The 144,179-nt window shown below is 48.4% G+C and overlaps 1 protein-coding gene across 2 annotated transcripts; it reads left to right on the forward strand.

Annotated features, from left to right (window-relative positions):
• The first annotated feature begins 207 nt into the window (after positions 1-207).
• Positions 208-80,647, forward strand: LOC146822515 (uncharacterized). Of its 2 annotated transcripts, none has more exons than XM_085613635.1 (5): positions 208-636; positions 13,584-13,702; positions 27,134-27,209; positions 53,775-53,844; positions 73,310-80,647. In XM_085613635.1, the coding sequence occupies exons 2-5, from the start codon at positions 13,606-13,608 to the stop codon at positions 79,199-79,201; spliced, it is 6,135 nt and encodes a 2,044-aa protein (XP_085469761.1). In that variant the 5' UTR covers positions 208-636; positions 13,584-13,605; the 3' UTR covers positions 79,202-80,647. The 2 variants fall into 2 exon arrangements, with proteins under 2 accessions (XP_085469761.1, XP_085469760.1); XM_085613634.1 differs by having other exon boundaries at positions 208-398.
• The last annotated feature ends 63,532 nt before the right edge of the window (positions 80,648-144,179 follow it).

The following is a 144,179-nucleotide window of genomic DNA, read 5'->3' on the forward strand; positions in this document are numbered from 1 at the left end:
CGGAATGGGCACCAGACCGCCAGTGCAGCCACCGCCCCCACCCCTGGACCAGTGCCCACCCCGGACAGCAGACAGGCATGACACCATGTTGACTTTCTCTTCGACAAACAGCCCGGTTCAAACTCCAGGCCATGAACTGAACACTTCCCGTAAGACCCGGCCTCCTGCCCAAGACGATAATAAAAAGGCGTCAGAGAGGGGCTGTGCACACTGAGGGGAGGCTGTGCACACTGAGATGAGGCTGTGCACACTGAGAGGGGGCTGTGCACACTGAGAGGAGGCTGTGCACACTGAGAGGGGGCTGTGCACACTGAGAGGGGCCTGTGCACACTGAGAGGGGCATCTGCAACCTGAGACCACCCTGTGCACACTGAGAGGGGCTGTGCACAAGGAGAGAGGTATGTGCACGCTGAGACTGCCCTGTGCACACTGAGACTGCCCTGTGCACACTGAGAGGAGGCTGAACACACTGAGAGGGGGCTGAGCAGACTGAGAGGGGGCTGTGCACACTGAGAGGGGCCTGTGCACACTGAGAGGGGCTGTTCACACTGAGAGAGGCATCTGCAACCTGAGACCACACTGTGCACACTGAGAGGGGGCTGTGCACTCTGAGAGGGGCTGTGCACTCTGAGAGAGGTATGTGCTTGATGTGACTGCCGAGACTGCCCTGTGCACACTGAGATGAGGCTGAACACACTGAGACGGGGCTGAGCAGACTGAGAGGGTGCTCTGCACGATGAAAGTGGGCTGTGCACTCTGAGGGGGGGCTGTGCACACTGAGAGGGGGCTGTGCACGATTAGAGAGGGCTGTGCACTATGAGAGAGGGCTGTGCACTCTGAGAGGGGGCTGTGCACACTGAGAGGGGGCTGTGCACGATTAGAGAGGGCTGTGCACTATGAGAGAGGGCTGTGCACTCTGAGGGGGGGCTGTGCACACTGAGAGGGGCCTTAGCAGTCTGAGAGGGGACTATGCACATTGAAAGGTCACTGTGCACACTGAGAGGGGCCAGGGCACTCTGAGAGTGGGCTGTGCACACCAAAAGGGGGATGTGCACACTGAGAGGCGGATGTGCACATTGAGAGGGGGCCGTGCACTCTGAGAGGGCACTGTGAACACTGAGATGGGCCTGTGCACAGGGAGGGGCCCCTGCACACACCCGTCTGTGAGTAAACAGCTATTTCCTAGATTACAATCTGTGACTTTGAGCAAGCTATGCCTGTCTTTCTGCGCTCTCATGTGTGGACAGATGGACGTTATTTCACACTCCAGTCTAGGTAGAGCATCTCTCCTCACCACCCTCCCTGTGCATCTAGAACATCTCTCCTCCCCACTCTACCTCTGCACCTAGAACATCTCTCCTCACCTTCCTACCTCGGCATCTAGAACATCTCTCCTCACCAACCTACCTCTGCGCCTAGAACATATCTCGTCACCACCCTACCTCTGCGCCTAGAACATCTCTCCTCACCACCCTACCTGTGCATCTAGAACATCTCTCCTCAGCACACTACCTCAGCGCGTAGAACATCTCTGCTTACACCCTACCTCAGCGCGTAGAACATCTCTGCTCACCACCCTACCTCTGCATCTAGACCATCTCTCCTCTGCACTTTACCTCTGCATCTAGAAAATCTCTCCTCTCCACTCTACCTCTGTATCTACAACATCTCTCCTCTCCGCTCCACCTCTGTGAGAATAACATCTCTCCTCACCATCCTACCTCTGCATCTAGAACATCTCTCCTCTCCACTCTACCTCTGCATCTAAAACATCTCTCCTCTCCACTCTACCTCTGCATCTAGAACATCTCTCCTCTCCACTCTACTTCTGCATCTAGAACATCTCTCTCTCCACTCTACCTCTGCATGTAGAGCATCTCTCCTCTCCGCTGTACCTCTGCATCTAGAACATCTCTCCTCTCCACTCTACCTCTACATCTAGAACATCTCTCCTCTCTGCTGTACCTCTGTGAGTATAACATCTCTCCTCACCACCCTACCTCTGCATCCAGAACAACTCTTCTCTCCACGCTACCTCTGCATCTAAAACATCTCTCCTCTCCACTCTACCTCTGCACGTAGAACATATCTCCTCTCCACTCTACCTCTGCGCGTAGAACATATCTCCTCACCACCCTACCTCGGCATCTACAACATCTCTCCTCACCACCCTACCTCTGCGCCAGGAACATCTTTCCTCACCACACTACTTCAGCACGTAGAACATCTCTCCTCACCACCCTACCTCTGCATCTAGAACATTTCTCCTCTCCACTCTACCTCTGCATCTAAAACATATCTCCTCTCCATTCTACCTCGGCGCGTAGAACATCTCTCCTCACCACCCTACCTCGGATTCTAGAACATCTCTCCTCACCATCCTACCTCTGCGCCTAGAACATCTCTCCTCACCACACTACTTCAGCATGTAGAACATCTCTCCTCACCACCCTACCTCTGCATCTAGAACATCTCTCCTCAACACCCTACCTCTACATTTAGAACATCTCTCCTCTCTGCTCTACCTCTGTGAGTATAACATCTCTCCTCACCACCCTACCTCTGCATCTAGAACAACTCTTCTCTCCACGCTACCTCTGCATCTAAAACATCTCTCCTCCCCACTCTACCTCTGCGCGTAGAACATATCTCCTCACCACCCTACCTCGGCATCTACAACATCTCTCCTCACCACCCTACCTCTGCGCCAGGAACATCTTTCCTCACCACACTACTTCAGCACGTAGAACATCTCTCCTCACCACCCTACCTCTGCATCTAGAAAATTTCTCCTCTCCACTCTACCTCTGCATCTAAAAGATATCTCCTCTCCACTCTACCTCTGCGCGTAGAACATCTCTCCTCACCACCCTACCTCGGATTCTAGAACATCTCTCCTCACCATCCTACCTCTGCGCCTAGAACATCTCTCCTCGCCACACTACTTCAGCATGTAGAACATCTCTCCTCACCACCCTACCTCTGCACCTAGAACATCTCTCCTTTCCACTCTACCTCTGCATCTAGAACATCTCTCCTCACCACCCTACCTCTGCACCTAGAACATCTCTCCTTTCCACTCTACCTCTGCATCTAGAACATCTCTCCTCACCACCCTACCTCTGTGAGTAGAACATCTCTCCCCTCAACTCTTACTCTGCATCTAGAACATCTCTCCTCACCACCCTACCTCTGTGAGTAGAACATCTCTCTTCACCACCCTACCTCTGCATCTAGAACATCTCTCCTCACCATCCTACCTGTGCATCTACATCTCTCCCCTCCACTCTACCTCTGCATCTAGAACATTGCTCCTCACCACCCTACCTCTTTGAGTAGAACATCTCTCCTCTCCACTCTACCTCTTCAGGTAGAATATCTCTTCTCACAACTCTACCTCTGCATCTTGAACATCTCTCCTCACCACCCTACTTCTGCATCTAGAACATCTCTCTTCACTACCCTACCTATGCGCCTAGAACATCTCTCCTCACCACCCTACCTCTGAGCCTAAAACATCTCTCCTTACCACCCTACCTCTGCGCCTAGAACATCTCTCCTCACCACCCTACCTCTGTGCCTAGAAAATCTCTCCACACCACCCTACCTCTGCATCTAGGACATATATCCTCACCACCCTACCTCTGCATCTAGAACATCTCTCCTCACCACCCTCCCTGTGCATCTAGAACATCTCTCCTCTCCACTCTACCTCTGCATCTAGAACAACTCTCCTCTCCACTATACCTCTGTGCCTAGAACATCTCTCCTCACCACCCTACCTCTGCATCTAGAACATCTCTCCTCACCACCCTACCTCTGTGCCTGGAAACATCTCTCCTCACCACACTACCTCAGCACGTAGAACATCTCTCCTCACCACCCTACCTCTGCATGTAAAACATCTCTCCTCACCACCCTACCTCTGCATCTTGAACATCTCTCCTTACCACACTACCTCTGCATCTAGAACATCTCTCTTCACCACCGTACCTCTGCATCTAGAACATCTCTCCTCACCACCCTTCCTATGCTTCTAGAACATCTCTCCTCTCCACTCTACCTCTGCGCCTAGAACATCTCTCCTCACCACCCTACCTCTGTGCCTGGAACATCTCTCCTCACCACCCTACCTCTGCGCCTAGAACATCTTTCCTCACCACCCTACCTCTGTGCCTAAAACATCTCTCCTCACCACCCTACCTCTGCATCTAGAACATCTCTCCTCACCACCCTACCTCCGCATCTAGAACATCTCTACTCACCACCCTACCTCTGTATCTAGAACATCTCTCCTCACCACTCTACCTCTGCGCCTTGAACATCTCTCCTCACCACCCTACCTCTGCATCTAGAACATCTCTCCTCACCACTCTACCTCTGCGCCTTGAACATCTCTCCTCACCACCCTACCTCTGCATCTAGAACATCTCTCATCACCACCCTACCTCTGCATCTAGAACATCTCTCCTCACAACCCTACCTCTGCGCCTAGAACATCTCTCCTCACCACCCTACCTCTGCGCCTTGAACATCTCTCCTCACCACACTACCTCAGTGCATAGAACAACTCTCCTCCCCACCCTATCACTCTACGTCTGCATGTAGAACATCTCCCTGCACCAATCTACCTCTGTGCATAGAACATCTCTCCTCAACGTTCTACCTCTGCATGTAAAATATCTCTCCTCACCACCCTAGCTCTGTGATTGGAACGTCTCTCCTTCCAACTGTGGCTAGGACATCCCTTCTCACACACTCTCTTTTGTTGGGTAGAACATCTCTCCTTACCACTCTACCTCTGCGTGTAAAATATCACTCCTCAGCACGTAGAACATCTTTCATCATCTCTCTACCACTGTAGATCATCTCTCCTCACCGATCTACCTCTGCGTGCAGAATATATCTCGGCACCCTTCGACCTCTGACTGTAGAATATCTCTTCACCCTTTGACCTCTGAGTGTAGAACATCCCTCCTCAACACTCTACCTCTGCGTGTAAAACATCTCTCCTCACCAATCTACCCCTATTTGAGGAACATTTCTCCTCGCCACTGTACCTCTGTGTGTAGAACATTTCTCCTCACCACACTACCTCTGAGTGTAGAACATCTGTCGTCACCACTCTACCTCTGGAAGTAGAACATCTCTCCTCACCACTCTACCTCTGCATGTAGAACAACTCTCCTTTCCACTCGACATCTGCGTGTAGAACATCTCGCTTTACCACCCTTCCTCTGCGTATAGAACATCTGTTCTCAAGTCATTTACCTTTATGCGTAGAACAACTCTTCTCACTACTCATGGTCTGCATGTGGAACATCTCTACTCACCACCCTACGCCGGCGTGTAGAACATCTCTCCTCAGCACTCTAGCTCTGAGTGTTGACCAGCTCTGATCACCACTCTACCTCTACTAGTAGTACATCTCTCCTCATCACTCCACCACTGTGTGTAGTACATCTCCCCTCACCAATCTACCTATGGTGTAGAACATCTCTCCTCAACACTCTACCTCTGTGTGGAGAACATCTCTCAACACCACTCTACTTCTGCATGTGGAACATCTCTCCTCACCACTCGACATCTGCACGTGGAGCATCTCTCCTCACCGCTCTCGTCTGAGTGTAGAGCACATTTCCTCACCACCCTACCTCTGGGGGTCAAACATCTCTCCTCGTTACTCTACCTCTGTTTGTAGGACATCTCTTTTTACTACTCTGCCTCTATGGATAGGACCTTCTTTCTCACACCCTCTCTTCTTTGTATAGAACATCTCTCCTCATCACTCTGCCTCCGTCTGTTGGACGTCCCTTCTCTCACTCTCACTTATATGGGTAGAATATCTTTCCTCAGCACTCTACCTCTGAGGGTAGAATATCTCTCCTCGCCCCTCTAGCTGTGAGCGTAGAACATCTCTCCTCACCACTCTACCTCTGCAGGAAGAATATGTCTCCTCACCACTCTCCCTCTGCGGGAAGAATATCTCTCCTCACCACTCTACCTCTGAGGGTAGAATATCTCTCCTCACCCCTCTAGCTCTGAGCGTAGAACATCTCTCCTCACCACTCTACCTCTGCGGGAAGAATATATCTCCCCACCACTCTAGCTCTGCGGGTAGAATACTCTCCTCACCACCCTACCTCTGCATGTAAAACATCTCTCCTCACCACCCTACCTCTGCATCTTGAACATCTCTCCTTACCACACTACCTCTGCATCTAGAACATCTCTCTTCACCACCGTACCTCTGCATCTAGAACATCTCTCCTCACCACCCTTCCTATGCTTCTAGAACATCTCTCCTCTCCACTCTACCTCTGCGCCTAGAACATCTCTCCTCACCACCCTACCTCTGTGCCTGGAACATCTCTCCTCACCACCCTACCTCTGCGCCTAGAACATCTTTCCTCACCACCCTACCTCTGTGCCTAAAACATCTCTCCTCACCACCCTACCTCTGCATCTAGAACATCTCTCCTCACCATCCTACCTCCGCATCTAGAACATCTCTACTCACCACCCTACCTCTGTATCTAGAACATCTCTCCTCACCACTCTACCTCTGCGCCTTGAACATCTCTCCTCACCACCCTACCCCTGCATCTAGAACATCTCTCCTCACCACTCTACCTCTGCGCCTTGAACATCTCTCCTCACCACCCTACCTCTGCATCTAGAACATCTCTCATCACCACCCTACCTCTGCATCTAGAACATCTCTCCTCACAACCCTACCTCTGCGCCTAGAACATCTCTCCTCACCACCCTACCTCTGCGCCTTGAACATCTCTCCTCACCACACTACCTCAGTGCATAGAACAACTCTCCTCCCCACCCTATCACTCTACGTCTGCATGTAGAACATCTCCCTGCACCAATCTACCTCTGTGCATAGAACATCTCTCCTCAACGTTCTACCTCTGCATGTAAAATATCTCTCCTCACCACCCTAGCTCTGTGAGTGGAACGTCTCTCCTTCCAACTGTGGCTAGGACATCCCTTCTCACACACTCTCTTTTGTTGGGTAGAACATCTCTCCTTACCACTCTACCTCTGCGTGTAAAATATCACTCCTCAGCACGTAGAACATCTTTCATCATCTCTCTACCACTGTAGATCATCTCTCCTCACCGATCTACCTCTGCGTGCAGAATATATCTCGGCACCCTTCGACCTCTGACTGTAGAATATCTCTTCACCCTTTGACCTCTGAGTGTAGAACATCCCTCCTCAACACTCTACCTCTGCGTGTAAAACATCTCTCCTCACCAATCTACCCCTATTTGAGGAACATTTCTCCTCGCCACTGTACCTCTGTGTGTAGAACATTTCTCCTCACCACACTACCTCTGAGTGTAGAACATCTGTCGTCACCACTCTACCTCTGGAAGTAGAACATCTCTCCTCACCACTCTACCTCTGCATGTAGAACAACTCTCCTTTCCACTCGACATCTGCGTGTAGAACATCTCGCTTTACCACCCTTCCTCTGCGTATAGAACATCTGTTCTCAAGTCATTTACCTTTATGCGTAGAACAACTCTTCTCACTACTCATGGTCTGCATGTGGAACATCTCTACTCACCACCCTACCCCGGCGTGTAGAACATCTCTCCTCAGCACTCTAGCTCTGAGTGTTGACCAGCTCTGATCACCACTCTACCTCTACTAGTAGTACATCTCTCCTCATCACTCCACCACTGTGTGTAGTACATCTCCCGTCACCAATCTACCTATGGTGTAGAACATCTCTCCTCAACACTCTACCTCTGTGTGGAGAACATCTCTCAACACCACTCTACTTCTGCATGTGGAACATCTCTCCTCACCACTCGACATCTGCACGTGGAGCATCTCTCCTCACCGCTCTCGTCTGAGTGTAGAGCACCTTTCCTCACCACCCTACCTCTGCGGGTCAAACATCTCTCCTCGTTACTCTACCTCTGTTTGTAGGACATCTCTTTTTACTACTCTGCCTCTATGGATAGGACCTTCTTTCTCACACCCTCTCTTCTTTGTATAGAACATCTCTCCTCATCACTCTGCCTCCGTCTGTTGGACGTCCCTTCTCTCACTCTCACTTATATGGGTAGAATATCTTTCCTCAGCACTCTACCTCTGAGGGTAGAATATCTCTCCTCGCCCCTTTAGCTGTGAGCGTAGAACATCTCTCCTCACCACTCTACCTCTGCAGGAAGAATATCTCTCCTCACCACTCTCCCTCTGCGGGAAGAATATCTCTCCTCACCACTCTACCTCTGAGGGTAGAATATCTCTCCTCACCCCTCTAGCTCTGAGCGTAGAACATCTCTCCTCACCACTCTACCTCTGCGGGAAGAATATATCCCCCCACCACTCTAGCTCTGCGGGTAGAATACTCTCCTCACTACTTTACCTCTGCGGGTAGAATATCTCTCCTCACCACTCTAGCTCTGAGCGTAGAACATCTCTCCTCTTCACTCTAGCTCTGGGCGTAGAATATCTCTCCTCACCACTCTACCTCTGTGGGAAGAATATCTCTCCTCATCACTATACCTCTGCATCTAGAACATCTCTACTCACCACCCTACCTCTGCAGGCAGAACATCTCTCCTCACCACTCTACCTCAGTGGGAAGAATATCTCCCCTCACCCCTCTACCTCTGCGGGAAGAATATCTCTCCTCACCACTCTACCTCTGCAGGCAGAACATCTCTCCTCACCACTCTACCTCTGTGGGCAGAATATCTCTCCTCACCACTCTAGCTCTGAGCGTAGAACATCTCTCCTCATCACTCTAGCTCTGTGCGTAGAATATCTCTCCTCACCACTCGATTTCTGGACGTAGACTATCTCTCCTCATCACTCTACCTCTGTGGGTAGAACATCTCTCCTCACCACTCTACCTCAGTCGGTTGAATGTCCGTTCTCACGCTGTATTTTCTTTAGGTAGATCTTCTCTCCTCGCCACTCTAGCTCTGCGAGTAGAACATCTCTCCTCATTACTCTAGCTCTGAGCGTAGAACACCTCTCCTCATCACTCTAGCTCTGGGCGTAGAATATCTCTCCTCACCACTCTACCTCTGCGGGTAGAATATGTCTCCTCACCATTCTACCTCTGCGGGTAGAATATCTCTCCTCACCACTCTACCTCTGCGGGTAGAATATCTCTTCTCACCACTCTACCTCTGGGGGTAGAATATCTCTCCTCACCACTCTACCTCTGCGGGTAGACTATCTCTCCTCATCACTCTACCTCTGCGGGTAGAACATCTCTCCTCACCACTCTACCTCAGTCGGTTGGATGTCTGTTCTCACGCTGTATTTTCTTTAGGTAGATGTTCTCTCCTCGCCACTCTAGCTCTGCGAGTAGAACATCTCTACTCATTACTCTAGCTCTGAGCGTAGAACACCTCTCCTCATCACTCTAGCTCTGGGCGTAGAATATCTCTCCTCACCACTCTACCTCTGCGGGTAGAATATGTCTCCTCACCATTCTACCTCTGCGGGTAGAATATCTCTCCTCACCACTCTACCTCTGCGGGTAGAATATCTCTTCTCACCACTCTACCTCTGGGGGTAGAATATCTCTCCTCACCACTCTACCTCTGCGGGTAGACTATCTCTCCTCATCACTCTACCTCTGCGGGTAGAACATCTCTCCTCACCACTCTACCTCAGTCGGTTGGATGTCTGTTCTCACGCTGTATTTTCTTTAGGTAGATCTTCTCTCCTCACCACTCTAGCTCTGCATGTAGAACATCTCTACTCATTACTCTACCTCAGCGGGTAGAACATCTTTTTTAATTACGCGGCCTCTATGGATAGGACCTTCTTTTTCACACTCGGTCTTCTTTGTGTCGATCATCTCTCCTCAACCTTCTACTTCCATCTGTTGGATGTCCCTTCTCACCATCTTTTTCCTCTGGCTAGACCACCTCCGCTCACCACTCTTCAGTCTCTGGAAATGGTATCTCCTTTCTCCTTCTTCTAACTGTAGGTAGGACATATCTACGAACACTCTCCCGTCTGCGAATAGGATAGCTCCTGTCGCCAAAGTCCTAGCTGTGGGTTGGACATATCTCCGCCCTCTGCATTGTCTGTAGGTTGGACATCCCTCCCCTCTTCTGTCTGGGGGAAGCATATCTCATCTTCACCTTTTTGAAGGGTCAGATACCTCTTTTCATCCCTCTCCTGGCTGCAAGGAGAAGATCTCTCCTCATCTCTATGGTCTGCAAGTAGGAAATCTCTTCCCACACTCCCCCTTTTAAGGGACACAAGAGCTTACACCCTCTTCTGTATGGGGTTAGGATATCGCACCTCAGACTTATCTTTCTGAAGGTTAGAAAAGCTCTTTTTCACACTCTTCCAGCTGTGGCTTTGGCATCTCTCCTCACACTCCCTTTTCTGAAGAGTAGAGTCATCTCTCTCTGTCTGTGGTTTTGTCATTTCATCTGACGCTCCCACTTCTGAAGGGTAAGACAGCTAGGTAGGGTATCCCTCAGTGCTCTCCTGTCTGTGATTAGGGTAGCTATATTCTCCTTCCTGTTTCTAAGTAGTGCAGCTTTCTGCCCCCTCCGGTCCGTGGATGGGGTTGTGTATCCATCTACCCCTCCTGTTTGTGAGTTGGGTAGCTCTCTGCCCCCTTCTGTCTGTGGATGGGGTAGCTCTCTAATCCCTTCTGTCTGTGGGGGGTAGCTGTCTGCCAACAGTGTAGCTCTCTGCCCCCTCCTCTATGTGAACAGTATAGCTCTCTGCCCCCTCCTGTCTGTGGACAGTGTAGCTCTCTGCCCCCTCATGCCTGTGGACAGTGTAGCTCTCTGCCCCCTCCTGTCTGTGGACAGTGTAGCTCTCTGCCCATTCCTGTCTGTGAATAGTGTAGCTCTCCCCCCCTCCTGTCTGTGGATAGGGTAGCTCTCAGTCCCCTCCTGTCTTTTTTGGGGGGGGGGCTCTCTGCCCCCTCCTGTCTGCGGGGAGTAGCTCTCTGCCCCCTCCTGTCTGTCGACAGTGGAGCTCTCTGCCCCTCCTGTCTGTCGACAGTGTAGCTCTCTGCCCCCTCCTGTCTGTTGACAGTGTAGCTCTGCCCCTCCTGTCTGTCGACAGTGTAGCTCTCTGCCCCCTTCTGTCTGTTGACAGTGTAGCTCTCTGCCCCCTCCTGTCTGTTGACAGTGTAGCTCTGCCCCTCCTGTCTGTCGACAGTGTAGCTCTCTGCCCCCTCCTGCCCGTCGACAGTGTAGCTCTCTGTCCCTCCTGTCTGCCAACAGTGTAGCTCTCTGCCCCTCCTGTCTGTTGACATTGTAGTTCTCTGCCCCTCCTGTCTGTGGATAGGGTAGCTCTCTGCTCCCTCCTGTCTGTGGACGGTGTAGATCTCTGCCCCCTCCTGTCTGTTGACAGTGTAGCTCTCTGCCCCCTCCTGTCTGTCGACAGTGTAGCTCTCTGCCCCTCCTGTCTGTGGATAGGGTAGCTGTCTGCCCCTTACTGTCTGTGGGGGGTAGTTCTCTGCCTCGTCCAGTCTGTGGGGGGTAGCTCTCTGCCTCGTCCTGTCTGTGGGGGGTAGCTCTCTGCCCCCTCTAGTATGTGGACAGTAAAGCTCTTTGCCTCTTCCTGTTTGCAGCCAGGGTAGCCCCTGCTCCCTTCTGTCTGTGGGTGGAGTAGCTCTCTCTCCCCTCCCGTCCTTCTGTAGTGTAGCCTTCTGCCACCCTATTTGGAGGTCATATATGTCTTTCCCCCTCCTATCTATGGATTGTGTAGCTCTCTCCCCCTCCCCTCCTGCCTGTAGGTAGGGTGGCTCTCTCTACACACTCCTGTCTGTGGGTACCGTAGCTCTCTGCCCCCTCCTGTCTGTGGATAGGGTAGCTCTCTACACCCTCCTGTGCGTGGGTAGGGTAGCTCTCTGCGCCCTGCTGTCTGGGGGGAGGTAGAACTGTGCCCAACCTGTCTGTGGGAAGGGTAGCTCTCTGCCCCTTCCTGTCTGTGGGTAGGATAGCTATCTGCCCCACCCTGTCCAGGGTAGTTATTTTATCCCTTGTGTCTGCAGGAAGGGTAGTTATTTTATCCCTCTTGTCTGCGGGTAGGGTAGTTCTTTTATCCTTCTTGTCTGTGGGTAGGCTAGTCCTTCACCCCTCTTGTCTGTGGGTAGGGTAGTTCTTTTACCCCTCTTGTCTGTGGGTAGGATAGTTCTTTTACTCCTCTTGTCTGTGAGTAGGGTAGTTCCTTTATCCCTCTTTTCTGTGGGTAGGGTAGTTCTTATACCCCTTGTTTCTGTGGTTAGGGTAGTTCTTTTACCCCTCTTGTCTGCAGGTAGGGTAGTTCTTTTATCCCTCTTGTGTGGGTAGGGTAGTTATTTTACCCCTCTTGTCTGCGGTTATGGTAGTTCTTTTACCCCTCTTGTCTGTGAGTAGGGTAGTTCCTTTACCCCTCTTATCTGCGGGTAGGGTAGTTCTGATACCCCTTGTTTCTGTGGTTAGGGTAGTTCTTTTACCCCTCTTGTCTGTGGGTAGGGTAGTTATTTTACCCCTCTTGTCTGTGGGTAGGGTAGTTCTTTTATCCCTCTTATGTGGGTAGGGTAGTTCTCTTACCCCTCTTGTCTGCGGTTATAGTAGTTCTTTTACCCTTCTTGTCTGCGGGTAGGGTAGCTCTTTTACCCCTCGTGTCTGTGGGTAGGGTAGTTCTTTTACCCCTCTTGTCTGTAGGTAGGGTAGTTCTTTTACCCTTCTTGTGTGGGTAAAATAGCTATTTTACTCCTCTTTTCTGCAGGTAGGGTAGTACTTTTACCCCTCTTTTCTGGGGGTCGGGTAGTTCTTTTACCCCTCTTGTGTGGTTATGGTAGTTCTTATACCCTTCAAGTCTGCGGGTAAGCTAGTTCTTTTACCCCTCATGTCTGCGGGTAGGGTAGTTTTTTTACCTCTCTTGTCTCTGGGTAGGGTAGTTCTTTTACCCCCCTCTTGTCTGCGTTTAGGGAAGTTCTTTCACCTCTTGTCTGCGGGTAGGGTCGTTCTTTTACCCCTCTTGTCTGTGGGTAGGGTAGTTATTTTACCCCTCTTGTCTGAGTGTAGGGTAGTTCTTTTACCCCTCTTGTCTGGGGGTAGGGTAGTTATTTTACCCCTCTTGTCTGAGTGTAGGGTAGTTCTTTTACCCCTCTTGTCTGGGGGTAGGGTAGTTATTTTACCCCTCTTGTCTGAGTGTAGGGTAGTTCTTTTTCCCCTCTTGTCTGTGGCTAGATAGCTCCTCTTACCCCTAACCTCACTCGCCCGTGGGTGCGATGCTGTAGCCCACACTCATCTTACTGTGGTCTGGCGTGACCCCTTCACACCAGGTCATTGGTGAGACTGACTCCAGTCCTGAATATTTCACCCCAAAATCACTGATTCAGGTGTGTAATTAGTTCAGTGGAAGCAAAACAAGACTACATCACCCAGAATGCATCATGCATTAGGGCTGGAAGCAGTGTCTCTGACAACTTGAAGGGAGGTGGTCACCCCACTGTGGCCACGAATTCTGCATAGAACAGATGCCTACTATTTTTGTGTTGGTGTCAATGAGCCCAGATTGTGAGGAGTATTCACCCCCTTGCCAATATTCACAGGCCTGTTCTCTTTTAGCGCTAGATGAGCAGCTGCAGATATGGCTTCGAGGCACTTCGTTCTCCAACTTCTTGTGCTGCTGTTGACGTGGCGAGGAGGGAGCCTGCAACCGGGAGCATCAGACAACAATGAAGGAGGTAAGTGGAGGACTAACAGCAGCCATGCATCTCACAGTGCCTCTGCGCCCTCCTTAACTGTATGTCTGAAAGCTCTCTCGCTGTTGCTTTCACTCGGTCTCGTTCTCTCTTTCTCTCTCTCTTTCTCTCTCTCTCTCCCTCGCTGCTGCTTTCTCTCTCTCGTTCGATTCCTCTCTCCCTCTCTGCTGCTTTCTCTCTCTCTCGTTCTCTCCCTCTCTCCCACTCTGCTGCTTTCTCTCTCTCTCGTTCTCTCTCTCTCTCTCTCCCTCTCTGCTGGTTTCACTCACTCTTGTTCTCTCCCTCTCTGCAGCTTTCTCTCTCTCTTATGCTCTACCTCTCTCCCTCTCTGCTGCTTTCTCTCTCTCTTGTTCTCTCATTCTCTCCCACTCTGCTGCTTTCTCTCTCTCTCTCGTTTTGTCTCTTTCCTTCGCTGATTCTTTCTCTCTCTCTCGTTCTCTACCTCTCTCCCTCTCTGCTGCTTTCTCTCTCTCTCTTTTGTTGTCTCCCTCTCTGCTGCTTTCTCTCTCTCTCGTTCTCTCTCTCTCTCTCTCTGATGCTTTCTCTCTCTCTCGTTCTCTACCTCTCTCCCTCTCTGCTGCTTTCTCTCTCTTGTTCTAGCTCTCTCTCCCTCTCTGCTGGTTTCACTCACTCTTGTTCTCTCTCTCTCCCTCTCTGTTGCTTTGTCTTTCTCTCTCTCTCTCCCTCTCTGCTGGTTTCACTCCCTCTCGTTCTCTCTCTCTCCCTCTCTGTTGCTTTCTCTCTCTCTCGTTCTCTACCTCTCTCCCTCTCTGCTGCTTTCTCCCTCTCTCATTCTCTATCTCTCTCCCTCTCTGTTGCTTTCTCTCTCTCTCATTCTCTCCCTCTCTCCCTCTCTGCTGCTTTCTCCCTCTCTCGTTTTTCTCTCTCTGCTGCTTTTTCTCTCTCTCATTCTCTCTCTCTCCCTCTCTGCTGGTTTCACACTCACTCTTGTTCTCTCGCTCTCTCCCTCTCTGATGCTTTCTCTCTCTCGTTCTCTACCTCTCTCCCTCTCTGCTGCTTTCTCTCTCTCTCTCTCTCTCTCTCTGCTGGTTTCACTCACTCTCGTTCTCTCTCTCTCCCTCTTTGTTGCTTTCTCTCTCTCTCGTTCTCTACCTCTCTCCCTCTCTGCTGCTTTCTCCCTCTCTCGTTTTTCTCTCTCTGCTGCTTTTTCTCTCTCTCGTTCTCTACCTCTCTCCCTCTCTGCTGCTTTCTCTCTCTTGTTCTCGCTCTCTCTCCCTTTCTGCTGGTTTCACTCACTCTTGTTCTCTCTCTCTCCCTCTCTGATGCTTTCTCTCTCTCTTGTTCTCTCCCTCTCTGTTGCTTTGACTTTCTCTCGTTCTCTCCCTCTCTGCTGCTTTCTCTCTCTCTCTCTCTCCCTCTCTGCTGGTTTCACTCAGTTTTGTTTTTCTCTCTCTGTTGCTTTTTCTCTCTCTCATTCTCTGCCTCTCTCCCTCTCTGCTGCTTTCTCTCTCTTGTTCTCGCTCTCTCTCCCTTTCTGCTGGTTTCACTCACTCTTGTTCTCTCTCTCTCCCTCTCTGATGCTTTCTCTCTCTCGTGTTCTCTCCCTCTCTGTTGCTTTGTCTTTCTCGTGTTCTCTCCCTCTCTGCTTCTTTCTCTCTCTCTCTCCCTCTCTGCTGGTTTCACTCACTCTCGTTCTCTCTCTCTCCCTCTCTGTTGCTTCCTCTCTCCCTCTCTGCTGCTTTCACTCTCTCTCACTCTGATGCTTTCTCACTCTCACTGTGCCGCTACCTCTTCTTGTTCTCTCTCTGTTTCTCTCTTGCTCTCTCTTTCTGCCATTTCTTCCAACTTGTATCAAAGAGGACAAACAAGAGACCCGTGTCATCGATAACAGGAGCTTGCACAAACAAAGTGAAGGATTCTTTGGACCTGTGGCAACAAATCCTGGAACTGTATGAATGATGTTAGTTAGAAATGGGGTTTCTGGTTGGCACCTAAGCCAAACAGAACCCACCAATCTAGTCAGGGAAAGTAAGTTACTCACCAAGATAACCTGTGCTCCCCCCTGGTAGCTTGGCATCGAGCAGGCAGGCTTATCATTAGGTAATGTGTAAAGCGTTTGCATAACACACTCATACTGAAACACACTGAATACACCGCAAAAGAGAATCCACTCCACACAAGATTATATAAAAATATAGTATATTACACATGACATAGTCCAAAACGACTTGAATCATAAACATTGTGCATGTTATGCAAATACTAGGATAGTACTAGTTATCCTGGACAATGCAAGAATCAAATGATATACAATATGATATCAGTGCATGAAATGCAGCGGTTAGGTTAGAGGAAAACACCGCAATTACCAAACATCACCAGTAGTACACAAATCACAGATTAACACCAGAAACATATGCACTTCCTATTAGGTTCTATATGGTTATCCAGTATCCCCAAGATACAACATCCTACCCGGGGCAACCGGGCCTCCTTCCAGGATCTACCCCATGAGGCTAAAGCACCAGGAAGTGCCTACAAGGTGGGCACGGCCAAGGAAGTGGGAGGGAGTCACCAACTACATGGATGAGTAGGGTGACCTCGCTAGATCACCCGCGTGCGGCGGAGAGAAATACAGCTGCCCACCTCTGTGCGATTGTTAAAAGCCGGCGTTCCCGCATGCACCATTGTTGTCAAGTGCACGACCCGGACCCCACCCCCCAGCTCCCACGTTAGGACAAGAAAGGACACAGTCCGAGACAGCCCTGCTCACCCCCTTAGTAGCTTGACATGAGCAGCCAGGCTTATCTCCAAGGCACGAGTGTTCAGTATGTGCAACCACAGCAATCCCAATGATGTCACCACAAATGGACTCCACTCGAGTTTGTATAAAACGAGTATACTTTATATAAAAAGAAATACGAAATGACCACACAATACAAATCACACTTATATACACTGGGTAATATTGTTTCTGGTGGGTTGGGCGGTTCTAATCCCCAATCACCGCTTCTAACCAACAGTTAACCTGACTTTTAACCGTTCTCAACAGGTTAGGTACGTCATATCCCTAGATTCACACACGTTGCAAAATACAAGGAATACTGCACTACTTAACAATGGGTTCCTGTACAGTGCCACAGTGAAACAATGCAATACGTAGTGTCAAGATCATGTACTCACTCCGTCTCCTGGTTCACACAGTCTTCAGACACTCTCCACTAATACCCGGGACGCACCATGACACGCACACTGCGCGTCTGAGTCTTGCCTCTCCTCCTGGTGCACACGAGGTACCAGGTGCTCTCCACTAACGCCCTGGCTGCACCACCACATGCTGATCCACGTGTCGGAGACTCACTCCTTCTTAGTGCCCACGATGTCCCGGCACTCTTCACTAGCGCCTTGACTGCACTGCGACACGCACCCCCTGCGCGTCCCGAATCTCGGCTCTCTTCCAAGATGCCCACAATCCACTGGCGCTTCAACACCTGTTCCGGGTGCCCATGATCACCTTAGGCACCCCTTTGTAGGTCTCAGGCTGCCACAACACGGTCCCACCACCGCGCCACTTGAGACTTCCTGGAAACTTTTATGTTCCTGTGTTTCCGAACAGGGAGCCAGCTCACCTCGGGCCCTTAGGGTACAGGACGCAGCACACAGTAAAATCCTGCTCAGGAAGAAGGGGGGGACACGACCCACTGCAGCGCCCCTTCAGTCTCTCCTCGGTCAAGAGCTACAAACTGCCCACAAGCCCCAGATCACGAAGCAAGGGTCAAGTGTCTCCCGCAGCCTATTCAGCATCTCTTCCTGAGGCAGAGGTTTTCTTTCGGATCACGGACAGGTCAAAGCCGCCAGAGACTCAACCAGTCCACGGCGTCTTCAAAGCGCTCCCAGCACTTCTCTGAACGATACCGAGACCGTTCTCGACGACATCATCAACATAACCAAAGTCTTGGGGTTACAGTTCTTCCAGTTATACCACTCATTGTCTTTGAAGTTTCCTTGTGCTCAGGGGTCCCGACCCCTCTCTAAATCAGTCTTGCGTATCTCCCCCCAGTGTCACCGTCCTCTCTTTGATACTGGGGGCCTGGATCTTTAATCACTCAGAGGGAGATGGGTCTATTGTTTTATGGCTCTGAACCAGGCCTCTTCACCTCGCAAAGCCTCTCCTTCACCATGCTCCAGGTGCAGGGCAGCCTGGTGCTGTCTCCACCCCTCCCCGGGGACACAACCTCCCTCAGCCTTTCTTACCTCTCCCAGATCCAGGCAGGCAATTCACTTTCTGCTGAGACACACAACAAGGTCTAAACCACAAACTCAGCCATTTTCTCAAACAGCGGTTTCTGGATACACAGCGACAAAACCATCTACCCAAAAAGATGCGTTATGACGCTGTGGGTTCAGACATACCAAACTTCACTGTTCTATTTCCAAATCTTGGGAAACTAGGCTAACAATACTAAACCCAGCCTCCCCCATTCTGTCCTATGGGCAGGATGGCCTTTCACCAGGTAAAATGAAATGGAGCACTTTCCACTGTCAGTGCCTAGTACCCACACTGGCACAGGTCCTGCCTTTTACCTACACTGCACCCTGCCTAGGGGTTACCCAGGACGTCCTACAGGGGTGCCCCATGTGTATGCAAAAGGGAAAGTAAGGCCTGCCACGTGGTAGCACTTGTCAGGACAACATGCTAATTTAGCATAATGCGCGCAGGCCCTACACTGAAGGCCTATGTTCCCTCTCTGTGCATTTCTTTAGTACTAGCCCTGGCACGCACAGTGCACATCACTTAGGGATCTTGCTAGTAAGGCAAAAATACCAATCAGAGACAATCAAACACCACTACAATTTATACAGGGAACATCTGTACTTGCATACTGATTAGCAGTGGCAAGTACCTACAGCATCTAACTTCACAGCTCTCTGTCAGGAAAACAGTCTAGGGCAAAATCAAAAAGTTTAAGTGAACTTTAGCCAACAAGGCCAAGTCCAACACACCCTTCCCAGCCAAAAGCCAGGGTAGACCAATCATTCCCATGATGGACTCCCCTGCTTAGGGCGATAGAAGAAGGACGCAGGCCCTCTACCACAGGGACACTCTCCTGTTCCTCACCTTCCTGACCCCAGGTGATCCTCGTGATCACTACCTCCTGAGTCACTACACTTCTAGTCTTCGCACCCTCCTCACCATGGCACAGAGTGCGTTCCCCTCCCCTGCTGCACCTCTAGTATTCGTACCCATCTCACCATGGCACAGAGTGTGTCCCCCTCCCCTGCTGCACTTCTAGTATTCGCACCCTCCTCATCACAGCTATATAGGCATTGTGAACATCTACATTACATTTTAGACCCTTTTTTATACTTTGCACTTCGTTACTGCTTCACTTGACGATAATGTACAAGTGCAATTTGGTGTTTTTTTACAAATATTCGTAATTTGCAATTACTTTATATGTGATATTTATGAATCTGGGTTTGGTAATTGCTAAATAGAAATTTCTGCTTCAATATCGAAAAATAGTGGTTCCTATTTTGTCGCATCGCTGTGCATAGTTTTTAAAGCAGCTCTCTCACTCAGTAACATGCTGCTTTGCCTTTCTCTTTTTTTTTAATTGTATTTTTTGAACCACAGTATCATTGAAAAAACCATACAATTGAAGAAGGGAAACAACATAATAATAATAATAGTAATAATACGGGTAGATTTGGTACATTACATGTAGTTCACCACATGTTAGACAGAATAGAGAAAAAAAAACAAACACAAAACATAAACTCAAAAGAAATACTACCCTCCAATGTGGTCAATCATGGCTTTCCAAACAGTAAGACCAAATTTACGCCTGCTGGGTCTTTTGACAGAGTATAGACTAACTTCCAAATTAAAAATATTATAAAACTTGGCTTGCCACATTTCAAAAGCGGGTGCCTCAGCCTGCAGCCAAGAGGCAGCTATGCAAAGTCGTGCCACTGCTGTCGCAATAAAAATTAAATAACGAAATTTGAACAAAGGTTGATCATCATTTAGTTCCTCCCCTGTCCCTAATAACATCATGGTGGCAGATATTCTAACTGGGTTTCCAATGACTGCTGACAGAAATCTTTCGATATGGCGCAAAAACTGACAAAGCTTGGAGCATGCAAAAATATATGCACAATGTCAGCATTGTCTGACCTGCAGCGAAAACATTTCCCGTCGTTTAAACTATTCCCTGTCCTACCCCATTTCATCATTATAGCGGGAGTACGGTAGAGGTTAAAAACCGTTTTATAATGCTGCGCCCGCAAAGACGCAGCAAGACAGACTTTCCGAGCGATTATTCTGTAAGGGGTTAAAGCTGAGGCATGCTTATTTAGAAAATTGCGGATCTGTAAGAACTTAAAAAACTGGGTGTTCGGTATTTTATATTTATCCCTTAGATTAGATTAATACCTTTCATTCTCCATTCCAAAACAATATGATACCAAAATATAGATGGCAGTATTAGGTCCGCCGACATTGGTGTATAAAAAGATACCCTAGGAATATGAAAAAAAATTCTAACAGTATTCCATACCCCAAAAGCACCCCCAAGAATTTTAAAGCGAGTCCTTTTATAATAACTACCATCAAGCCTACGAAACAGAGAATTATATGTTTCAGAGCCAAGAACCATCTGGTAGATAGAAGGTGCCTCCGCCGGGTTGCTGATTTCTTCCCCAGACAATAAAATGCGCATGTTAGCCAACAGACAGGCTACATGATAGAAAAAGAAGTCTGGTAAAGCCCAGCCGCCCCTGTCCAGCGGAAGAGTCATAAATCGAGCTGCTCTCCAAGGTTTCCCGGGAGCCCAGAGATACCTAGCGCAAAGGGATTGAAGATGTTGTATCAGAGGTTTAGGTATCCCTAGGGCACAGTTCTAATAAAATACATCACCCTAGGTAAAACCGCCATTTTCAAGAGATTGGATCTCCCAACTAAGGAAAGGTGCAGGCTCTCCCACCTGTCCAATGCAGCCTTGGTCGTGCACAGAATAAAGTCCCAGCTAACCTAAACTAATTTGTTTAGACATGGTCTGATTTTAATGCCCAAATAAGTAGCTTCCTCAACTACTCTATCGTCACTAACCCGAGTACGGTCTGTACAGACAATTTGGGTTTCGGTAGTGTTTAATTTATAGCCTCACACGGCTCCAAATTTACCAACGAAATTTTCAATTTCAGGCAGAAAGACCGCTGTTAAGACCGCGATGTCGTCAGCATAAGCCAATACCGAGAAATGCTCATGATGCACAATAAAAGGAGGAATGTGGTGGCTTAGCTCTAACATATTAATAAAAGGGTTAATATATAGGGCGAACAGGAGCGGAGAACATGGACACCCCTGTCGCGTACCTCTGGATATCAAGATGTCCTTAGAGCTATATCCCATTGTACAGATCTTGGCAGTGGGAGACTGATATAGAACCTTCAAAGCCCGGACAAACCCTTGGCCAAATCCCTTGCGTTGAAGAACCCCCCATAGAAAGTTCCAGGCCACGTGATCGAACGCCTTCTCGGCATCGAGCAGGACAAGTCCCAGAGTCCTAGACTCGGCCTGCGTGATGTCGAGGAGGGTCACAACTCGACTTATATGATTAACCGTCTCCCGTCTCGGAATAAAGTCATGTTGCCGTATCGAAACCAGGGGAGAGACGACCTTCGCCAACCTATTAGCAAGCATTTTTGCGTAGAGCTTACCATCACAGTTGACCAGCGACATTGGACGATATGACCCGGGGAGATCTGCAGGCTTGTCCTTCGTCTTAAAAATAATTATATTAGCCTTCCTCCAGGTTCAAGGGGCGGCACCCAAACGAGCTGCCTGAAACGTAGCAAGCATGTCTTCCTTAAGGTCCTGAAAAAAAACGTTATACACTTCGATAGGAAGTTTGTCAGGACCAGGGGCCTTGCCACCGACCATAGTGCTCAGGGCTTGTTCCAGCTCGTCACTAGTAAAAGGACTGTCTAGAATCTCAATGTCCTCACATCCCAACTGTTTCCATGGCAGAGAGGGAAGTTCTAAATCTAGAGGGAGATCAGCTGGCCCTTGCTCAGTGTACAGATCCGAATAGAAGGCATGAAAAACCTTCAAGATTTCTTGTGGATCATGCACCGTTGAACCTCCACTGTTTTTAATGGCTTGAATTCTTTGCTGGGCTTCCCTGGATCTAATCTTCTGGGCAAGACACCTGCCCGTAACTTCCCCATATTCATAACATTGTTTCTTATAAACCTGGTATTTATATGCAATTTCTTGGGACCATGTGAGATTTATATTCGATTTACATTGCGCAAGCTTACCGAGAGCCTCAGTTAAATCAATACCCGCCGCTATATCACAGGACAGCCTTTCTTCAGCAAGTTTGGGTTGACTATATTTTTCCAAAATGGCACACTTAGCCTTTTTTTGTAGAAAGAGACCATAACTCAGCACTTCGCCACTAAAACAGGCTTTGAACGCGTCCCAGACCATATCACATGACGCAGATTGCCTGTTTATTTGAAAATAATCTTTTATCCAGCCCTTCATGTGGTTGAGAAATGTAGGGTCAAGTAAAAGTTTCCTATCCATAGTAAAAACATTGAAGGACTTAGGGGTCGCCACTTTAGAAATACTGATTACCACTGGAGCATGATCAGACGTAACCCTAGGATAGACCTGTATCGTAGAGTCAGAAGCCCACGCTAGAGATGTAAAAAAATAATCTAATCGTACCAACTTATTATGGGGGGAAGAAAAAAAAGTAAATCCTGGATCTTGAGTATGTAAAGTAGCCCAGACATCTACAAGCCCATGATCAATAAGCAGATGACTTAATGCTTTAAAAACTTTGGGCTTTCTGCCCTTATAATCCTGCATCCTTGATTGTAAGATATTACCCGAAACATTAATATTCAAGTCCCCACATAAAATTAATGGTGTGGGCCATGATGCGAGCTCGCCGTTCAAATATTCCAAAACTAAAGCTTCATCCAGATTCTAACCATAAACTGTACATATAGTAAATCTTGCATCCCCAGCTAGACATTCTAAAATTGCCCAACAACCCTGATTATCTACCAGCTGGCACCCTGTTATCACCACCATAGGTCTGGCCAAAATGGCAACCCCTCTAACCATATTAGATTGCTTGGATGCTGCTAATATAACATACCCTAAATTAGCCAAGGTCTGCCGCTTAACCCAGGGGAGATGAGTCTCCTGCAGACAAACAATATCTGGTTTGATAGTCTTTAATTCAGCTTGAACTCTCTTCCTTTTATTATAGTTATTAAGCCCACAAACGTTAAAGGAGCAAATACGCAGACCTAAATTGGCCATGAATTAAACATCGGTATCAACATTTGAACTGTACTGCATCTATAGTCAGAGAAAGAAAGCATTTTAAAGACAAAACATGATACTGTGGAAATGTTTTCATTTACCCCCCCAACCTTCCCAACCCACCCTTCCCCCACCCCCAACCCCTACCCTCTCCACCCATTCCCTCCCAATCCTCCCCCCCACCCACTACACACGGCAAAAGGACCATAGGTCCCTGGTGATGAGGAGCTGGAGGCCCCCCTCGAAATCCCCCCTCCCATTTAGTCGCAAAACAATTGGAGAAGAAAAAAAGACAGAAAATAGCTCCAGCTTATTACACAGCCAAAAGCCATCTCATAACGTAACATAACATAGAACAATCACATCAAGCCCTACGAGGGCAGCCCAAATAGGAACTGTAGAATTCAGTTTACTTTTATATAGCTATTCATTTAACTTATTAGATTGAACATAAAAATTCTCTTGCTTGAATTTCAGAGACAAAAAATTTCATCTGACCCTGATAGAGCACTTTTAGCTTTGCTGGATTAAGCAAAAATGCTTGAGCCCCTTTGGCTTGAAACAGAGAGATTGCAACCTCCGCTCAACTGCTGCTTGGCAAAAATCTGGCCTGACAAAAAAATCATATCCCTTCCCCATTCTTTTCCTATTTGGCCTGGCCAAATCAAATAGAGCTTCTCGAGCAAGAACATTATTTAAGGAAATCAAAATAGCCAGAGGAAGCACATTGGACTGTCCGGATTGCTGTCGAATTTTAAAAGGAAACCGATGGGCTCGTTGTATTTCAACTTTCCATTCCCAATGCTTAACTCTGGGAAAGCCTCTGTGAACAATTCTATAACAAACTGGCGAATGTCCCCGCCTTCTACCCCTTCCGGGATACCCAAAATCCGAAGGTTATTCCGTCGCATCCGGTTCTCTAAATCCGAAAGTTTCCAGATTGCATCATCCTTCTGATTTTTAAGTATCTATGTGAGCCCTTTTTGCGTGGCCAGATCGTCTTCAAGCGTGGAGATTCGCCCCTCTGCCTCACCAACCCTTGCTGCGATATCAGAGCACGCCTTGGCTACCCTCCTGATGGAGTTCTGTACCTTGCGGCAAGCCCCCTGGGTTCTGGCGTTTTTCAGCCTTGTTGCAGCATGATGAGCTATAATAGTCTGATATATCATGTCCAGTGTTACCTCCTTAGGAGGATCTTCTGCTGGACTTACAGTAGGCGCAGCAACCCCTGTTTCAGACAGTAGCAGATTACCAACCAGAGCTGAAAAGGAGTAATCCCAGACCATGGAGCCTGCAAAGCCCTGAGCCTTGGTCGAGGCCAGATCTTCATACTTTCTTTGTTCTTTAGGTTTCCGAACAGTTCCTATTTGAGACAGGGTCATATCTTCCTGACTCCCTCTACTAGATGGCCAGCCTGCGCTATCGGTGTCGTAGTCTGCCCAGTCTCTGCTCAGTTTTCATCCGCAGAAGATGAAGAGGGGTCAGATAATGAATAAAACTTATCCAGGGCTTCTATTTCCTTTACAGGGTCCATCTGATACCCCTCTTGGAGATCAGGTTGGTTAACAACAGACTTCCTATGGTATGCCACAAAAGCCTCCATTTCAGAGTCATTCTGTATAGTCTTTAGCAAAACTACAGGACCCATAATGGCACTGCTGGGTAATATATCCTTAGCGCTGGAATCTGCCCCTTCAGTTCTTTTTCCTTGTATTGGTGTATTTGAAACAGCACCTGAACTGTCTACAGGACTCACCAGCGCTACTGCATGCCCAGATAAAGCCTCTAACCTATTTCCCCCAGCATTCATAGCAGATGGCAAAGTCATACCTGGATTAGGAGCTGTTATTGCAGTTATTGCAGGCGCACCGGTACTGGATATTGTAGTGCTTTCATTTCTCTTTGTTTCCTCCCCTCCCGCTAATGATTTCTTAGTCTTAACAGTCTGGGGGTTAAAAATAGATGGAACAGCCGGTTTCCCACGATTTACAGCTGTTTTTACATTCAGATCTCTTGAACCGCCACTAGCCGTTAGCACGTCCTTCCCCTTTTTTACTGGGCTGCTAGAAGCGGCCCTAGTACCGCGGATCCTGGCATTTTTTGCTCCTTGCTTCGGCGCCATTCCACCGATTAGAGAAAATACAACCACACAGCGGCGTCTCAATCGGACCGCTTGATGGATCCACAGCGAATCCCTCGGAAACAAAACTAACAGCCTCCAGATCATCCGGTCGCGTCTATACGGATCTCTCGGGCTCCGTAAATCATGAGTCTCTACGTTACACCATAGTTCCAAACATGGAGAGCATGGGGGGGATTATCCGGGAGGTCGCCCGAGCCAGCTCACTCAGCCGGCTGACCAGCCGCCATCTTGCCTTTCTAGTTATCTTTCCTGCTTTGCCTTTCTCAAACCAGTTTATTACTTGTTTTAAGAGTTGCTCAATGTTTGTACATCTGGCCCTCTGTTTCTAATTAAATGTCTAGAATACATCTCTTTTCAGGAATAGATGCACTGCTGTGTTATCACTCACTATACCCATGTTTACTCGTTACTTATATGTAATAGGTTTTGTGGATCTGCTGAGTGGTATGTTCCACCTATGGACATGCTGAGTGGTGTATTCCACCTATGGATGTGTTGAGTGGTATAGTCCACCTATGGATGTGCTGAGTGGTATATCCCACCTATGGACGTGCTGAGTGGTGTATTCCACCTATGGATGTGCTGAGTGGTATAGTCCACCTATGGATGTGCTGAGTGGTATAGTCCACCGATGGATGTGCTGAGTGGTATATTCCACCTATGGACTTGCTGAGTGGTATAGTCCACCTATGGATGTTATGAGTGGTATAGTCCAACTATGGATGTGCTGAGTGGTATATTCCACCTATGGACATGCTGAGTGGTATTGTCCACCTATGGATGTGCTGAGTGGTATAGTCCACCTATGGATGTGCTGAGTGGTATATTCCACCTATGGACGTGCTGAGTAGTATACTCCATCTATGGAAGTGCTGAGAGGTATATCCCACTTATGGCGTGCTGGGTGGTATATTCCACCTATGGATGTGCTGAGTGGTATACTCCACCTATGGACATGCTGAGTGGTATATCCCACCTATGGACGTGCTGAGTGGTATATTCCATCTATAGACGTGCTGAGTGGTATATTCCACCTATGGATGTTCTGCGTGGTATATTCCACCTATGGACGTGCTGAGTGGTATATTTCTTCTATGGATGTGCTGAGTGGTATATTCCACCTACAAATATGCTGAGTGGTATATTCTACATATGGACGTGCTGCGTGGTATATTCCACCTATAGACGTGCTGAGTGGTATATTCCACCTATGGATATGTTGTGTGTTATATTCCACCAATAGACATGCTGGGTGGTATATTCCACCTATGGATGTGTTGTGTGTTATATTCCACCTATAGACATGCTGGGTGGTATATTCCACCTATGGACGTGCTGAGTGGTATATTCCACCTATAGATGTACTGAGTGGTATATTCCACCTAAAAATGTGCTGAGTGGTATTCCAGCTATGGACGTGCTGCGTGGTATATTCCACCTATAGACATACTTAGTGGTATATTCCACCTATGGATGTGCTGAGTGGTATATTCCACCTGTGGACATGCTGCGTGTTATATTCTACCAATAGACATGCTGAGTGGTATATTCCACTTATGGATGTGCTGAGTGGTACATTCCACCTATGGACGTGCTAAGCGGTACATTCCACCTATGGACGTGCTTAGTGGTATATTCCACCTATGGGCGTGCTGAGTGTACACTCTTCCTATGGACGTGCTGAGTGGTATATTCCACTTATGGCCGTGCTGAGTGTTTATTCCATGTGCTGAGTGGTACATTCCACCTATGGATGTGCTAAGTGGTATATTCCACCTATGGATGTGCTGAGTGGTATATTCCACCTATAGACGTGCTGAGCGGTATATTTCACTTATGTATGTGCGAAGTGGTATATTCTACCTATGGACGTGCTGAGTGGTACATTCCACCCATGGACGTGCTGAGTGGTATATTACACCTATACTAAGAATGTCTCCACATTTCTCTTGTGCAGTTCCAGAAGAGTTCATGTACCTCCAAGAAGCGGAGCATCTCGTCTCCCAAGCAGAGTGGAGAGCGGAAGACCTGAGGTATGGATATAGGGAAGACACTACCTCAGTCGGGTCATCAAAAATGTGTAATGGTAATTGTATGTATATAGGGCTTACTACCCTTGACGGGGCAATGTAGCTCTTTTTGGCATGCAGCACACTACTTCAGAACCCAAAATGGATTAGTGGTAGATTAGTATAGGGACATATGAGTTACATTGAGAGGAGGTGCACATATGGGCCTGTTAGTTGGATTAGTAGGATAAAGGAGGGATAGTAGAGGAAGAGTCTAGAAAATATTTATTTGGAGCACATATTAGTAAGATGAGGTTTGCAATGAGTAAAAGAAGAGATGGAGGAGGGGAGAATATAGAAATGGATTAGGGACCTCAAAGTAGTAAAATTAGGTTTGGAAAGAGTCAATGGAGGGATACATAAGGGAAGAATTTAAAAAGGGTTGTTTGGGAGATCATAAATGTAAAATGAGTTTTGGGGTGATCCAAGGAGGGATAGGAGGGAGGAGTCAAGAAAGGGGTATTTTGGAGATTATAGTAGTAGAATGAGGGTTGGGGTGAGTTGGAGAGTGGAGGTAGAGGATATAATGGGAGAGGTGTAGGGTGAGACAGACTGGAGGTAGAGGATATACTGAGAGAGGTGTAGGGTGAGACAGACTGGAGGTAAAATATTGAGAGATGTATCGGGTGAGACAGAGTGGAGGTAGAGTATATACTGAGAGAGGTGTGGGGCAAGACAGAGTGGAGGTAGAGGATATATTGAGAGAGGGAGAGGGTGAGACAGAGTGGAGGTAAAGGATATACCTAGAGAGGTGTAGGGTGAGACAGAGTGGAGGTAGAGGATATATTGAGAGAGGGAGAGGGTGAGACAGAGTGGAGGTAGAGGATATACCTAGAGAGGTGTAGGGTGAGACAGACTGGAGGTAGATGATATACTGAGCGAGGTGTAGGGTGAGACAGAGTGGAGGTAGAGGATATACCTAGAGAGGTGTAGGGTGAGACAGAGTGGAGGTAGAGGATATACTGAGAGAGGTGTATGGTGAGACAGAGTGGAGGTAGTGGATATACCGAGAGAGGTAAAGGGTGAGACAGAGTGGAGGTAGAGGATATACCTAGAGAGGTGTAGGGTGAGACAGAGTGGAGGTAGAGGATATATTGAGAGAGGGATAGGGTGAGACAGAGTGGAGGTAGAGTGTATACTGAGAGAGGTGTAGGGTGAGACAGAGTGGAGGTAGAGGCTATACCTAGAAAGGTGTAGGGTGAGACAGAGTGGATGTAGAGGATATACCTAGAGAGGTGTAGGGTGAGACAGAATGGAGGTAGAGGATATATTGAGAGATGTATAGGGTCAGACAGAGTGGAGGTAGAGGATATACTGAGAGAGGTGTAGGGTGAGACAGAGTGGAGGTAGAGGATATACTGAGAGAGGTGTGGGGCAAGACAGAGTGGAGGTAGAGGATATATTGAGAGATGTATAGGGTGAGATAGAGTGGAGGTAGAGGATATATTTAGAGAGGTGTAGGGTGAGACAGACTGGAGGTAGAGGATATAATGAGAGAGGTGTAGGGTGAGACAGAGTGGAGGTAGAGGATATATTGAGAGAGGTATAGGGTGAGAAAGAGTGAAGGTAGAGGATATTCTGAGAGAGGTGTAGGGCGAGACAGAGTGGAGGCAGTGGATATACCGAGAGAGGTGTGGGGCAAGACAGAGTGGAGGTAGAGGATATATTGAGAGATGTATAGGGTGAGATAGAGTGGAGGTAGAGGATATATTTAGAGAGGTGTAGGGTGAGACAGAGTGGAGGCAGACGATATATTGAGAGATGTATAGGGTGAGATAGAGTGGAGGTAGAGGATATATTTAGAGAGGTGTAGGGTGAAACTGAGTGGAGTAGAGGATATACTGAGAGAGGTGTAGGGTGAGACAGAGTGGAGGTAGAGGATATACTGAGAGAGGTGTAGGGTGAGACAGAGTGGAGGTAGAGGATATACCTACAGAGGTGTATGGTGAGATAGAGTGGAGGTGGTGGATATACCATGAGAGGTATAGGGTGAGAGAGAGTGGAGGTAGAGGATATATTTAGAGAGGTGTAGGGTGAGACAGAGTGGAGGTAGAGGATATACCTACAAAGGTGTAGGGTGAGACAGAGTGGAGGTAGAGGCTATACCTAGAAAGGTGTAGGGTGAGACAGAGTGGAGGTAGTGGATATATTGAGAGATGTATGGGGTGAGATAGAGTGGAGGTAGAGGATATATTTAGAGAGGTGTAGGGTGAGACAGAGTGGAGGTAGAGGATATATTGAGAGATGTATAGGGTGAGATAGAGTGGAGGTAGAGGATATATTTAGAGAGGTGTAGGGTGAGACAGAGTGGAGGCAGAGGATATATTGAGAGATGTATAGGGTGAGATAGAGTGGAGGTAGAGGATATATTTAGAGAGGTGTAGGGTGAAACTGAGTGGAGGTAGAGGATATACTGAGAGAGGTGTAGGGTGAAACTGAGTGGAGGTAGAGGATATACTGAGAGAGGTGTAGGGTGAAACAGAGTGGAGGTAGAGGATATACCTAGAGAGGTGTAGGGTGAGACAGAGTGGAGGTAGATGATATATTGAGAGATGTATAGGGTGAGATAGAGTGGAGGTAGAGGATATACCTAGAGAGGTGTAGGGTGAAACAGAGTGGAGGTAGAGGATATACCTAGAGAGGTGTAGGGTGAGACAGAGTGGAGGTAGATGATATATTGAGAGATGTATAGGGTGAGATAGAGTGGAGGTAGAGGATATATTTAGAGAGGTGTAGGGTGAGACAGAGTGGAGGCAGAGGCAGACACAATTAACTTTGTTAAAATCTTCAGATTGTGTAGAAGGTGGTGGATTATTTGACAAATTTAGCAAATCCATAACTATGTGGAAAGCTCTGCTGACAGAGAAGCACATCATTCCAGAAGCCCTGATTGCACTGTGTGGTATAGGACTTCACTGACTCGCGAAGTAAACCAGTGACTTCCCTGCAGTAAAACTGCTGTGTTTCTGTATAATTATTTAAAAGGACTTCCTTGTGACCCCTCACCCCACACGGGTCTCATTTTTGCTCTTCTCTCATCCCATGTTACTTTTAAGGCTGAGTCAGATATCTGCAGTTCTATTCAGTGACAATATTACACGCGCTTTGACCAGGACCTCACACACTTGCCAACCTTCTGTAGGCTTTTCAGGTTCCAGATCTGTTCAAGTCACAAACACATCTCTTTTTAATCAGACCTAGCCTCCACGTCCGCAAGCCCTGCACTCTTGGGATCACTTCCGGGGTCAAGCAAGCAGGCTTCATCTCAGCAGCTCCCCTGCATTTGCCACACCCCACAACAACTTCCTGTGTTCTTTTCCCACCTGCGTTTGCTGCATACGTCTCTGAAACTGCAGTTTCTGCTGTGACTCTTTGGCAGCCATTCCAGGCTTCAGTTCCTTTACTCACTGCATTTCTTGCATTTCCTACATCCATGCTTCTTCCAGGGTTTATGGCCTCTGTTCAGCTGATCTCAAACACACATAGAGGAGTAGAGAGTGGTCAAAAAAGTGCGGTGGCACGTGCTTCGTGTGAAAATACCTCACTTGCAAAATTGTGACATGCTTCATCATAGGGCTGCTTCAGTACACCCCTGCGCAGACCAACGCCTGGGGTGGAGCGATAGGGTGGGGAAGACAAGACACAACATATAAAATATACAGAAAGAATAAGTCAAAATATATTGGGATAGCCAAAAGTAAAAGTGCAGTGAGGCATACTGGCAGTAAGGAGGGGTGTAGGAGTTCATTCCTTTCTTCCTGTCACCACCATCCTTCACGTTATTAATCCCGGCCGGAGGGTCCAGGAATAAACTTACGCTCAGAGACTCCTTCGAGCTAGTTTTAATCTTCACTGCACTTTTTCTTTTCACACCAAGTACGTGCCCCCACAAATCTTTCACCACTCTCTACTCCTCTATGTGTGTTTGAGTTTGTGGACAGGGGGGCCGGAGTAGAGGGGTTAGCCTCTCACCCCTTCTCTTTGTGTAATACATTCTGTTCAGCTGTCCATCAAAGCCTAGGTGCACACAGTGCCACCAATACCTGGCGGAAAACAGGTCATACACCTGTTGGCCATATATGTCTAAAATCCTTTTGTCAATTCTCAGCCCTGTGAGTATGCCCTTGATAGTCCTGTGCTTAATGGTTTATTTGTAAAAATGGCAAAAGGTTTTGTCGCCTTTCTAGCTCAGCGTGGGTCACACTGGGCTAAACTAATGTGTACAAATACTGCTGAAAACGCAGACCTTTGAGGCAGGCAGATTTAGAGTGTCAGGAACATGGGTGGAAGCACACCACTTCACCCCCCCAGCAAGGTTTGCCCCTGGCATTATGGTAACTACAGTCTCATGTTGCTTGCTTTGCTATCATTTTTACAAGTGTTTCGCCAGAGTTGGCGCAGATGGTGCTGATATTTAGACACGTGTTTCTGGTTTTTTAACCGTCATAAGTGGAGATTACAGGATTTGAATTTGGACAAAGTAAATGGGTGTAACCACCCCTCTTTCCAAACCCACCCATAGGTGGGGCCTTAGAGTTAGTCCATCCCCTAACCTTAATATAAGTATAGGAATCCACTCCCTAGGACTTTAGATAACCCTGGACGAAACTCTGCAACATATATCCTGGAACTTTGACTTTCTATCATGACTAGAAGACGGAAGAAATCTCCCTTGGGGTCAAAGAGTGACTCCCCTGCTTGGCAGGCACCAAAGAAGCAACTGACCGGTCTGCAACGCTGAAGCTCCCGCCGGACACCAAAGTCTTTGCATCACCAGAGGTGGATTTCCAGACTTCCCGTGGCTATCCTGAGTCCACAGCAAAGCTGAGGCTATCGTGGGTGACGTGGAACCATGACCCCTGGACACCGTGAACTTTTGCAGCAACACTATCTTCCTGGTCCTCCTTGAAGTTGTGCTTTGGGCTCCGAGTAGCCCCAGCCTTGAGCACCTCCTGCACCAAAGATTGTTGGCCTCCACTCCACGAGTGACTCGTGGGCCAGTTTCAAGTGTGACCGCTCAAGGCTCCTTTGCGATCACTAGCCTGTTGGCTATCAGGTCCCCACGAAGGCAACTCCTCTTCTACTTGGGCTTTCCTGGTTGCTCCAGATGTGCCCTGACTTACCCTCACTGGGTCAGTCCCTCAGATCTTGCTGGTCTGCACCGCAGTCCTTTCTCTGAATTCTTTTGACTTGCCGTTGCCAAGGCTTGTTGGGTCCATTCTGCTCGCTGACACTGCAGCACTCGACAGACTTCATGGGACAGCTCGAATCCGGCTCGTGGACTTTGTCGATGCCTCCTGGACCTTGTGGCTGAAGAGTCGAGACACCCATCAACTCACCTGAAGCACCCGACATCTGTGGGCATTGGTCCATCCTGCCCTCGGTCACTGGCTAGTGACCCAGACTCTGTCCCCTCTGCTTTCAGGTTCCTTCCATCCTAGATCCAGGCTTGTATCTCTTCGGACACTTCTCCTCTTCAGGGCCGCAGCAGTTCTCTGCAGGCTCCCATTGAAATCGAGGACGCAACCAGACAACAAATGACACCTATGCACCCGGCTTCCCTGGGTGAGGTAACTCGAGTCCTCCAGTGCTCCCGTGGGTGCTAGCACTAGAACTTCTTAAGTCCAAAAGGGTTTGGTCCTGACTCGATTCTAAGTGTCCCTAATCTTTAATTTTCCAACCGCGACATTGCCCATAGAAGATAACAGGAACCCACGGTTGTGTTAACACACTGCATACAGTTCCCGTGGGTCCCCTGTGTCCTTACCTTGGGTGGTTCCTTGGGGTCCCAGCGATTCTACAGGCTCTAGGCCTTGTGTCTATCCCAGTCGTGGTTCTTATACCACTTTTTTGGTATATGGTTTGGTACGCCCCTAGGGCCCAAACGTGTATTTGTGCTATTACTGATAATTGCTAACTTGTAAACAAAGTACTTCAAACTCCAGTCTCATAAAGAGACTAGAGGGGTGTGTTTTATCTTAAATACATATATTTTTAATATATACCTGGTGTGGTTGTCCTTTCATTTGATCATTCAAGAGATTATAGACTGGTAAAACAAGCTGCTTTACATTCCTTCAAGATTTAGCCTGAAGGTTGCTCTCCATAGCTACCACTAGGATAGCTTTAAATAAAGGTTGTCTTTAACCATTCACCATACGGGGTTGTTTGGACTGATACATGGTGCCCACTAGAACTAGTGGACAGCATATATCAGGCCACCTTCTCACATTGGTGTGCAGCGTGTGGGATTCCAGCTTGCTATTGTTTTACCAGATAATCTCAATTGAATTGATCAACTGAAAACCACTAAAGGTACCTAAGGTACATATAATATCAAGTTTAGCTACAGTAAGTGCTACTGAACTTAGAGTTGTGTGTTAAGGGATAGCACACCCTTTCTACAACTCAAGAGAGTTTAGTAGGCCACACTAGTGTAGGTAGTGCAATACACCGCACCACATTAGTAATGTTTAACCAGCCAGGAACCAGTGGGTCCCTACCAGGAACCAATGAGCTCCTTCCCTATAAATATGAGGAACTCTCCTTTGCTCAGCTTAGGGCCTTATGTTCAATTAGGAAGGTGAAGACAGGTAAAAGTCCATAAACCCAGCATCTCATAAAGATACTTAAGCTGGATGATATCACAGGGCCTAGTGGGCCTGATGGGGTAGACAGTGTGGGTGGGGCAGCACCTGAGTGTGGGCCTAGGGGTGGAAACTCCCCTGACCCTACCTCTGATGCTGACCAGACTGGTGACAATGACCAGACTCTGGTGAACCCAGATCTCCTGGATGGGGATGAGGAGGATGACAATAATGCTCCTTCCTTTATTCCTCCAGATAGACCTGACAACAGGGCTAGAAGGTATAGATCTCTGTCAAGGGGATCTGTCCAGTCTAACTCCTCTATAGGGACCTCTGTCTCTTCTCACAGAGGGAGGGAAACCTCCCAGGAGAGGAGAGAGAGACTGCTGAAGTATGAGCAAGACAAGTTCAACCTCAGAAAACATCAGATGGTCTTAGATAGGGAAGCCTTAGAGCTCTACAGAGCTAGTAAAAAGGAGTACCTAGAGTCCCTTGGTGGCAGCAATTTCCCTAGAGATAGGGAGAGGTCTTATGACCATAGAAACCTAAGTAAGATTGTCCCTCGCTACCAGAATGGGGATGACATCCACAAATGGATAACTGCCTTGGAGAGGGCCTGTAAAGTACAGAAGGTCCCTCAAGGTCAGTGGGCTGCAATCGTATGGCTCTCCTTTGCAGACAAAGGTAGAGATAAGCTCCTCACTGTAAGAGAAGAGGATGCTGATGATTACAAAGTCTTGAAAAGTGCTCTGATAGATGGGGTTGGCCTAACCACTGAACAATACAGGTTAAAGTTCAGAGACAGTCAAAAAGCACAAAATCAAGACTGGGTTGACTTTGTTGACTGTGCTGCTAAGGCTCTGGAAGGTTGGTTATTGGGCAGTAAAGTGTGTGACTTCAAAGGATTGTACAATCTGATAATGAGGAGGCAGATTCTTAATAACTGTCAAAATCAGCTGTGGCACCAGTACCTGGTAGACTCTGATCTGACCTCTCCCCAAGAGTTGGGAAAGAAGGCAAACAAATGGGTCAGAACCAGGGTGAGGCAGAAGGTACAGAACCAAGGTGGTGACCCAAAGAAGCAAGATTCCAAAAACTCTTACAAGGGTGGGGACAAAGGTAAAGACCAGAAGTCTTCTCAAGAGCCCCAAAAATCTTCTTCAGGGGGGATTCACAGGCTAACAAAGGGAACGGCCAAAAGAAACCTTGGTGCAAAATCTGTAAGCAGAAAACTCACTGGACCAGTGACTGCACCAAGGCCAAAGAAAATACTCCAGCCACCACCAATGCCCCTAAAGCACCTACTCCCCCTAGTGCAGTTACAATTGGTGGTGGGAATACACAGAATACGGGTGTAGTAGGGTTGACCCTGGGTTCTGAGATGGACTCAGGCCTAGTCAGAGTACCAACTCAGGCTGTGCTTGTCAGTGATGGGGGCATGGATATGTCCCCCTTTGTGAGTCCCAGTAACTTGGGCAAATACAGACAGCAGTCTTTAATAAATGGAATAGAAGCTTGGGCATTCAGGGACACAGGAGCAAGTGTCACAATGGTGACAAAAGATCTTGTGGATCCTAGGCAGATTATACTTGGTGAAATGTACCAAGTGACCAATGCTAGCAATGTCAGAACAGACCATTCTCTGGCAGTTGTTACCTCTCCTGGGGAGGGGTAACTGGCCTTAAGAAGGTTGTGGTAAGTGCAGACCTACCAGTGCAGTGCTTGCATGGCAATGATCTAGAGACTTCAGCTTGGGCTGAAGTGGAGCTCAGGACACATGCAGAAATTTAGGGATCCCTGCACATGTCTTTGTTGTGACCAGGTCACAGGCTAAAATGTCTAAAACTGGACAGGCCCTGGATTCTGGAATAATGGGCCAGGTGCCTCACAAGAGGAGGAGCAGTAGGGTTAAGGCAGAGCCTTCCCACCTGACTCAGAATGCTGATCAGTCTCCTCAGGGAGATGATCTTGAGCCGGAAGAAGGAACTGTCCCAGAGGAGCTTGAACCTGACCAGGTTGAGTTCTTGGGGACAGGGGGCCCTTCCAGGTCTGATCTGAGCCAGGAGCAGAAAACCTGCCCCTCTCTTGAACCCCTCAAACAGCAAGCTGCTGATGAGGCTGCTGGGAATGCTAGTGGCACCCATTAAGTTTATTGGGATGATGGACTCCTATACTCAGAGAGTAGAGACCCCAAGCCTGGTGCATCCAGGAGGTTGGTTATACATCTGAAGTTTAGGGGTTTCCTATTGACACTAGCCCATGATATTCCCCTAGCAGGACACCTAGGCCAGAACAAGACTTGGGACAGAATTGTCCCTCACTTTCACTGGCCCCACATGTCTGAAGACAAAAAGGAGTTTTGTCGCTCCTGTGTAACCTGCCAAGCCAGTGGCAAAGCAGGTGGCACTACAAAGGCCCCCCTGATACCACTACCGGTGGTGGGGGTGCCCTTTGAAAGGGTAGGAATTGACATTGTTGGTCCCATAGATCCCCAAACAGCATCTGGGCACAGATTTATACTGGTAGTGGTGGATCATGCCACCAGGTATCCAGAAGCAATTCCCCTAAGGACCACTACAGCACCTGTAGTGGCAAGAGCTCTCTTGAGTATGTTCTCAAGAGTAGGCTTTCCTAAGGAGGTAGTATCTGACAGGGATGCAAACATCATGTCTAGTTACTTGACTGCTATGTGGAAGGAGTGTGGAGTGAACTACTAGTTCACCACATCCTATCACCTACAATGCAATGGTTTAGTTGAGAGATTCAACAAAACCTTAAATGGCATGATCAAAGGACTCCCAGAGGAGCTTAGGTGAAAATGGGACCTGCTCTTGTCCTGCCTTTTATTTGCATACAGGTAGGTGCCTCAAAAGTGGGTTGGCTACAGCCCATTTGAACTTTTGTTTGGACACCCTGTCAGGGGTCCATTGTGTTTGGTGAAGAAAGGATGGGAGTTACCTCTCAAGCCCCCAAAGCAAGACATAGTGGACTGTGTACTTGGTCTCCCCTCCAGGATGGCTGAGTACATGAAAAAGGCAAACAAAAACCTTGAGGCTAGCCAGGAACTGCAAAAAGCTTGGCATGGCCAAAAGGCTGTACTGACTGTTTACCAGCCAGGACAGAAAGTGTGGGTGTTGGAGCCAGTGGCCCCAGCAGCCCTTCAGGACAAATGGAGTGGACCACATACCATAGTTGAACAGAAAGGGGAGGTTACCTACTTGGTAGACCTTGGAACCCCAAGGAGTCCCCATAGGGTACTTCATGTCAACAGACATAACCCATATGTTGACAGGGCAGACATGGGCTTGCTCATGGCTACTGATGAAGGACAGGAGGAAGAGAGTGACCCACTCCCTGACCTGCTTTCTCAGAACCCTGATGATGGGTCAGTTGATGGTGGAGCCTTGGCAGATGTTAGAGTCGGGGATCTCCGATTGGCGCAAGGATGTCCTTGTGTCAAGCAGGGACCCTCTCCTCCACGTCAGGGCAAAGGATAACCCCTTTGGGAATGACCCTTGCTCACCCTCTAGGTGCGTGGCGTGAGCAGCCAAGGCGATTCTTCAGGCGTTGTTGGTTAAGCACTTATAATCACACACACAGTAAATACATTAATCCCCCCAGAAACGGACACCAGGCTTAGGTATGTAAAAATACGCTTCTTTATATAAAAATAGTTATCTCAATATGCAGACTTATCACAAGACTAGTAACGTTGTGTTAGACCTGGCACCTTGGCGTGAGTTTCCCTTCCACTTTTTTGATGGTGTGCCTCGATGTTTTGCTGGTGTTGTCCGCTCAGGGCACTGCGCCACGGCTAATCCGTGCCGCAGTGCAAGTGCTCCCTAGGTAAAGTGTACCTGTAATTGATATTCATGATTGGTTTATTGGATTTACTGTCAGTCCCCAGTAAAGTGCACCAGGGGTGCCAGGGCTTGTGAATGCCAATGCTGCTGGTGGGCTTGCAGCGCTGGTTGCGCCACCCACAGAAAGCGGCCGTGTAAAATGTGTCTAGGGTCTGCCTGCGTCAACCCCGTGAGAGCCCCGCTCCGTCCGGAGCCGCTCTCTGTCCCCGGGCTAGGTTGCCTGCACCCCTGTCACCGCCTGCCACTGGAGCGCGCTGAGAGCGCTGTCACCCCTCCAGCCGGAATCCTTCCAACGATCGTGATCTTCGCCGGGTCACCAGCTGCACGGACCGTGCCCTGTGACCCCGCTTCGTTATCCTTGGAACACCCCCAGGCCGCCCCCGCTGTGGAGACCCCCCCTGCACCGCCGTGCTAAGGGTCGCTGGCCACGCCTGCCCACCTGCCCACACCCGCTGATTAAGGACCCAAGAACACTTCACAAGCTGAGAGTCGCACCGACCTGTGCCGACTCTCCACATCACTAAAGGAGTTCCAGTACCGGGCTCGGGGCCCGCACCGCCTTATTTCCCCGTTATCCTCACCGCACCGCACGCACGTCTCACCTCCCGCCGCCCCGGAGCTGCCGGGAAGAGCTGTGCACGGTGCAGGCGCGCCCACGACAGATGCGTGAGCCGCGGTAGGCCTGAAGTAAGTCAAGACTGGAATCCCTCAAGTGACATTGGTAAAAGACTAAAGAAGTACCCGCTTAAAGAACTACTTGCCTGCTTTATAACCTGGTGGCATCCAAACAACGTTACTGGTCTTGTGATAAATCTGCATAATGAGATAACTATTTTTATATAAAGGAACGTATTTTCACATACCTAAGCCTGGTGTCCGTTTCTGGGGGGATTGATGTGTTTACTGCGTGTATGATTATGAATGCTTAACCAACAACGCCTGAAGAATCGCCTTGGCTGCTCACGCCACGCACCTAGAGGGTAAGCAAGGGTCATTCCAAAAGGGGTTATCCTTTGCCCTGACGTGGAGGAGAGGGTCCCTGCTTGACACAAGGACATCCTTGCGCCAATCAGAGATCCCCGACTCTAACATTGTTGGCAGCGGCTGGGATTTCGGATTTGCATTTATAATTTGCATACAGTGAATTATTAATCACCAGATAGTGAGAGCAGACCAAGTAATGCAGCCACAGGTTTTCGTTTTTGAACTGTTGAGACATCGACCATTGCTTCAGCCATGCCTGGCTCACTCCCTGCTGGAAGAGCACTCTCTGTGATTTCTGGAATAGATGAGGTGGATTGGGAGGAACTGGAGGGATACACAGTAGAGCAATTGAAAGGCTACAGTGTAAAACTCTGAGTTCCCCATGCTGGATTCAAGAGGAAGGTCCAGTACACCAAGGCGTTGAGAGCCTGGAAGGAGTCAAGAGACCCACAGAATGCGGGGGACATCGTTCCACCCGACAACCTTGGGGAGCCCAGCAGAGTCCTGTGGCCAGAGGAGCTGGCAGACCGGGCAGCAGACAGGGCGCATGCAATGGAGATGGCAAAGTTGGCAGGACAAATGGAAATGGAAAAGCAGAAGTTGGCCTTGGAGGCACAACAACGCCAAATGGATCATGATATAAGATTGAAGGAGTTGGAGCTGAAGGCGAAAAGTTTGGACACCGCTCCTTCTGGTGGCAGCACTCCACCGGTGCAGGTAGAGTCCAAGGTGTACATCCCCAAAGATGTAGTAAAGGAGTATTTTAGAAAGGATGACATAGGGCAGTGAATTAGAGCCTATGAGGTGGCCATGTCTTCACACCGGGTCCCTGAGAAAGACTGGGGAGCGGGGTTGTGGGGAAGGTTCCTTGCTGAAGGGCGTGACACACTGTTAGATTTGCCCCTAGAAGTCCAGACCTCATACCCCCATATGAAGGAAGCTTTAATGACCAGGTATGGGTTAACTCCTGAGCTATATAGACAGAGGTTCAGGGAGACTAAGAAGATCCCTGAGAGTACGTATGTGGAGTATGTAACTTTTTTCTGCAGAGCACTGGATGGTTGGGTGAAGGGTAGCAAAGTGAATGATTATCAAGGGCTGCTTGATTTAATTGCATGGGAGCACTTGTCCAGTCAATGTTTTCCTGAGCTACGCCAGCACCTGATTGATAGCAAGCTGTCCAACCCGAGGAAGCTTGCTGAGGAGGCGGACCGCTGGCTCAGCACCAGGGTCCACAAGGGTCAAGTGGGAGACTCCGCCAAAGGTGGGCAGGGTCCCCAGCAGAAGAGTGGGGGGGACAAGGGTAAACAGAAAGGGTTCCAAAAAGGCCCCCAAAGTAATCCCCAAGGGAACCAGCAGAAGGGTTCTCAGCCTCCCCCACCCCCGCAGCAGAACGGGGCCCCGACAGGTAGGCCTGTTCCAAAGGGGCCCTTCAATTGTTACAGGTGTGGTGACCCGGGTCACATTGCCTCTGATCCTAAGTGTCGCCTGTTTGGTAAGACAGCACCCACTGGTGCTCCGCCCCGGCAAGTAGCTAATGTTAATTTTGGGGAGGAGGTAGCAGTCCAGGGGGGTGGGGGTCCCGCGCATATGACCCTAGTCTCGCTAGGAGACAGTGAGATGGTCCATGAAACCTACTTACCCTCTAACACTAAGAAATATGGGCAAGTAGTGACCATCAATGGAAAGAAGGTTGAGGCTCTTAGAGATACAGGAGCCAGCGTGACCTCGGTGAGGCAACACCTGGTGTCTCAAGAGCAGATTGTACCCAATGCCTACTGTAGGGTTGTCAATGCTGACAACATAGAGAGTCGTTGTCCAATGGCTCAAGTTCCCTTTGAGTGGGGGGAGGTCTCTGGTACTCTACAAGTCTCTGTGAGAACTGACATGCCTGTAGACTGTCTGCAAGGGAACGACCTGGAGAGCTCCCCTTGGGAAAAGGTGGAGAAGACCACGCATCTGAGGATGGTGGGTCTACCCGACTGGGCGTGCGTGACCACCCGGTCAATGGCAGCCAGTAGGGGTGTTGAAAGGGTCCTGGAGCCTGAGGGAGAGGTCCAGGAACCGGCCTTAGGGAGAAGGCGCAGGAGGCGCGGGAAACCGGCCCCCGAAGTTCCCACGGCCCAGGAGGAAGCAGACCCTGAGGGGGATGCTCTGGAGCCTACCGGGGAACAGATTGCCGAACTGGGAGACCTGCCTGAGCTGACCCATTGGCAGCAAGAAGGAGGTCCCTCCAGGGAGGAATTCTGCAGGGAGCAGAAAGAATGCCCTTCTCTCGTGGGTATGCGGCAGCAGGCTGCAGACCAGGCCAATGGTGTTCAGGCCAAAACACACTACGTGTACTGGGAGAGCGACCTCCTGTATTCTGAGCCTAAGGCTGCTGAACCTGGGTCAGCCCGTGTGCTGGTGGTACCCCAGAAGTTCAGAACCTTCCTACTGGGGCTGGCTCATGATGTACCTTTAGCAGGACATTTGGGGATGGACAAGACCTATGACAGGCTTGTCACCCACTTTTACTGGCCCCAAATGCACAAGAATTCAGATTCCTACTGCCGAACCTGTCAGACTTGCCAGGCAAGTGGTAAGAGCGGAGGGAAGCACAAGGCTCCTCTGCAGCCCTTCCCCGTGGTCGGTACGCCATTCCAGCGAGTGGGTATTGATATGGTGGGGCCTCTGGGCCCCAAGACAGCCCTGGGCAACAGGTTCATCCTGGTCTTGGTGGACCATGCCACCCGGTACCCTGAAGCCATCCCTCTGAGGACAGTGACGGCCCCCGTGGTGGGACGAGCACTGATGGGAATTTTCTCCCGAGTGGGATTCCCTCTAGAGGTGGTGAGCGACAGGGGGACCAATTTCATATCCACATATATGAAATCCCTGTGGAAGGAGTGTGGGGTAACTTACAAGTTCACCACTCCTTACCACCCCCAAGAAAATGGGTTGGTTGAGAGATTCAACTGAACCCTCAAAGGCATGATCATGGGCCTAGACGGTCCAATGAGGCGTAAGTGGGACGTCCTCTTGCCATGCCTGCTCTTCGCTTACCGAGAGGTGCCCCAGAAGTCTCTAGGGTTCAGCCCCTTTGAGCTCCTGTATGGTCACCCGGTAAGAGGACCTCTGAGTTTGGTAAAGGAGGGCTGGGAGCAATCTCCCAGGAAACCTCCCCAGAATGTATACAGTTACATGCTGGCCTTCCGAAACCAGACTAGGCGTTTCAGGCAACTTGCTGAGGCAAATCTGGAAGCCAGCCAGGAGGAGATGAAGCGGTGGTACGACCGGAATGCCACTCTGGTAGAGCTTCAACCTGGACAAAAGGTGTGGGTCTTGGCCCCAGTGGAGCCTTGTGCACTTCAGGATAAGTGGACAGGTCCATTTGAGGTTGTGGAGAGCAAAAGTCCTATCACCTACTTGGTGGAGATGCAGTCTCCCAGGAACCCTTTGAGGGTCCTACATGTTAACCGCCTTAAGCCCCACTTAGAGAGGACCGAAGTGGGCATGCTGCTGGCCACTGATGATGGAATGGAAGAGGAGACCGAGTCTCTTCCTGACCTCTTAGTAGCCTCTGAGAAAGATGGGTCAGTGGATGGAGTTAACCTCTCACCCACCCTGACGCCCGAACAACAGGAAGATTGCCGCCACTTGCTGGGGCAGTTTCCAGATAGATTCTCCCTGGTTCCTGGTGTCACAGATTGGTGCGTCCATGATGTGGACACAGCGGACAGCTTACCTGTGAAGCACAAGGCTTACAGGGTAACTGACAGGGTCAGAGCTTGCATCAAGGAGGAGTTCTCCAAAATGCTTGCGCTAAGGGTGGTTGAGTCCTCCAGCAGTCCTTGGTCCAGCCCCGTGGTCTTGGTCCCCAAAGCTGCTGCGCCGGGAGCCACACCTGAACTCCGGTTCTGTGTGGACTACAGAGGACTCAATCCAGTAACTAAGACTGACGCGCACCCCATCCCCAGAGCTGACGAGCTCATTGATCGGCTGGGGGCTGCCCGGTTCCTCAGCACGTTTGATTTAACGTCTGGGTACTGGCAGATCGCCTTGACCGATGGGGCCAAAGAGAGGTCAGCATTCTCTACACCAGATGGGCACTTCCAGTTCCGAGTCATGCCATTTGGAATGAAGAATGCCCCTGCCACCTTTCAGAGGTTGGTCAACCAGGTGCTGGTTGGGCTGGATGAGTTCAGTGCCGCCTACCTGGATGACATCGCAGTGTTCAGTGCCACCTGGCCCGAACACCTGCGCCACCTCTGGGAAGTGTTGATGGCTCTGCGCCGAGCAGGCCTCACGATCAAGGCGAGCAAGTGCCAGATCGGGCAGGGTTCCGTGGTGTACTTGGGACACCAAGTGGGGAGTGGCAAGGTGGCACCCTTGCAACCCAAAATTGAGACCATCCTGGCTTGGGAGCCCCCCAAGACGCAGACCGCAGTGAGGGCCTTCCTGGGGCTCACTGGGTACTACAGGAGGTTTGTCAAGGGCTATGGAACGATCGTTGCCCCCTTGACAGAGCTGACTTCCAAGAAGCAGCCCAGGAACGTGATCTGGACTGACACCTGTCAGAAAGCTTTTGACACCCTGAAGACTGCCATGTGCACGGCGCCCGTGCTCTTGGCCCCCAACTTCTCCAAGGAATTCCTAGTGCAGACAGACGCTTCAGAGAATGGTGTAGGGGCTGTTCTCTCACAGATGACTGAGGAGGGCTGGGACCAACCCGTAGCCTTCATCAGTAGGAGGTTACTTCCACGGGAAAGTAGGTGTAGTGCAATTGAGCGAGAAGCATTTGCTGTGGTCTGGGCGCTGAAGAAGCTAAGACCCTACTTGTTTGGGTCTCACTTCCGGGTTCAGGCGGACCACAGGCCCCTCAGATGGTTGATGCAAATGAGGGGTGAAAACCCAAAGCTGTTGAGGTGGTCCATCTCCCTACAGGGTATGGACTTTACGGTGGAACACCGTCCTGGTACAGATCACGCCAACGCTGACGGTCTGTCCAGGTATTTCCGCCTTAGTGACGAGGAACCCCCTGGGCAAGGGTAGTTCTCCCCACATTTCAGCTGGAGGGGACACGTGTTAGACCTGGCACCTTGGCGTGAGTTTCCCTTCCACTTTTTTGATGGTGTGCCTCGATGTTTTGCTGGTGTTGTCCGCTCAGGGCACTGCGCCACGGCTAATCCGTGCCGCAGTGCAAGTGCTCCCTAGGTAAAGTGTACCTGTAATTGATATTCATGATTGGTTTATTGGATTTACTGTCAGTCCCCAGTAAAGTGCACCAGGGGTGCCAGGGCTTGTGAATGCCAATGCTGTTGGTGGGCTTGCAGCGCTGGTTGCGCCACCCACAGAAAGCGGCCATGTAAAATGTGTCTAGGGTCTGCCACCGCAGACCCTGCGCGCAGTCTGGGACTGTCGCGCTGACTGCGCAAGTGCCCCCACTTGCCAGTCCCTAAACCTTCCCTTATCTACATATTAGCCACCCCTCTGGTAGGCCCAAGGGCAGGGTGCATTGTAGGCATAAGGTAGGACATGCCCTGATGTGTGTGGCATGTCTTAGTAGTGAATTACAGCCATTTTCGTTTTTCACTATTGAAGGCTACCTGCTCTCCATAGGCCAGAATGGGCTGCTGGAGTCACTACACGCTGTGACCCCAGTGGACTCATTGAGCATGGTAGAATATCAAGTTTAGTATGCCTGAACTTAGAATAATAAAATACTTCTTGTAGTCAAGTTTATTTTAATATCCTGGGTTTGTAAATACTACTTTTAGAAAGTTAGTATTTACTGACCTGGCCATTTCAGTCCGCCTCTGCTGTGTGTGTGTGTTCTGCCTAGCAACAGTGAGGAGCAGGGTTGGGGAATCCCCAGAGACAGGTTGGCTGCCAGGTGGTGGGTAGAGAGATGACACCAGGATGGGTGGGAGGAGTACACCTTGACTCTTGAATAGACCTGTGCTCTGCCACCACAAAGCCCTGCGCCGCCCCCTGTGGAGCGGCTGATGTCTCTGCCCTGCTGCTGAAAGGAAAGAGCAGAGTCACCACAACAAAGTGCTCCAGAACTGGACTGAGCCAGGCCTAGGCCCCCTGGCGCTAAAGAACAAAAGAATCACGGTATAAAAGTAGGAGCCTGGCTCCTAAGAAATCAGAATCCTGTTTTACCACAAAGAACCTCTGCCCGACTAGAAGGAGAAGAAGACGCTGGAGCCTGCTGCTTGCCTTGCTGAGAAAGGAGAGGAAGAGACTTGCTGAAAAGACTTTACTGCTTTGTGCTTGAACATTCTCCAAGGGCTTGACCTGAGCTTGCCCCCTGAACTGAACCCCAGGACCAGTGGGTTCTCTGTGCTTTTGCGAGCCGTGTGTGCATCCCGCTGGAAAGAGACTGCGCCCCTCATCGCCCCTCCTAGGGCCGTGACACTCAGGAGCTTGCCTGCCTCAACCCCGTGAGAGCCCCGCTCCGTCCGGAGCCGCTCTCTGTCCCCGGGCTAGGTTGCCTGCACCCCTGTCACCGCCTGCCACTGGAGCGCGCTGAGAGCGCTGTCACCCCTCCCGCCGGAATCCTTCCAACAATCGTGATCTTCGCCGGGTCACCAGCTGCACGGACCGTGCCCTGTGACCCCGCTTCGTTATCCTTGGAACACCCCCAGGCCGCGCCGCCCCCGCTGTGGAGACCCCCCCTGCACCGCCGTGCTAAGGGTCGCTGGCCACGCCTGCCTACCTGCCCACACCCGCTGATTGAGGACCCAAGAACACTTCACAAGCTGAGAGTCGCACCGACCTGTGCCGACTCTCCACATCACTAAAGGAGTTCCAGTACCGGGCTCGGGGCCCGCACCGCCTTATTTCCCCGTTATCCTCACCGCACCGCACGCCCGTCTCACCTCCCGCCGCCCCGGAGCTGCCGGGAAGAGCTGTGCACGGCGCAGGCGCGCCCACGACAGATGCGTGAGCCGCGGTAGGCCTGAAGTAAGTCAAGACTGGAATCCCTCAAGTGACATTGGTAAAAGACTAAAGAAGTACCCGCTTAAAGAACTACTTGCCTGCTTTATAACCTGGTGGCATCCAAACAACGTTACTGGTCTTGTGATAAATCTGCATAATGAGATAACTATTTTTATATAAAGGAACGTATTTTCACATACCTAAGCCTGGTGTCCGTTTCTGGGGGGATTGATGTGTTTACTGCGTGTATGATTATGATTGCTTAACCAACAACGCCTGAAGAATCGCCTTGGCTGCTCACGCCACGCACCTAGAGGGTGAGCAAGGGTCATTCCAAAAGGGGTTATCCTTTGCCCTGACGTGGAGGAGAGGGTCCCTGCTTGACACAAGGACATCCTTGCGCCAATCAGAGATCCCCGACTCTAACACGTTGTTTCTATGCCACCAGATTATAAAGCAGGCCAACAGTTCTTTAAGCGGGTGCTTTTTTAGTCTTTTACAAATGTCACTTGGGGGATTCCAGTCTTGACTTTCTTCAGGCCTCCCGCGGCTCACGCATCGGTCGTGGGCGCGCCTGCGCCGTGCACAGCTCCTCCCGGCGGCTCCGGGGCAGCAGGAGGCGAGACGGGCGTGCGGTGCGGTGAGGACTTTACGGGGAAATAAGGCGGTGCGGGCCCCGAGCCCGATACTGGAACTCCTTTAGTAATGATGCGGGGAGAGTCGGCACGGGTCGGTGCGACTCTCGGCTTTAGGAAGTGTTCTTGGATCCTCAATCAGCGGGTGCGGGCAGGCAGGCAGGCGCAGCCAGTGACCCTTAGCACGGCGGTGCAGGGGGGTCTCCACAGCGGGGGCGGCGCGGCCTGAGATGTCCGGGGATAGCGAAGCGGGGTCACAGGGCACGGTCAGTGCAGCTGGTGACCTGGCGAGGATCACGATCGTCGGACGGGTTCCGGCGGGAGGGGTGACAGCGCTTTCAGCGCACTCCAATGGCAGGCGGTGACAGGGGCGCAGGCAACCTAGCCCGGGGACAGAGAGCGGCTCCGGACGGAGCGGGGCTCTCACGGGGTTAAGGCAGGCAAGCTCCTGAGTGTCACAGCTCTAGGAGGGGGCGATGAGGGGCGCCGTCTCTTTCCAGCGGGATGCACACACGGCTCGAATTGGAGGACGAGCAAAAGCACAGAGAACCCACTGGTCCTGGGGTTCAGTTCAGGGGGCAAGCTCAGATCAAGCCCTTGGAGAATGTTCAAGCACAAAGCAGCAAAGTCTTTTCAGCAAGTCTTTTCCTCTCCTTTCTCAGCAAGGCAAGCAGCAGGCCAGTCCTTCCAGCATCTTCTTCTCCTCCTAGTCGGGCAGAGGTTCTTTGTGGTAAACAGGATTCTGATTTGCAAGGAGCAGGGCTCCTACTTTTATACCACATTTCTTTTGTTCTTTCAGGCCAGGGGGGCCTTCGCATAACCGTTCTCAGTCCTGAGCACTTTGTTGGGGGTACTCTGACTTCTGCTTTCAGTGTGAGAGGCAGGCACATCAGCCGCTCTACAGGAGGTGGAGCCAGCATTCAGGGGACAAGTACTTTCAGGAGCACCTTGTGGACAGCGCTTCGCCCGTCCGGGGCCAGGTGCAGGCTGAGTCATCAGTCGCTCCCCAGGGGGCGGAGCCAGCATTGTGGTGGTGGAGCACTGCCCTATTCAGAGTCCAAGGGGCACCCCCACCTCCCACCAAGGTGTTCTCCTGCCATTCGCTACCTGTCATCCCCCCAGCCCTGTCACTCACATAGCCCAGACAGTCAGATACACACACAGCAGAGGCGGGCTGAAATGGTTAAGCGAGTAAATGCTGACTTTCTAAAAGTCGTATTTACAAACCCAGGATAGTCAAATAAACTTGGCTACAAGAAGTATTTTATCATTCCGAGTTCAGGCATATGAAACATATCTCTCTACCATGTTTCCTGAGTCTGCTGGGATTATAGGATGTAATAATTCCAGCAGCTCATCTGGCCTAAGGGGAACAGGCAGCCTTGCAATAGTGAACCACGAATATGGCGGTAATTCACTACTAGGACAGGCCACACACTCGGGGCTTGTCCTACCTTACACCTACAATGCACCCTGCCCGTGGGCCTACTAGAGGGGTGACTAACATGAGGCAAAGGGAAGGTATTGGAGGCGGGCAAGTGTGTGCACTTGTCCGGCCGGCGTTACAGTACGGGACTGCACGCGGGGTCTGCAGTGGCAGACCGAGGACACATTTTACATGGCCTCTGGTGTGGGTGGCGCAACCAGCGCTGCAGCCCACTAGCGGCATTGGCACTCACAAGCCCTGGCACTCCGGGTGCACTTTACTGGGGACTGACAGTGAATCCAATAAACCAATCAGGTATATCAATTATGAGCACTTTATCTAGGGAGCACTTGCGCTGCGGCACGGATTAGCCGTGGCGCGGCGCCCTGATCGGACAACACCAGAAAAACAATCGAGGCACACCATCAACAAGTGGAAGGGAAACTCACGCCAAGGTGCCAGGTCTAACAGCAGGCAGCCTCACTGTCCAGCAGCAAACTGACTGCAGAAACCTTCTCATCCAGTTTAGACATATGTTTTCTCTGACTCCAAGTCAGACCACCTGGTGCACTCATGAAGTGGACACTGGGGACAGTCTACCTGTGAAGAATAAGATCTACAGGCAACCTGACCATGCCAGGGACTGTATAAGGATAGAAGTCCAAAAGATGTTGGATCTGGGTGTGATTGAACCCTCAGTTAGCCCTTGGGCTAGCCCAGTAGTCCTGGTACCAAAACCTCACACCAGCGGTGGGAAAAGAGAGATGAGGTTTTGTGTAGACTACAGGGGTCTCAATGCAGTCACTAGGACTGATGCCCATCCCATCCCCAGCGCAGATGAGCTAATAGATACTTTGGCCTCAGCCAAGTTTCTAAGCACATTTGACCTAATAGCTGGCTACTTGCAGATCAGACTAGCTGATGATGCAAAGCCAAAGACAGCATTTTCTACCCCGAGTGGGCACTATCAATTTGTGGTAATGCCCTTTTGTTTGAAGGATGCACCTGCCACTTTCCAAAGGTTGGTGAATCAAGTCCTTACAGGCCTGGAAGACTTTAGTGCAGCCTATCTAGATGATATTGCTGTCTTTAGCTCCACCTGGGAGGATCACCTGGTCCACCTGAGGAATGTTTTGGGGGCCCTGCAAAGGGCAGGCCTCACTATCAAGGCTACTAAGTGCCAGATAGGGCAGAGTCAGGTTGTGTGCCTGGGCCACCTTGTAGGTGGGGGCCAGGTTCAACCATTGCAGAGCAAAATCCAAACCATAATGGAATGGATTGCTCTAACTACCCAGACTCAGGTGAGAGCCTTCTTAGGACTGACTGGGTACTATAGGAGATTGGTCAAAGGGTATGGATCAATAGTGACACCCTTGAATGACTTAACTTCTAAAAAGATGCCCAAAAAGGTTCAGTGGACAGCTAGCTTTCAAAAGGCATTTGATGACCTGAAGCAGGCCATGTGCACTGCTCCCATTCTGCAGAGTCCTGACTACTCCAAGAAGTTCATTGTCCAAACAGATGCATCTGAATTGGGTGTAGGGGCTGTACTGTCACAATTGAATGATGAAGGTCAGGATCAGCCAGTAGCTTTCATAAGCAGAAGGCTGACCCCTAGAGAGAAACGTTGGTCAGCCATTGAGAGGGAGGCCTTTGCTGTGGTTTGGGCTCTGAAGAAGTTGAGGCCATACTTGTTTGGTACTCACTTCCTTGTTCAGACAGACCATAAGCCCCTCTTATGGCTAAAACAAATGAAGTGTGAAAACCCCAAACTGCTTAGGTGGTCCATTTCCCTACAGGGGATGGACTTTACAGTGGAACATAGACCTGGGAGTAACCATGCCAATGCAGATGGACTCGCTAGGTATGTCCACTTAGAACATGAAGACTCAACTGGTCAAGGTTAGTTTAATGTCCCTGCGTTTGGGGAGGTTGTGTAGGAGAGTAGGATCTGCTTCACATGGGTACCACCACTTTTTGCTGGTGTTTCACTGTTTTTCGACATTAGTCTGGCTGCGGCCCTGCTAATCAGGACCACAGCCTAGCTGCTTCCTCTCTAAAATAGTTTGCATGACATTAGGTACATATCTAATTGGATTCTGGAGTGCCTTATAAGCCCCTAGTATATGGTATACCATGTACCTAGGGCATAGGTACCTCAGAGGCCTACCAGGGGCTGCAGCATGTATTATGCCACCCCTGGGAAGCACTCCAAAATGGCACCACAGGTCTGCTACTGCAGCCTGGGTAAGGGTGTGCTTGAGCCCCTTACAGTGGTAGAGGCTACCTATACCCACCTATATATACTGACACACATAAACCTATAAGCCACTCCTATGGCCGGCCTTGACAATCCTGAAGGCAGAGTGCTTACTTTTGTGTGAGAGGGTGCCCAAGCATGACCTGCGCCCCTCTGCAGCTTTCGGAAATACTTCCTTATGGCTGTTCTGTGATACAGCCATACCAAATACCCTTAAGTGCATTATAACCTCGCGGTAAATGCTAACTTGGGAATGGCTGCAACAAAACATGTTGTGTTTGGTGTCAAACGCTTTGGAATACTGCCCCCCTGTCAGTTCTGGCAGCGGGGGTAGCATTCCACCCTTTTAGAGAGAGAGACACGTTCACACTGGTCAAACCCGGTAGGACTTTCCTGAGCCCTGGCATCACAAAATGGATGCCTCTGCCACAGACACGGGTCTGGCCTCCTGCTGCTGACCAAAACTCTGGCAGGGGAGGCCTGGACAATAGGTTTCCTGTCGAAGGGAGGTGTAACCACCTCCCCAGACAGGCAGATGTGTATTGGGGCTGGGTGGGAGCACTCTCTGGTCCTGCACTGGGGGCACATTTGGTGTCCCTGTGCATAGTCCAGTTCAAACCGGTTGCAGGGGCTACCTGCCCCTGCTCTGGCACGAAACTGGACAAAGGAAATGGGTGTAATCACCCCTCTTTCCAAACCCACCCGTAGGTGGGGCCTTAGAGTTAGTCCATCCCCTAAACTTAGTATAAGTATAGGAATCCAGTCCCTAGGACTTTAGATTACCCTAGTCAAAACTCTGCAACATATATCCTGGACCTTCGACTTTCTATCACGACTAGAAGATGGAAGAAGTCTCCCTTGGGGTCAATGAAACTCCCACCGGACGCCGAAGTCTTTGCATCACCAGAGGAGGAATTTCAGACTTCCCCGCGGCTACCCTGATTCAACACGAAAACTGAGGCCTGTGGCTATCGTGGGTGACGTGGAACCATGACCCCTGGACACTGTGAACTTTTGCAGCAACACTATCTTCCTGGCCCTCCTCAAAGCTTGCTTTGGGCTTCCAGTAGACCCAGCCTTGAGCACCTCCTGCACCGAAGACTGCTGGCCTCCACTCCACGAGTGACCCGCGGGCCAGTTTCAAGTGCGACTGCTCGGGGCTCCTTTGCGATCACTAGCCCATTGGCTAGCAGGTCCCCACGAAGGCAAATTCTCTTCTACTTGGGCTTTTCTGGTTGCTCCAGACGTGCCCTGACTTACCGTCGCTGGGTGAGTCCCTCAGACCTTGATGGTCTGCACCGCAGTCCTTTCTCTGAATTCCTGTGACTTGCCGTTGCCAAGGCTTGTTGGGTCCATTCTGGTCGCCGACACCGCAGCACTCGACAGACTTTGTGGAACAGCTCAAATCCAGCTCATGGACTTCATCGACGCCTCCTGGACCTCGTGGCTGAAGAGTCAAGACACCCATCAACTCACCTGAAGCACCCGACATCTGTGGGCATTGGTCCATCCTGCCCTCGGTCACTGGCTAGTGACCCAGACTCTGTCCCCTCTGCTTTCAGGTTCCTTCCATCCTAGATCCAGGCTTGGATCTCTTCTGACACTTCTCCTCTTCACGGCAGCAGCAGTTCTCTGCAGGCTCCCATTGAAATCGACGACGCGACTCGACACCAAAAGACACCTATGCACCCGGCTTCCCTGGGTGAGGTAACTCGAGTACTCCAGTGCTCCTGTGCTCCAGTGGGTGCTAGCCCTAGAACTTCTTATGTCCAAAAGGGTTTGGTCCTGACTCGATTCTAAGTGTCCCTAATCTTTAATTTTCCAACCGCGGGATTGCCCATAGAAGATAACAGGAACCCGCGGTTGTGTTAACACACTGCATACAGTCCCCGTGGGTCCCCTGTGTCACTACCTTGGGGTCCCAGCAATTCTACAGGCTCTAGGCCTTGTGTCTATCCCAGTCGTGGTTCTTATACCACTTTTTTGGTATATGGATTGGAACGCCCCTAGGGCCCAAACATGTATTTGTGCTATTACTGATAATTGCTAACTTGTAAACAAAGTACTTCGAACTCCAGTCTCATAAAGAGAGTAGAGGGGTGTGTTTTTATCTTAAATACATATATTTTTAATATATACCTGGTGTGGCTGTCCTTTCATTTGATCATTCAAGAGATTATAGACTGGTAAAACAAGCTGCTTTACATTCCTTCAAGACTTAGCCTGAAGGCTGCTCTCCATAGCTACCAATAGGATAGCTTTCAATAAAGGTTGTCTTTAACCATTCACCATAAGGGGTTGTTTGCACTGATACAAGGTGCCCACTGGAACTAGTGGACAGCATATATCAGGCCACCTTCTCACACATCATAATAAATGCAGTGCATGATAACACTTTCTTCGGTGTCAGGCTTTAGTTTTTCACCCTTGTTGGTGCAGCCAGTGCTGTGTATCTCTAGACACGTGTTTCAGGATAATTGTCCTTCTTCAGTAGAGAGCAGCACTTTTTTTGGGGGTGCTGGAGATGCTGCCCAAAGTCTTCTCAGGTCTCAGTACCACTCGCTGGGCGCAGGTGCATCAACCAGAGCTCGTCAGCTCGTTAGCTCAAGGGAGCCTTTTCAAACAGGAGGGGGTGGACGCACACTGCCTCACACTCCAGCACTCAGTTTGCCCCGATGCATCATAATAAATGCAGGGCACGATAACACTTTCTTCGTTGTCAGGCTTTAGTTTTCACCCTTCTTGATGCACCTGCGCCCAGCGAGTGGTACTGAGACCTGAGAAGGCTTTGGGCAGCATCTTCAGCACCCCCAAAAAAAGTGTTGCTCTCTACTGAAGAAGGACAATTATCCTGAAACACGTGTCTACAGATACACAGCACTGGCTGCACCAACAAGGGTGAAAAACTAAAGCCTGACACCTTTACACTACTGGACCTGGGGGGGAATGCGTGCACAGCCCCCCGCTTTTTTAAAATGTAAAGTCCAGGGGAGGTGGCACTCCCACGTGGTTTCTGGGGGGTCCATGCATTCCCCTACTTTAATTACAATAAAGCCTCGGGGAGGTGGCGGTCCTCGGGCTGGGGATCACATCCACCACCATAACATCTGCCAAAATAACAACACACACTGCAGGAAGTACTCATTATGTCCACATTCATTTTTAAGGCTGGCTCCTGACGAAGGGATTTAAGATCCCGAAATGCATTGGGCACTTCTACCAACCACATGAAGAAAACCGCATTATCGCTCTATTATTTGTATTGTTTTTTCTATTGTGACGGTACACTCTATTAAGAATCATTAATATGATGGACCTCGCCATTGTTTCAACATCAATGTTAAAATGAAGAATTGACAATTGTATATGTATGTGTTTAACCAAATATATGACTGCATTATGTTATTGACCAAAGTGTTGTTTTGATCACAGTTGATCTATTCATGATATTTTTGCTTTTGGATAGTTTCCAATACAGTGAGCAGTGCGAGGCACAAAGTGGGTTTTCCCACCTTTCATTCTCGAGCTTTGATATGCCAGAATCGTCAAAGGTCTTCATCAGGGTATTCTGACTCCCTAGCTATGCTATGCATTCTTACCACGTGAGAAAAGAGAATTTTTCCTATCAGTAAACGGTCTGATTGGATGTCCTCCGAGTCATATCAATCTACAGGCTTCATGGTAAAGTGTGGGGGAAGACATCCTCTGTAGTCACACGTGTGTCAAGAGGAGTACGCTGCCTGAGCGCCTAGTCAGGACGCCCTTCCACTGCTGTTTCATGATATTTTATAAAACACACAAGGAGTCTTACTGAATGGGATGATAAGACTTCTGATTTCTGTTATAGATCTGGGGCAGAACAGCTCAGACAATGGAAAGTAGCGGAATCCAATCTTGATGTGAGAAACAGGCTGCAGGTGAGTGATGGGCTATCCACTCTACCCTGAGTGCCACATCTTTGTCTCCAATCTGTCTGGGATCTCATATGCTTGTCAAGTACATCAATGTCCTTCCAAGAGGTTATGTCCATTCAAGACACGGCTGTGCAAGTGCCACAAATACCACCAGCTTCGAAACAGCATGAATACATGTGCGAATTAGGCATGGCCACAAAGTACGTTTAGAGGTTTGGGGCGGTATAAATAAATTCAGTAAGTGGTTTTTGCAAATATGATCAGATTAGGGTGAGGAAAGGAGGATGCTAATGAAGAAATGTCATTATTGAGGCCAAGTGTGGCTTTTATATGAAGGAGAGGTTTCAAAGCACTTGTACTGGCCAGTGCATGGATCCAGCTCACAAGGTGATCTTTCTTGACGTAAGGTAGGAGGTGCCAGTGACACTGAGAGGCAAAACATAGGAAAGGACACCTCAAGAGGAGCAGCACACCCTCCCTGCTCAGCATCCTCAGCTGCTAACCCCACTGTCTGTTTCCACAAGACAGCTACAGCTCTTGGAGCCCATCAGTCCCTCTTCAGTGCACTGAGCTCACAACGTTAGGACTCCTTCCCTATCCATGCAGTCAGGACTAGAGGTGGGGGACAAGTGTGGTCGACCAGGAGAGGCTAACTCATGCTCGAGGGGGTGCTTTAAGGTGTGGGGTATGTCTGTGGAGTTGTTGTAGGTATTGTCTGTGTAGTTATTGCTAGGTTAGTTTCTATTTTGTGTTTTCTGATTAGCTTGACGCTGCTTAACAAACCTGCACAAAACTTTCCAAAACAATGAAATCCAGGTTGAATTCCTGTTGGCAAGTTTTGTGAAGATCCATCAAGGGTGGGCCAAAAAAACAGGGGCAGTCCCAAAAGTCACATTTCCTGTTCTCACTTCTATAGGATTCTTTGCTCCTTGGTACAGAATTGCATCAAACATGTCCTGCAAGTAAAACTTTACTCAAGGAAATGCCGGTGCTTGGTTTGGTGTAAAACAGTTCAGTTGTTTTCGAGAAATTAGCGTTTAAAAACTGGTCTGGTCCAGGCTTGAATAGGCAAATTTTACACCTTGAGAATTGGAGAGCTGTGCTTTTGATGAATAAGCCCAACATCTGACAGATGCCAAGGATGTTCATGTTACTCTCTGTATTTTTAAATGTGTACAGATTCGCCAATAGGGACATATTTAATGGCAGTGGGCATTAAAAAGTGTTCCTTTGCTAATAATTGTGACATCATTTGACGAATCCATGTGAAATTTAGCATCTTTAGTTTTCTGTGAGTATGACAAGCTTTCTGCAGACTCGTCAAAGGATGGGGGCATTAAAATGGGAAAAATCACTTTCGGGGCCCCTTCTATTTCTAGGCCCATGCTTGATGGATCTGCACAAAACATGCCATGAAGAACGAAAAAAGGATGTACTTGTTTGGGAAAGTTTTGTGCATGTTTGCCAAATGGTACCAAAGTTATTAACAAAATAAAAACTGCCTTTCCAGTGGTAATTCGGATCTAATCACAGCTACAAAAATCAGCGAGAGTCGTGTTAGATCTGCAAATCCCGCTGAAAAGTTTTCAAAAAATTAAGCGCAGACTACTGCGCTTCCTTTAATTAGGCCCCGGGTGGGCCAGGTCCCGAGAGCAATTTGAAATAATAATGCGGGGCCACGCAGGCCCCCGCAACCCGACCACTGCTTCCCTGGGGATATATGCATTTTAAAGGCTCCAGCCCCCCCATGCAGCTCCGGGGACCACCCCCTCCCCAGGGCTAATATATTAAAATGCAGGGGTCCATGCGCCACCTCCCTGGGGCTATCTACAATTATAATGCGTGGGGGTGCTCCAGCCACTTCACGTAGCCCCAGGGACTGCCACCTCTCCGGGACTAATATATTAAAATGTGAGGGCCACCTGCTCTCCTGCTGTGCTGCCCCGGGGACCGCCACCTCTCCGGGGCTATATAAAAATATAATACGTGTGGGGGCTCAAGCAGCTCCGGGGACCGCCACCTCCCTGGGGCTCGACAGAAGGTGGGAAGGGGCTACGCGACCCCCCTCCTGGAGCCCTGCATGGCCTTAGAGACCACTACCCCCCAGGGCCAGCTCCTGCAATGTCCTGGTGTGCCCACCCCGGGACATTGCAGTTTGCTATGGGATGGCGGGAGCATTTTGGTCTCACTTGCTCAAAGTGGAGCACACTTTTGCTTTTTACACCCCGGGAGCGGCATCTTAGCCCAAAATAACCCAGGGAAGGATGGAGAACAAGGCCCCCCTTCCTAAAAATGTACAGAAAAAAAATGGCAACTCGCCCGGAGGCCCCGGCCCTTTTCTCCACCACTCTGCAAACGTGACTCGTGGTGCACCTACTGGTTTGGGCATGAAGTGCACTCTATTCCTGAGGGACCTTGGGGGCCCAGAAGCCCTCCTGGTTCCTCCTGTAAGTCCTACCCGGTGGGAATCCTGAGAGCTGGTCGGAGGCCCAGCCCCCTTTCTCCACCACTCTGCAAACGCGACTGCTAGTTGAAAGACCTTAGAAATTCACTGAACAACCCAAAGGTTACACGGACGTTATAGTTAGCAAATAAAAATAAAAAAACCTTAGAAATTCACTAAAAAAAATAAAGGTTGCAGGGACGTTATAGTTAGGGTCAGATTTCACTTGTACAAAACCAGTGAAATTCATCAGTACTAATTAGCTGAGTTAACTATAACTCGTGCCCCAGCAGTGCACTGCTTACGACCTCACATATTACATTACTCATGACATGGTCATTGACATCACTCATGACATCACTCATGACATCTCAAATGACATCACTGATGACATCATCCACAGAATCTCTGCTGCACCCACTCATACCCCCATATAACCTTTCATACACCCACACCAACTTCTACACTACCATTCTCAAACCCATTCACACCCATACCAGTACTTACACAGTTACTCCCTGATTCATAGATCAACACTCACATCCACTCACTCACCCAAACAGCCACTCATACACCCACTCGCTCCCTTATTGAGACACTGAAATATCCACTGATACACCCCTACAGACACTCACACACTGAGTCGTTACCATGGAGTTACTCACACACCTACTCACTTACCCATACTGTCCATGACATAGCCATGTAGATATATAATTATTTGCTTATAATTTTCGTGTTTTTGACTCACCTGCACAAACGTTGGCAGATATTTAGCATGTTCATCTCATTTTGAGTATTTTCACATTTGTGTTGATTCATCAAGGGGGGCAAAGTTAAAAGAGAGAGGGGGACTAAATGTGTCTACTTTACTAATAAGTGTGGTTCTGGTACGCAAATCCGCAGGAAATTTGGCAGGTCTTGAGCATGTTTAGTTTCCTTCTGGTTTGTCAAGTTTTGTTCAGATCCATCAAGAGGGACTACATTTAAAGGGGGAGAGGATAATGAAATCTTTGTTATGCAAGTAACTTTGGTGCCTTATAAAAGACATGTACAAAAGCTGGCAGATTCAGTGTTTACCTGAGTCTAACTTTACCTTGCACCTGATATATTGAGGGTCGAGGAAGGGTGCAGTTCAATACATACATCCATAGTCTGATAACCGTGGCACTAGCTAACAAACCTGCATGATATTTGCCAAACTCTAAATAAGTTGCTCCCAGTGCCTGGATCTCAGGGTTCAACAAGATCTAATAAGGAGGGCAGGAGTAAAGGGGCAACTCACAGTCTCCGCTGGCGTGGCCCATTGGGGTGGCTGTGGCCCGAAGGTTGTGAACAGCAAGTGTTGGTCTAAACCTGTGGGGTGCCTGTAGGGTTGAACGCCGTGCTAAGGGGGAGTTGGCGCAAGACATGGCCTTCAGCCAGGCCGTGCATCCAACTGGTGCCTGGCTGCCGACACACACTGCTTTGGGGGAGCTGGTGCTAGACCTGCCCTTCAGCCAGGCCGCGCACCCAACCTGCTACAGGCTGACAACCCCCACTGCTTCGGGGGATCTGGCGCCAGACCTGGCCTTTGCCCAGGCCGGGCATCCAACCTGCTGCAGGCTGCCAAACCACACTGCTTCTGGGGATCTGGCGCCAGACCTGGCCTTTGCCCAGGCCGCGCATCCAACCTGCTACAGGCTGCCAACCCCCACTGCTTCGGGGGATCTGGCGCCAGACCTGGCCTTTGCCCAGGCCGTGCATACAACCTGCTATAGGCTGCCAAACCACACTGCTTTGGGGGAGCTGGTGCTAGACCTGCCCTTCAGCCAGGCCGCCCATCCAACCTGCTGCAGGCTGCCAAACCACACTGCCTTGGGGGAGCTGGTGCCAGACCTGGCTTTTGCCCAGGCCGCGCATCCAACCTGCTACAGACTGCCAACCCACACTGCTTTGGGGAGCTGGTGCTAGACCTGCCCTTCAGCCAGGCCGTGCACCCAACCTGCTACAGGCTACCAACCCCAACTGCTTCGGGGGATCTGGCACCAGACCTGGCCTTTGCCCAGGCCGGGCATCCAACCTGCTGCAGGCTGCCAAACCACACTGCTTTGGGGGAGCTGGTGCCAGACCTGGCCTTTGCCCAGGCCGCGCATCCAACCTGCTACAGGCTGCCAACCCCCACTGCTTCGGGGGATCTGGCGCCAGACCTGGCCTTTGCCCAGGCTGTGCATCCAACCTGCTACAGGCTGCCAAACCACACTGCTTTGGGGGAGCTGGTGCTAGACCTGCCCTTCAGCCAGGCCGCGCATCCAATCTGCTACAGGCTGCCAACCCCCACTGCTTCGGGGATCTGGCGCCAGACCTGGCCTTTGCCCAGGCCGGACATCCAACCTGCTGCAGGCTGCCAAACCCCCACTGCTTCGGGGGATCTGGCGCCAGACCTGGCATTTGCCCAGGCCGGGCATCCAACCTGCTGCGGGCTGCCAACCCCCACTGCTTCGGGGGATCTGGCGCCAGACCTGGCCTTCAGCAAGGCCGCGCAGCCAACATGCTTCAGGCTGCCAAACCCCACTTCCCAACTGCCAGCTTGTTGTACGAGTTGGCTATGGGGCATGGCACATGCTAATAACTTTGGTGCTGGGCTGCCATGTAATGTACATTAATTAAAATGCACCAAAGTTAATAGCACTTGAAATTGCTTTTGCCCTCTACAATCAGTGCTGAAAAAGGCTTTGACAAAGCACACTGGCCATATTTAATAGAAAATCTTAAAGCTTTTGGTTTTGGTGCAACACTTTGTAGATGGGTCTTCAGCGGATATCACCACCACATCGCAAGTGTCGGGGCGGGCAGCACACGCTGCAGCCCACTCTTCACACAGAGGAGAAGCACCTTTGATTGGTTTTAATGATGGGGTGCTATTGCACTGAATAGAGGGCTAAAGGCTCACAAGCACTACCGGGTGAGCTGCTGGGCCCTTGCACACTTTAAAAAAAAGCTGAGATTTTTTTTTAAAAAAAACAATATTTTAAAAGGGACACATTGACCCACAAGTCCTGGCACTGAAGGGGATTAGTTTCTGTGTGGGTGATAACAATGTACTGGGGCACATTCTGTTATTTGCAGAAAGGAAATAAAGGCTGCAGTGGGCTGGCCCATTGCCCATGCCATATGCGGTGTGGGGCGGAAGAAAAATGTGACCAGCACCGCAACAGACCAATGCATTGAGAGGTCTCTTTACCTTCTAAAGGCGATTTAAAAAGCGATTGGAGTCATTTGTACACACTCCTACATATTTGTGTCTGGGTACAACTCCCACAGTGCAGCTTGCTGCTGGCAAATAATGCAAGACGAGCTCAGAGTGACAGGATATGTCATGTTCAATTTGAAAAGTGCAAATTACAAGGCACAAATGGTAGTTTCACCATCAAGTCAAAGTATGAAGACACCAGTCGCTTTCAGATCAAATATCGTGAATGAGTATTTATGCAACCAGTGACCACATGCACCTGATGCGGAGTAATGCAACCACTGTGCGCAGCCATCACTATAGAAATGCAAATAAGATGTCTGTTCATGACCCTACGCGGTCTCCAGCCCTGCCTTGCCTTATTCCATGCTCCTGTTCTCATGTGCCATTCACCCTGGCCACCTCTAGTCCTTCCCTCTGCTGCAAGGTCCTTTAGTTCACATATTCACTGTTGGTTCAGTAACTCTTTGGTGGAAGACCAGCTAGAAGTCATGTTTACTGCGCTTTATATACGTACTGGACTGCGCATGGCCTTCTGGTCGAAAGACAGCGCCCCCTGCCTAAAACGAGCAGTGATGCTGCTGTGAGCTCAGCCAGTAGGTGACACCAATAGTATATGGGAGGCACAGATGTTGGGATGAATAGGATATGTTACAATGCAAACATTTACCACGCATGCTTTTACAACACGGTTTTTACATCGCAACATCCATTACAACACATGATTTTACAACGCATGCCATCACAATGCATTTTTAGAAACAACATTTACAACACATTCCATTACAACGCATACCATTACAACACATACCATTACAACGCATATTACTTTTAGGGTAACAGTGGGGTAAGTTTTGGATAGTGTAGGGGTAAAATTACTATTCCCACTCCAGTGAGTGCAACAGTAGGGTAAGTGTTGGATAGTGTAGTGGTACAAATTACTATTCCCATGTACCCCCAAACCCATACCCACCCTAAAACTTTAAAAAACTCAATTTCTTACCTTATAATGCTTTGTAATGGCATGATTTGTAATGGTACGCGTTGTAATGGCATGCGTTGTAATGGCATGCGTTGTAGTGACATGCGATGTAATGCCTGCGTTGTAATAACATACGATGTAAATGCAGTCGCTTTATAATGACTGCGCTGTAAAGGTGGTGCATTGTAATGAGTGCCTTGTAATGGTTGTTTCCCGTTGGGGATCTTTGTTTACTTTGCAGAGTCCCATCTGCATAGGGGACTTGGCAGCATTGAGAGTAAACATTCTAATCCATCATTTTATCTGGGTTGTTATCCCCCACTTTAACTCAGGACAAGATCATTGCACACTTCAGAGTAGATGGCAGAATCTATGTATCTATAACATCACCGCTTCATTTATTCAGAGACTTTTAGCACTCCCTCCTATAGATAATCTATAGAGAAATATAACTTTCTCCACTGATAGAGATGATAGAAAACCTGTACTGATCTTTTATCATTTACTGGGGCTGTGCCCTATCACGCCAGCCACTGCCTCCAAGCCATACGTATCCAGTGGAAGTATTTTGGAAATGTAGGAATTAAGGCTAGTTGACTAAAAACACTTCTATGCTTTAAATCTGACCAATGGAAATCTGTCACCATGCCACTGGATTCAAGCTACAACAGCTGATGAGGGGTGATACCCTGAAACCGGTACCAGGTTGCTTGTTTACAGTCCAGGGAGGACCTGGCCTGGCAGTTCGGGCTGGACTGTTCCCACTGGGCACAGGGTCAAGACTGATTTGCACAGGGCTGGGTCCAAACTAGGTGTGGTTAGCAAACAAAACTATGGATTTAGGCCCAGATATCTGTACTGGGGGTGAATGTTTGACATTGTTCAGCATTCCATCCATCAATTGTTCTTTTTGCATTTGTCACCCTGAGTGCGACGGGCATGCTCAGACGTGGGTCCAGTGCTCTCCATGCCACTGGATTCAAGCTAGCCTGGCTGATGAGGGGTGAAACCCCAAAACTGGTCCCAGGATGCTTGTTTCCAGTTTAGGGAGGACCTGGCCTGACATTTCGTGCTGGACTGTTCTCATGAGAAACAGGGTCAAGACTGATTTCCATGTGGAATGGCATGGGGAGGAAAAAAACAATGGATTTAATCCAGATTTGGGACTTGGGGTGAATGTTTGATTTGTTCAGCATTCTGTCTATCATTTGTGAGTTTATTTTGCTTTAGTCTGACCAAAGCAGAGAAAGGTCAGTCAACAGTGAAAACATGAAGCATGCACTTGACATTCGATAGAACCATATTCGCTTTAGTCCGGAGTGTGCTCTCTGCCGACATTCAACAGTAAGGCCAAGGGGTCAAGAGACCTTGGACGTGGTTGAGCACCGGCTGCCGCTCATTCTGCCTGAAATCAGACTGCATGTTTCAACTTTCATTTCTATAAATTACATAAAAGTATTATTTTTTTTTTGCAGAGATTTATATTGCGCGAATCAGGTATCAGAGCGCTTTACATAGCACCAGTGACATTAATGCTCTGCAGATGGGTTAAATGGCCCTGCTCGGGTTACACATGAACACATTCCCATTCAATTCAATTCAATAAGATTTATTGAGCGCATGGCTACCCAGATGGAATTTCCAGTGCTGAGGTCTACTACACTTAAGCACAATGATCTCATGTAAACAGATAGGTTTGGAGTCATTTCCTAAAGCGAAGTAAACTATCATTTTGCCTAAGGGTTAAAGGTACGGCGTTGCACAGTTTGGGGGTAAGGTAGGCGAAGGAGCGCCCGCCGCGTCAGACTTTTCTCTCCCTGGGAATGGAGAGGAGACTCTGGTTACTAGATCTTAGCTCTCCTTAGGTTCAAAAAGAGCTGATGAAGGATATGAGGCCCTTCCTTGTGTATCGCACAGTGAACCATGCACAGCGCTTTAAATTGCATCCTCTTGCTTATGGGCAGCCAATGTAGAGTGACAAGTGCCTGGGAGGCCATTTGAAATGTAGGGATACCCAAAAGGATTCATACCACAGCATTTGGTATAACCTCAATCACTCAATCAATCAATCAGGCATTTGTTAAGCGCGACTACTCACCCATAAGGGTCTCAAGGCACTGGAGGTAGGGGGGGGGTGCAGGTTCCAGTCCATCAAGGAGGGGTTCCGTCGAAGAGCCAGGTTTTGAGGTTTCTTGCGAAGATGGGAAGCGATGTTGTCTTCCTGAGGTGGAGCGGAAGGGTGTTCCAGGCTTTGTCCGCGAGGAAGGAGGAGAGACCTCCCAATCTGGTTCTTCTGGTGTGAGGGACCACGGCATAGGAGAGCTGGGCTGATTGTAGGGTCCTTTAGGGTGTGTGGAATTTGAGTGCGCTGTTCAGGTATGCTGGTCCGGTGTCATGGAGGGCCTTGTATGCGTGGGTGAGCATCTTGAAGGTGACTCTTGCCTCGATGGGGAGCCAGTGGAGTGTGCGCAGGTGCTGGGAGACGTGGCAGTGTCTTGGCAGGTTGAGGACCAATCTTGTGGCGGCGTTCTGGATGTTCTGTAGCTTGCGTGCAAGGTTTTTGTTAATTCCGACGTAGAGTGCATTGCCGTAGTTGAGTCTGCTGGTGACCAGGGTGTGAGTGATGGTCTTTCTGTCTTCGAGGGGGATGCATTTGGAGGTCTAACGTAGGAGGCGGAGGGTGTGGAAGCAGGAGGACGAGACGGAGTTGATCTGACGGTCCATTTTGAGCTCGGAGTCCAGGATGATTCCCAGGTTGCATGCGTGGTCCGTGAGGGTGGGTGTGTTTCCGAGGGCGAGGGGCCACCAGGTGTCGTTCCAGGGGTCGGGGTTTGGGCCCATGATGAGTACTTCCATCTTGTTAGTGTTTAGTTGTAGGCACCTGTTTTTCATCCATTTGACGACGGCTTCCATGCCTTCTCAAAAGTTGTGTCTGGCAGTGTTGGGTTCGTTGGATAGGGAGAGGATGAGTTGGGTGTCGTCTGCGTATGACACAATGTTGAGTCCGTAGGTTCTGACGATGGGGGAGAGCGGAGCCATGTAGACGTTGAAGAGCGTAGGGCTGAGGGAGGACCCCTGAGGGACTCCGGAGGTGGTTGGTGTAGGGTACGAGAGGAAACGGGGGAGTCTGACCCGCTGCGTTCTGCCAGAGAAGAAGGTGCGGATCCAGTCGAGGGCCTTGTCCTGGATCCCTGCGTTGTGAAATCTGCGTATAAGGATGCAGTGGGAGACTGTGTCGAACGCCGCTGAGAGGTCAAGGAGGATGAGGGCTACTGTTTCTCCTTTGTCCAGTAGGGTGCGGATGTCGTCTGTTGCGGCGAGGAGGGCGGTTTCTGTGCTGTGGTTTTTTCTGAAGCCGGATTGGGAGGAGTCGAGGATGTTGTGCTCTTCGATGAATGGGGCGAGTTGGCTGTTGATGGCTTTCTCGATGACTTTCGCAAGGAACGGGAGCAGGGAGATGGGCCTATGATTTTTTAGGTCGGTGGGGTCCGCCGAGGGTTTCTTCAGGAGGGGGTTGACCTCAGCGTGTTTACAGTCGTCGGGGAACGAGGCGGTCGCCAGGGAGCGGTTGATGGTGTGGCGGAGCATGGGTGCAATGGCGTTGGCGGCTCTGTTGAAGATGTGGTGGGGGCAGGAGTCTGTGGGGTCCTGGAGTGGATTGACTTCATTGTCTTCAGTGTGTCTTCGGTGGTGAGGGCTGTCCGGTTGTCAATCGCTGGCTACAGGCTGTTGGTGGTGGTTGGTGGGGGTTCTGTGTGTTGGTTGTCGTCATCAAAGTTGTCGTAGATGCTCTTGATTTTGTGATTTTATGTTACAGAGAGTGGACTGCCCAGACAGAGAGAGTTCCCCACTTCCCACTTTGTACTTGCACTTCTCTCCTGGAGTGGGGTGGAGGGGCCCACTTTGCACCCGCACTTTTTCCCGCCTGGAGTTGGGTGGAGGGGCTCACTTTGTACTCGCACTTCTTCCCGCATGGAGTTGGGTGGAGGGGCCCACTTTGTACTCGCACTTCTTCCCGCCTGGAGTTGGGTGGAGGGGCCCACTTTGTACTTGCACATCTTCATGCCTGGAGTGGGGTGGAGGGACCCACTTTGTACTTTCACTTCTTCATGCCTGGAGTGGGGTGGAGGGACCCACTTTGTACTCACACTTCTTTCCGCCTGGAGTTGGGTGGAGGGCCCATTTTGTAGTTGCACTCCTTTCCGCCTGGAGTTGGGTGGAGGGACCCACTTTGTACTTTCACTTCTTCATGCCTGGAGTGGGGTGGAGGGACCCACTTTGTACTCACACTCCTTTCCGCCTGGAGTTGGGTGGAGGGGCCCACTTTGTACTTGCATTTCTTTCCGCCTGGAGTGGGGTGGAGGGGCACAATTTGCACTCGCACTTCTTGGATTCTGTTGAACTCTATCTTCACAGCCAGCCGTGCTGTTTCACCCCTCCCTCTGGGGGGCAGTAGAGGGTTATATTTCTGGAGATCCAGGAGGAGAGGGTTCCCTTAGTCTTCTGTGGACTGGTCCTGTGGTGGGTGCCCCTGGAGGCTTCTAGCTGACTTCGGCTGGACAGGCCGGTGCCCTGCCAGTAGCCAAGAGGCTCTAGAGCTGGGGGAGTGCAGCCAGGGAGTGTAGTTAGCGTTGAGGTCCACTGGGTGCGGCAGCAAGAAGAACCCGAGCTAAGGAGGCTGCCAGGAGCTAGGACATGAGGGTAGTTCTCTATAGCTAGGGGTAAACAGCAGAACCCAGAAGCTGTGAGAAAACATTGACCATCAAAGAAAAATCAGCATAATGTAAAGGTCAGGCGGCCCGGAAACAATGCTGTGGGTGGTAGGAGCGAGAAACAGAAACCTCTCCTCAGAAAGGGCCAGTGGGGCCAGAGTTCTGCAATAGCCAGTGAGTCCACGGAGGCTTTTGGGCTGAGCGAATCCTAACCACATTCAGCCAGTAATCCATCAGCCTGCTGGGTGCTCCGTGGGTGCAGCCAATAAAGAGTGCACACACTCTTACTGAGGTGGGGCCAAGCTCCCTGCAGCCTGCGGCCAGGGGAGCCCTTAGGCCTGCTTTATGGTGACCCAGGGAGCTGCAGAACACAAGCTCTGGTGAGTGGTTGTGGCACCTTGCTCCAGCGCCAAGGCCACTGTGCAGGGGCTCCTCAGCAGGCAGCAGGCAGGAGACAGGAAGCTGACTCCCTCCCCTCCCACCCTGAACAGGGTGGGCAGAGCGGCCGGTACGTGCACAGATAGGCACCAGGCTCAGGGCCAGCGAATGACACACATGGCCCCTCTTTATATCCTCTGGGTGTGGGGCTTTACTTCCGGGGAATGGCTTACTGCAGTCTGCTGGCACACTCACGTGATTGCTGCAGAAAGGATGCAAGTGTCTCAAGAGGGAGAGAGACATCGGCTCCGAAAGGAGAGAAACAGGAAATGCACCACAGGGAAGAGGGAGAGAGACACTCACTCCGAAAATAGAGAAACAGGAAATGCACCACAGGGAAGAGGGAGAGAGACACTCACTCCGAAAAGAGAGAAACAGGAAATGCACCGTAGGGAAGAGGGAGAGAGACACCCGCTCTGAAAAGAGAGAAACAGGAAATGCACCACAGGGAAGAGGGAGAGAGACACCCGCTCCGGAAAGAGAAAAACGGGAAATGCACTGCAGGGAAGAGGGAGAGAGACACCCACTCTGAAAAGAGAGAAACAGGAAATGCACTGCAGGGAAGAGGGAGAGAGACACTCACTCCGAAAATAGAGAAACAAGAAATGCACCACAGGGAAGAGGGAGAGAGACACTCACTCCAAAAATAGAGAAACAGGAAATGCACCACAGGGAAGAGGGAGAGAGACACTCACTCCAAAAATAGAGAAACAGGAAATGCACCACAGGGAAGAGGGAGAGAGACACTCACTCCGAAAATAGAGAAACAGGAAATGCACCACAGGGAAGAGGGAGAGAGACACTCACTCCGAAAAGAGAGAAACAGGAAATGCACCGTAGGGAAGAGGGAGAGAGACACCCGCTCTGAAAAGAGAGAAACAGGAAATGCACCACAGGGAAGAGGGAGAGAGACACTCACTCCAAAAATAGAGAAACAGGAAATGCACCACAGGGAAGAGGGAGAGAGACACTCACTCCGAAAATAGAGAAACAGGAAATGCACCACAGGGAAGAGGGAGAGAGACACTCACTCCAAAAATAGAGAAACAGGAAATGCACCACAGGGAAGAGGGAGAGAGACACCCGCTCCGGAAAGAGAAAAACGGGAAATGCACTGCAGGGAAGAGGGAGAGAGACACCCACTCTGAAAAGAGAGAAACAGGAAATGCACCACAGGGAAGAGGGAGAGAGACACACACTCCGAAAATAGAGAAACAAGAAATGCACCACAGGGAAGAGGGAGAGAGACACTCACTCCAAAAATAGAGAAACAGGAAATGCACCACAGGGAAGAGGGAGAGAGACACCTGCTCCGGAAAGAGAGAAACGGGAAATGCACTGCAGGGAAGAGGGAGAGAGACACCCACTCTGAAAAGAGAGAAACAGGAAATGCACCACAGGGAATAGGGAGAGAGACACCCGCTCCGAAAGGAAACAGGAAATGCACCACAGGGAAGAGGGAGAGAGACACACACTCCGAAAATAGAGAAACAAGAAATGCACCACAGGGAAGAGGGAGAGAGACACTCACTCCAAAAATAGAGAAACAGGAAATGCACCACAGGGAAGAGGGAGAGAGACACCCGCTCCGGAAAGAGAGAAACGGGAAATGCACTGCAGGGAAGAGGGAGAGAGACACCCACTCTGAAAAGAGAGAAACAGGAAATGCACCACAGGGAATAGGGAGAGAGACACCCGCTCCGAAAGGAAACAGGAAATGCACTGCAGGGAAGAGCGAAATGGAAATATTTACCGGCCAGAGCTGCATCAAAGGCCCAAGAAAACAACAGCCACCGGGCAGGGACCCTGGGGGCCCTGATGGCCTGCTCAGAAATGTGCATACATCAGTGGCAGTGCCAGGACAGGAGCCCCTTGAGTCTGCTGGGCCGCAGAAGCTGTTACCCCTGGAGGGGGCTGAAGGGATATGAGCGACCACACAACCAACACTTGTGCTTCGGTCCTCTGTTGTGGCCAGACAGCCCCGGTGAAGGTAGGAGTAAACCACCTCAGTCATGTAAGTGTTCACTAGTTAATATGTTATTGTGACAGAAACGGAAAGTTAAAATCAATGCACATTTCTGACTCCCCCCTTCAGTGCTTTTCAAATAACTTTAGGTTTTATTATGGGGGGAGGGGGGCTTACGTTCTCCTGTGAATTATATGGTGACACAATGTTTATAGGAAAATACACAAGATGATGGACGGAATGTTGCACATTGGCAAAACATTCACCCCCAGTCACAGATCTGGGTTTAATCCATCGTTATTTTGCTCACCAGGCCACCCCAGTTCAGACATGGTCATATGCAAATCAGTCTTGACCCTGTGCCTCATGGGAACAGTCCAGACCGAACTGCCAAGCCATGTCTTCCCTTCCCTTGTCTTCAGGGTCAAGACTGATTTGCATATGGCTGGGTTCAAACTGGAATGGCATGGTGAGCAAAAAACGATGGATTTAGGCCCAGATCTCTGTACTGGGATGAATGTATGACATTGTTCTGCATTCTGTCTATCAACTGTTGTTTTTTGCATTTGTCACCCCGAGTGGGACGGGTATGCTCAGACGTGAGTCCCGTGCTCTCCATGCCACTGGAATCAAGCTATCCTGGCTGATGAGGGCTGAAAGCCTGAAACCGGTCCTAGGATGCTTGTTTCCAGTCCAGGGAGGACCTGGCTTGGCAGTTCGGGCTGGACTGTTCCCATGAGGCACAGGGTCAAGACTGATTTGCATATGGCTGGGTTCAAACTGGAATGGCATGGTGAGCAAAAAAAGATGGATTTAGGCCCAGATCTCTGTACTGGGGTGAATGTATGACATTGTTCTGCATTCTGTCCATCAACTGTTGTTTTTACAATGTTTATAGGGTCTGGGTTTGGCTGCTGGTGCACAAACGTTGACGGTGTCTGTTCCAGAAGGATTCCAGGGTCTGTTTAGGAGTTTCCTTGACTTGTGTGACCATTGTTAATTTTGAGCCCCTGCAGGTTGTGACACCCTTAAAGGACATTGTACCTGCCAGTCTATATACATTTGTTAATTTGTGTGTAGTATTCAGTTGTGTTTGTAATAAAGTATCGTTACTTGTTAAAAGTAAAACCAGCGGCTGGACAGAGATGTATTAAGTTTGGTTTGTTGCGTTACTGAGTTCTGAGCCTCCAGCCCCCAACACTTCACCCGAGGAAGCCGTGGACTACTCTGCCTCGCTACCCTGCTAATTAAGTGTTAAAGGGGGGCCTAGGTTCCCAGTTTGGGGGTCAGAAGTACAGGCTCCCCAGGACACCTGAGTCAGTTATTAGAATTAGAGCACGATACCTCGCACTGCCCTGGGACAGTCTGGCCCAAATGTCCCACTAGGCCCTTCTCAGTGTTGTGAACCATGTCATGCATATTGATGTAAAACTGGAAGTAGTAGATGTGCAGTTTACCCAAGAGGCTGTTCTCATCTGTGGTTAAAGATTACTAAATGCAACCACACTTCCTTCTTTCTCTGTTTTATCTGTTTCCTTGTGTGCAAACCAAACCAGCTGTCCCACAGTGCCACAGAGGTCAGAGTGCAGGGCTTGGCTCCTTTTACCAGGCCTTGAGTCCCAACAAGTGTGATACCCGAATAATGGGCTCCTTCACCCGCCTGAGTCGGGCTTTAAGCACTGAAACGGCGCTGACTGAAGTATCTGAAGCCAATTGGGGCACTCTAGATAATGGGGGCAGGGCGGCACTGGGTTTATTGGATTTATCGGCCGCATTCGACACAGTTCCGCATAAGTTGCTCCTAGACCGTCTACGGGAAATTGGGCTGGACGGTTTAGCCTGGAATTGGCTTAAATCCTATCTGGAAGATAGAATCCAACAAATTTGGATTCCACCCTTCTCATCTGCACCCCAAAAATTGGATACTGGGGTGTCTCATGGCTCGGCACTGAGCCCCTTGTTGTTTAATATATACATGTCTCCACTAATTCAGACAGCAGACAAACTCGGGCCAAAGTCATCTCGTATGCAGACGATACACAGCTGCTCTTTTCCTGCAGCAAGGGGAGTGAAGCAAATTGTGAGCATGTGAAAGCTTGGCTCACCGCAGTTTTTCACTGGTTAGCGAAGGCCCAATTGAAATGTAATGAGGTCAAGACTGAAATTCTTCTCTTTGGGAACTTCCCCTCGCAGTTCTGGTGCTCTTTTTCGCCAGATGAGTCTCCCACGCCGACGACTCAGGGAGGACCGGTAAAAACTTAGGGATATGGTTTGACGACAAGCTGCCCTTTGGGCCTCAAATCAAAAGGCTGTCGGGAACATGTTTTGGGCTCTTGGAAGCACTAAAGGGATTGTTACCACTGCTTCTGCACGCTAGGAAAACAGCAATTCAAGCCCTGATTACATCATGCATGGATTATGCCAACGTGTTGTGTGCCAGCTTGCCAGGTCATCTCCTCGATAAACTCCAGGTGATCCAGAATGCGGCGGCCAGGTTGCTACTCAACGTCTCTAAGAGGGCCAATGTCACTCTGCATCTCTGGGTCCTTCACTGGCTGCCAGTGAAAAAAAGGGTAAAGTTAAAATCTTTGGTGATGGTACATTCTGCCTTATACGGTAAGGGTCCTTCCTACTTGAGCTCAAGATGCAGCTGCTGTGTGCGTCCAGGCATTTGCGATCCTCTAATGAGCTACTGGCTTGCACTCCTAGGACCTTCAGACAGAGAGCTGGCGGCAGATCACTAGCCCACTTGAGTCCGGTGGCCCGGAATCAGCTACCGACTGACTGACGAGCTGTGAGTGATCCGGGATTATTTAGTCCCGGAAACAGGTTTTCAGTTTCCGGGATATTTAGAAAGAAACTGAAAACCTGGCGCTTTAAATAAACTGTCCTGCTCTCCCTAACCGCCTAGGAGGGAACGCGCCGGGACACTCCTTGGAGTAGCAATGCGCTTTATTTGTGCTGTTATAATAATACAATAATACCTGTGCAAACACCTGTATGTGCACAAGTATAAGTAGTATTATGTTTATCACGTACCGTAATTAACACATAATTAAAATAATTAATGAATACAATAAAGTTCCCACCCCCCATTAATCTTCTGCTGGGCAACCTGCTGGAATTTAATTGATGAAACATACCTGATAAAAACAATGACAGGCAGATTGGGGGGCAATAAACACTAAAATCTACATCTTATGCCCGTTTTCAGGGCAAAACCTATGATAAGCCGCATTTAGCCGAAGCCGAGGGTATCGAACTTTATCGAGTTCAGTAAAATCCGTATACCTCTCCGAGGCAAGGCCTAGTTAAAGTATCCACAGCCCAGCTATGTCGCTGCCCCCTGCAGAGTCTGTGCCCCTCCCTGCTGTGTGATGCTTCAGATACCCTCCCACGGGCAGATTCCAGTAGCATTCTCATTACAGGCTCAGGACTATATTCAGATCCCTGTGTAACTAAGAGTTTGCACAGAGATTGCAATTACAAGTTGTGTGATAATTATCAGACCCTCGCAGTTTTTCCAGCAGGTCAAACCTTGCAAAATTTGCTGTGACAATATTCCTGAAAAAAGGCACAATATGCTGAATTTGTCGTGTTAAATATTGTAACTGCATGTTATGACTCATGTACAAACTGTTAGATCTCTAGAGGGGGTATTTGCACACCCGGTAAGTACTTCATTCTGGGATAGTAGCATTTACCAGGAGTGACAATCCTCACCCATTTCCGCACTTCCTGTAATCATGGCCTTAAGTATGTTGTATGCACAGCACACAGCTCGGTGGGACGCAGCGGGCGCAGAATAGATGGGAGAGAGCCCAGGCTACATTTAGAGTTTGAACAGCGAGGCAGGGAAGTGTGCGGCTGGGAGGCAAGGTGACGACGATGCTCTGCACAGACGAGGGGCGCTCAATCTCCAGTTTTTGGACTGATTTAGATCTCGGCGGACGGGCTACTCCGTCACAACAGTTATGAATATCCCAGCCCCGTTCTGTAAATCCCATTATGTCCTATGGGATTTATATTTTGGTGGACGGGGTAGCCGTCAGCATTGTGACAGAGTAACGGGTCTGCCGCGATCTCAGTCAGGCCCTTTGTCTGAACTGCCGGCACGTAAGAGCTGTCCTGATGCTGATGAGGATGTTGTTTCAGATTCCTTCTGGAAACAAGTGTTTATTGCCACACAGGAGGGCAGCAACGGAGACGTTTCCTGGCCATCAGAGACCCTCCATTCAGAGCAGGAACCGGCTTCTATGGACAGAGTAGCTGCGGCAAGAGTCCTCGGCTCCCCAGAACCGGAGGGTCTTCTGACTCAGCAGACTCGGGGCTGATTTACTTCTTGGTGGACAGGTTTCTCTGTCAAAATAGAGATACATATCCTGTCCGCCAAAATAAAAATGCCATTATATCTCATGAGACTTATATTTCAGCAGACAGGATATCCGTCAGCGTTGTGACGGAGTGACCTGTCTGCCAAGATCGTAATCAGGCCCTATATCATTGCCGGTTTTGACATGGACGAGGAATATTGTCTCCCTGTGCTAAGAAATGCTAGGAAGAGAGGAGGGTGGTCTGCAGTGGCGGCTCTTCCACTAGGGTGGAGGAGCATCGCCCCACTGCTGACCAGTGCTAAAGTGCATGTGATTCTCCCCTACAGTGGCGGCTCCTCAGCTAAGGCGGAGGAGCATCGCCCCACTGACTTCAATAGGGAGAAGAAAATGATAATAAAGTATCATTATTATCATTTTTCTCCCCGTTGAACTGAGTGGCTCTCGGGGTGGGCGGGGCTGGCCAGATCAGTGAGAGGAGTGGTTTACACTCCTTAAGTGCGCATGTCTGCTCAGCCGGCCCTCTTGGGCCAGCCAAACCGTCCTGCGCACTGGGCATCTTCCCCAGGAATATGCAAAGCCTCACAGTCCCCATCTGAGCACCGTGGTTCGGCGCTTAGACCGAACACAACGCTGCATTGCAGCTTTGTGATGGGCTATAGGGAGCCTGGGAGCCCGGATGGTTCCTGCTCCTTCTTGCAGCCAGCCGAGACAGGAAGAAGAGGATGGAAAAGAGGTGGCGGCCGGCCGGCCCAGGTAAGTGTTTTCTTATTTATTTTTTCTTTCTGTCCTGCTCCCATCCCCTTCCTCTCCCGATCGGTAGCAGCCGCTACTGGTAGTTTGGTGACTAAATTGATTATTCTGGAACCTACAGACCTGAATTGTAACCTGAGTTAAATCACCCCACCGCAACATAATGTGATTCTGGGTGAAACACATTATCTCTTTGTCCCTCAGACTGTAACTATGGAAAAAACAACTGTACACTGACTGTCCCGTTCCGTGTTTCTCCATCACATCCTGGTCTCTGGACTAGGACACCGCCAGGCTCCTCCCACCGTACAGTCCTGCACGCGGCTTCTTACGCTGCTGATGCCCCTGGTACCATTGAAGGCTGCCTGGGAAGGCCCCTCCTGCTCTATGGAGCCAGTCCAGCACTATTATAAAGTGCTAAAGCACGTAGCAAAATCATGAGTTGTACCAGGATTTTCATCTTTCAAACTAAGGTTTACAAACACTTGATTGGGTTTTCGATAAAAATTCAAAGACATTCCTTTTGATTTTTGAAAAACAAAAAAGAGAGGGTCTTGTGACGGATGATTTAGCAGCAAAGAAAATTAATCTGATTTGTTTCTCTCCCACAGATAGCAAAGCAACTTCTTGAGAGCCAGCCACCAGAAACAGATCGAAGCTTGCCTGAGATCGAAGGGGTGAACCATGAAGTCATTCTTATGCTTGGGTCCGATGAGACAGTGAAGACCAGCGGCGAATCTCTGTTTCAGAAGGAGAGCGGGACCCGCAGGCAGAGGACATTGATGGAATGGAGTGAGAACACGCAGCACTTTACTCTTCTCCGCACCAGGGGCGCCAACACCGTGGAGCTGACGCCGCATACAAAGCTCCTTGTTGTTGGCCACGGGGCCGTGAGAGGCGGAGACTTTATGTTGGGTGGGAAGACTTCGAAGCAACTAGCGGACTCTCTCTTGGCCCTTCAGAGAGAAAGAGCAGAGCTTCACATGTCTAAGAAAAGTAGAACCCTTCGAGAAGTTAGTCTGGTTTCCTGTGATGCTGTGGGAGCCAAAGGGAAGCAGTTTGTGGAGGAGTTTTTGGTGAACATGCGGGAAGGGGGGCTGGAAGTTGGGTCTGTCTCAGCGCGAACTGTTACAACCTATGTCTTACCTGATGGCACCAAGAGAACCGCAGAGTCAGAGGCGTCTGAGCTCTGGAGCCAACATAACCCAAAGCACAAGAAAACATTCTACTTAGGAGATGACAACAAACTTCACGAGACTACAGACGGTTCAAGAAAGAGTCACCAGTGGCATGAAGAGAATAAAGGTACCTTAGAGTTACATCCGCTTAGCCCCCCCACAAATGAGCCTCTTTACATTAAAAGCAAAAATAAGTATCATCTAATTGAAGATGACGTAATTAATGATATCATTGAGACTAAAGTCAAGAAGCTTTTTCCTTCAAACATTTTGCCAGCACAGGATATGCAAGGTACAATAACGGAGAAATTGGGAATATTCAGGAAGGATGGTGGTAATGCATTCATAGATGTCAGAACAGTGAACAGCATGGATGGACTGAAGAATACTATCAGCCAGATGATCCAAGATTCCAACCAGATTCGCCGTGAGATGTTGCAAGCTAGATTCAAACTATTAGAGCGTGAGAAGATTATTGAGAGTCAGAATTTTGACCTGAAAACCACGTGGGAAAAACTACATGAGGGAGCAGAGACAAACAATAATCTTCAAACTTTGGAGACTCAAATTCTCAACAGGTTATCCAGTGAATTTAGATATTTTCGCTTCAAACATTTTGTTTATGAAATGAATTTAAATGACTTCTACGTATTTTTCTACGGAGCAACAGAGCAAGCGCATGCACATCCTCCAGGGCAAATCAGAGAAGATTACTCTTCAATGGGCGGGATGCACAGCACAGACAATTTTGTAAAAATGGCTAAAAACTGGGTTGATGGAGAGCATGAAAAAATTTCTAACAACATCAATGTTTATGATGGCATGGCTGTCCTTGCAACTCACATCTCTGAAGCTGTTCGCAACCCCCGAGTGTTCATAACAAACAGGCTGATGTGGGATGCCACTTCCACATGGGCAGATTTTAGGGCAAGTAATCCAATGGCAAAGGGGGGTACATGGAAAGGGATAATAGCCGGAATAGGTGTGGAACACCAGCCTTCTGCTAGTGTGCATGCTGATACATTGGCTGCTATGAAGTTATGGCTTACAAGGAAATCTAGAGCCCATTTCATCACTGGTCAGCAAAACAACGCCGAGCCGCTCTCAGAACATAGTTTAAAAGAAGTACAGACGCAGGTACTTGATAAGTTACCAGCAGATAACACAGATATTGATTATGGATGCAGGGCACAGATAGGACCTCTGTCTGACAAGGATGTGGGTCGGATGCAAGGATTCGAAGAGGCGGTGCGCGGGAGGAGTCTGCAGCCACAGTTACTTCTGAAGACAGCAGAAGATCAGCAGCACTTACAGGAAAAGATCAGAGACATCATGACGGATCAGAGATATGGAGATCTCTCGGACTATCGGAAAGTCAAATCCCTTGAGAAATACAGTGGTGGATTGAAGCTAAGATTACAGAGCAAGACAGACCCCCTGATGACCAAGGAGATCATTATCCCCGAAGAAGCAGGGTCTTCAAAATCCGAGGAGCTCATGCACTCCTACTTCAGCGACGTCCACTCTACGTCCAGCAAGATTAATCACGGTTTGGGCATTTACGGTACCCTAATGGGCTTCCAAGCAGCAAACCAGATGTTCTCCCAAGGACGGGACTGGGAGGGCGGAGTCATGGTGGCGCAGGGCGTTCACGGTGTAACAGAACTCTCAGGTGTTAATGCAGTCGTCAATGACTTCATCAGCAGCACCTCAAAGCAGGCGGTTGCTAAGATCTCTGAGAAGCTGGAAGGGGTCGCCGCCGCTAAATTTACTAACTCATTGTCATCAATAGGAGAAGCAGCCGAAAGCATTCCAGGTCTTTCTGTTGCATTTACTGCATTTAATATATATGAAGATATTAAGCAGGACAGTGCCATTGGATTCGTGGATGCCGCCTTGGATGGAACAATATTAGTAACCAGCTTGCTCGGGCCGGAAATGCTGCCAGTCACTGTTGCTTTGACTATAATTCGCTTGGCGATAGATCCTTTGTACCATGAGATCAAGCACGAGCTCGACTCATTGCCGCCCGACGCCGGTGTCGGGCAACGTTTTGTGGCAGTCCTAAAAGGAATTGTTCTTGGTGTCCGGGACATTATTGATTCTTTTGTAGAAATAATAAATCAGTTTAACATTTTCCATGCATTCAGTGAGATCCATAAACTAGATGAGGAGCACAAAAAGAGCATGCAGCTGGTGGATGAGCTGAAGACCCCCAAAAATTACTTCAAGCTCGATGAGCAGGGGGCGGGTGACAGGTGTCACACGGTGATCGACTTCACCCAGGGGAAAGATTCTGGCTACGGAGGCAATCTGTACGTTGAATTGACCGACCACAACTCTATGATCGTAACCATCAATGACCCAGTCACTTCTGGAAGACTGCCCAAAGAGTACCCTTTCCAGAGAGGGTGCGAAACAGTGGACATCATTTTAGGATTTGGGGAAGCAGTTAAAGTTGCATTTGTAAAGAAATCAGCCACAATTCTGTGGATCCCAGTGAGGAAAGAAGATGCGATTGGCTCGGTGGTGCCAGATGAAAGCTCTTTGCATGGCACCTACACAGGCAACTCAAAACCTAACCGGTTCTATGCAGTCCAGCAAAGAAAGCCACCAGGCCTGCATTACTCTCTCGATACATACTTCTACAAGCTATTTGGCAACAACGGGAATGACCTTTTCTTTCTGGGGCCACAGAGAAGCTTGGTTCACGGTGGAAATGGCCAAGATGTCTACTTCATCCCTGAGGACGGTGGAGACACAGACATTTGTAACCAGGCAGAGGATCAGGCCATGGATCTTGTAATAATCAACATCAAGTTCAGCCAAATATCAGCAAGGAAAGAAGGACAGGACCTGAAGCTGTTCTACAACAACAATCACCGCATAGTCATCAGGAGCTGGTTTATGGGAGAGTCATATCAACACTTGAGTTTTAAAAGTCGCGACGGTGCATTGTTTAAAGTGGGGAAAGTTCTACTGGATGGGAGAGTCGCCCTAGAAGTGACAGTCCTGGATTATTCTAGAGACACTGAAGGGTGCAATGTAAACCTGAAACTCTCACCCTGGGAAAGAGTCGTCTTTGTTAAAGGAAGTGATTACAATGATGTCATTTTAGGCAATGATGTGGGAAACGTGCTTCAGGGTGGGAAGGGCGTCAACCTTCTCACGGGGGGCAATGGCAAAGACATGTATGTACTGGAAGAGAAAGAGACCTGTGACACAATCAACAACCAAGCCTCAGATGGAGAAATAGACACCGTTCAAATAGCTGCTGAGTATAAAAATGTAAAAGTAGCCATTGTCAGCACATCTTCTCTCAAGATCTGGGATTCTGCCTCCTCAGGCTGTGTGATTATCAAGGGATGGAAGTTGGGCTGGGAATGGCAGCACATCATGTTCCAAACCAAGGACTTTGTTATTTTCCAGGTGTCAAACACGACTGCTGAACCCAAGATAAGGCCGTTAATCATGGATTTCCGTAACTCGGACACAGGGATGTCCCTTGACCTAAACACCATTCCAGGGAATGAGAACATAATGACTGTCATAGGTTCATCATTCAAGGATATGATCATAGGCAACAGAAAACCCAACTTCTTTGCTGGTGGTGACGGGGATTTCCTAAAGGGAGGGGACGGCCGTGACACTTACACTGTTGATTGCAAAACTGAGCAACCTGCTATTATCAATAACTATGCTGAAGACAGTCTGCCTGATGTTTTGTTTTTGAAAGAGAAGTTTAGCACACTGAGATATACAAACCCTGCAGACTCCCCTGACGTCATCATCAGGGGTAGGAGATGTGCTGTCCGTTTGCAAAATTGGCACCTATCTGAACAGAACCAGCACCTATGGATCCAGACAGAGGATGGGATAACTTTCGAGCTTGGGAACGGAAATGTACCCCTAGTCTATGCCGTGGACTCTTCCACGTCCGGTATCACATCAGATACCCATCCTAATACCATTGACACTCGCACTGGTGTCTACGCAAATGCAACAAAGATAATTGGTCCCCCAAAGTTTGTTACAATATGGGGAAATGTGAAGGACAATTTCTTGGACCCTGGCAGTGGGGGTGCCTTTATGAGTGGTCTTGATGGTAAAGATACGTATATCCTCAAAACAGAATATCAAGGAAGATATGTTCTTGATAATTTTGCAGAAGACCAAAGTATTGATTTTCTTATTCTCGATGTGGAGTTCAAGGCTATCAATATATCACGTTTATCAAGAACAGATTTGCTCGTTAGTGCATCACCTGCAGCCAGGTGGACATGTGAGCTAAAAGGATACATTCAGCATAAAGAGCAGAGACACCTGATAATGCAGAGCAGGGACAAGGTTTGGTTCACAGTGTCTGAGGAAACTTTTCAGATCCAGCCCTTATTTCTGGATAGGAAGGATCTTCCAACAGACCTCCACATGAACCTGTCTGATGGCCTTCTTCGCACCATTCCAACTGTATATGGATCAATTCGGAGCAGAAACACCATCATGGGAAATGACCTGAAGAATGTATTGGTGGGTGGAAAGGACACCGACGTGCTCTATGGACTAAGGGGCAATGACCTTCTTCAGGGGTCTGATGGGGCAGACTACCTGTCAGGTGGAACTGGGGAAGATGAGGTCCATGGAGGAGAGGGGGACGACTATATCTTGGCTGGAGCCGGGGATGATGTTATCTATCCTGGTCCAGGCTCGGATAAAGTCTATGGGGGATCTGGGTCTGATACTGTACTTTTCTGGGGGAACCACACAGATCACACTGGAGTTCTGGTAAACCTAGGCTTGGGCTATGGCACGGGTGCCGATGCTGAAGGCGATCTGTACTTCAGTGTGGAGAATGTGCTTGGGACCAGCTACGATGATATCCTTGTAGGGAGCGACAAGGACAATTATCTAAGCGGTGAAGGTGGAAGTGACCTTATTCAGCCCATGGGGGGCTCTGATGTTCTCCATGGCGGGGAAGGAAGTGACATTTACTACCTGCGGGAGGCAACTGGTCTTAAAAGAATCGACAACTTCTCTAAAGACAAGGCCATGGATATGATCTACTTTGGAACTGTGGGTAATGATGAAGTAAAAGATATACAATTTAGGAAACTGGAAGATGACTTAGAGATTACATTTCCAAAAGGCACAGACACAGACTCTCTGGAAGGGGTTCTTATAAAAAATTGGTTCAAATCCATAGACTATCGTCATGTTTTCATAATGTTTGGAGTGGTGATTCCTTTGGATACTTTATTGAATAGCCAAAAACCAATGGGAACTTGTGTGATACTGAGGACGTCTTCATCCCATGTACTGAAATGTTAGAATATTCTGCCTATTTCAATATAGAAAGAGAAAAATATAATCAATTAGTAAACATTTCAATTGTGTTATTGCATATAACATACAATCAAGGAAAAACTATTTTAAACACAATTTAAAACCATAAATATATTTTTCTATTTAGTTTGCTACTTTTATCTGAGTAAAACATATTCTAGTAATTGTTTTTAACATGAAGCTAGACTACAAGTATCAGAATTTGAGCCAGATCCACCACACGTCCGAGAAATCCCAGGTGTCTCAGCAATTCCACTTTCTATGTCAGGGTGAGCCGATGGTACACAACTGACTTTACTATTCTGACTCCTCGCAGAACAGCATTGCAAACTTCCAGGATGTTATTTCCATTGTGTACACAACGTGCTGAAAGCATGAATAATTTGGTGCAGTTCAGCGTAAAGAAAAGATGATATTTATTTAATCCCATAAAAAGATGGTGAGCCCCCATGGTGAGAAGGGAAGTGGATGTCTGTCACAGAGGATACTGCTTGGGCAGCAAGTAGCATTGACCACTGAACATAATGTAGTCACTGTTGCAAAGTATTACCCCCGGAAAATGCGAAGATTGCTTTACACACCCGATAGCCATCATAGGACTTGATTTTTGAAACGTCGCATTGGTGTTGTAATATCTTGTACTTTTCTAGCCCTGGAGTTCATACACTACATCATTATGTTATCTTCTGTGAATGACTCTAGTATCAATTAATGGTCCATTATATGTTAATGTTTATTTTACTTATACCCATAGAGTACAGTGCTTCAAAGGCATATAGTCAGGTTAAATGTGACCAGGTGCTGCTTGGCAGGAGGAGAATTAGGCAAAGATACACTCTGCTTTCATTTTGCTTAACTCTTTCCAACAGTGTGAATCAAAGAGAACTTGTTTTAAACAAGTATTATCTAGAATTCATTTTATTATTGATCCAAGTACTTTTTGAAATACATGAATGATATAGTTTACTTGTACAGTGCACTACGAAATGAGTCCTGAAGACGATCCTCCTAATTTGTGATATAAAGAACCAAAACTCAATCTCTAATTGCTCATTAGTTGAAGTTTAATAGCAATATATGATTCATCCTGGAAAACATAAACAATTTATTATTATGATCATTGTGCAACGGTCTATTTTCCTTTGTTGTCCATCTGGATTTTTTCACAAAGTAACGGGGTACATTGCTCTATGTTTTCGCCTCTTTCCAAAAATATTTGACTATATATATGTATGCATATACGCACAAGCAAAACAGAGGTATCACGTGCATAACCTTTTACAATAAATCAGGATGTCAAGCATGTCACTAAAATCATTCACATTTTGCCTATGATGCTTGTTTTACTGCTGTTCGGGAGCACAAGAAATTAAAAGGCTCTGTTAACAACAGATGGATCACCAACCTATTAAACCTTGAATACTGCCCCAACAAGTGTTTGTTCATTATTTACCTTAATGAAATGTGTCTGTTAATAACCTCATCTGATATAGAATTAAAAGTCAACAGCTTTAGACATATGCATTGACCATTGATAAGCCATGTATAACCATTCCCTTACACTACACACATTCCTGAAATGAGCAGAATGGCATACCTTATTAGACCAACACTTACATCATATTGTGACTTGAACAGTTTGTAAGTCACTCATACATTATACATTCTTAAACAATTTATAATGTCTCAGAATGTCTACTGGTCTTCTGGAAAATAGCAGATCCTTTCCTGAAGGACCAACCATTCAGATCGATTAGATCTATAAAGCAGGTCTATAAGAGATCTATGAAGTAGGTCTGTAAGAGTTCTATAAAGCAGGTCTGTAAGAGATCTATAAAGCAGGTCTATAAGAGATCTATAAAGCAGATCTATAAGAGATCTATAAAGCAGGTCTGTAAGAGATCTATAAAGCAGGTCTGTAAGATATCGATAAAGCAGGTCTATAAGAGATCTATAAAGCAGGTCTACAATAGATCTATAAAGCAGGTCTATAAGAGATCAATAAAGCAGGTCTGTAAGAGATCTATAAAGCAGGTCTACAAGAGATCTATAAAGCAGGTATATAGGAGATCTATAAAGCAGGTAAGAGATCTATAAAGCAGGCCTGTAAGAGATCTTTAAAGCAGGTCTATAAGAGGTCTATAAGGCAGGTCTTTAAGAGATCTATAAAGCAGGTCTGTAAGAGATCTATAAAGCAGGTCTACAAGAGATCTATAAAGCAAGTCTGTAAGATCTATAAAGCAGGTCTGTAAGAGATCTATAAAACAGGTCTATAAGAGATCTATAAAGCAGATCTGTAAGAGATCTATAAAGCAGGTCTATAAGAGATTTATAAAGCAGGTCTATAAGAGATCTATAAAGCAGGTATATACGAGATCTTTAAAGCAGGTCTGTAAGAGATCTATAAAGGAGGTCTATAAGAGATCTATAAGAGATCTATAAAGCAGCTCTGTAAGAGATCTGTAAAGCAGATCTATAAAGCAGGTCTGTAAGATATCTATAAAGCAGGTCTGAGCTCTATAAAGCAGGGCTCTAAGAGATCTATAAAGCAGGTCTGTAAGAGATCTATAAAGCAGGTCTCTAAGAGCTCTATAAAGCAGATCTCTAAGAGATCTATAAAGCAGGTCTTTAAGAGATCTATAAAGCAGGTCTGTAAGAGCTCTATAAAGCAGGTCTCTAAGAGAGCTATAGAGCGGGTCTATAAGAGATGTATAGAGCAGGTCTATAAGAGATCTATAGAGCAGGTCTATAAGAGCCTTATAAAGCAGGCCTATAAGAGATCTATAAAGCAGGCCTATAAGAGATCTATAAGCAAGTCTATAAGAGATGTATTGTTTTGTGTCTGTTTTGCACATGTAAACATTAAATTAATGCATTGTGAGGCGCATTGACTTCATAAATTAGATGAAATCTTGATAATGATTGTTTGAAATAACTGCCCTTGTGATTGACCGTTGTTTGTAAAGAGGTACATCTCCCTGGAATCCCTTGGTGATATTAAATGGCTCCATTAATTTAATTCTTCATTTTGGTTAGGGTTGAGTGTGCACATGGCTCTGATTCCTGATTTTCTTGATTTAGTGTACCTAATTTGGACAGTGATTTTTATGTCTGTGTCTTTGTGAATGATGTGTGTACTTTTCACTGAGGTGAGCATGTAAGAGCCAGCAAGACACTTCACTGTAGTTATCGAGACATCGCAGAATGTCAAAGCTGATCTCAATGACAGCTGTTTTGTGAAAGTTAGCTAATGGTGTAGGAGAGTAGGATCTGCACTTATGTTGCCCCCACTTTTTTTCTGATATATACACTGGTTTCTGGCTATAGTCTGGCTGGGTCCCTGCTAATCAGGGCCCCAGCCTCTCTGTTCTATCTAAACGACTTGGTGTGCATACTAGATGCACTAGTGATTGGATACTGTGGTACCTTATGAGCCCCTAGTTTATGGTACCTTAGGTACCTAGGGCATAGGTACTTCACAGGCCTACCAGGGGCTGAAGCATGTATTATGCCACCCCTGGGAAGCAGACTCAATCTGACACCACAGGCCTGCTACTGCAGCCTGGGTGAGGTAGTGTTAGCACTCCTCACTGAGGTGTAGGTTTCTATATCTCACCATACACACACATATAAACCTATCAGCCACCCCTATGGCAGGCCCTATCCATCCTGAGGGCAGGGTGCTTGGTTTACAATGTGAGGGGGTGCCTCTGCATGAGCAGGGCCCCTATACAGCTACCAGAGTCTATTCTCTATGGCTGTTTGTGGATGCGGTTAAACCATATACTCTTAAGTGCATTATAATGCTAGTTTTGGAATGACTGCATCAAAACATGTCCTGTTTGGTGTCAAACAGCTTGGAATCATACCCCCACATCAGTCCATGATGTGGGAGTATGATCCCCACCTTCTAGAGGGGATGACATGTGCCTACTGTAGAAATCTGAAAGAGCCCTGGCATCACAAAATGGATGCCACCAGCACAGACACTGGGCTTCCCTCCTGCTGCTGACTGAAACTCGCAGTGGAGGAGGCCCAACAATAGGTATCCTGTCACAGGGAGGTGTCACCACCTTCCAGACAGGATTTAGTGTATTGGGGCTGGGTGGGTGCACTTCTAGAGTGCTTTGAAGTCCTGCACTGGGGGAGCAGTAGGCTCCTCTGTGCATATGCCAGCTCAAACCGGTTCAGTGGCTACCTGTCCCTGCTCTGGCATGAAACCGGACAAAGGGAAGTGGGTGTAACCACCCCCTACCCTGACCCTCCCAGAGGAGTGGTCATAGAGCTAGTCCCTCCCCTATCTTCAGTATAAGGTAGCAAACCTTGCCATTTCAAAGCAGATAACCCTGGATGACGCTCTACAAAGAAGAATCCTGGCCCTTCAATGTTCCACTACCTTTGGAAGACAGAAGAATCTCCCTTGGAGTCAAGGAGTGACTCCCCTGCTTGGCAGGCACCAGAAACTCTAATCAATGGTCGCAAACTTTCCAGCTCCCGCCGGAGTTCGAAGTCCTTGCAGCCCCAGAAGTAAATTTCCTGACTTTTCGACGGCCATTGTGAGTCCCCAGCGAAGCTGCGGCAAGTGGACCCCACGAGTGATGAGGAACTGCAATACCTGGGAACCGTGCACTATTGTCAAGTGCAACCCCTTCACGACGTTCTACAAACTTGTGCTTTGGACCATTTGTGGCCCAAGCCTCCAGCAGACTGTGCAGCGAAAATCAGAGGCCTACCCCATCCCGAGTGACCGTGGGCTCCTGTGAAGTATTTCCTCCAGAGGTGTCTTTGCGATCCCTTGCCCGTTGGCTTGTGGGTCCCCCGAAGACTTTCTTATCAACTCAAAGGGCTCCTCTGATTGCTTCAGGCCTGCCCTCACTCACCCTTGCTGGGTGAGTCCCTCAGACCTTGCTGGTCTGCAACGCTGACTTTCTTTGATTTCCACAAGACTTGCTGTTGCCAAGGCTTGTTGGCTCCAATCCGGCTGCCGACACCTCAGTAAGCTGCAAACTTTGTGGGTCACTCCGAATCCAGCTGCTGGTCATCGTCGATCCTTCCTGGACCTCGTGAGCGAAGAGTCAAAACACCCATGATCACCTGAAATCACCCGACTTCCGTGGGCAACCAGCTTCCTGGCCCCCGGTCACTGGCAAGTGACTGTGAACACTGTCCCTTCAATTTTCAGGTCATCTGCCTCTCGAATCCACCTTTGGATTCCACCGGACACTTCTCCAGTCGACGCAAGCAGCAAGTCTTCTTTGGTCTCCATAGAAAACAGCGACGCGACCCGACACCAAAAGACCCCTATGCACCCGGCTTCCATGGGTGAGGTAACTCGTGCACTCCGATGCCCTAGTGTGTGTTGACCCTCGAATTACTTACCTTGTAAGTGGATTGCTTGTAGACTTCCTCAAAGTACCCTAAAACTTTAAAAATCAAACCGCGACTTGCTCCATTGTAATCCATAGGGAACCCGCGTCTGTGTTCACACACTGCATGCGTCTCCCATGGGTCTGCTACTTACCTGCTTTCACTGCAGTAGTGAAGCCCCAGCGATTCTACAGGCCCTAGGCCTTGTCATTCTGCAAGTCGACTTTCCTAACCCTCTTTTTTAGTATATGGTCTGGTACGCCCCTAGGGCCCCAGCCATATTTGTGCTTGACTTATTGTGAAACGTTGATATTTGAATGTGTTCCTGGCTTCTAATCTCATAAAGAGATTAGTATAGTGTGTCTAGAAATAAATACATATATATTTGATATATATACCTGTTTGGTGTCCTTTCATTTGGTAATTCAAGAGATTATAAGGTAAAACAAGCTGCTTTACATTCCTCTGAGACTTAGCCTGAAGGCTGCTCTCCACAGCTACCACTAGGATAGCTTTCTTTAAAAGGTTGTCTTAAACCTACCTACGATAAGAGTCGAATTGGACTGGTGCAAGGGGGCCACTATAACTAGTGACCAGCATATGCCAGGCCAACTTCTCACAAATAGCTTTTGAGTAAAAAGAAGGTCTCAGAAGACCTGCCATGAAGTCTCCTGAGAATCCTTCATGGAGGCTTAAACTCTTCATGGAAGTCAGAATTCTTCATGGAAGTGTCACCAGGTCTTCTTCGGATGCCTCTGGAAGCATTACCAATTATTAGTGAGAATTTTCCCGTCTAGTTTTCCACTGATGAAAGAGGAACACCCGACTGATACTGGCCGGCTGTTGCAACAGTGCAATTACTTTTTTTTGACATCCTGTTCCCTGACCTGGGAACCTTGGATCCCTTTGACTGGGAGTTATTATACATCCATTTGCCTTTCATTCTAGATAAAGCGCTGTTTAAAACCCAAATATAATACGTTTGATGACGGAAGTATTTTATACCATTTATTCCGCTTGCTCTGTGGACTATTTACAACGCCAACAATCGAACAGATTTATTACGCCCTGAAGAAGTCCTTCTGATAAGGACAAAACGCGTCAGCTGTGTTCTGATCATCTCGATCATGTTTTAAAACTTCATTGAAATAAAGAAGAATTTTGAAGAATACTTGTGGACATGGATTTCATAAAACTCTTTGTCTAAGTCTACTTGTGGTGCACCTGTGCTATTTGTTTACATTTTCAGGGATTCTGGTCAACGCTCAACCAGTTCTCACACAGAAACACCACCTTGTTGAAATGTTCATCACGTTGCTTGAGAATCCTTCAAGGAGGTGTCACCAAAACTCCTTAGAATCCCTCTTGGACCTTTCAACAGAACTCCAGAGAATTTTTTAAGGAGGTGTCACCTGGTCTACTTAGACTCCTTCATGGAGGTTTCACCAGGTCTCCTGGTAACCCTTCAAGGATGCATCACCAGCTCTACTAAGAATCCTACAAAGAGGTGTCATCAGGTCTCCTTAGAAACCTCAAAGGATATGTCACCAGGTCTCCTGAGAATCCCCTAAAGTGTTGTGTAAGTTACGACTTTGGTATAACTCTACAAGGGGTGCTTTCCCACACTCAGGTGGCACAGGTGAACTTGGCTCAGTGCACTAGTGATGAATGTGATAGACAAGTTATTGTAGCCTCGCAAAACATTATTCAGTGTGTAATTGACATAGAATTATTGCTTTTGGGTTACTAACAATCCCATGACCAGATAAGGGGCACTGTGAAAACATCAACAAACTTTATTTCGTTATTCCCAGCATCACACACACACTTTTCTATGCAGAATGAACACTTTACTTTAAAAGTATTTATTATTACAGGAACAAGCTATTTCTCAGTACTTCTAAAGCAACTCTACAGAATATTAAAAAAAAACAGCAATGAGGCACATTATAAATAATGAGAATAAAATAAATGTTTCTAGCATTGTTAAAATTTCATTAAAATTCATCTAGAATTTAACACCCTCATACCTATTTCTATGCGCTATACTATGAGAGCATTAACGTTAGAGCAACTTGCATACCTTGTTGACAGAAAAGACTGTCTTTCTCAGAAGAGACGTGAAGACAGTATTCCCCACAATGGAAAAACACCTACTGCGGAAGCAGTCTGTCAGTCTTCCTCCGGGACTTGGCCTTATCAGATTCCGGTGAGATGGAGCATCCACGGAGTGTGTAGTGCGCTGGCAGTAGGTGAGACCGTCTCTGGCAGCATCAAGGGCGATCATTTGGTGCATTTTACATTAAATGTCACACTGGAATCAATGGGGGTTTAATGTGCTGAGATGTTTGCTACCAAACTTCCCAGAATTCAGTAAAGCCATTATGGAGCTGTGGAGTTCGTGATGACCAACTCCCAGACCATATACTCTCTATGGCTCTACTACACTTACACTGTCTAAGAATGGACTTAGACACCATAGGGGTACAGGGCTCATGCCACTGTACCCTCACCTGGGGTCTAGTGCACCCTGTTAGAGGGGTGACTTACCTAGGCCTCAGGCAGTGGGTTGCAGACATGGCACACAGGAATGTGCGCCATGTCAACTCTTCACTTTTCTGTGCTCCAAAACATGCAGCCTGCAATAGTGTTAAAGTACAGGGCCTCTTAGGATGGCATAATGAATGAATGAATGAACACACACTTATATAGCGCATTTCTGACATAAATTTAGGAATGTCTGACATAATTTATGTGCATATAAGTATGCATCCCATACGTTTCCTTATGATTATCAAAGGCATAAGCATGTCAATTCAGATTACATTATTTTGGTGATATGTCTGCATGCGTTCTTACTTCACCTTGACATGGTAAGGAGTAGACATTTGACCCAGATGAATGTCACCATTGATGTTGTAGGAAAGTGCCCTTTTTGTATGGTCCCCCACACCTTTTGTCCCAGTGCTGATTCTTTTTTTTTACTGTTTGAGTTTATTGAGAAAAACTGATTATAACATAAGAAAACTTTACTTATAATACAACATAGCATAATAAATTGATATTTTTTAGCAAAACTAATTTTAAGAGAAAGGGAATAGTAGAGGAAAAAGGGAAGGGAAAACGGGAGGGGAAAAAGGAAACAGGGGAAGGAGAAGGGTCAAAATTAGAAACAAGACCTGAGTTAAACTTTATAAGCATATAAAGAAGGGTCCTAAAATATAAAGAGTGATAATAATTAAACAATACAACAGAAGGAGTATCCTAAGCATATATGATGATTAAAATACAAGAAGCAACGGGGATTTCAAGGAGGTTTCTGAACATCATCGGAAGCGTTGGCTGGAATTGAACTGTTGGATGCAACTAATGTAAGATAAGAGGACAAAGGTAGCCACAAAAGATCCCTTTTAATGGAAAGAGAGACGGGAGTAACATAACTAGTGTCCAGTCGATGATGAAAACATACAGCGTTCCACCATGCTTTGAAAGTAACATTATCTGCCTGTTTCCAATTGGAAGTTATCAAGTGGAAGGCTATTGCTAATAATAAATCAACTAACTTAGAATTAGGAGGTGCTGCAGACCAGGAAGGTGATAGAGAACCTAAGAAAATGTTAGTAAGTGAAAAAGAAATCTGAGTATGAAAGATTTTGTTAATTTGAGACCAAATTAGGTGCCAGAAGCGGGAAATGGAAGGACAGTTAAAAAGCATATGCTTTAAATCAGCCAGTAAACAGGGACAGGACCAACAAGCAGTGGAAGAGTCTGGAGAAATAGAGGCTAACTTAACAGGAGTAAATAAAATGCGTTTGTAGATAAAGTACAAGGTTTGAGAAGTGTTAGCAGCTCTGGATGTCTTGTGAATCTTTAGCCAAAGTTTATCCCAAAAGGGAATAGGCCAATTTTCATCCAAATCTTTCTCCCAAGCCAATTCAGCTTTCCCCTCGCTCCTAATAGAGGAAAAACATAAGCATCTATATAAGGAAGAGGCCGTTGTTGAAGAAGAGAGTAAAGGTAAGATAGTGGAACATTTGGAAGGAGGGGAAGAAAACGATGGTAAGGAATGAAGGTATTGAGAAAGAGAGGAACATAATAAAGCATATATAGCTTTACAGGAGGATGGTAAAGAAAATTTTGACTGTAAATCTAAAAAAGAAATAGGAATGCCATTAATCAATAATTGGGAAACCCAGAGCAATCCTTTACATCTCCACGACTTCCAATAAAAGGCGTGGTTGTTAATTCGTAGTAAATTATTGTGCCAAATAGGCTGTTGATCTAGTGAGGACGAAGAAGGATAAAAAGAAGGAAGAAGAGGAGCAAGGATTTTATGAGTATGAGAGATGACTGGAGAACGAGAAAGAGAGATGTTGTTCGTGAAAGCAACAGTTTCCTTGAATTCAAAAGGAGATAAAAAATGTTTTTCTATATTCAACCAAATAGGAGGAAGAATCAGTTGGTTATCCGAAAGCCAGCGAGAGGATTGCTTTAAAGAGAAAGCATGATGATAAGATTTAAAGTCAGGAAATTTAAGGCCTCCCGAAGACTTATCTGCTTTTAGCGCCGATAGAGCAATTCGTGAGGGTTTATTTTTCCAAAGAACTTTGATCAAAAGAGAGTCAATTTTCTTAAAATAAAATACAGGAATGTGAACCAGAATCATAGAAAGGAGGTAAAGAATCAAAGGAGCAAGCATCATCTTGATGGAATCTAATCGTCCCCACCAAGAAAGAAAAAGTGGATGCCAGCGGTCAATAGAGTCAGATAAAGTTTTAATCATATTATCAAAATTTATTTTTAATGTGTCAGGAATGTTAGAAGAAAACCACAAACCTAGATATTTAATCTTAGAGGTCTGCCAAGACAATCCTGTTTGTATGAAATCTTGTTTAAGACAGAAAACGTTTAAAGGTAATACTTTGCATTTATCTGAATAAAGACGATAACCAGATAATTGAGAGAAAGCGTCTACTTGAGATAACAAGCATTTGCAATGCAATAGGTCTCGCATTTGCGAGAGTTTAAGCTTTGGGCATTGTAAATGCCAAGGCCTTTTATTGATGTGTTTTGATAACTCATAAATAAAAGGCAATGCCATTTACAATGCTAATAGCTCAAACTCTTGTAAATGCGAGACCCACTGCCTTTCAAAGAAGCAGCCGCCATTGACCCAGGCTGCTTGAAAATTGAAAGCTCGCATGGCGCGTTGAATCTTGCAAGGAAACATGTTGTGCCTGCAGTAGGAGAAACTCATTAAAGAAATTAGTGCTTACAGACTAAATAAGACGTACTGTGTAACAAGCGAAGTAAAAGGGCCAATCCTTATGGAAGGTTACAAATGAAGACAAAGCGATACTAAGGCGGGACTAACAAGCCTATTAGTGAATCAGAAGCCAGCATTTATGAAGGGCAATGACACAAGCCAGTGACAAATATAGCCTGAGAGTGGGCGGGCTTTAGGTCCATCCACACTCGAATACAGCATGCCTCGCTGCCCGGGCTCGACCTAAAAATGAAAAATAAATGCCTCACTTGTTTTAAATTCTTTAAAGGGAACTCTAATTTGTTTTGATGTCAGATGGGGCTGCAAGGAAAAAAGCAAATCTGCCTTGTGTGATAAACAGCACACAGCTTGCTGTTGTTTTTTCATCCAGCAATCCTGCTGCCTTCGGCTGTTTGGCTTTTTCACTGTGCCTGGAAGCTCTGAAGCGGCTGCCACCGTGCAGGGTCAGACGGGGACAGAAAATAGGCCCAGCCACCAAAATAAAAGTGACTTTCATTAGTGAATCAGATTAGTAAAAACTTGGGCCACACTTAAAATTCGGGGCAGTTTTTCACTGTTTTGCAGGTAGGGTGGACTGCATGCATTTGCGCTTGCTGCTGTCAGAGTTTGTGGTAATAATATCAGGAAAATCAACAGTAAAAACCATCTAGGCCGTAAAACAGGCCCACAAACAGCAAAACCAACAGCCGACACGCTGATCTATCGGACCAGCTCTTCTGGCACTGCCAGGCTGCCTGATAGGCCAATTTGACCCAGACATCAGTGTCATGTTGGGTCTTTACAAAACACAAAAAATGTGTGTGCACACTCTCTACATAACTTCAAAATGCCAGGCCTCTGTGACACCTGGAACTCGGACACCTCGAGGCTGCTCCTCTGCAGCATCAGAACATCCTGCTCTGGGATCTTTGTGCCTATAGTGTGGTAAGTGCCTGCCAAAAGTGACAGCAAAGTGTCACACACACTCCCTCTCCGATCAAAGCTTTTCCACCCTCTTTCTTTTCGTTTCTCTTACTTTTTTTGCACATTCCATCTCATCACTCCCTCTCCTAAAGCCCCCATTTCCTCTTGTGCCTATCACTGTCTTTCTTTCTGTGCTCTGGGATAAACTGGGAGGATGGCTCAGTGAGCTGAACGTTTGTTGCTGACAAAATGTCCCTGGTACCAGGAGCTTCAATCCCGGCAAGGCAGCCTTTCAACCTCCAGGAAAAATAGTAAATTGAGTACCATGATTTGGGCAAACAAAGATAATGTTATCTGCAGCATTTAGAAACTGCAGCTTTAAGGTGTGTAATGCTATTTAGAACACAACCGATTACTTTCGCTAGGTCATTGTTCAGATTTTCTTTTTTAAATTGGGCCTTTGTGGGCACCCACTGGACCTGGGGATGCAACACCCGAAGTTGGGTGGGATGAAGATGGGGAGAAGATCAGGTTTTGAATAGCCATCACTCGGGCCTTCACAAGGCTCCAGGAAAGGTGGGGAAGAAGTAAGAAAATGAGAAAAAGAGAGGAGAAAGAATGGAAAAATGAAAAACAAAACAGGGAGAAAAAGATGGGGAAAGTGATAAAACAGCACAGGAATGCAAGTGTAGGAGAGAGGGTGAGATAAAGAGATGGCAAAGGAACAAAGAGCGATTACAAATAAAAGAGAGAGGCAGGTGTGGGGACGTGAACAAATGGGAATACAGCAGCAAACTGAAAGAAAGACACCAAAGAAAGGGAGCAAAGAAAGGCAGAGAGTGGGAGATGGGGATGGAAGACCTAAGGTTGGGAGGGGTGAAGGTGCGGAGAAGACCATCTGTGCAGGCATCACTTGAGGAAAGAAAGAAAGTACCATAGTCCAAAAAGTTCATAAGGTGAGCTCCCTCTGAAGATCTACAGTATCCTGCCGATGACAGGTCCGGACCACCCACATCCCAGGCTTTAATCATTCTCAGGTCTACAAAGTGTGCATCAGTTCCTTCAGTGCAAATAACACGTAATTGAAATGCCACAAGACACCTTATTTCATGATGCTCCCTATGTATATACTGACGTTATTTTCGATGAAAAAACTAATAAAATAGATTATAGTAATAACGCAATACAAAAGCAAGGAGGGTCTGCTTTTATCTAAATACACTTCACCCAAGAAGGAAGAACTCCGATGCCACCCTCCGAAGGCTAAACAACCGCCCTGGCTCCTACTTGGATACACACTGTCCGCCCTTGGCAGCGGGCCAGGCATGTAGGTGTCAAATCTATTCCATGCTCCACAAGGTGTCTGCAATCCTTTACTTGCTCTGAACTTTACATGTTCTGTTGCACGTAATTATCTTAATTTTATTTTTGTGATTTTCTGGTGCACAAGATTGTGTAAATGTAAGGTATATTCTATAAAGATGGAGCTCTGAGATGTGGTCTGCTGACCATGCCTTCATCCGTAGAACCGGGAGACTCAGGTCCCAAACGTGACCAAAGTGAGGCCAACGCTCTAACGCCATGTGCCTCGAAGACCCTATCTGCAGTGTGTAGAAAACAACGAGCCCGAATAGCAAGCACCTAATAAAAATAAATAACCAGAGTGCGGGGTCCCAGAAGCGGGCGCCGCGCTCAACTTCAAACTTTTAAAAATAAAATTTAAACTGAGCGCGGTGTTCCTAAAGCGGGCGCCACACTCAGCTTGCACATACAACAACAAGCTGTTCCTCTCCCAGCCACCACCAGGAGAAGGTGGGAGCCAGAGCCGCCAGTCAAGCCAGGATGGGCTTGTGCAGGCCAGAAGGGAGTGAAAAAAACGCTACTTTGTGGGGTAATGCTCCGTTGTAATAGCACTGCCAAAAGTTTTAAGATGGTTGCTTATGCAGTTATTCCCACATCACTAAGTATTAGCACAAATCGCGGAATCCCCCGAGGGGTGCATTTGGATAGAACCCCCACGTACCTTTCAGATCCGATGGCATGGCCGCCCGCGCTGCTGCATGCACTGCAGTTCCTGCGGTTGTCTCAGCAAGATCTCTCTGCCTCCCCCACCCCCTTTTCTCCATCGCACACGGAGCGGAGTCTCAACCATGGGAGGGGGGCAGACACAGGCACACACAACTTAAACAAGATTGGAGCACTACCCCGCCCAGGGAAAATAATGTTTTTCAAAGAAACACAAGAAAACAAAAGTAGCGCTTCACTGGCAAACTCTGTAAAGTGGCACTAATGTTTTGGTGTGAATCAAACCAATCTGGCCACTTTGCGACCACTATGTCTTGTTTTATTTAGTTATTTATCATATTTTGAACCTTTTCCCGAGGCTGCACTTTGGAATAGAAAAATATCAGAAAAGACGGCATTTTCAGCACATGTGTTTTTCTTTTTTGGATCCATTTCACAAGGGAACAAATACACGAAAGGAGAAAAGAAAGGGTGAGAACCCCGTTTGTTGCAGTCACGGTTTTCACTAAGTGAGAAGGAGCTAGACAGAGAGGGAAGAAGAGGAACAAGAAAGTGAACGAGTGGTGTGTGCTTGCTGGGCAGCAGCAGGGAAGCCACGAAAGTGAAAGCATTTGTAGCCTGACCCAAAACAGATGGCAGGCTGCATACGCTGCTGAAGCTGCTCACTTTGGAGCTGGAGAACAGGGTTCGAGCCTCCGTGTGGGCTGCATTATTTAAAAATAAACAGCGATCTCAGAGTGGGGGTGGAGAGAGACAAATTAAAAAAATAATACACATGGAGGGGGAGACAGGTACAATAAAAAAAAAATACAGGTTGAGATGGAGAACTGTAGCATCTGAAACCAAGCATACTAAACAGTGCGAGGAGGTGGCTCAACAAATAAAGCTGCCGACTGTGGAGCAGGAAAACAGGGTTCGAGCCTCAGTGTGGGCTGCATCATTTAAGTGTGACTTAATTATGAATACATTAATCGTAAATAAATAAATAGGGTCGGGTAAGTGCAGGAAGCTGCTAGATGTGGAAATGGGAGCAGCAAAGAATAAAAGTAGTCCCTAATTAAAAAGATAACAGCCAGCAGTGTAAGTTAACTGTAGTTGGTCCATGCTGCTTCCTCCAGAAAGGGAAGAAAAAGGAAGTGATGTATCGGACCACAAGCCAACTAGTGAGCAAGATAAGAACAGCAATGCCAGATTCCACCAATGACAAACCACAAGACAAATGCAATGGGTGGAGTTTCAGTGGTAATACTGTTTACTTGATGCCTCGTAGAGGCAGCGCATGCGCTGCTCTATGCGAGACCTAAAAAGGAAGGAATAGAAGTAGACGGATTGGAACAATATAAAAGGATATCGTCTGCATAAACCGATAATTTGACATGGGAGGTATCGAGCTGAAAGCCAGTGATTTTTTCATCTAATCTGATTTTGGTTAGAAAGAGCTCTAAAGCTATTATGAACAAAAGAGGGGAGAGAGGGCAACCTTGACGCACTCCTCTAGAGAGTGGAAAGTAATCCGAAATCCTGCCGTTCACAAAAATAGATGCCTTAGGGCCTGAGTATAAAATAGAGATAAGAGAAATTAATTTAGGAGGAAATCCTATCCATTTTAATGCCTGAAACATAAAATCCCAACCTATTCTGTCAAAAGCCTTTTCTACGTCCAATGCTATGGCAGCAATGGGATAACCAAGAGAGGAAGCCTTGCTGAGGAAATTAAAAAATACTGTAGAATTATCAGAAGATAAACGACCTTTTACAAAACCTGATTGTTCCGGGCCTATAAGAGTGGGTAACACAGGATCAATGCGAAGCGCAAGAATTTTTGCAAAAATCTTATAATCTAAATTAACTAGGGAAATTGGTCTGAAATTTTTACAAAGAGAAGGATCTTTATTCTCTTTAGGAATTAAACATATCATGGCTTCTTGAAAGGTTCCAGACGAAGACCCGCTAGAGATAAAGGCATTGTAGAGTGATAAAAGGTGTGGGATTAAAAGATTTGCAAAGTGAGCGTAAAACTCGATGGTAAAACCATCAGGGCCTGGAGCTTTCCCTTTTTTCAATATTGCAATCGTACGAGTGATTTCAGATAAAGTGATATCTTCCTCTAAGGAAGAAAAGTCGATATCATGAGGTGAAGGAGGTTCAATGGCTTGAAAATAGATAGACAGATCATTCTGGCTTGGTTGGTGTTCAGGGGTATATAATTTTTTATAAAAAGAAACAAATTCACTTAAAATATCATTATCTTTAAAGAAAGATAAACCCGCATCATTCCGTATAGATTCAATTTTGGTCCTTTCACGTCTAATTTTCGAGTAATTTGCCAAAAATTTCCCCATCTTATTTTGGCCTCCATAGTATCGAGCACTACTTTTTAAAAGATAAGAGGAAGTGGCTTCTGTGGATAATTTGTTAAAAGTAAATTTTGCTTCAATTAGGTTTTTTAATGCGGATTCGGAAATCGAGTGATAATAAGTATATTCAAGTTTTTTAATGTTATCAAGCAATTGGGAGTTTTTATGTTCAAAAGCTTTTTTCTTCTGAGAAACAAAATTAATAATAAAACCTCTAGCGGCAGCTTTAAAAGAGTCCCAAATCATTACCTGAGGAGAATCCAAGGTAGAATTAAAAGAAAAGAATTCAGACGCAAAAGAGGTGAATTGGCTTGTGAAATTAGGATCTGATAATAATGCGTTATTAAAACGCCATCTTCTTGTATGAGGGGTGGGAGGAAGTAAGTCAAAGTCAACTAGAACTGGAGCATGATCTGATATTAAAATAGAGCCAATTTCAGAGTGGGAAACTTGTTGAGTTAAAGATTTACTAAAGAAAAGATAGTCTATACGAGATTGTGAATGATGTGGAGGAGAGTAGAAGCTATATTCGCGAATATCAGGATTGCAAAGCCTCCATACATCAACTAAGGATTTACGCTGGATGGAGGAAGTAAACTGTGAGTGCATCTTTGTTTTGGAAAATTTAACAGAAGAATGTCTGTCTAATATGGGATCAAGAACCTGTTTACAATCCCCGCCCAAAATAATATAATCCTCATCCAACAAAAGAAGTTTGTCAGAAACATGCATCCAAAAAGTATTATCGACATGTACAGGTGCATATACATTAAACAAAGTTAGAGGTATTTGGTTTATAAGAAGTTTAACAATTACCCAACGACCTTCTAAATCAGTCTCTTGATGTACAACAGTAATATGGTATTTCTTGTGGCATAAGATGGAGACACCATTTTTCTTACGCAAAGCAGGGGAGGTATAGACATTACCTACCCAGCCACGTTTCAGTTTAGAAGCCTCGCTGTCCGATAAATGTGTTTCCTGAAGTAATGCAATATCAGCATTCAATCTAGCTAAATGCGTTATTACCCGTTGTCTTTTAATAGGATTATTTACTCCTTTAACATTCCAAGTTACAACTCTAAAAATAAACCATCAAATAGAACATGAACAGTTGATGCAAATACAAAATAAAACTAAAAAATTCCATTACAGAGAAGATTGGAAGAGATGAAAATAGGATTAAGAAAGAAACTCAGGAGAGGATAGAAAAAGAAAAAATTGAACATAAGGAGAATGAAGGAAAGTGTTTCCAAGTAAGATGAGAAAAAAAGAGAATGGATAAGAATGGTGAAAAGTAGTAGAAAGAAAGAAGAACACAAAACAAAAAAACAATACAAATTCAACATCTGATGATAAAAAAAAGTGTCAAAAAGACATACCACAAAAACACAATGAGACTGGGGATGGTGGGACCACATGAGGAAGGCAGCACCCCAGACCGAGGGTTTCATCAGGACGCAGCAAGAGGGGAACCGTCTCCAGGCATACGTAACGAGAAAAACGTCAAAGGAGCATAAATTTGCATCTAAAAGGAAGCAGAAAAGAAAAAACCCTTAACCACATCTCTCACAATAGAGTAAAAAACAGTAGGTAGGATAGGGTAACAAATTTCATGACATAAAAGACGCGCATATTCACAAAATAATTATGCTCGAGGGATGTCCATAGAATCATCTCTACAAGAGTTCAGAAATTGTTGAAGCATCACCGGATCTTCATACGTCGTTGTCTTATTGTTGTAAGTCACTTTAAAGAGGCAAGGGTGGAATAAGCCAAAGCGAGCATTCAAGGAGCGAAGAGCAGGTCTCATATCCAGGAACTTCTTCCGACGGTCAGCAGTAACTTTGGCGTAATCTTGTGCAAAGAAAAGATTAGAGCCATTCCAAGTAATCTTTCCTTTCTGTTTGGCCGCTTGAAGAACCTTCAGTAGATCTGTATACTCTAGAAAGTATAAGATAACTCCTCTACTTTTTGTTGAAGAAGAAGCAGCATTGGTAGACCGAGAAATTGAACCTAAACGATGAGCTCGTTGAATGTTCAAAGTTGGAGAACTTGGGAGAACAAGAAGTGTAGGCAAAAAAGATTGAAAAAAAGATATAGGATTCGATCCCTCAAGGCCTTCCGCAAGTCCGTAAATGCGTAGGTTGTTACGTCTATTACGATTTTCTAAATTTTCGGCCTGTTGCTTAAGAATTTGAATTTCCCTATGTAAACCAGGAACTTGTTCAGTAGCTACTTGAACTGATGTCACTTTTCTCTCCAGATCCTCAACTCTTTGCTCAGTGTGCGACCAGTTATCCTCTAGATTTTGAAGTCGAGAGTTTGTTTCTGCCATATAGGGTTTGAGCGAGCGAATTTCCTCAAGTAAAAGTTCCATAGAAATAGAAGAGGGATTATTAGTAGGAGATGGAGGATTTGTCTTTACTCGTTTTCCTGGCGCAGAAGTAGAAGTAGAGGATATTTTAGAGGAAGTTTTTGAGTTTGAGCGAGAAGTATGAGGAGAGGAAGTTTAAGCGGCAGAAGAGTCATTTGTTGTTTCTTCCATATTGTCTTGTAATACACTGAAAGGGTTAATATCTTCCACAGGTGTTGTGGTTACATTAATGTGTTGAGGAGCAATACGCGTGTGACGTGCTGACGCCATTAAAAAGATTGAGAGAAATTAGTACAACAAGTTCCAAAATTTTAAAATGGCTGTGAAATACTGAATTATAGCTCCTGGAAGTAGATGTCAAAGCTTCAGAGGGAGAGACACCGTCTCAAATTATCCATTAATAAAAGGCAAAAATTAGCTGATAAGAACCAGAGTCAAAAATAGAAAGCCAATGCTTTGCTATTCGCACTCTGTAGAGCAAAAGGTGCTCATAAAAACGTAATGACGTCAGCAATTGTCAGCATTTAGAAGGCAAGGGTTCTTTATCTTGCAGTCTATGAATGGCAATGCTTCTATGAGGTAATATCATCACCCAGAATGGCGGCAGCTGCTGCAACTGTGAGAAGTAAAGAGGATAATCCCTCTAGGAAATGAAAAATTCCTGTCACCTCAGTCACCATATGAACAAATCCTGTGAAATAAGCTGTATGAGAGAAGCATTGTTCCTCTCAAAGGTTAAAAACCGTGAGGCAGGCGAGGAAATGAAAGCACAGGAATCGAGGGAATACAAAATGGCGGTCGCGCTCTGTGCGCGAAATCACGGGCATCGAAAATCGGGGAAAAGCAGCCTGCTTCGCTCACCTCGCCCGCCCACAGCTTCAACTTCTACTGTATAGGCATTCCGCTGGTATTTAAACGCATTTTCGGCAGTCGGCTGCCGGCGCAAATCGCCTGGAGGCTCCCGTCTCAGCTACGCTCCGATGGAGCTTCCCGAGATGGCGGCCATCCTCACCGGCACCTAGCCACGCCCCCAGTGCTGATTCTTTTGAATCTGAAAGTTCACTGGAGCCTCCTGCCCAGGCCCCAGTGCCAGTGCTCTCTCCCTAACCACTATGTAGCAAATTGGTACTCCCAATTGGCAAGGACGTTAAGCCCCTCATAAGTCCCTAATAAAGTGGTATCAAGGGTACCTAAGACATCCGTGTTAAATGGGTCACCAGGGCCTGAAGCAGTATTTTTGCCACCCTGAGTAACCCAAGTACACAAATGACAGCAGGCCTGCAATGGCAAACTGCAGGGACTGCGCAGACTGCTCCAACTCGACTCTGCCCTCACCATGAGTGGCAAGGTCAAAGCTCTATCTCTGATATATGTCAGTGCACCCTGCCTCCTAAGCCCAGGAGGCAGGGTGCAGTATATTAAAGGTGTGGACATATAAATGCAAGTGTATATGTCCCTATAGTAGCCCTTTCTATTAAGGACTACTATAAGTGATCAGCGGTCCATAGGATAACAAGGGCTGGCACCCGGGCACACTCAAGGTCGCCAGCTCCTTTATACTGCTGCCAAATATGGTCATATTTGGCATCAAACAACGTGCCTCTTCACTCCTGACATGAATCCAATGCCAGGGTTGATGTGGCATGCACCCAGGTGGCTACCTTAGAGGTTGCCCACCTGGTTGCCCCAGCCTTTCCTGTGCTATGGCTGGCAGCCAGCAGCTGCTGTCGCCAGGACAGGAATCTGACCCCCATGCCAGCAGGTGTGAACACTCCCAGTAGTCAGAAACAACTACCTTGCCGGTACGAGGTGACACCTCCCTCCCCGACAGGCTGGCTATTGTAGTGGCACATCAAGGTGGTGTGCTTCAAAGTATTCCCAAAGGAGGAAGCTGTCCTCCCCTTTCCCTCCAACACATTTGCCTGGGCAGGTAAGAAAATTAGTCAGAGGGCGTACAGCCCCAGATAGCTAACCACATCCCGAGGGTGGGCCACCTGGTCTATACAGCCAAGGAAGGTTTCTGCCATTTTAGAAGTGGCAGAAGAGAGGATTATGGGTAGTAAAGGAGACAAACCCCTATGAATGTGGTCACTTCAGGGGCGGCTTAGCTGCACGAGCAAGTAGCCCATTGGCCACTTGCACCCATACCCCTAATGCCTCTAAATCTAGGATTTAAGGGATACCCCTGACACCAGAACCTTAGATCTGTGCAGACTGCAACAAAGTACAAAGAAGAGACCTGAGTCTGCAAAAACAGGAGCTGCACGAACCAAAGATGGGGTACTCTGCACCGGCGACAACACTCCGGGAACTGCACAAATGTGACTCGTCCAGGACCAAAGCGCGACTCCCCCAGACAGAGGGACCCCTTTGAGAGCTAAAGGCAACTCCATACTCCCCTGGACTAGTGGCACTAGTCCCCTGCAAATGCAGGTAAAAACTTCCGGGAGCCAAAGAATCACTGGCCATCGGGCCCTCTGAGCGATTGCTAAAAAGTAAATGGTCGAGTGATTAGTAGGAAAGGTAGTCCTGAACTCCATCAAGTTCCAGGCGGCTCCCGTTGTCCTCCAGACCTCCAGATGTTAAAGTATCAGCTTGCTGACCTTACCGCTACCAGGCCTTGTTGGTGACCAGTCCAGTTACCACCCACTATACTTGACTCTGCAACAAGAGGCAACGAGTCAACACCATCAACCAACCACCTTTGTCAACCTTTTGCATCCGTTTTCTCCCCAGCACTGTCTAAGTGGTAAACCCAGCTCTCCTGCAGCTCCCACTTAAGTACTTGGACAGCCAAGACAACTCTGCTCACAGGTAAATTTGATCTGACTGTTGTGGCTTAGTCCTGGGACCCGCTTCACCTTAACCCTCGATGGGTTCCATGTAACTCGGCCTGCATGTAACCGATTGTCACTAGGACCTTTTTTCCCATTGACCACAACGGTAAAGTTTATAGTATTGAATCACCCTGATTTTGGATTTCTCCTAAAATACATAACTCTGGGTATATGCATCTGTAGGAAAGTGCCCCTTTTGCATGGTTACCCCGCCCCCACACACTTTTGCCTGACACATAATGCACTTTGACTTGGTGTGCCCTGGGTCCCTGTCAATCAGGTTCCCAGGGCCTGTGTTCTTTCCCAAAGCTGTACCTGTGTACCCCCCATTTGGCAGTTCTGGCAGTTCTGGCCACAGGTAAGTCCCTTGTAAAAGATATCATGGGTGCCAAGAGCACTGGGACCATGGAAGGCCTCTAAGCGCTGTGGCACCTATTATGCCATCCTAAGAGGCCCTGTACTTTAACATTGCAGGCTGCATGTTATGAAGCAGAGAAAAGTGAAGAGTTGACATGGCGCACATTCCTGTGTGCCATGCCTGCAACCCACTGCCTGAGGCCTAGGTAAGTCACCCCTTTAACAGGGTGCACTAGACCCCAGGTGAAGGTACAGTGGCATGAGCCCTGTACTCCTATGGTGTCTAAGTCCATTCTTAGACAGTGTAAGTGAATGTAAATGTAGTGCATTTAGATAGCGCTCCGCACCCCCCCCAAAAGGGTCTCTCAGGCGCTGTGCACATACCGCTGTGGAACCCTTCCTGGCCTTTCCCTGTGAAGTGCTCACTCCTGGGTACCCCCAAGGTGAAGCCAGGCATCCTAGTGCTGTTGGGGCCGTTGTGGAGATTAAGCAAGCTATTGCCCAGAGTTGCAGAGTGTGACCCATGATTAGAATAGGCACCGAGGCGAGAATTATCGGGTCCGGGGAAATTGAGCCCAAGACCCACCGAGGCGAGAATTGAACCCTGGTCCGGGCCAGACCTCTGCATCAGGGTCTGCCACACTTCTCCACAAGTGCAGTAAAGCCATAGAGAGTATATGGTCTGGGAGTTGGTCATCACGAACTCCACAGCTCCATAATGGCTTTACTGAATTCTGGGAAGTTTGGTAGCAAACATCTCAGCTCATTAAACCCCCACTGATTCCAGTGTGAAATTTAATGTAAAATGCACTCAGAGGGCATCTTAGAGATGCCCCGTTAAAACGACCGGCCCTGGTGTGGTTCCTGAGTGTCTACCCACCATTTGCCACCACCAGGCAGGTTTCTGGACCCCTGGGTTCAGAGACAAAGACCATCCTGGGCATAGGTGTCACACCTCTTCCCCCAGGATGGGCTGGGTCCACGAAGGGGAAGCTTCAAAGGTCTGCACCATTTATAAGCTGTCCCAGCCTTTTGCTGCTGGCTCCCACCGGTTCTGACCTCCACTCCAGGTGGGAGAACCGGCGGGAAAACCAATTGAGGAAGGGAGCTGTGCCCACTGTTGCCAACCCCACCCCTGAGGTGGGGGATGCAAGGTGAAGCACACGTCCCAGTCCTCTCCAGCTTGAGGATGGGTGGGCTCAGCCAATTAGGAAGAGGCTCATACCCCCTTCCACTGGAGGGTGGCATAATAGGAGGTGTACTCACCTGAAGAAGGGACCCATTGGTCCCAACCTACACACCAATGTAAGGCCCCTAAATTTAGTATTTAGGAGCAACCCCGAAACTTGCCTCCTCAGATTTGAGGAAGAAAGAAGCAGGACCGAAGAAGCCGTGCTGACCCAGGAAGAAGAGGACACCTACTGCTTTGGCCCCAGCCCTACTGGCCTGTCCTGATTTCAACCTGCCTGAGAACCCCAGCATGTCCAGCAGCCACCCAGAGTCTGGAGGACCTGCCCTGCACTCACCTTACAGACTCTATCTCCCTTGAGCACGGGATTTGCTCAAGCAAAGACTTACCCACTGAATTCGGATCTAGGCAGCTCCACAATTCTGCACCTGATGCCCCAGGCCCAAGTTCGAGTGGCCCAACATGACAAGGAGGTCTCCCCAGTGATCCTCCCTCAAGCTTCAAGCTGACGCCTGCAGCCTCAACCTGAAGGGTCCCCCCCGACCGCGACCAGAGCTGATAAGAAAACCTGATACCTAAAAATACCCCTGCACCGGATGCCCCACGCCCCTGGGTGGCCCAACAGACTATGTCCAGGCATCCCCCAAGATCCCAACTTACCTCTCCAGGTTGCGGTCGCCTTCAGGAAGCCTCCCTGTCCAAGCCTGCAGCATCTCTTCCAAACCTGAGATCTCCATTGCAATCCACAGGGTCCCCGATGTCTCCTTGGCACCCTGCATTCGGCCGCCTCCGTGCCACTGGTGGTGCAGCTCCTGTGCTAAATTGTTGTCCCCTGCAGTGCTGATCCCTACCCCAGGAGCTTTGCTCCCACAGCCAAGTAGTCTGGCCGCAAGCAGCCCCTGACCGAAGGCCCCCTTAGCCCCATTGGCTAACATAGGGCCCCTGCATTTTGCACCCGGCTGCACCAGTGTCACTGGCGGTGCAATTTGCGTGCCTACCTGGACCTTGGGGAACCTTGGTCCTAACCCCCAAGACTCCCCGTTGTAAGTCATTTACTTACCTGAAAAACCGCTAACCCTTTTTCTCCCATAGGAACCCATGTTTCAAGTTTGTTCCTAAAATTGTTGTTGAGTTGACCTGTTAGTATGAAAAGAAAAGTAACTGCTTTGCAAATTGGAAAAAGTCTTAATTACCTTGTGTTGTGGGATCCACTGTGTGTTATCTAGGTATACTACCCTGAGTAGGTGATGTAATTCAAAAGTAATAAAAAAGTACTCCAAAAGTAATCACTGTGTAATTTGAACTGCTCTTTGAACCAATACCAACCTGTAACGATTGCTACTTAAACCACAATTGCATTTCCTTGTAAATTCTTGCATTTAAGAATATATTCTACTTAATGATGCCAAGTCCTGCTTGGTTCTATAAATAAAACTTAAGTATACCTTTTTTTAGGTCGAGCGTAGAGCAGCGCATGCGCTGCTTGCTCGACTTTTAGTAAGGGGGTTTTCAAAGTGCTGCCAGAGGCTTTTGCTGGCCTCAAGCTGGTGGTAACGCACGCGTGCACTTGCGCAGCCGTCATCTGTCTTTTCTGCCATCTGTCTTTTCTCCGTCACGTCCGTGGTCACTTTCACTTTTACTGCTGCGCTTGTTTTACTGGTGATTTTGATGCCTGTTTGTGCTCCTCAGATCATGCTACGGAGGGAATCCCCTTTATATGGTGAGTGTCGGCAAATTTGAACATTTGTTTGAAAGCCGTCAACATTTTCAAGCTGTAGTTGGAATTTTGAAGACACGCTCACATAAATCTCGGAACAAAAAAACACAATTTGTATTAATACAGCTACCCTGTATGTAGGCAGGCTTATTTTCAAATTCGATGTGTGGTATTTTATGCCCAGAACTTGAGCTATTATGCATGCAAAGACTTTCTACCATGGTGAAAATGTGTGTTTGTCTGGACATTCCATTAACTTGTTTTCATTTGTGTGATTTAATCACATTATTTTTGAGACAAGAAAAATCTGTTATATCCTTGTGTTGTGTTTGCAGCCTTCAGATATCTTTCGAATGCTGCTGCAGCGCAAGAATCATGACTGTGTGTATCGCTTAAAGTAAACTGTTTATGTTTTGTTGTCAAAAACCTCTGTGGCACTGAAGTGTATTGTGTTTTCATTGTATTTATAACAACAACAATGCTGTACAATATTCGTAATATCCATTTTGTCACCAAGAATGGCAAGCTCGTGGGCTGAAAATCAAAAACAACAAAAAAGTTTTTGTCTGCATTATGTGATTTTGTAGGCGTAGATTGTGCTAAGCATGGTTTTAGCACCTAATTGTCAAATATTGGCTGGAATTCACTTTGCATTACACGGGTGCTCGGAAAACAAAAAGATGCAAAAGTCACTTTGATCAACTTTCCCGCAAGAAATATATTTTCCACACTAAAGCTGATGCAAGCGCAAATAGCAAATGTCCTTGGAGCAGGAGGTTGTTTTTGAGCGAGGCGGTGATTCCCTTTCTTTTAAAGGTCTCTGGCAAGCCCCCCGAGAGCGCAGTGCAAACAGTGCCACAGATAGGTGTATAAAGCAAGGAACGTCCCCTTAGAGTTTAGGACTGCTACCCACGGACCGCTCACGGACCCACAATTACCTGCTACATCATATTTTTTGGCTAGTCTTTCACTTATACGTTCTCTCGTCACATGTTGATGGGGCATGGGTGTGCCTCACTGATTCAAACTGTGAGCACCTCTTTGTATCCTGGAAGCAGATGTTTTGTTTCAATCACTAATTGTGTAAGTTGTAAACAAGGACACATTTGATAGTATTTTAACGTAGCCTACACCCTAATGCAATCTGACTAGGGCTCCTGTCAGTTGGCATATCTGGTTTATTACAGCTCAACCCGTGCGCAGCCTTGGAGTAACACTAACGGCTACTAAAATAAGAGCAAAAGGCTACGCCCCTTTAGCCCCATCCTTCAGCGGTTCCTAATGTGGTTTCACTCGTTAAGTAACAGATTGCAGTTCCTGACATGCTTTGCTGTCACCAGGAAACTGTGCGCACTTTGCTGAGTAGCCAGGACTAGGACCTCTCTGTATACCAAATACTGAAATACCTCTAATTCATGTAAACGTTCTTAAGGATATTCTCTACTCTCTTTGTATTCAAGCAGTACTTAGCCTTATTTAGGGGCATATTATCAAGAAACAGCGTTAAAATTATCGCTGCTTTAGCGGCAGAAAACTGCCGCTAAAGCGGCGATAATGGGCTTGATAATATGCCCTTGTGAATGCCCATAGAAGCCCATGTTCTGGTGTGAGCATGGGCTTCTATTGGAATTCTCAAGGACTTATTATTAAGCCCATTATCGCTGCTTTAGTGGCAGTTTTCTGCAGCTAAATCGGTGATAATGTTAATGCCGTCCTTGATAATATGCCCCTTAGGTCCTTGAACTGATGGTTTTGTCTCATCTGTGATCCATTCCTGCCATCATGGCCTCTGATAGCAGGGGCTGCTAAATCTTTTTCAGGAGCAAACAAGCATTGGCATATCACAATGCCCCCACCTCCCCATCCCCACCGCAACAAGGATGATGTGCTGCGTGGCTAAACACTTATAAGGTCCTAAAGGCGAGACCTATTGGCTATGCCAATGCTTGTTATACTTACCCAATTGGCCTGGATTCAGTCTCTGAGTGTGTGCTTTCAGTCTTGATTGAGTGAATACAATAAAAGGTTAATGCACCCTCCTGTACACAATATACCTTACTTTGGTATGGTATATACAGTGCGAACTTCCTACAGCATCCAGTTGTGTTCGTTTTGGTGTCTTAATTCATATAAAAATCTGCTTTATAAATTGGTGTTGGATTTCCTTCGAGTCGTGTCAATTATTTGTCGTCTATGTCAGTACTCTGACACACTTAACACATGTTCCTCTAGTAACGCCGGACTGCTCTTTGCCACACTACCAGGACTGGGCTAAGGATTTATTATTGTGAATCCAAGAAACATCTTTGGGGTATCGTGTTAGTCTTATGTGGTGAGGCCTAACCGGCATCGCCGTATGATACTCCACGTTCCTACGGCTGTTGCATCTGTGTAATTAATGGAAGAACTTGACAATATCACAGTTCCTTAAAATATAAAGAAAGTCTGGCAATAACAGGGTTAAGAGGCAGACATGACAATGATCCTACATACATCAGGGAAATGGTGGTGTCCATTGTCTAAGCTGAGGAAGATGGTGGCCTTCTTGAGCCAAGATGAAGTCGGGGGGCCTACATAAGACGGAGTCAGACCCGAGGGACTTTACGTCATCCAGGGCCTGTACGTCTGAATGGGACCGCATAAGGGTGTGTCTAATCAATAGTAACTTGAGTAATGGGTGGATAAATTCATGCCCTCAAGCTACCAACTATAATTATTAGAATAAGATCCATGTGTGAAACATTTATCCGTAACATACCTATAGTGTAATGTAGAATCCAACAGTGCATTGCAGATGTAAAAGCTAAATAAAACATCTGTGCTACCGGGCCCTTTCATACCACTGAGGCCTTGCTGAAGCCAGCCATCCCCTCGCTTTGAAATAAAAACCTGCCACATTTGGAGTCGGGGCGGCGAGCCGCTGGGCGCTTGAGCCAGGAGCGGGGTCTCACCTCGAAGTCCTTGTGGAACCTCGACCAAAGGCATGTTGAAGCTTCAGGAGGATCCACCGCCCTCCCTCTTCTTGTTTCAACTGGAGTTAACATGTAATATAAGTATCTAAGTAACATATGTTCTGATTTAGCTGCTCCAAAATTAAAGACAGCGCTGACAAAGATACCCTTCTACTGGCTTAACCTCTTCTGTGCCGGGCGTTGAATTAGCGGGCGGGGTTCATGACGAGATAGTCTCGTCATGGGCACAGCGCAACCGTCATGGGCACTGAAGGGGTTAAATGTACAACCAGAAAAACCTGGGATCAATCCCAGCTTTTCTGTTTGACCAAATTGTGTGATCTGAGACAATCTCATTTCACTGTGCCTCAATTTTCTAAATCATGACGTTTTAGAGCACCTTCGAATATATCCCTTCATGGTTCTAGGTTAAAATTACTCTGATGTATTTTTAGTAGACGTTAATTTTGCTGTAGCAAGCGCCACCACATGACAACTGACTTTCCTCTGACATAAGACCTGGCAGCTGGAGTTACTGACCTGGGATCTGTGGAAACAGGCTCGAATCCAGCTGCAGGGCAAACCCACCTCCGTGTGACATAGTTGGCTTCTCTGGTACAGCGCCCTCTGCCGCTAGGTTTTGTTGTTAAAGCGGGTGAGGGGCATAAACCTGTCGCAGGTTCATGCTTGTACGCAATCACTTCTAATGAGTCCCACGCATTACAGGGAGAATTTAATTCACTAACGTGAAAGCTTTCTGCACGTGAAAGAAATTCAATTTTTGAATGATGACACCTTTTGTATACTTTTGAAAGCGTACGCTGGGCGATTTACATTCCAAACATGTCCTTTGTTGGTGTTAGGGCTTGTAGTGTTCGGCGCGCGCGAGGCGTTCTAGCCTTCCGCGCTACCGAGCTGCGCTAGCGCTGACGCGTGACGTCAGACGCTAGCTCGTTTAAATAAAGAGGCGTGGCCTCGGCGCGGCAGTCGGAGCCGCGTGTGTGTTTAACTAAGATCGGCTCCCGTGTCTTATTTAGCGCCTACGCGCAGCCATGCATGATAGGCCATTAAAGACTCCACACTGGCGACGAAGGGTCTAGTGAGCCCTGATGTGCTGGTTTATGCCCCACAGTGAACATTTTGGCCACCCATGTGTCCTGAGCCTGTGTGTGCAGCCCCCCCTCGTGGTGACTCGGCTGAGCCTGCTGTGAGGCCTGGTGGGGAACACTGCAAGTGCCCTGGAGGCCCACCAACCCATTGGAGGTGACGCTGTGTGCGCCCTGGTGCCCCAATCCACAGCCGGTAAGGGGTATGTCTCGCCCAGGTGGTGCTGCACCTGCCCCACGAGGTGCCTGACGACGACCGCGCCCTCCTACGCTTCAGGCCTACGCCGGGTGTGATCGCCTCAACCCAGGAGCACCTGAGGGGTCCCGCGGATGACGCTGGAGGTAGGCGCGCCCACCGTTTGGTGCAGAAGCGCGAAGAGAGTCAACGCGCAACGCCCGTAGGGGGTGCACGCCTGTTGGCGTCGACACAGAGGAGAGGTAGCCGGCTTCCACCGCGTGCTGCGCACGTGCCAAGATGGCGTCGATTCCCGCCATTGAGCCGTTTGCCGCTGACGGTGCCCCGTCGTCCCTTGCCCCGCGTTGGAGGGATTGGACAGACCGCCTACAAATTTACTTCGAAGGGGCTGGCATCACGAGGTAAAGGCGCAGAGCACTGCTGCTCCACCTAGGAGGCAAAGACATCCACCGAATCTACAAAACTCTCGTGGAAGCCACGCCGAAAACGTACCACACACTGCTAAACGCGCTCAACGCCCACTTCGAGCCCATGGCGAACAGAGACTATGAAAGGTTCATCTTCCGTCAGGCCAAACAAGAGGCGGACGAGTCCCTGGATGCGTTCCATGGCACGCTGAAGGAGTTAGCCAGCACGTGTGGGTTCCGCGACGAACAGGAGGAGATCCGAGGGCAGATTATACAGGGGTGTTACTCGTCTAAGCTTCGTGTCACGGTCCTCCAGGAAGAAGGAAAGCCCCTGGCGGACATCCTCACTCTCGGACGGTCGAAGGAGCTATCGCAAGCGAGAGCCTCGCATATGGAGGCAACCCTACATCGCCCTGTGAAGACGGAGCAAGTGCAAGTGGCAGAAGCGGTGAACGTAGTGCGGCCAAAAGGGAGGCAAGCCGGAGGGAAACGGCAGCCGGAGGCAAAGAAGAAAGACTGTGGGTACTGTGGCAGCCAACCCCACCGCATGCAAGACTGCCCGGCCAGAGGAAAAAAGTGTGGCGCCTGCGGGTGGATGAACCACTTTGCGGCGGTGTGCCGGTCCACCAGAGTCAAGAAGGAGGCGGCCCATGCGGTACGCGAAGAGGCAGACAGTGAAGACATGGACGATGACACCGAAGAGTACCCAGTCCATTATGTGTTTGCAATCCATCAACCACAGAAGAAGAAGCGCAGACTTCCGAAATGTCGCATCCTAGTCCAACAACAAGAGGTAAAGGCGACAATTGACACTGGGGCCTCCATCGAGCTGATGGCCGCCAATGTCTACCACCAACTGCGGGTCAAACCCCCGCTGAGAGAGGCAAAGATTGGGGTGTTCGCGTACGGCCAGAAGACGCCCATTCCCCTCATCGGGTGCTTCAAAACAGAGCTACAACATGGGGAGAGGAGCATCAACACCACCGTCTATGTCACGGAAGAGGGCAGCGGGATGCTGCTGAGCAGGCAATCGGCCGAAGAATTGAGGCTGATCTCGTTTGCCATGGCAGTTCTGGAGGAAGAACTGGATACCATCATGGAAGAGTTTGGAGAAGTCTTTAACGGCATCGGGTGCCTGAAAGGAAAGGAAGTATCCTTACACATCGACCCGTCGGTCCAACCAGTGGCGCTGAGGCACCGGCGAATCGCTTTCCACCTGCGGCAGAAGGTCGAGGAGGAGCTGGAGGCCCTGGAGAGACAAGGTATCATCGAAAAGGTCAGTGGGCCAACCCCGTGGGTATCCCCGATCGTCATCGCCAGGAAGCCGAAACAGCCAGGACAAGTCCGCATCTGTGTGGACATGCACCTCCCTAACGCCGCGGTCAAAAGAGAGCGACACCTGACGCCCACCATTGATGACATCCTGGGAGAGCTGAACGGGGCCAGGTGGTTTTCGAAGATGGACCTACGGTCAGGCTACCACCAGCTACCACTTCACCCGGACTCGAGGTACATCACCACATTTTCCACCCATGTGGGCCTCAGACGGTATCAGCGCCTGAACTTCGGCATCTCGAGTGCCGCCGAGGTATTCCAAAATACCATCGGAGAAGTGCTCAGTGGGCTCCCCGGCGTGCTCAATGTGAGCGACGACCTGCTCATATACGCGTCAACCAAAGAGGAACACCACCAGCGGTTGAGAGGGGTCCTCAAGAGGATTCAGGAGTCAGGCTTGACTCTGCACCGGGAGAAGTGTCAGTTCCTGCAGAACAAGAACAGTTTCTTTGGGTACACCTTCTCGGACCAAGGGGTGGCCCCAGACCCGGACAAGGTGAAGGATGTCCAAGATGCCCCAGCTCCGGCGAACATCTCGGAGGCCCGGAGTTTCCTGGGCATGGTCAACTTCTGCGGCCGCTTCATTCTGGACCTCTCCAACCTCACCAAACCCCTCAGGGAGCTGACCAAGTCGTCCACCACGTGGCAGTGGGGCCCGGAACAGAAGCAGGCGTTCCAAGCAATGAAGGCGGCCCTGTCCGCAGACACTACCCTCTCATACTTCGACCCGGCAAAGCCCACCAACGTGGCGGTCGACGCGAGCCCGTTTGGGCTGGGAGCAGTCCTGACACAACTCCAGGACAACGAGGAGTGGGCCCCCATTGCCTACGCCAGCCGGTCCCTGACCGAAACAGAGCAGCGGTACTCGCAAATCGAGCGAGAAGCCATCGCCATCCACTGGGCGTGCCGGCATTTTCACGTGTACGTGTATGGATATCATTTCACGGTAACAACCGATCACAAGCCACTCATTCCTCTATTCCAAGGGTCGTCCTCGAAGCCGCCACCCCGGATTGAAAAGTGGATACTCCAACTACAAGGGTACGACTACCGGGTGGAGTACAAACCAGGGGCCACGAACCCGGCGGACTATCTGTCACGGCACCCACGGAAAGCCACAACAGAAGAGAAGGAGGAGGCCGAGGATACTGAGGAGTACGTCCGGTATGTGACAGAGCGGTCACGACCCCTCCCAATGAGCCTGGCCGCGATAATAGAAGCCTCAGAAGGTGATGAATGCGTGAGAGCAGCAGCGGAGGCTGTCAGGTCGGGAGATTGGAGGACAATCCAAGCCTCGCTCAACAGAAGGACGCCCCAAGCCAAGCTGACACTGGAATCATTCTTGAAAGTGAAAAGTGAGGTGTCCGTTGACGCCCAAGGATGTCTTCTGCGGGGTCCGAGACTAGTCATGCCGGCCAGCCTCGCTCAACAGGCGGTGGACCTCGCCCACAGGGGACATCAAGGAATGGTAAAGACAAAGGGCAGGCTCCGAGCCAAAGTATGGTTCCCAGGCATGGATGCGATGGTGGAACAGACGGTGAGAACATGCACGTGGTGCCAAGCCGCAGGCCAGCCGGAACGCCCTCAGCCGGTGGTGACCGAAGACAATCCTCTGCGACCGTGGGAGTGCGTGAGTGCCGACTACGGACATCTCCCCGATGGACGGTACGCGTTGGTCATTATCGATGACTTCACCAAATACCCAGAGGTCGAAATTGTGGGGAGCCAGACAGCCACGGAAGTGATCGCGAAGTTCGAAAAAACCATCGCCATATTCGGGGTGGTCAAGACCGACAATGGACCGCCTTTCCAAGGGCAGGAGTTCGCGGAGTATCTCAAGAGCTGGGGGATCCATCACCGCAAAATAACACCACGGTGGCCCCAAGCCAATGGAGAGGTGGAGAGGTTTGTGAGGACACTCAACAAAACCATTCGCATCGCCATGGCTGACGGATCTCCACTGGAGAGAGCGATCTACAGTTTCCTGCGGGAATACCGGATGACCCCCCATGTCACAACCGAGGCAGCGCCAGGAACAGCCACCATGGGGAGAATCGTAAGTGACACGATCCCACACCACCCCACTTGGGTTCCAACACAAGCCACCAACGAAAAGACCTTAGCCAATCGGATGCGCTCGAACGACCACGCCAGCCGGCGAAGGGGAGCTAAGGAGTTCACGATACAACAGCAGGATCGAGTGTACGTGAAGGACCGCTACCCAGGCAGAAAGTTCAGACTTCTTTTTGAACCACTGTGGTAAATATTCTATTACCTGGACTGAATTTCATACGGAGTCTTAAATAAAATAGCTCAGAATAATAAGAGGCAGAATCCGTGGTATAAGAGGTTTCTGAATGGGCTTTATTCCAAAATGGCCGACTCGAGTCGCGGCCTTCAGGTTCCGTCACCACGGGGGTTCAGGAAGTGAAGTACATACTTTATTGACAGGAAATTGCTTTTATAGAACATACATTACAATGAAACCAATGTAGAAGGCGTAACAATTGATAAGGAAGATAATATCTTACATGCGTAATGAAAAGAGGCGTAATGGGGAGTAACAAGAAACATTATTGGTTGTGACGTCATATATAGGTGGATCTATAAGATAATACTTGGCAGAGATGCGCGCGCAGCGGCATGACGTGTAATTGACGTGTAACTAGGGGGTGAAGGGGACTTGACATTTAGCTCTACATGTGGAGACAAAAAGTCTGGGGGGTCAAGTCAACCTAATCCCAAATCATATCTAACATCCTATGTTTAAAGAACTATGTTATCCACAAGGAAGGACTCTCGGACAGAATCTATTCTATACTGACTGTGTGTACGTGCACAAGCGTCTAAGTGTCTACACTGAAATGCGAGAGGCAGAAACTTTCCATGGCAACAGGGCTATGATTTACTTGCATGAGGACAGAGAAGTTGGGCCTTTTTGCTTGGTAACTGGAAGAATGTTTACTTAAACTACTAGGCAGGAATGCATCGGCTGAGGGGGAAGCAGATAATTCGAAGGTGAAATACAGTTCTTGGCAGAGAGTAGGCTGATGTCAGGCTTCGTGAGCCGCGCAGAGAATGAGACAAAGTTCAGGGTCACAGATGCAGGCTCGGACTGGGGCTTTCAGAGGCAGAAGGCAAGAGGAGTTTTGATGACAGAATCAGGGCCTACTTGCCTGGACTGTAAAGTGGCATAAGTGAACCATATAAAGCCGGTGGCCTTTCATATTTAGGAATGGAATATCCGGCCTATTCATGTCGGATCTGTCAAAGGATATGTGGACGGTGGACGCACATGTGTTTGCGTCTTCGAAACTGGAACTGGAGGGAACATACATGTGTTAGCAACATGCACATAGAACCGTTGGGGTCCAAGATAGGGGACATAACTGATCAGGAAAATCCACATTTCCACATTCCCTCCTTGTCCCCTACTTGCCCGTCAAGAAACATCAATCTTCATTAGTCCATCGATTTGTTCATATAGCATCATTTGTTCTTCTTTCTTCTTCCGGGATCTTGAATGAAAATCTTGATGTGGAATGCACGATGTGGCACACAGACCACAAATCGCTGGTCCACATTGTAGACATAGACAGCAACTGAATAGTATGAGAAGGCCAATACCTAGGAAGGATAAAACTCTCCATCCCCAGGCTGATACCGCATTCCAAAACCAACTGGACCAAGTCCAAGTGCCTGGGTTCTGGTGCATCTGGCTTACAATCTTATGAAGGCGAGTGATGGCTTTATATACAGATGGCGAATTTTCTGGTATGAATACGCAGCAGCTTGATCCGATGACCCTACAAGCTCCGCCCCTATCAGCCAGGATGACGTCAAGGACAAGACGATTTTGAAGCACAACAATCCGCATAGCAGACTGCTCTTCCGTTAAATTGCCTAAGGCGGAAATAGTCTCATTCACTACTGCTTCAAGGGTTCTAGTTAATCTACGTATCAGCTTACTGTTAGTAACAGTACCTATATAGGGAAAGATGCCTTTATTAAAATCTACATACTTGTCCCATGCCGTCTCAGTGTAATCGACAATGGGGAGATCTCTTCGCTCTCTATTGTGTACTAAATGAACATTTCGATAATAATCAGGGGGAGCTAGGAAAACAGGTGGCAAAAGGAATGCTATGTAGCAGGTACCATCCCAATCTAGGGGTAGACGCATATATGCAGTCTGACCACATATAAAGTAGGAATGGCGAGAAGGTCTAAATGAAGATTTACCTTGATCACTATATTCTACTGTAGTAACGCATTTGCTATGGCCCATATGTATGGAACCAACTTTTCTTACACATAATTCACCCTTAACTGGAAGTACTGACATAGTGGGCAGAATTAGTTCAATTTCAGATACGACATTTAGAATCATGAGATTAGGTGTAAAATTACCTAATCCATATACTTCATTTTCTAGATCAGTTCCTGTTCTTTTGGGGCGACCCTCCTTGTCAGGGTAACAGACCTTGAGTAAAGCTAGGTTCAGATTTCCCCATACCCAATGATCTCGGTAAACTGCTGTGTCTGAGTCTATGGAGTTAATTAAACTAAACCATGCTCCACAGGAGCCATTATGTGTGAATGGATGGGGGAAGAAAGGCAGAACTCCTTTGTTATTCTGATAGGGAGGGAGTCGGCCACACACCCAACAATTAGTGGCATTACTAGTCTGATGGGAATGGTGTAACATACTAATGAAAGTGTTATTACGCAGCGCAAGTCTATAGGATAATTCATGTGGGGGTAGGTCACTAAAAGAATGTTCATTAGTTATATTGAAAATATGTTTAGAAACAGGATAATACATATGCAACAATATACTTGCAGTAATTATTATAAAACTCAAGAAAAACAAAATTAATAATGTCACTATACAGTGGCTACGCAGTGCTTTACAGTATGCATGTCGTTTCAACATTGTTCTTGATTGTTCATGATTCAGACTCAAGGGATACATGTCGGGGACAGATTCAACCGCTTCACCTTGGAGAGGACTTAAACAATCAAATCGGCCGACGGCCTGGGTCTGAGTTTTAATTTATAAAGGTCTGTGCTACTGGCCTCAGCCAAAGGTAGCTTTGAGTCAATGGGTGAAGACACACGAGGAGGACTGTTTATATCCGAAGGAAGTCCATGAAATTTCTTGATGTGGCTTGAATGGATCCACCCCTTTCTTCCTTCGATCTTCACGGCTGTCCTTGTGGTCAACAGGACCAGCTTAGGTGTCTTCCACCTGGGCTCCAGTTGAGTCTTTCTGTCAAAGTTCCTCACAAGGACATAATCGCCCGGGATTACGTCATGGGGTTTTACCTCAGTGTTGTCAGGAAAAGCTGCAGCTACCTGTGAACGACAAGATTGTAGTGCAGACATCAAGGAAGCCAGGTAATCTGTCAGCATATTACAATCAACATCAGTTATTTTACGGGGTATAGGCGTCCCCCACATATTCGGTGGTCTACCAAAGATCACCTCATAAGGGGATAGCCCTGTTCGAGAGTGTGCTACCATTCTTATGTAAAATAGTGCAACTGGTAAGGCTACTATCCAGTCCACACCTTTCTCCTTACATATTTTTGACAATCTGATTTTCAAAATTTGATTATGTCGTTCCACGAGACCTGCTGCCTCGGGGTGTCGGACACAATGAAACTTCCACTGATATCCCAGCAAAAGTGAAACATGTTTCATTAATTCGGATGAAAAAGGCTGGCCGTTATCTGAATATACAACACGTGGTAAACCGTACCGTGGGAAGAATTCTCGAACTAGCTGCTTGGCAGTAGTCGGGGCAGTGTAATCCGATACTGGGTACGCTTCAGTCCATCGGGAAAGAGCGCAGACAACTACAAGAACATATTTGAATCCTCGACATCGTTCCATCTGGATATAATCCATCTGGAGGACTTCAAAAGCATGATCGGGAGGCTGAAATCCACCCTGCTCTACGGGAACACTTTTTCCTGGGTTGAACTGACAACATATCATACAGGTACGGACTTTTTGTTTAGCTGCAGTTCGTAGATGTTTATTAAACCAAATGTGTTGAATGCTGTCTAGCATAGCTTTTTCTCCTAAATGCGCCGGACTGTGAATTGTAGCTATGATGGCTTGGACCATAGAGTCAGGAAGAAACCATACAGATTTCTCCTTTGTCACCCATCCCTGATCTGTCTGGATCCCTCCTAGTTCAGTCCATTTCTTTATTTCTTCTGTTGTGGCATGTGACTGTATGTCAATTATATCAAGTGCGGGATCCTTAATCGTCATACACTGTATTGGTGTCCTAACTATTGTCTTTGTCATGTCGGATGTGCGAGTCTGAGCAGTCTGTTTAGCTGTTCTGTCAGCTAAATCATTGCCTTGAGAAATGATATCAGTAACCTTCATGTGTGCTTTACATTTCATAATCGATATAGCTGTGGGCAGATGGATTGCGTCTAACAAAGCATGAATGAGAGACCCATGCTGAATATGGGTCCCATGAGAAGTTAAATAACCCCTCTCTCGCCAAAGCACCCCGAAGTCATGTACAACTCCGAATGCATAACGTGAATCAGTGTATATGTTAGCTTTCTTACTTGTGGCTTGAATACAGGCTTGTGTTAGAGCAATAAGTTCTGCTGCTTGGGCTGACAAAGTATCTATACAGTTTGTTTCAATAACCTCAGTGTCTGTTGTGACTGCATACGCGGCCACTAAATCTCCTGTACTTGTTCTCATGCATGATCCATCTACATATAACGTCAGGTCTGGATCTAACAATGGAACGTCTGTTAAGTCTTGTCTGGGTTTCGTCTTTATTTCAATAACTTCAACCCAATCATGAGCTAGTGGGTCTGTTCCAATTACAGGTAAAAGTGTAGCAGGATTCAATGTATTACAACGTCGGATCTCTATGTATGGCTGAAACAATGTCAGTTCATAACCGGTAAGTCTTGCTATGGTCAGGTGTTGTGTTTGCGTTCGGTTCACAAGAACTTCTACTGCATGTGGTACTTGTACTGTCAATGGATGTCCTAACACTATGGCATCGCTTTGTCTGATTGCTAGAGCTGTTGCTGCCACTGATTTCAGGCACGCAGGCAAAGCCTGAGCTACGGGATCTAATGTACTAGAGAAATAAGCGCATGGCTTGTGTGATCCTGCTTGTTCCTGAGTGAGTACTGACAAGGCAGTACCTTCGCGTTCTGTAACAAAGAGTGTAAAATATTTGCTGTAACATGGTGTCGCTAAAACAGGTGCTTGACATAGAGCTTTCTTTAAACTTTCAAAAGCTTGTGTGTGATCCTGAGTCCAAGGGAGGACAGTCGATGTGGCTGCCTCCTGTGTTGTCAACTGAATGAGTGGTTTTGCTAGAAATGCGTACTGAGGGATCCACTGCCTACAATATGAAGTGAGGCCTATGAAAGCCCGCACCTCCTTTTGTGTCTTGGGTATTGACATGTTAGCAATTAACTGAATGCGATCTGGTGTAAGCTGCCTTCCCTCCTTGGACAGCGAGTGACCAAGATAAATAACTCGCTGGACACAGAATTGCAGCTTAGAAGGAGACACCTTGTGCCCCTTGTCGGCTAGAAAGTGTAAAACTGTCAGAGAAGCCTTTTCACATTCGGGCTCGCTTCTCGCGGTGATCAGTAGATCATCGACATATTGAAGCAGTGCAGTGTTAACTGGCATGTGGATACTGTCGAGTTCTCGTTTCAGTGCTTGGCTATAGATGCTGGGGCTTTCTGTAAATCCTTGAGGAGCGCGTGAGAATTTAAAACTGCGCCCATTTAAACTGAATCCGAACAAATATTGACTTTCCGGATCTATGGGGACGCTGAAAAAGGCATTCTTGAGATCAATTACAGTAAAGAATGTTGCTTCGGAATCAATGGCTGTCAATAATGATGAGATATCGGGGACCACAGGGAATTGTGGCACAATGCATTTGTTTAATTCGCGTAAATCAATAACCAATCGATATACTGGCGGGGCTGTAGGATCTGTTCGTTTAAGAATCGGAATTATCGGTGAATTACATACATTGGAGTCTGTTTCTACAACTACTCCTTGGGCAATTAGCTCGTCAATGATTTGTAGTAAAGCCACTACAGCATCTTGCGGTAACTTGTATTGTCGCATTCGTGGTAGTACCACTCCTGCCTTTAATGTGACTCGGTATGGTGTAATGTTCATACAACCAACATCAGTAGGGCCTTGTGCCCATAGATGCGCTGGCAAAGTCTGTAATCGGCGATCCATGTCTCTGGATACATAATGACCTTTAAAATCACGTAAAAACAATCTTACTCCTTCCGGAGAACAACAGATAATAGCCCCTAGGGCTTTCAATGTCTTTATACCTAACAGGTTTTCTGGACAAGATTTGGTAAGCAATAAATCAGTAGTTCGTGTCAAGGGACCAATCGTAAGTGGAAGAGGCTGTGACACTTCATTAACAATAGGCTTTCCTGAGAAACCAAGGGAAACATTTTGAGAGCCTGAGAGGGGTGCCCCTGGAACTTCACTACGCTTTATTGTTGTTCGACTTGCCCCCGTATCGAGTAAGAATTTTCTGTCTTGACCTAATAATTCACTATGTACATAAGGTCCTTCTTGATCTACAGGAATCTCAATAAGGGGTAAGTCAACTTCCCTCTCTAGGCTAGTTCATGAGTAACGCTGATACTCAGGATATTCATACTGTGCAGTCTGATACATTTGTCGTGTTGTGGTTTGTGTGGCAGTAGCAGGCATCGGTGGTGCAGCTGGCATAAACTGTATGGGTTGTTGTAAGGCTGGCATAGACTGTTGCTGAGCTGGCATGGACTGTCCATGCTGCGTAGCTCCTTGTTCATTCTGATCCTGTCTGAGTGGTCGTGGTCTTTCTTTCGCAATACCTATAGCTATATTACGCTTCAGGACTTGACAATCGTGTACATAATGGCCTAGTTGTTTACAGTAATTGCATGTTCCCTTTACAGGAACTGCTGAATCTCCGGAATGTGTCACACCCTTTTTGTGACCATCCGCTGGTACTGTCTGGGAAACTAGCATTTTCATTTTTGTATCCTTCATACGTCTTTGTTCGTGTTCTTGTTCATCTCTAATTCTATTGTGATGATACTGTAACATTTGTAGCATTTGTGACGGAGTGTTACTTTGCCAGGTACTCTCAAATTTCAATATCCTATTCTTCACTGGAGGCAATGCATTTTCCACTAATTTTGTCACAAATAAATGTGGATACGACTCACTACTTGCCTTTATACCACTATTTACACCAAAACATTTTTCAAATCGGGCATAATAATCACTTGTGTCTTCATCATGCTTTTGTTTACAGGCTGAGATTGCACCCCAATCTTCCTTTTTCGTAGTTAATAAACGTGGCAGTACTTGTACTAGTAAACCTGGTAATGCTTTAACCTTATCCCCGAGCCCTGAACCTGCAGTTCGGGCCCTTTCCTCTGCTTCTAATGCTGTCCAATCTATTTTTTGGTCTCCCACTTCCCACTCTTTTTCTTTCAGTTTTTCATAAATGCCAGCAGGCATTAGCACCTTTAATATCGTCATAATATCAGGATAGGTATACTCTCCCATCAGTAACATGTCTTTAATTTCTCGGTGAAAACCCGCTGGGTCCTTGTCATGACTGGGTACTACTTTCTTCATTTCTAACAATTCAATTTTTGTTATGGGTGTGTATACAAATACACGGTGAAACTGATTGTCTTCGCCTTTTATTGGGTGCACTTCTCGTAAGGGATTTTGTCTATCCATGTAATACGGCATTCTTTCCTTGCTGGGCAGCGAGAAAGGATCTGGGCTTACAAAAAGGACGTACTGTTTACGTGACACTAATATTTCTTTAATTAACTTGTTACTAGAACCTCTCCATCTATTCGTGAGTAGTTCAGTTAATATATCAGGTAAAGGACCAGGATCAGCATGTTGGCTCTTATATAATATAAGGAGTTGCTGAATCATATAGATTCCAGCTAAACGTTGTTCATCTGGACTGAGGTTAAAAAACGTGTGTGCTACGGTCTCATCACCGTATTTTCCAGGACTGTCAATCCAGTGGACGGCTGATCTGGCTAATTCTTGCTCATCCATGGAATCGAGGAGGTGGTAACCCCTTCGTTCTCGGAGTATTTTATCTGCGGCTTGAAACAAATGTTCAGGAGACTTCAGATTTATTATTGGCGTCGGATACGTCCTGCTATTATTTGGACATACAGAGTGTATTGGATCAGAAAAACATCTAGTATTATTACAGGATCTTCCTCTACCTACATAGGCTATGGTGTCCGATTGTCTTACGGAATCCCCTGATTCGGACATTTCATCTTGCTCGAACTCGTCTGTTTCCAATCTTTCTTCATGAATACGTTCTATTTCTTTACGGATCTTTCGGCACATGGCTATTATACAATTTTGCTTATCGTGTCTCCCTTCTGATATATTCTGGCTCCATCTTGTAAGAATAAGCATTGCATTCGGGTCTACCCCCGGTCGGTCTTGATTTCTGATCACACAGTTTATGAGGAAACGTAACAGTTCCCCCTGTATCTCTACTTTCTGGAATTCCATAGCTCTATTAATACATTCTGGATCTCGCCCTGTTTGAACAAAATGATATATTTTCTCTAGATGCGCAGTCATTCCTGGTAACTTCGCTAAATATCCTGCGGCTCGTCTGATGCGTAATGATGCCAGGACCATTTCGTCCTCTTTACCGACCACTGGGTCATATCTACAATCTATAAGAAGTTCCTTAAGCGCACGTTCACTTACGAATTTGGGTGTACGTGAATGCGCTGACTCTTGAAAAACAAGTTTATTTATTCTAGGTGGCGTAAAAGTATTGCTAGCACCTCCCGTGGCCCCATCTGGGGCGTCGGGTGTGAATGGATTCGTTGAACGTGACACAGCAACTATAGGTGTGGACACAGCCATGGAAGTACCTGTAGGGACAGATGCGGAGACAGATGTGCTTGCCGGAACTTGTGACTCGACTTGTTGCTGTAGGGATACGGGTGCTGGATCTTGGCGTTGGACCTCCCTGGTATGCGGTCTATGTGGGGCGGAATTAGCATACTCGGGAGCTGCGTCATCTAAATATGAGGAAAGAAAAACATCTTCCGCTGTTCTAGGGTGCCCCTTAGGATGTGCCTTGATTGGAAACAATGGGGGTGGCAAGTCTTTTGGTATCTCTGGAGCAGCCTTAGGTAATCCTTCGGCTAGAAGGGGATACATACCATTCATAAGGGCATTTCTCTGTCTATCCACTTGTTCTGATTTCACTCTGATACCTTCCTCAATTAATAGATTTTCTTGAACTTTATTTGAACTTTCTTTACTCTTCTCTTCCTGTCTACGTGCTTTTTCTGTACGTCTATGAGATTCTTTACGCCATAACTCAACAGCGTCTTTCTGTGACTGTCTGACCTTTCTTTTCCATAATTCTTCCTCGACTTTCATGATGCACTCTGCATCCCAGGTTCCCGCTGCGGGCCACCTTTGACTTTCTGGCAATCCCTTGGTGTAATCTACCCATAAATCAAGAAATAATATAGCGTCTAAGCCATGTTTGTGATACATGAAGTGCCCTGGAGTATCCCTAGGAGGAATAGGGACGGCTTCTTCGAGTACCCCTTTCCTAGTAGTGATCTGTCTTAATTTCGAAAAGAGCGGCATATTGAGAACTGACCTTATACTTGATTTTGACCTGATACTTGAATTTGAACAGACTTAATACAATAAACACGATAATGAACAGTCATTCATACCACGATATACAGAACATATTTAAACACTTTAAACATTAAACATTAAACCTTTAACTGAAACAACAATGATGATCGTCTGCATAACTAATCACCAAGCTTAATTCTCGACAATAACTAGATACTTCGGAATACTTGATATACTGCTAAACAGTACATATACACTGCTAAACAGTGCAGACCGGATTTGTGTACCCAAATCCGTCTTGACCGGCACAACCTATGTGCGCGTCAACACGCCTCCCCGGCGATGGTACTCACCGGGTAGCTCCTTGAAACGGAAGGCCTCGGAGAATGGACTGGACTCGATGACTGCGGACATCGGACCCTCTGGACATCGGGACTTCGAAAACCTGGTGGGCCTCTGTATACCTCGGATCTTGCTCTCTCAGCTAGGCTCTGGTCGGGATACTTCGCACTTCTCACCGCCTCGTCTGGGTTGATCGCAGCCTCAGTCGCCCCCGCTTGACCGGAGGGAGCTACAGGAAATCCTGCTGGTACGCGTTATGGTCCGTCCAGCTGTGGCAGGAGACCGGGCCTGCAACGCACCGCCGGCGCGTGAGATGAGAAAGTGTCCCTATTCGGGCGCCATTATGTGGTAAATATTCTATTACCTGGACTGAATTTCATACGGAGTCTTAAATAAAATAGCTCAGAATAATAAGAGGCAGAATCCGTGGTATAAGAGGTTTCTGAATGGGCTTTATTCCAAAATGGCCGACTCGAGTCGCGGCCTTCAGGTTCCGTCACCACGGGGGTTCAGGAAGTGAAGTACATACTTTATTGACAGGAAATTGCTTTTATAGAACATACATTACAATGAAACCAATGTAGAAGGCGTAACAATTGATAAGGAAGATAATATCTTACATGCGTAATGAAAAGAGGCGTAATGGGGAGTAACAAGAAACATTATTGGTTGTGACGTCATATATAGGTGGATCTATAAGATAATACTTGGCAGAGATGCGCGCGCAGCGGCATGACGTGTAATTGACGTGTAACTAGGGGGTGAAGGGGACTTGACATTTAGCTCTACATGTGGAGACAAAAAGTCTGGGGGGTCAAGTCAACCTAATCCCAAATCATATCTAACATCCTATGTTTAAAGAACTATGTTATCCACAAGGAAGGACTCTCGGACAGAATCTATTCTATACTGACTGTGTGTACGTGCACAAGCGTCTAAGTGTCTACACTGAAATGCGAGAGGCAGAAACTTTCCATGGCAACAGGGCTATGATTTACTTGCATGAGGACAGAGAAGTTGGGCCTTTTTGCTTGGTAACTGGAAGAATGTTTACTTAAACTACTAGGCAGGAATGCATCGGCTGAGGGGGAAGCAGATAATTCGAAGGTGAAATACAGTTCTTGGCAGAGAGTAGGCTGATGTCAGGCTTCGTGAGCCGCGCAGAGAATGAGACAAAGTTCAGGGTCACAGATGCAGGCTCGGACTGGGGCTTTCAGAGGCAGAAGGCAAGAGGAGTTTTGATGACAGAATCAGGGCCTACTTGCCTGGACTGTAAAGTGGCATAAGTGAACCATATAAAGCCGGTGGCCTTTCATATTTAGGAATGGAATATCCGGCCTATTCATGTCGGATCTGTCAAAGGATATGTGGACGGTGGACGCACATGTGTTTGCGTCTTCGAAACTGGAACTGGAGGGAACATACATGTGTTAGCAACATGCACATAGAACCGTTGGGGTCCAAGATAGGGGACATAACTGATCAGGAAAATCCACATTTCCACACCACAACCATCGGTTGTCACCCGCCGGACAGGCACGATGGTGACCGCTCAAAGAGGTGCTGAAACGGTCACGCGAGATGTGTCTTTCTTCAAAAAAGTCCACCCAGGAACACCCTCACGTCCCGGGGCCGAGCCCGAGGGGCCGGATCCCGACCAGCCAAGCGGAGATCAGGAGGTGGAGGACGGTCGGAGCGAGGATGGTGGTTCCCAGTCCATCCCAGCCACCCCGGGGGGTAACCCGCCTGGCAGCTCCCCAGCCCGGGTCGAGCCGAACACCCCAAGGCGCAGAACCCCCGAGGTGGCCCTTTCCAGAGGCGGCCCATCCCGCTACAACCTGTGGAAGAACCAGGCACCGTCATCCCAGCTGGCGGACTATATGGTGTAACCTGTAAGGACTGGCAGACTGGTAATAGATTCATCGTTGGTTTTATGTTTTGCTTAATGTTTTATAAAGGTTGGAAGGAGTGTAGTGTTCGGCGCGCGCGAGGCGTTCTAGCCTTCCGCGCTGCCGAGCTGCGCTAGCGCTGACGCGTGACGTCAGACGCTAGCTCGTTTAAATAAAGAGGCGTGGCCTCGGCACGGCAGTCGGAGCCGCGTGTGTGTTTAACTAAGATCGGCTGCCGTGTCTTATTTAGCGCCTACGCGCAGCCATGCATGATAGGCCTTTGAAGACTCCACAGGGCTCTGAGAGCCACACCCTGGGCCCGGTGACCCCTGATGAGGTGCCGGCTCCCCAACATCTGCTTCTCATGGCAGATCATGGCATGCGGTGGTTTAATGCCAGCCCCCGCCGCGCTGCTCAGCGGCCGGTGTTGCTGGCTTGCCTGCGCCAGCCCTTCCGCGCCTCCCTGGCCCCACCCCCCTGAGTGTTGCACCGCCCACCGGGAGGCGGCTTCGCGCTCTGGCTCCCGGCGGACATCGGCCGGGGTACGCACGTCCCTGCACCCTGTCGCCCCCCCTGGGCTCCTTTAGAATAGTGGTGGGGCTGGTGGGGGGGGGGTCAGTGCCCCCCTACTTGGCTTTTGCTGCGCTGCCGACCTTGGTGAAGGAAACCAGGGTTCGAGCCTCGAGGTCTCGTCCCCTTCCCGTGACTCGGGGCATATCACTAATCTCCCTGAGCATGTAATGTAAACGCGGTGCTCCGGTCCAGTGCTCCTCTACCATCGGGTCGAGTTCGCGCGATCCAAAAGATGCCAAAAAAACCCAAAACTTATTTGTGCCTTAAGTGCGGTGGAACGCGCGCTGGCGGGGGAGGGGCGCAGCCGGGGATGCCAGGCCTTTGCTTGCTCGGCAAGCCCAGAAGGGGCCTGTGGCTGGGTGGGAGGGGGTCAGGCCAGGTGACGTGTTGACTGGCTTTTCTTTACATGGGGAAGGGTCGCCTTGCCCTGCAAGCCATGTTTGGGCCAGCAGCTTTCAAGTAACAGGCCTGCACCAAGGCACCCCATGCATTAACTCATGAAGCCCATCGGGGGACTCCCTCTACCTCTCGGGTAGTCGCCGTGCGCTACCCCCCACTGGAGACACGATGGGCCCGGTCCCCCCCACCAACTGTCGCTGCCCCCCCCTTGCTACGGGGTGGCTCCAGACCTCCACCCTGGACGCTCTAGGTCGCTAGCACGCACGCCAATGTGCAGGCCAGGGATCTACTACCGTAGGTGGGAACCACCAGTAGGTCACCGGGGATGCCTGGAGCCTGGGGTCGGCGGCAGCGGTTTGGCCACTGCCCGGGCGGAGCAGTGCCGGGAGGGAGGTTGCATGGGGTATGCATTTTGGGGTGTGCGCTTTGCGTCTGGTTACCACCTGCCTGCGGTGCCACCCAGTAGAGCCATGGGGGGCAACCACCGCCTGAGCGCATCTCCTGTGGGTCAAAAAAGGTAGAACCAAGGACCCACGGGAGTTATGCTCACCGCACGCCTACCTTTCGTCGCTGATATGGGATCAGGGGAGCTCTGGGGTTCCCCATACTCTAGGGCGGAGCGGGCGTTAGTAAGGGGTGGGGTCGAGGTTGGTTGCTCTGAACATGACAAACGAAACCCGGTTGCCCCTGGGACAGCGGCATGTGTGAAGGTACTAATCTATATGTGTCTTCTTGCTAGGAGTAAGAGCGGACGCCCCCCCCCCCCCGCCTTCTTCGCCCCGGCCAGGATCCGCCTGTAACACACAGGAAAAGGATAAGAGCCGCCCAAGGCAGGGAACACGAAGGGGCAGACCGCAGCAGTCCACGGCGGGGGTGTCTCCATCTGGCCAGGGGCTGCGCGCCACGTGGCCATGTTTACATGTGTCAACCACCCCCCCCCCAGGTGGCCATGTCAGGTGGTGACAGCCACTCCACCCCCCTCACGCCTCTTGCTTTTTGTTACAGAATCACCCCACGCTTCGCAGACACATCTCGCAGAAGATCAGGGATAGCACCAGTCGCCGGCGGAGGTGCTTTCGAGGTAACGCATGGCGGAGCTTGCCGCCTAGGGGACACGGTGGGGGGGGGCTCTCATGGGAAGGGGACCGCAGCACCATCTCCTAGGGGGAGAGAGTCATGATGGGCAGGCAGGGACGGCGCCGTGCCAGCGGCCGTTATGTCCTCCTGGTCCATTGGTTAACAATTCTACCATCCTCACCTCACAGGGTTCAGCAAGTCCCATCCCAGACCACACGACGTCACGAGCATCGTCAGGACGAGAGTAGCGACCACAGGAAGTAAGTACCGAGAGAGGGTGGGGGACCGAGCGGTGTAGTGGTAAACTGGGAAGCGGAGCCGTCACCAGCAGTTAGGCCTTGGCTCACAGCTCATTTTCTTTTCCAGGCCGGCAGTCGCAGATCCTCCCGATGAATAGCCAGGGATCCCCCCCGCTTTTCTCGATGATGTCCCAGGTGGAGGATTCCCAGCCAGGAACCTCCCAAGATGCGCAAATGTCGGCTGTCATGGAGATGGTCAGGGCCAAAGGTGTGGCTTGGGCCACGGAGCTGCTGATGGCACACAGCCCAGACGATTCGGGCATCGCCATGCCTGCCCCATGCACTGGTCAGGAAGCCGCCGAGGAGAACGGTCCTACCAGATCCAAGAGGGCCCGCAGGCCCACAGTTAAGGACTTCCCCGCTGAACCGCTGGTAGCCAGGAGCCGCACTACAAGCACAGTGCGGACTGTGGCCGTGCCACTGGCCAACACTTCCCTGCCCCCCGCAGCCGGACCAGCGGGCCCCTTGGTCAACGCAGCGCCGCCCACGAACTTTGCCACCCGCGACGACCTGGGTAAGCTCACGGACATGCTAACAAACTTTATGTCAGAGGTCAGAGCTGGTCTCCAGGCGTTCAACAACAGCAATACAGCGAACGGTGGAGTTGGGGTAGCTAGCCCAGCACCCCCGGGGCAGGCACCAGGTGCCCCTTCAGTCACAAACGTTTGGGGTGGGGGTGGGGTGGCAGCCGTTGGCCAGTGCTGCTGCAGAGCAGCATGCAGTAAGGAGTCCCAGGGCCCGCACTTGAGCCCAGGGCCATCAAGCACTCTCCCCTCCCCACTTAGGGGGACCTCCCGCGAGTTAGGCGGCGAGACACAAGCTGAGTCAGCCATCCCGCCCGCAGCACCATGCGCTCCCTCCCTGTTCTCAACGCCACCCCTCCGCCTGCGTCCCTGGCGCCATGCACCACTCTCCTCCCCGCGGCTCCGCTTCCTGCACTCCATGCCCCCGCGACGCTACTCACGATGGCCCCCCTGATGTCCGGCCGATGCTCATTAGCCTGGGAGGTGCCCCTAGCGGGCAAAGAGGGGATTTGGAGGAGGGAATTCATTGACATCTTTACACTACTGATGCACGGGGCGGAAGGGGTTGATACAAGGAAAATGAGCGGTAAGGAGGAGGACAAGAAGGTTCGCTTCCAAGCTTGGCCTGAGAAAAATATCAAAAGGTGGGGACAGGCCTTTGCCATCCTGGCAGCTGTTGTCTTGGAACGGTACCCAGACCAGGGACCGGGGCTATTCCAATACGCTGGCATCATCACCAATGAGGCGGAGACGAATGGCGGGATGGGCTGGTACAGGTACGATTGTGAGTTTAGGAAGAAGATGGCCATCTGTCCCGAACTAGGGTGGGACCAGCTGGAGGTGCGACTTTGGGTCCAGCACATGGGCATGGGCAGGGTTGAGGCTGAGGAGAAGCCTAGCTCCAGCATGAAGAAGGGAGAGTCGAGCAAGGGCCAGAGGCAGGACAGAAGGGGCAGTTCAAGCAGCCCTTTCGAGGAGGCCGGGGTGGTGGACAGAAGCAGGGACCCAGGAGAGCCTTCAATGGCACGTGTAGGGTTTTTAACGCTGGGTCTTGCGTCTGGGGCAAGGCCTGTCGATTCTCTCACTCTGCAGCAAGTGCGGTTCCCCCCCACTCGGCCACCTCCTGCGACAAGCGCGAACAAGCCTCCATGCCCGCCAGACAAGACAAGTAGGTCCGGGGTCTCCTTGTTGGGCCCTCTCGCCCCCCCTCCACTCAGATCAGGACTCCTTGCACCCCCCCAGATCCCTCTCAGGGTGTGCCCCTGGTCAAGGGCCCGTCCCCCGTGGTCACCGCCAACCTGCTACCACTACTTAGGGAATACCCCAATGCGAAGGACAGACTGTCACTGGTCCAGGGGTTCGTGGAGGGCTTCAGAATTCCCTACCTGGGCCCCCTGGTCAACAGAGATGCAGAGAACCTCAGGTCAGCCAGGGACCATCCCGATGTAGTAGGGGCTAAGATCAAGAAGGAAGTGGCACTGGGGAGGGTGGCAGGGTCTTTCCGGCAGCCCCCCCTTCCGAACTTTGTTGTCTCTCCCTTGGGTGTGGTCCCGAAGAAGGAGCCAGGGGCTTTCAGGCTGATCCAGCACTTGTCCTACCCGGATGGGGATTCAGTGAACCACTGGCTTGAGGAGGGTTCGTGCTCGGTCTCCTACTGTTCGCTTGACATGGCAGTAGACATGGGCAGGAGGGCGGGCAGGGGAGCGTGGCTAGCCAAGGCCGATATTGAGTCCGCTTTCCGCCTCCTACCGGTCCAGGCCCTCTCGGCTAGGTTTAGCGTTGAAGGGGTGACCCACTACCTGGATGACTTTTTGTTCCTTGGGGGTGCGGGAACACAGGAGTGTAGCAGGGGGCTTCAATGTTTCCAGGACCTGGCCAGACACCTAGGGGTGCCATTAGCACCTGGTAAGACGGAGGGTCCTGCGCAGGTCCTCACCTTTTTGGGCATCGAGCTTGACACTGTTACGTGCGTGTCTAGGCTCCCTGCGGAGAAGGTACAGGCTTTGCGGCAGGACTTCCAGTCACTGCTGGGAAAGACAAGGCTTCCCTGGGTGTCATCCAAAGCCTCTTAGGCAAGTTAAACTTTGCAGCTAGAGTCATCCCAGTGGGGCGGGAGTTCGCCAGGAGATTAGCCAGGGCCACAGGTAACATGTCTAAGAAGCACCACTTGGTCAGGTTGAGTGCAGGCCTGAAGAAGGACTTGGTCATGTGGGGAGATTTCCTGTTGCACTTCAATGGGACGGTCATCTGGAGGGCCCCCTGGGCTGACAGTCCCGAGCTCAGCTTGTTCACGGACGCCTCGGGAAGGGAGGGCGTTGGGGCAATCCTGGGCGAGGAATGGTGCGCACAGGAATGGCCCAACGGGTGGCGCAAGCACGGAATCACTTCCAAAATCACAGTTTTGGAGCTATTCCCTATCATCATATCCCTCCACCTGTGGCCGGCCATCTTGTCCAATAGGAAGGTCCTTTTCTGGTCGGACAATATGGCGGTCATGCAGGTGATCAATGGGCAGACCGCCAAGTGCCCGCTGGTGCTCTGCCTGCTCAGGGAGCTCGCCAGAGGGAGCCTGCGCGGCAACTTGGAGTTTAGGGCTAGACATCGAGGGGGTTAAGAATGTTGCGGCTGACGCTCTCTCTCATTTTTAGTGGCTCAGATTTCGAGAGGCCTGGCCGCAGGCGAGATAGGAGATGACCCCCTTCCCCGCAACCCTATAGAGTATCTTGGAGTTGAAAAACAGCTAAGGGCCATGGGGCAAAGGGCCCTGGCCCCCGGCACCAGGAAGCGGTATCTGGCGAGCCTTACCTGCTTCAACAACGTGGCTGGTGTCTTGGGCCTGGCCGGGGTACCCATTGAGGGCAAGGTTCAGGCCTTCGTGGTGTGAGCTAAGAGACAGGGAAAGAGTCACTCTTGGGTCTGTGGTCACCTAGCGGCGGTTAGCCATGACGCAAAGCTTAGAGGAGGACAGGACCCCACCAAGTCCTTTGCCATCAGGGTGGCGTTAAAGGGGTGGGCTAGGGAAGAGCCCCGGCTACCAGACAACAGGTCCCCCATCACCTTTCCCATCCTGCAGGCTTTGCTAGACGTCCTGGGAGGGGTCACCCACTCCCCTCATGAGGCGTCCCTCTTTGCTGCTTCCTTTTGCTTAGCATTCTTTGGTGCTTTCAGGATCAGCGAGTTAGTGGCTCGGTCCAAATCTGACAGGTCAGGGTCAAGGGCATAGTGGACATCCGGTTGTTGGACGAGCTCTCGATCCACCTCAGAAGGTCTAAGACAGATCAGAACGGAAAGGGGGTAGGGGTGGTGCTACTGCCGTTAGGAGAACCCAAATACTGCCTGGTCGCCAGGGTCCGGGAGTTCGATTCTCTCCGCCCGGATGCACCGGGGTACTTATTGATTCACGCCGACCTTGTCCTCCTAACCATCTTCCAGGTAGACAGGGTAAAGGATGATAACAAATATTCTAGCCACTCCTTCCGGATTGGGGCGGCCACCACTGCATTCTCAGCAGGCCTGGAACAGGCACAGGTCATGAAAGTTGGGCGCTGGGAGTCTCAGTGTTATAAGCGATACACCCGCCCCTGAGGGGTCCTGCTTTGTGTTTAGGACTGTATCTTGCAGTGTGGTATGCCACTTGTTTATGGTTTGGTGGTGGTAGTGCTATGTTTTACTGTTTTATAATAAACTTTTGAGTTGAATCTTGTCCTTTGTTTCTTCAGGGTCACGTGTGTGGGTCATTGGGCACTCTGCCATCTCCCGGTTGGCCCGTTGGGCATCGATCCGGAACTGGATGTGTCCCTTCTCTCAGACTAAGTTTGAGTGGTTGGGATTCCCAGGGATGAGATGGTGCAGCCTCATGAACAGACTGGAGCATTCGTTAGCCACGCTGGATGCCCCGCCCAATTTTTGGGTGATCCACCTGGGGGGTAATGACTTGACTGTATTGGGGAGGACCCTGCTCCTGCATTCCATGAAGACTGACCTGGGGGAGCTGAGCAAACGCCTGGGTCAGTGCGAGCTCTGGTGGTGAGAGATTTAGCCGCGGAGGGTGTGGCAGGGTTTTAAGTCTGGCGAGGCGGTGGAGCGGTCCAGGAAACGGTTGAACAGCTCCATGCGCAAGTTCACTCAGCAGAGGGGTCTGGGATTTATCAGACTCGAAATGATTCAGGAAAGGGTCAAAGGTTACTCCGAGTCTGACGGGGTATACCTCACTCCGGTAGAGATGGACCTGTTCCTGCTAGACTTGGAGGAAGCACTAGCACACAATGGTTGCAGGTGATAGACTAGAGCAGTTGGTGGGGGGCCCCGGCGGCGACGGTTGGCCGTCTCCGGGGCTGTGGCGGAGTTACAGGGCGATCTGGATGCATATGGGTACAGAACGGTACCGCTGCGCGGCACACAGTGGTGCCAGAGCCGAACCCCAGGAGCCTCATGGGAGGTTCACGGATTCTATGTCGGCGCCCCGTAGTCCTTCGGGCAGTTGTGGGCCTGAGCAACCAGGGGGTTGCCTTGCTACGCTCCGCCCTGAAGGGCGTGAGTATAATGGACCTAGGGTGGTCAGGTGATCCGGGAAGGGGATCACCAATAGGTGCAGTACTAAGTGGTTCGCCACGGTGCTGCTAGGCTCATCAGGTGGGCAGGTGGCGAGAAGGCTGCCTGTCCTTGGATTGCCCGTAAACTAACCCACCAGATTACATAACGTTGTATATAATAAACCTGCAGCAGTTTATTCCCAAATATATCTGGTGTGGTGTGTTTCATTTGCGGGCATTCTTTCTATGGGTGGGGTCTGTTGCCATGATGGTGCTATGCGGCTGCCCAAGGCCACCACAGGGGGCCACTCAGGAGGGCGGCCCTGTAGTGGCATCGGGCATCCACCCCCTCTTCCGGTCTCCTCCCCCCTTTTTCTTGGGGGGGGAGCTTGGCCTAGGAAGGAGTCCCCACTTTGGTCGCGGGCATCCCGCGTCACGTCCGGTGCGCGAGGCGGGGTGAGGGGTACATAGGTATCCCCCACCCACTCCTCTGCCTCTTTCTCGCACCGGACGCGCCACGGACACCTCGCCTCCAACACGCTCACCCACCCTGCCGCTTACCCGGCGTGTTGGCAGTGGGGAGCACTGTTGAACTTTGTAATGTTGTACTTTTTCGTTGCAGGCGGAGTTGCCAGGCGATCTGGATGCATATGGGTACAGAACGGTACCGCTGCACGGCACACGGTGGTGCCAGAGCCGAACCCCAGGAGCCTCATGGGAGGTTCACGGATTCTATGTCGGTGCCCCGTAGTCCTACGGGCAGTTGTTGGCCTGAGCAACCGGGGGCTTGCCTAAATACGCTCCGCCCAGAAGGGCGTGAGTATAATGGACCTAGGGTGGTCAGGTGATCCGGGAAGGGGATCACCAATAGGTGCAGTGCTAAGTGGTTCGCCACGGTGCTGCTAGGCTCATCAGGCAGGCAAGTGGTGAGAACGCTGCCTGTCCTTGGATCGCCCGTAAGCTAACCCACCAGATTACATAACGTTGCATGTAATAAACCTGCAGCAGTTTTTTCCAAAATATATCTGGTGTGGTGTGTTTCATTTGCGGGCATTCTTGCTGTGGGGGGGTCTGTTGCCATGATGGTGCTACGGATCTTACACACCCATGCCCAGACAGACATGAGTGAATGGACTTCCCTGCTTGCCGGTTTACGAGAAAGAAAAGGAAGGCAGCAGAGCGGGCGAAGCCACCGCGCTTGTCGGAGAAGCAAGATGGGAGTCGGGCGCCTTGGAGTCAAAGCGATAAGCAGTGACGAGCCGCTGCCTCGCTGCTGAGCGTAGGAATGCCCGGGGACCGGCGGAACCAGCGAGCGCGCAGACTGCAGTGAAGAGGCAGGGGTACTGGCCCAGCGGGAGAGAAAACATCTGCATATCGCTGCCTCCTCCCTGCCACCCTTCCCCGAGAAGTAACAGATTGTGGGGCTTCCCGGACTGAAATAGATGCAACACGTCAGGCCCTCAATGTCACAAATGTTAAGGCAGTCAGCGAACTAAGGGCATCCGACATCTGCAGATTCTGACAGCAACAATCCCTGAGAGCGCCTGAGCCTGTCTCATTTTAAGATGGCGGCCAGGCGGGTCTGCTCTGGGAAAAGCAGCCCGAGTGGCCACGAACTAATAAGATAGGCTCGTACTGTCATGGCCGGCATTGGAACTTCGTGAGAGCGGAAAGTGCCTTGGTTGCGGTGTAGACAACGAGAGTGATAGCCTGTCGATGGGTGGGATGTTCTCGGTGACTTGTCTTTTTGGCGCCAGCGGTGCTCGTGACACATGGATGTTTCCCCACTCATTGTCCACACTGGGTCGGAGTGTTATGCATTGGATCACAGCCTGCCCTCCATTGTGGGAGCCTCCCTTCCACCTCTCTTCAGACCTGGCTTCCCAAGATGGCAATCTGCAGCTCTAGTGAAAGGGAAAGAGGACTCGCCAAGCTCAGGTTATAAAAACTGAAGTAGGACTTTGCCTTTCCTTGGCACGCACAATTTTGTTGAAACTGATGAAAGACTCCTAACCCATTATTTAAGGAAGAACTCTCTCTATCCTTCATATTCGGCCATACTAGAACAGTAGTTTAGATGTTTTCACATTTTATAAATGCCTGAACCTAAAATGGCGGCCATAGATCGTTTCCTTACAACTATGTTACCAACAGGCGTCCTCTGAGCAGCTATCCACCTAAAATTTCTTTTGCCATTAGATATACCGGACAACCTAGTTACTTTACCTAAAATTTCTTCTGCCATTAGATATACGGGACAACCTAGTTACTTTACCCTGATAACCCAACCGTTTTTCGTTTCTCATCTAACTGGGTGCCTACCTCACTCGCCTGATTACTCCTGAGCCCAAAATGCCGGCATGATTTAACACATAAGGTGACCCTTGTCCCCAGACTGCATTACTAAGGGCCTAATATCCCACCTTTAATGCCACAGTAAATGTTTGGTTGGACCAGAGACTTTTGCCCTGCTAACCTGGATGCCTCTTGACCTCTCATTAATTGGATAATATCATTCGATTACCGGAATATGTGCCCTCTTCTTCTTATACTTCTTTTTGCTGTCGCTACCCTAGCAGCACCTTCCTCTTCCCCCACCAGCCTCCTCCTCCTCATTTTCCTAACATGGCCAACACTTGAGTTAAGTCTGGAGTTAACTGCTTCAAAATTATTTATCCCCCTAATCTGTCTAAAGCTTCAGCAAAACAGTTCAAACATAACACCATTGAACAATTTCCTGATTCCCTCTTTGTTGACCAATTCCATAACCGTCGTTATGGGAGGCTAAAAAACAACTTCATTTTTTCACTCACGACATCTCCTCCTGGTCCACCAGCTTCTATAACTCCTTCAATGTCACCTCCTCCGCATCCATCCCACATGGGCAACAGCTAAACATTTCCCCCTCTACTAAAGACACCTGTCTCTTTCTCTTTGACCACCTCTTCCCTTTCCTACGCCACACCCCTGATCTCCCATGATTCTTCATGTAGCTCCACCCTTTACTCCCTTTCTCCTCCCCTGACCCCCTATATTCCAATAGGCCGCTCTGTCGGGAGGCACAGGCCGACCCTCTGCCCCCCCTTCCCCTGCTCCCTCCTCTCCCACCCTTCCCCCCTCCCAGTGATAACTTCCCCTCAACAAGTCAGCCATACCTCTAGCTAACACTAACCTTTTCCACTCTGCACCTTGCCGGTATTCCAATGTTACCTCCTCCCACCTAACCCTGCCCACCACCCCCTTATTTAATCCACCTTCCCTACAACCCAGTCTCCCAGTTAACTTTCCATACTTTCCCCGCTTTCCCCCTCCTCTTCTTCTAGCCCTGCCCACCACCCCCTTATTTAATCCACCTTTCCTACAACCTGATCTCCCAGTTAACTTTCCATACTTTCCCCCTTTCACCCCCTCCTCTTCTTACCTACCTGCTCCCCCTCTCCCTGCAGCCTGAATTCTTCACAAACCCCCTGCACCTCTCTTCATCCTCCCATTCCTCCTGTAATGCTGCTCAACCCTTTATCCCCTCTCAGTAATCCCTTCCTTCTCCATCCCTCGGACCTAGCAGAACCATATTCTTTCTTCAACTACCCTCTAGCCCAATCCCCCCACTCTACCTGGTGCCTTTCCCCTCACATTCACCTCTCCTAGCTTACGGGACCTTTCCAACCCCTTCTCCTCTTTTCTCCCCAAACCTCCTGCCATTCTATGACTCCAATCTTTGCCCTCCCTGCATTCCGCCCTCCCGCCTCGTTCCTCACCTGTCTCCTCCTAATTATGATCTCAATTCAACGATGCCTCTCATACTATGGTTGATCTTCTGTTATCCACTGACTATTCTGTCTTTAGAAATAACAGAACAGACAAAGTTGGGGGAGGTGTTGCAATCATCTTCAGAAACTCCCTTCAACTTAAGGCTTTTCCTAACAGCTACTTCCGTACATTCGAATGCCCGTCTCTGGAGCTTCAAGTGCAACACTGCTCACCCTTCAGATTTCATGCCATTTATCACCCGCCTGGTGACTGCTCTTCGTTTTTGGAGGAACTCACCGACTTCATCAGCGATAAATATTCTCAAAGTGACAGACAGTTCTTCCTGGGAGACTTCAATCTTCACTGGGGCTCTTTGGAAGACTCTACTGCCAATAGGCTTGCCACTTTTCTCTCAGCAAAAGATCTTATCCAACACACTCTAAGGGCTCAATTCTGGACCTTCTTATATCTAAAGCAGACATGCTTACTATTGCTACCCCAACTTAGGTAGACTGGTCTGACCACTTCCTCATCCCCTTCTCTCTTCACCTATCACACTCTATAACTCTTGGCCAACCTAAAAGGACTACTACCTGGTTCCGTAACACCAAAAAAATTGACCTTGACATTCTTTGTGATTCTGCTATGCTTTCACTTCCACGGCTAGACCCTAACTTGGATGTCAACGATCTTACCTCCCAATGCCTCTCAGTCCTTGCACGATAATGTTGCTCCACTTGAAAGCAAAAGGAAAAGGCCTATTCCTTCAGCACCATGTTCAATAAATCCCTTTATGAAGAAAGGAAGAACCTGAGAAACCTGGAGAAACAATGGAGACAATCTCTATTCACCACCAATCTTTCTATTCTATGTTCAGCAAGATCAAATTAGCACAAACACATCTTCCATCTTCGATTCAGGGGAGTCTTGTCTTCTGATTCTATTAGACCTTTCTGCAGCCTTTGACATTGTTAATCACAACACTCTCCTTAACACTCTTCAACAAAGAATGGGTTTGGAAGGCACAGTGCTTAAATGGCTTGCCTCTTTCCTCTTGGACAGATCCCAAATGATCAAAATAGCGAACAGTCTTTCGTCTTCATTGGCGGTAGGTCAAGGCATCCCTCAAGGTTCTATCCTTGCACGCACTTTGTTCAATCTCTATTTGGAACGATTGGGAAATCTCCTAAGTAAATCTGGGATCATTTAACATAACATAACATAACAACATAACATGTGTATTTGTAAAGCGCACCATTACCCATAGGTGTCCTGGTGCTGAATAACAGATGTTTATTGTTACCCAACTCAATGGCACTCATTTTATCGACCTCAGATGGATGAAAGGCTGAGTGGACCTTCCGGGATTTGGACCTGTGACCATAAGGTCGAACACAGGCCCCTGCAGTGGCTACTTTAGTCCACTGAACCACCAGACCGGATACCATCTCTATGCAGATGACACTCAAATCTACCTTAAGGTGTCTTCCGCACACGATATCTCAATCCTCACCTCTACTCTCAACTCTATTCAAAACTGGATGTTAGCTCATAAACTCATTCTGAATGCTTCAAAAACGGAATTCCTCCTCCTGTCTACCTCGCTCTCTCTCCTCCTGTTCAATTTTGGATGGATCAGCTGAATGTACTCAACAATAAACCTATCGTTGTCGATAGCACAAAATCCCTTGGTGTCATACTTGACAAAATGCTCAATCTACTCTCCCACATCAATTCCATTGCAAAGAATGCACAATACAAACTGTGCCATCTCGGGGGGATTCAACGTTTCTTTCTGGAGCAAGACCTAAAAACCTTGGTCCAATCTCTGGTTCTCTCTAGATTGGACTATTGCAACTCTCTTCTTGCTGGCCTCCCCAAATCCCACCTTTCCCGTCTTAAATCCGTTCTCCATTCAGCGGCTCGTTTGATATCTGGGGCCAAAAGAAGTGACCACATCACACCCAGTTTGTCTTCTCTTCGATGGCTTCCCATCGAGGCAAGATCTATCTACAAGACTGCCTGTATCACCCACAAAGCCCTGCACACCTCCTCCCCTCGATACCTTTCGAATAAACTGAAAACCTCTGGAGGCTCTAGACTGTCTCGTAATGCGGAAAATCTACTACTTGAGCCCCCCACCTTCAAAAGGGAAAGATGGATGGCTCAATCCTACTCAGGCAATGCGGTGAGAATCTGGAACTCCCTTACTCCACTACTCCATACCACCACGTCTACCCGGACCTTCAAAACTGACCTCAAATCTCTTCTCTTCCAAAGACACTTCCAGAACTAATACACGCCTTTTCATGTCCCTCAAGGAAGGTTTTTCATTATTGTAAGTTTTTTTACCTTTGCCTGTACAATCTTCATCCTAATGTGTTTTTTTGTGTTTTTGAGTGACTGCCATCTATTGTTTTATTTGACCTTTTCTTGTTTCACTTTTGTTTCTGTAAACTGTAAACTTTTCATCATGTAACGTACTTGGTTCTATTGTGAAGCGCTCTGACACCTTTGGGTAAAGTCTGCGCAATATAAAAATGCATTAAATAAAAATAAAATAAATACATAAATTCACAGTGTACCTTCCAAATAAAGCCACACAGTGATTGGTTCTGTCAACCTTCCACGTCTGCGCTGTCTTGTGTGCATGTGCCAGATGCAGCAGGGACGTTTTAAAGATTTTGGGGGCCCTGGGCCAAATGTATTTTTGGGGCCTCTGTTCAGGAAAGCTTTGATTTTATGATCCGGTTTCAGCTTTTTCATGCCTTCTTAGATCAAATTCTGAATGTGTGTACATCTGATATTCAGGGATAGTGATGTGTGAGTTCAGTATTGTAGCACAGCAGCAGCTCACTAATATTACCGCAAATAATCTCTGTCACACACCCCCATTTTTCATATGTGAGGTCCTGTATTGATCTAAAAGAAACTTTTTATATGGATGTTGCATGAAACATGAACACATTGTGTCTTCAAAATGTCTGTAATAGACTCTCACACATTAAAATAAATGACAGAAAAACACTATTTCAACAATCTGTTTAAAAATTATTCACGGTCACCATGGAAAGTCTCTGCAGAACCGAGCTGGCCCTATCAGGGGCCCCTTGAAAGGCTGGGTCCTGGCCCAGAGCCCTCTTTGCCCATGCCTTTAAACATCTCTGAGATGCTGAGGATATCTAACCAATCTGGATGCTGCTCTCTCATGCCATTTATAAAAGTAAACAGCATGAGAGCAGTGGCGCCATTGGTGTGCCCAGTCATTCTCACCGCTCCAAAGGAAACCGAGAGCCTGCCCAAAGTAAACATAAAGGCCCACATGCATCAAGCTAATTTGTGATCGCAAACGTTGCGATTCGCAAAAAAGGGCCGTTTGCAATCGCAAAATAGCTTGTTCCCATGCATGAAGCAAATTCGCAGAAAATCCTAGTTTTTGCAATATTAGTGAATACCTAAATACCAAATCTGTAATAGTGATTCCGTATTAGGAATTCGCAAATAAGAAATCGCAAAATCGGATGCAACAAAAATTCGCAAAAACAGAATGAGACAAGAAACGCACTTTGCATTTCTTAAATAAGAAGAAATCAAATCGGGTGGTAAAAATATCACTTAACAAAAAACAGGTGTACATCGTGAGCAAACTACTTAAACAGTCCCAGAATGCATCTGAATGGTGCACAATGGCAGCGCTCTACGTCATGGCGAAGAGGATGAGGCTACGAGCAGCAGCACAGAGAAGAAGGAGGATACAGGAGAGACTATTCAGAGTGCACGTCACTTTGCTAGTGCAGACGGAGGTGGACATATTTGATAAATATAGGCTGAGTGCAGACACAATCTTAAATCTCATTGCTGAGTTAGACCCAATACTGCAGCGTCAGACGCGCAGGACACATGCCAAACCCACCCATGTGCAGGTCCTGTAGTCTCTGCATCTCCTAGCTTCTTGAAGCTTCTAGGGAGTAATTGCTGCAGCTGGAGGTGTTTCTCGGAGAGCACTATCACACTTTGTTAACTGTTTCCTAAATGCCATGTTGCAGAGGATACAACACCGCATTAGGTTCCCCACAACACCACAGGAATTGATGCAAACTAAATTAGATTTTAATCAGGTTGCACAATTCCCACATGTTATTGGTTGCATTGATGGGACGCATGTACCCATATGTCCCCCCTCAGTGAATGAGTACACATACCCAAACCGCAAATCTTACCATTCACTGAACATCCAAGTAGTCCGCAACTTGAAAACTATTATCAGAGACATAGTGGCAAGTTACCCTGGCAGTGCACATGACGCATACATCTTCCGGAATCGTGGCATACACAAACGTCTACTTGCGGGTGAAATTGGAGAAGGATATTTGCTAGGTAAACAGATTTCATACTGTCTTGCACACCTGTCCGCCATGGCAACACATAGCAGTGACTAATGTATATTTAATTTTCACACCCTGTAGGTGATAGCGCATGCGCTGTGAGGTCTTTCATCCTCACTCCCTATCTGAATCCAGCTACACAAAGGGAGCAGCAATACAATCAGGCACACATTGCGACCCGCAATGTGATTGAGAGCACATTTGGTGTACTAAAATCCAGGTTTCGCATCCTCCACAAAACCGGTGGGGCTTTACAGTATAGGCCGGAGACGTGCTGTAAAATTGTTGCAACATGTGCTATGTTGCACAACATAGCCACTAATAGGGGCATTCCCCTGGATGACTCTGATAGCGAGCCAGAACCCGACAACCAGCCAAGACAACTGGCTTGCACCCCAAGCAGCACGTGGTCCAAATGCAGCAGAGGGGAGACCGAGACGGGCAGAAATCACGCAACGTTACTTCTAAGGTGAGTAATGACAAAACAACACAAGCTTTGCTAAATGGATTTATTGTGCTAGTTGTGTGGATGTGTTGATGCACACATACCATGTGCAGACAAGAGCAGTGTGGGTACAGATAATTATAAGTCATTGCCTTGCAACTGCAACTTCTGTGTGCACAAGTTACCCATTTCTGGTTACGGCACCAGATTTTCTTGTGTCCAAATGTCTATTTCCTCCGCCCACGCACTCCTGTGGGCCTATCTGTAGGCTCAGCTAAATCCCTCATTGTGCCTTCTGTGCTGGCATGACTCCTGGTACTGCGCCTCCTGCTATGTGCCACAGGTTTCAGTAGGCTGCTGAGGCTGGAGCCCTCCTCACTGTCCCCCCCTGCATGCATGATGTTCCCAGTAGCTGCTGCTGTCTGTAGTCCTTCCACAGCAGTGGTGACCTGGATGAGGCTCCTGGCCACACCCCCACAGCAGTGGCTCATCTCCACCTGCATGCTGACCGCACGCCTGGAAAGCTGAGCTGTTGTGGTACTCAGCCTAATTATTGCCCTGGTGTAACTGTGCATGCGTTCCATAGAATGGTGATGCCTCCTGCCATTTGAGATATGCTCAGCCTGGATGACCCTGCACATGTCTTCAATGGCTGTTGCTACACGGTCAAGTGTTGCACTGTTTGCCCTGTGCCCTTCAACGACCGCAGTTGTCAGCTCTCTCGGGCGGTCATGTATCCCACCCATGTGCGTAGCCATTGCTCCAAGTTGGGCCTGCATTATACGCATATTTTTTCCTTGCAGGCCCTGGACCCTCAACATCTTGGCCTCAAGCACACTGCAGGCAGCTTCAGCATTGTCCCCAACAGACGTCAGGAGTGCACTGGGCCTTCGCCTGTGGAACTGCATGGAGCGGTGCCGCATTGTTACCTCTGGTGCTGGTGCTGGTGGTGTATGGGCAGGCTGCTGTGTGGGAGCTCCTGTTTGGCTGTCCTCATCACTCTCCAAATCAGGCAGTGGTTGTACTATTCTCCTGTGGCGAGTGGGAGCAGGTATGGGTGAGGATGCAGACAGTTCTTGTCCATCATCAGGCTGTTCCTAAAGGCCCTCTGACTTATGGTCGTCAGCCACGTCACTGTCCTGTGCTGCATCTGTGATTGAAACAGTGCAAGTTCAGTTACTTTATTTTGCACATGTTTGTAACATAGCGCCTGCAAAGGTCTATTACATTTTATTCTGTCATGTACAAAGTCTACTGTTGTCACTTCCTTGCTGATCTCTGCTGCAGTGGAGCTGTGTTAGTACCTCCATGCCTTGCACTAATATTTGTCTGAATACAACTCCCACAATGCAATTAAAAGCGGGACTGGACTCAGGTGTGCTACACTACGCAGGGTATGCAGTTGGGCTGGTTTTGATAACATTTGACATGAAAATATGTTTAGCTGTGCTCCTACCTTGGGAGGTACCCGCATGTCCTGAGGTGTCGATCTGTGTGACCCCGACAACTGCCTCTGGCTGCTGAGTGGATTCCACCATGTCATCCAGTGGGGTGTTTGGACGGTCGGTTGATGGTCCCCCTCCTATTTATTTGGCTGCGGCAAGCCTGTCTGCCACCCTCTCTTTTGCTCTGCTGCGCAGGTCCTACCGCCTCTTCTGCAGGTTAGGGATGTCACGATGTGTTACCCCCACAGCATTGACCTTCGCTTGTATCCCAAGCCAAATCTTCCTCTTCACAGACTCAGCAACATGCAGGGATCGCTTTCCAAACAGCTGGTCATGCTTCAATCTCACTTCCTCAGTGAGGATATCAAGTTCCTTGTCACTGAACTTGATTTTTCTCTTCCTGCCTTCTCCTTTTTCTTGTACCTTTTGGCCATGCTGTTGTTGTCTCACAGCTTCTGCTCCAAATAAAGTTTCTCCAGGCTGAGCTCCACCAGTTTTCCTCCTCCTCAGACTCTCCCTGTGTACAGGTGTGTTGAATCAGTGAATCACTTCCTGGTTGTGATGTCATCACAATGCAGCAATCTGGGAAAATCGCAATAACCGAATCTGTAATTGTGAATTCGCAATTACAGAATGAGTAAATAAGTAATTGCTAATGAAAATAGCGATTTTTAAGAAATCACAATTTTTTGGCGATTTTACTGCTGCATTGGCTTTTGCGATTCTTTAATAGCGATTCCTTATTTATCGCTATTAAGGAATCGTACATTCATTTTTTGATGCATGTGGGACAAAGTGAGCCAAACAGGCCTGCACTTGCCTCCACTCATCCCTCTGCCCAAAGAAAACATAAGGTCAACGAAACTGCCCTCCGCATTCCTGCAGTCAGCCCTCTGTCCAAAGTAAACATAAAATGAGCCAAACAGCCCTCAGCATTCCTGCAGCCAGCCCTCTGTCCAAAGTAAACATAAAGTGAGCCAAACAGCCCTCCGCATTCCTGCAGTCAGCCCTCTGTCCAAAGTAAACATAAAGTGAGCCAAACAGCCCTCCGCGTTCCTGCAGTCAGCCCTCTGTCCAAAGTAAACATAAAGTGAGCCAAACAGCCCTCCGCATTCCTGCAGCCAGCCCTCTGTCCAAAGTAAACATAAAGTGAGCCAAACAGCCCTTAGCATTCCTGCAGCCAGCCCTCTGTCCAAAGTAAACATAAAGTGAGCCAAACAGCCCTCAGCATTCCTGCAGCCAGCCCTCTGTCCAAAGTAAACATAAAGTGAGCCAAACAGCCCTCAGCATTCCTGCAGTCAGCCCTCTGTCCAAAGTAAACATAAAGTGAGCCAAACAGCCCTCAGCATTCCTGCAGTCAGCCCTCTGTCCAAAGTAAACATAAAGTGAGCCAAACAGCCCTCCGCATTCCTGCAGTCAGCCCTCTGTCCAAAGTAAACATAAAGTGAGCCAAACAGCCCTCAGCATTCCTGCAGTCAGCCCTCTGTCCAAAGTAAACATAAAGTGAGCCAAACAGCCCTCAGCATTCCTGCAGTCAGCCCTCTGTCCAAAGTAAACATAAAGTGAGCCAAACAGCCCTCAGCATTCCTGCAGTCAGCCCTCTGTCCAAAGTAAACATAAAGTGAGCCAAACAGCCCTCAGCATTCCTGCAGTCAGCCCTCTGTCCAAAGTAAACATAAAGTGAGCCAAACAGCCCTCAGCATTCCTGCAGTCAGCCCTCGTCCAAAGTAAACATAAAGTGAGCCAAACAGCCCTCCGCATTCCTGCAGTCAGCCCTCTGTCCAAAGTAAACATAAAGTGAGCCAAACAGCCCTCCGCATTCCTGCAGTCAGCCCTCTGTCCAAAGTAAACATAAAGTGAGCCAAACAGCCCTCCGCATTCCTGCAGCCAGCCCTCTGTCCAAAGTAAACATAAAGTGAGCCAAACAGCCCTCAGCATTCCTGCAGTCAGCCCTCTGTCCAAAGTAAACATAAAGTGAGCCAAACAGCCCTCAGCATTCCTGCAGTCAGCCCTCCGTCCAAAGTAAACATAAAGTGAGCCAAACAGCCCTCCGCATTCCTGCAGTCAGCCCTCTGTCCAAAGTAAACATAAAGTGAGCCAAACAGCCCTCCGCATTCCTGCAGCCAGCCCTCTGTCCAAAGTAAACATAAAGTGAGCCAAACAGCCCTCCGCATTCCTGCAGCCAGCCCTCTGTCCAAAGTAAACATAAAGTGAGCCAAACAGCCCTTAGCATTCCTGCAGCCAGCCCTCTGTCCAAAGTAAACATAAAGTGAGCCAAACAGCCCTTAGCATTCCTGCAGCCAGCCCTCTGTCCAAAGTAAACATAAAGTGAGACAAACAGCCCTTAGCATTCCTGCAGCCAGCCCTCTGTCCAAAGTAAACATAAAGTGAGACAAACAGCCCTCCGCATTCCTGCAGTCAGCCCTCTGTCCAAAGTAAACATAAAGTGAGCCAAACAGCCCTCAGCATTCCTGCAGTCAGCCCTCTGTCCAAAGTAAACATAAAGTGAGCTAAACTGCCCTTAGCATTCCTGCAGTCAGCCCTCTGTCCAAAGTAAACATAAAGTGAGCCAAACAGCCCTTAGCATTGTGGTAAATAATTTAATTACCGGGACTTAATTTGATACAGAACATAATAAAAATAGCTCAATAAATAAGAGGCAGAATCCGTGGTATTAGAGGTTAGGAACGGGCTTTATTCCAATGGACGATTTCGAAATCGTGGACTCCAGGTTCCATCACCACGGAGGCTCAGGAAGTGAAGTACATACATTATTGATAATTAATCACTTTTATACAATAGGCATTACAGTGAAGCAAATGCGAGAGGCGTAACAATTGATAAGGAAGATAAAACATACATACGTAGCAAAAGTAGGTGTAACTGGGTGTGGCTAAAGTACGTCATCAGATGTGATGTCATAATAGGGTGGTCCCATGAAAGAATTTCGCAATGTCAGCAGAAATACTTGGCAGAAATGCGCGCACAGCAGCATGACGTGTGATTGACGTGCGACTAGGGGGTGAAGGGGACTTGACATTTAGCTCTACATGTGGCGACAGATGTCTGGAGGGTCAAGTCAACCTAATCCCAAATCATATCTAACATCCTATGTTTAAAGAACTATGTTATCCAAAAGAGAGGTCTTTTAGAGTAGAATCTTATTCTATACTGACTATACTGACTGTT

This window comes from Triturus cristatus, chromosome 6, assembly GCF_964204655.1.
Source record: "Triturus cristatus chromosome 6, aTriCri1.1, whole genome shotgun sequence".
Lineage (NCBI taxonomy): Eukaryota > Metazoa > Chordata > Amphibia > Caudata > Salamandridae > Triturus > Triturus cristatus.

What these genes read in the sequence shown, in the direction of transcription:
- LOC146822515 (XM_085613635.1), top strand. Translation starts at nt 13,606, where the DNA reads ATGGCTTCGAGGCACTTCGTTCTCCAACTTCTTGTGCTGCTGTTGACG. An exon ending in ATCAGACAACAATGAAGGAG is followed by an intron (nt 13,703 to 27,133) that starts GTAAGTGGAGGA and finishes TCTCTTGTGCAG; the next exon opens with TTCCAGAAGAGTTCATGTAC. An exon ending in ATGTGAGAAACAGGCTGCAG is followed by an intron (nt 53,845 to 73,309) that starts GTGAGTGATGGG and finishes TCTCTCCCACAG; the next exon opens with ATAGCAAAGCAACTTCTTGA.